This window comes from Pocillopora verrucosa, chromosome 14 (genome assembly GCF_036669915.1).
Source record: "Pocillopora verrucosa isolate sample1 chromosome 14, ASM3666991v2, whole genome shotgun sequence".
In the NCBI taxonomy this organism is placed as follows: domain Eukaryota; kingdom Metazoa; phylum Cnidaria; class Anthozoa; order Scleractinia; family Pocilloporidae; genus Pocillopora; species Pocillopora verrucosa.
The window spans coordinates 19,245,403-19,388,830 of record NC_089325.1 but is presented as its reverse complement, the minus strand read 5'-3'; the positions used below and the strand labels follow the sequence as shown (position 1 = coordinate 19,388,830).

The following is a 143,428-nucleotide window of genomic DNA, read 5'->3' as shown; positions in this document are numbered from 1 at the left end:
CATTTTTTTTAATTATCGGTGCTCCGAGAGGTTTGTAGTGAACTCTATTGTCAAGTTGCACTTTGGCCCGTTCTATTTTCTCTGTCTTGTTCATGATGCCTTTATTCTCATGTTGATATTTTCCAGACAGACCCCGTCCTGTATGTGCAACCACTTTAGCGAGCAGAATCAGTTAATGTACAAATATACAAAACGCAAAATAAAGCTTCAAAATATTATTTTAGCACCTCCTTTTTAGGGGGGGATGAAAACAAACACTACAGGAAACTGTACCAAATTTCAATTATGCGTCTTAGTATCTTTTTAAGCGAACTATACAACAGAAAAGGCCTTCTTAAAAACACCCTCTCCCCTTCAGATTGGGTAGGATCGAAATCGCCTGCACCTGATTGGTTCCCTAACCAACGCTAAGGACCAATAGGAATAATGAAAACTCGATCCTCAAGCCTAACGACCAACGTATAAATAGGTTACAGAAGCTATTTCCACTCGGGAAAGGAATTGAGAACACCACTCTACCTTTCCGGCCCTGAAAGACTTTGTTATTGCAACACCATCTTCAAACAACAGCTAAAGAGACTTGTGAAGAGTCGAAACCATTGGATACTGTTGTAGCCACCATAAACAATTGCGACAATGCCTGCCTTTGACAACTCTCTGGCGGAATACCTTACACCAGGTCTTGGTGAAGAAGCCGAGAATGCTATCTCATTACCAAAGACGCTAGACTATCGTCGCAATGACGAAAACTACGAACACGAAATGAATGTCTTGAATGATGAGCAAAACCCATCAAACCAATTACAAGCCGACCGAGACCCTCCAATTTACGCGCAATTTAGGCGTTAAGTATGGTTTCATTAAAGGCGAAGCAATAAGATTGCTTAGAACTAACTCTTCGAAAAACACATCTGAAGAGGGTCTTTTACTTAAAAAATTTTTTTACAAAACCTCCGATCATTTCTTACAAAAAAGGGAAAATCCCTTAAAGACATGCCTTTGGGAGTAAAAACATAATCTGAAGGCGATAATGCGACGCGACCACAAAAGCCATATGGGGAGTCCGTGTCGGTCTGCCTTTACCCTCATTCTCATATCAATGGAATTCAAGCCTTAGCCAGCACAGGTGTCTCGAGAGAGGTGTTCACGCGACGGAGTGTTAAGTTGTGGAGACCCATTCAAAGGGTTCAGTTTATGAAGGTAAGGTACCTGTTACAAAAGTGGTGTTATAATAACTCAAGCTTCCAGATTAGTATGCTCTTAGAATATAAAGGAGCCTTTTCGAACAATCTAATTCCAGTGTGGGAGTGGTCGTACAGCTAGCTATTGCTGAGTCACTGTCTCTTAAACATGCTCATAAATGTAAGCAGACACCTAGCTATCACAACATAGCTCCCTTAATCTTTTGAGAGTCGTTATCAACAGCTGTCATGGTTTCCATTGCTGTAGCCACAGCGTCAATATTGCAGAGTGTTGCCTTAGCACTCTTCTGTAGCATCCCTTGAGCTGTAGCACGCTCTAACACTGTAGCACGCTCAAACACTGTAGCACGCTCAAACACTGTAGCACGCTCAAACACTGTAGCACGCTCAAACACTGTAGCACGCTCAAACACTGTAGCTTTTAGTTCATTTATTTTGTCTTCGTTTTCACAAAGATCTTTAAAGCACCAGGACACTGAACTAAAACTTTTTTGGAAGCAACACCAACCTGCCAGAAGGCAAAGAAAATATATTGAGGTCGTTGATCGCGAGGAAGAAGAAAAAGAAATGGCATTTTCTAAACGAATCCCATATTACTATTTAATGAGAACATGCAGCTGTAAAAAATAAAAGTGGATTGAGTATCGTGTCAGACCATTTGTAAAAATTGTTGGAAAGTTCAAAATGACTTAGTATCCCCTAAACATTGTTACTCCCCCCATATTAAGCCCTCTTCCCTTAACCCTTTACACCCTAATATCATTATGCATATTCTCTATACTGTTCTCTATACGTTTCCTAAGGTTTTAACAAAGAGAATCTGTTTAACAATCAAGAGCTTCTTCAGTTTTGATCATTTCATTTATTCTCATGACCTAAACGTTGGATTCAAGGGTGATATTGTGATAAGAAAATAGATGCCACTCGCTCTTTGGAGTTAAAGGGTTGGAGGAAATATTCCTAAACGGGCCCTCCACTGAGGCATCAGCAAAGTATTTGTTGCCTATAAATAAACTTTGCTGATAATGAAATAAGTAGGGAAAATAACTTTGAAATGTTATTCGAGTGATGAACCGGCGCAAAGGTTTTAAAGCGATGAAGGCCAAATTTTTTTCCCCAACTCGATTTTAATTATAAACTGAAGCTAGTATCAAACGACTGATAAAAAAAGGTTTGAATTTTTGTGGGCCTTAGTGTGAGAGAAAACCCAGATAAGACACAACTTACCTATTCTTCTTTCTCGGATCCCTTGTAGTTTGCTTTCTCTTTATTGATGACCTCTTTTCAGTCTGTTTTTGGAAGAGCAACGTGGGAAAGGAATATAAGGAGCTCGCTAGATCTTCGCCTTTTTACTTACGCCTTTCTCTATTCTCTTTCGCGTTCCTCTCGTAGTATTCTACGTACTTTCTAACTCTCTTTCGCGTTTTTCTTGACTCGCTCTACACTTTTACTTCTTGCTTTCTTCAATCGCTCTTTCTCCTTCTTTTTAGCCTATTTTCAGTTAAAACCCTTCTCCACGAGCTTGAATATAACAATTTCCTCTAGTTGACAAAGCTTTAGTTCTGCCGGTATTGTTGCTTTGCAAGTTGATTGAGAATTATTGTTCAACTATAACCTCAAAAATATGATTTCCCGCTCAAAAAGCGAGCTGCAAATTATTTGTTTGCGCGACTTTACATCTACTAACTCACGTGAAGCCCTCGTGTAAGGCCTAACCGTATGCCGGCGGCACGCTGCACTTAAGTGCGGCACTCGAGTATGCGCACTTAGTTGTCATCTGCCGCTGTTTCCTGGCACACACTAATGAGGTATCCAGGTTACGCACGCAATCGCGCCTGCGCATTACCTGCTCCCTTACCCTTCCATTATGTAATGGCTAGCAGTTTCGTGCCGTAACTTTCTGCATTTACATAGCCAGTGATACGACAATAAGCGCTGAAAATAACTATATGTATAGCGCTGTAAAATAGTAGCAGTAGTGAAATAAATTGGTCTCTGCTGTTTTGATCGTTATTTGGCAAAATCAAACGTTCGCTGCATATCTAAATGATTTCTCGATGCGATCTGAGTTTAGCAAGAACAGGGCAACAAGTAAGGCGATGCTCATGGAAGCCAACATGGCCTCTACCCTTAGGTTTCCCTTGCCATCCTCTCTTATTATTTTGGAAACATAATTTTTTTAATACGAGTTAACCAAATGGTTAGATGACTTAGATTATCAATGTGCCACTACAAATAGCAACGTATGTAAATTGGCAAAAACGGGCTGGGTTGATAACACCTAACACCTCAGTTAAACAGAATACAAAACTTCTACGCAGGCGCCAAAATGGCAGCCACGAATCTTTTTCGTTCTGCACTTTTGTGCCTGTTTTTAGTATCTTATATTGGTATTTTACCAGTTAATCAGCTGCAAGACTTGCCACTACAAGACCAAATCGAATATCCCTATCAAATATCTCAAGTGTTAACGTCTGTCAACATTAGCGGTTCAACCGGTTTCCATCGAACAGGCCGTGCAATTTGCGTTTGGAGAAAACATGGCTTTGTTTCCCTCAGCATTCCCGGACACGATCCTCCGATTGAAATAACTATGTATATGGATGTTGCAACCAACCCGGGCCCAAGCTCTTCCTTACATCAACGAAACTGGCAAACAGATGGAACCATAAATCATCCTCCAAGTTTTAAAATTCGCGGAAATTCAGTTTGTCTATTCACGCCAAGATCTTCTCAATATTCGCCGTACCATCTCAATACGGCCACATTCTAATGCTCTAGGCTCGTTAAAACTTGCTGGAATTCTGAGATATCGTGGAAAGAGAGCAGGAAAGCACCGAATACCAGTAATTATATCCAATCAATCGCTGAAAACACGACACTTGCAAAGAAGTTATCAACGGGCACCGGGAAGAAACATCAATAATTTGATTACAATTCCAACAAAGAATGGCAAAATGCAAAAGCAAAACACCAGCCATTTCGTACCAACCATTATGTTAGCGAATACTATGTCACTGGTTCCTAAGCTGAGTGAAGTTGAAGAACTAATCTTAAGGGAAAAAATTCAGGTCTGCTGCATTACAGAAACCTGGCTGAAAGACCACATCAGTGACACAGTTGTAAACATTGAAGGATATAACATCACACGGAACGACCGATCATCTCACGAGCATGGAGGAGTCTGTGTATATGTCAAGGAGGACGTCAAATATGAAATTCCCGAGAAGTTACGTTGCCGTAACGACCATGAAATAATCTGGCTCAAATTAGATCCATCACGCTCTCCCCGCGGTTTTTCTTGCATCTTGCTGGCCGTCGTTTACTACCCAGGCCGTAACAGTCCAGCAGAATCCGACAGTCAGAATTTGCTCAACCATCTATTTGACAGTTTGAAATCAGCCGAATCTTTGTATCCAAATTGTGGAATTATTGTCACTGGCGATTTTAACCGTCTTGATATGTGCCATTTGCGGAACCATTTTAAATTGAAGCAGCTTGTTGAATTCCCCACAAGAGGCCAGGCCACGCTTGATCTAATACTAACAAACATGGGCAATCACTTCTCAACGCCCGAGAGCTTTCCCCCCTTTGGTCTGTCAGACCATAGCACAGTCATCGTAAAGCCGAAGGAAAGGATACTGAACCAACATACCAGGAAAAAGATCAATATCAGGGATATGAGAGAAAGCAAGAAGACAAGTCTCGGCCGCTATCTCAGCAATGTCGACTGGTCATGCATCAATATGCAAAGCTCCTGTGAGGGAAAACTCCGCAATTTCAACGAACTGATAACAAACGGCATAAATAACATCATGCCAGAAAGGTCGATTAAAGTTTACCCGAAGGACGCCCCTTGGATGACAATAAAACTCAAGGAGTTGATTCGTTTGCGTCAAAATACATTTCATTCCAACAAGAAGGGTCCAGTTTTCAGATTCTACCGCAATGCTGTCAATAGAGAAAGGAAACTATGCAAAGCAGCCTACTATACTTCAAAAGTGCAAGATCTCAAAGGTGTGAATCCCCGTCAGTGGTGGAAAGAGATAAATAAACTGAGTGGATCCAAAAAACAAAACCCCAATTTACTGTCCTCCCTCGATGTACAGCAATTCACCAACATGTCCCCCCAAGAAATCGCCAGTGCAATAAATGAAGCTCTTCTAGAACCGCTCCAGTCTTATCAGCCTATCAACTGTGAGAACACGTCTGTTCTCCTTCCTACAGGAGAAGGCGCCGAATTCCCTAAAATATCAACACATCGAGTGTACATTAATCTGAAACGCCTCAACAAACACAAAGCTCCTGGCCCGGACGGCATACCTAATTGGGTTCTAAAGGAATACGCCGAAATTTTAGCACAGCCCATAACGGACATTTTGAACACTTCCTACAAAGAACAAAAATTGCCGTCAGTTTGGAAATTGGCGAATATAACACCCCTCCCAAAGGTAAAACAAGTGACTGATCCCAAGAAGGAGCTAAGGCCAATTTCACTTACACCTGCGTTATCAAAACTTGCTGAGGATTTTATAGTTTCTGACTTCATCAAACCGGCCGTGGAAAAAGTAGCGGACCCAAATCAGTTCGGAACGGTATCTGGATCATCCACTGTACTGGCACTCATAAGCATGATACACAATTGGCTTGAAGCAACAGACGGAAACGGAGCGTCAGTTCGGGTCCTTCTTTTTGATTACCGAAAGGCCTTTGACCTAATAGATCAGTCCATCCTAATATCAAAACTGAATCAACTGGACATTCCGAAGAGCGTTATTAACTGGATAGTTGACTTCCTTTCAAATAGGTCTCAGAGAGTTAAACTTGGCAATGACTGTTTCTCTGAGTGGAGCAAAGTGCCTGCCGGAGTACCACAGGGAACCAAACTGGGCCCCTGGCTTTTCCTTTTAATGATAAACGATTTGTCAGTTTCGCTCGACAATTTTAATCTGTGGAAATACGTTGACGATACGACGGTATCAGAAACCGTCCCGAAAGGAAAGATTAGTCACGCGCAAAGTGCAGTTGACCAAGTACAGTCCTGGTCTGAGGAAAATCTATTTCAATTGAATTGCGCAAAAACCAAAGAACTGTTGATCAGCTTTAGCCCTCAATACCCCCAATTTCCAAAAACCAACGTGGACGGGGAACTAATTGAATCTGTGCAGTGTGTTAAACTTCTTGGACTCAAAATTAATTCAACTCTAACTTGGAACAACCATAATACAGAAATAATAAAGAAATCCAACTCAAAACACTATTTTTTGATTCAACTTAAGCGGGCTAAAGTACCTACAATCGATCTTGTAGCAATCTATTGCGCAACCATCAGGTCCTGCCTAGACTACGCCTGCCCAGTGTTCCACCATGCACTTCCGAAATATCTACATGTCGATCTGGAGAGAGTGCAGAAAAGAGCCCTCGCATGCATCTTCCCTGGAGCATCATACAAAGAAGCCCTCGATCAAGCAAACATCCCAAGCTTGAGAACCCACCAAGAACAGTTGACATCGACACTTTTCCGATCAGTTTTAGAAAACAAAAACAACAAAATTCACTCTTTAATCCCAAAAAGTTATCAGGCTAATTACAATTTTAGGAAACAGAGGAATTTCAATCTTAATCGTTGTAAGACCGACAGAGCGGCAACAAGTTTCATAAATATGTGTTGCAGAAACAGTTTGTACAATTAATTAATGTGAAGTTACGCAATTCAGTTTTATCTGCAATGTAATTTTAATAAAACACAGTCTATCTATCTATCTATCTATCTATCTGGAAACTTTCTGTACCGAGCTCAGCCATGAAGCTCTCAGTTCGAACAAATTAAGCTAGTATTTTCAGAGAATAAAAATCTAAATACTTTCCTTGCATAAATGTTGAATAATAGACGGACCTTTCTCCAAGTTTCATCCCCACCTGTTCAACCGCTGTCGAATTCCCTGTCTCAGACTCCGGAAGAAGGTCATAACTTTCTCAGTTTTTCAAAAAATATTTTAATGGAAGCGCACGGAACCGCTTGCAGACTCACTGTCCAATAAACACTGGCCGAAATACACCACAGAAAGTGAAGTGGTATCCAGATCTCGTAGTTTACAGTTCGGACTCATATGATTTGCATCCTCCACGCCTGTACGCGCGATAATAAGCCACTTCAATTTGGGAAAATGTCGGATCAAGAGCAATTGCAATTGGTGAAGGAGCTTCATTCCAATAATTCAGGTGTGCCGTATTTTTGTTGTAACATTTCGAACTATACCAGTGTTGGAAGAACTAGGGCCTACCTGGAGGGTCAACTGGGTATTTTGGATGCAGTAAGTATACATCTTAAAGCCAAAAACGTTAGTTAGGTTTTATGTGGAAAAGAAACAGTGCAAGAGTTGAAGAAGCTCTACTTAAGCTTTGTGGACAAAGTTGCCACATGGGAGGAACTTGGGCATTTTTTTACATCTTGTAGCACTCAAACTAAACTGGGAAAAGGTGTGCATTTTGGGCTAAGTAAAAATTAATTGATATGTCTGTACTCATTTTTAGGAGAGGCCCCCGGTAGATTACATTGCGCTTTGGTAAGTAGTGATTTGCGGTGTTTCTCTTGATGTGGTATTCAAAGCTTTATGGATGTTTTGTGCTATACCGTTTGATTTTATGATATCTGTCACCTTTTCGGTGATCGCATGGTGCTGCTTGCAGTCTGTTTCCTCACGGAGCAGTCCACTTTTCGGGATTTAGAGGAACATGGTATGAAGCAGTTTTGATGGGTTTAAACACTCAAGTTTGCGCTTGTTGTTGCATCCCTCATGTTGAGTTGGTAGACTACCAAGGTGACGTCGTAATGGCGAGACTCTCTAATACGGGTTGAGGTGGACGTAATTCGAGACTAATGCCCAATTAAATATCTTCCGTGAGCACACAGACTCGGAACTGTGGTAACAGTGACGCTTCAGGCCAAAACAGTGAATAAAGGAAAGAAACAGAGCCCTGACTGTATAAAGGAAGATCTTTCGAAATTGTATATTTTTCATTAATTTATATTAAAAGTACTTTGGTTAATTAAATTCATTGTTTCACCAATTGTCCAAGTTTTTTAATCGTAATTATTGCCGCAATGTCAGTATGTGCCCACCTCCAAAAGAAAACGTAAGTGAACTGAGGTTTTCCTTTACAGTCAGTCCTGCAAAATGTTGTTTTCCTATTATGTTAAGCTCAATGGCCGCGGCAGTTAGCTCATGCAGTTCATCTCAATTGTTCAATCATTAACTGTCGTTTCACTCGGTAGCCCCTCAAGGAGTCGTTTTGCGTTTTATAGGGTGAACTACAGCGCAATCGGCTATTCCTCGTTGGAACTGGAACTGATCCAAGAGAGAGCGATTTTTTTTCTGCACGAAAAAAAAAGACAAAACTTCGAACAAGAGTCCTAGAGTACGACAGCAACAGCAAACGAGAAATACGCGATACTATCGAGTACAAATAAACCACGCTTGTTGTGCGCTCTGCTTCAACTCACGTATGAATTAAGAGAAAAACTCTTAAAAAAGAGTGGAGGCTCGGAGTTTTGATCGCGTTCAGCGTTGTGCCTTGCATGTTCACCCGCTGAATTCTACATAACCGGGTAAAAATTATCCCCTTTTTTTAGCGCGCCATCGAAACCAAAATTTTTTGATCCATCCCGGATGAGCGTCATTGATTAAAACTAATAAAACGAAGAAGTTCTGTGTTCAACCGAATATTAACTGACAAATGTCTTATATAAGACGCGACATTCGGCAGACCACAAGGGTAGGGATAAAAATAAGTTAACGAATACATTTTTCATTTGGAGTCAACAAAACCTTGATTCATGCTCACAATTCCACATCTCACTTCACCTGGGTGGTTTTCATAGGTTTCTAAACTTTTTTCATTTTCATCTAATTTCTTTCTGTGAAAAGACCAGGGCTTCTTCGTTAACATTTGCAAATCAGTATGTAGGTATGTCAATCCTCATGTGCACAATTCATCGTGGAAATCCAATTACTGACACGTGAAGAGACCAGGACTTGCATTAAACAAATACCATGTAAAGTCATTTTTAAACGTTGGTATCTCGCGCTCTTTAAAGATTGTGTATCATTTGATTGTTGCCTTAGTATCTTGTGTAATTCTAGGATTCCCTTCCATTCACTTGTAACGTTAGTGTTTCGTGCACTTTTGCACTTCAGTTTCATTTCTACGTCAGTGTTTTGCCCACTTTCAGAATGCTCTTTGGTGGAAAATAACATTACTGTCTCTCCAAAATTTTAGCATTGTCCTAAATTGGATTACTACGTTAGTACCTCGTACACACAGGCTTCTCTTTCATCTATTGTTATGGTGGTTGTCATGGACACTTTCAAGTTTCTTTTTCTTTCGATTTCTACACTAGGATCTTGCACACCTTAGGCTTTCCTTCCAATCGATTGCGACGTTAGTATCTTGGACACTCTTAGGATTCTCTTTTTACGGATTGATGTGTTAGTGCCTCGCGCGTTTTTCGAATTCCGTTTTTTCCATTGTTACGTTAGTACCTGGCGCGCACGAAGGAAATCTCTTTCGTTTGATTAATACGTCAGTTACTCGCACACTTTTAGGATTGTTAGATTACTGGCTTTTGCACACATTCTGGATACTTCCTCATTCAAAAGTTACGTTTAACATAAGTATCTTATGCACTTTTAGGATTCTGTTTTTGTTGGATTATTACGTTTGCATCTTGCGCATTTTTAAGATTCTTTTTCATTGAATTATTATGTTTCTATCTTGCGTATTTATAAGATTTTCTTTAATTGGATTAATTAGGCTATTATTCGGCGTGCTTTACATAATTTTCTTAATTTTTTTTCTCAGAGGGCACGGTAACGAATTCTGCAATCTGGTAACGCTTTCGTGAGTCGCCGAGTACATTCCTACCTTCGCCGCCATTTTCCATAGATGTATCTCGTTTTTCCGGCTAGGAGGTATTTTTAAGCAAAGACGTCGGTTACTAACTCAAGCCGATAAATAACTCATTAATCATCTCTTTTCTCTCTCTCGATTTACTTTGGTTGACAGAACAATATTGGTTTCGAAATAAATTTGTACCACTATTCCGTTCAATTTGGACATTTTTACCGTAAATTACATAACAGAAACTGAAGGAATTCAATGAGAAAGAGCCCCATCCGAATTTTTTGTGGAGGAAATACTAGGTTTACACACGTCATTGCAGCAAAGAAACGTGCAAGCTCTCACAACTTCAAAATAAAAAACTGGAATTTACTTACAATTGAGAGACCTCAATACCGCGGGCACAGTTTTCCCCAATTCAGACCTCCCAGCTGGCGAATAACATGTATTTCATTCTATTAATACGTAAGATTTTCTCGCACATTTAGGATTATTTTTTAATTGATTATTAGGTTAGGTTTTACTCACTTTCAGAATACTCCCTCGTTCAAAAGTTACGTTAGTGATCGATACTTGAAGAGGTCACGAGTGTCTTTGACTTTTGATAAAAACTGTTCTATTGTATTTCAAAGGTACTGGACGCTGAGTTGAAAGACTGCTCACGTGCTGGTGTGGCACCGAGAAAGAAGCAGTCTCAGATGAGGACGAAGAGTTGCTTTTGAGGAATGGATTGTTAAGGCAAAACAGAGCTGAGTTCCTGGTAAACAGTATTTATTTCTATAATGGAAAAATGTTTGGTTTAAGGGAGGGGAGCATCAGAATTTAATGCCCCATTCACACCAAAGCTTAAACATGTTTAAAAGTTGTTTTGTTAAACACAGTTTAATTTTTTTTTTCTTCATAGAAACTATTTAACCGAATATTTTTGACTTGAATGTAGCACATTGGAAATGCAAGTTAGCAAGTACTTGAATCCAATGGAAAATCAAGTTTTTCAGTTCTCTGTTTATAATTTTCATTCAATGAAAACCAGTTTAACAAAACATGTTTTGCTGGTGTGAATGGGGTATAAGTCTGATAAATGTTGAGCTTGGTTGGAATCAAGAAAATATGTACGAGACGTTTCATAGAGGGATACATGTAATTTTTAACATTTGAAAGCAGACGGTATGAATTACACAGTTACTAGCGTTGCTTCCTGTTTTAAGGCAAGTGTGCGATTTCTCTGTTTTAATTAGTAATTACTAATTATCCTGCCTGGATGAACCAGAAAAAAACATATTTCGACGATGAAAAAAGGTTATCTAAGCAATAATCACTAACATTTCTAGCGTTTTTGCCTGCTGTAAGACAAGGATGTCTTCTATCGCTGTTCGAGGATCAATCTTACGGCCCAGCTTGATAGTAAAAATAGGAATAAGCATTGCAAAAGAGACCTTAGTTATACAGAAGAAAGGAAATCGATCCCATAATAATTATTTGTGAGAAGAAAAAGAATTACTTCATGGTTGCCATTCGGCTTAGAAACTGTAAAGTATTACTACGCAGTAGGCAACCTGCGCATTTGTTTTTTTCTGTTGTACGCAGATTCGAAAATATGGACGCAGAGAGTCATATAGGATGGGTTAAGTTTTGAGCCAGCTTACTAGTAAACAAAAATTGTCTTGCGGTGGAGATCTAGCTTCAAATAGTTGAGTAGAATAGAGGTGTTGAATTCAGTTTGGCAACACACAACACTACCCAGTCTTATGCAAAAGCTCGAGCGAGGAAGCTAGAAGAGAATTCTTAAAGGTGCGCCTTTCTTTATTATAATTTTACCAGTTTGAATGGTCAGCTCTTTCCAATTGCCTTTTTGTTATTGACCAGATTAAACAAGTGCTTTGAGTCCGAGTTAAAAAATTAAACATGAACTCGACACAAAAACTTAGAACATAAACTCAGACCATCAGCGCATTCCATGAACGCACACAATTTATATAATTCAAGAAAACATCGCTCATGTTGGTAGATATATACTTTTTATGATCATGGTGGATCCGATTGGAATGGACATAGAGTGAAAGTGTTTTACAATCATGAATGTGTGTTCTTAGTAACTGGACTTTGGGTAATTTTAGATGCACCTTATTTCGTAGTTTCTTTTATTAGACTTTTTGTAGTAATCAATGAATTTTCCATTGATTTTTTTAAATTAAATGTTATTAAATGATCTGTTTTATGACGCATGTAGATTTTTATCCACAATCCCCTCTGTACTACCCTTCAAGGAGGCAGAGCAATTACAGGTCATGACACAAACATTAGCACTTTAAACATCAACCAAACACTCGCGCACTTAAAGAATTCTCCTTCATTGGAATGTTACGTTTTATGATTTTCTTTTAATACATTGTTACGGTAGCATCTCGGTGCTTTTTAGGTTTGATCTTCATTTGAAAGTTGCGTTAGTGTCTCGGGCATTTTTAGGACTTCCTTACATTCGATTGTTACGCTTGTATCTCTTGCAGGTCTAGTTCTAGTCTCTTGTGCACTCTTAGGGTTTTGAGCATAGATCGTAGATAAGAACTTGTTGATTGCAGTTTTCGAAATGTTCCCTTTATTAGAAAAAATCAGTTAAAAGGGGTATAAACTAAGCATCTCTAGAAACCTGGAGGCTAGTTTACCTCTTAGCAGAGACCTTTAGATCTAAGAATGTTTTTGCGGTGGGGAGATTCAATTTGATCATCTTTCCTTCTATATTTTCAATGGCACATCTAATTAAACGGTTAAGTCATCTTGTGAACGCGTTCTGCTTTGCTTTGCGAAATACCTGCATCCCAAACCTTGCTGCTACTTTACCGCTGACAGCGTCATTTAATCGTCACGCAATGCTGCCGTTACATCGAGGGAGTAGGGGAAGAGCTCTGAGAAGGGCTAAATTGTACGTAGATTGCAGTAACACAAAATTTATCAGCTCCATTTATTCCATGCTTAAAAACAAGTAAACTACGACAAGAATATTGATTCTCGTCTCTACTTTTTAGAAATCCCCAGGAAAAGTTTGCTCCGTTGTTTTGGTGGATGAGCAGTGGTGGAGGGTGCAATGTTGGAATTTTTTTTACCGCTGCAAAATGATTACTTTTTCCCAACTAACTGAAATAAAATCCATTAAGAGCTGTAAAGCATTTTTTCTCTTTCATTTATCGATCATTACACTTACAAATATGTTTTTCTGTCTACAATATTTTTGCCAGTATGTTCTATAAACTGTTGTTCCAGCTGGGCACTAAAAAGGGACTTTCTGAAGTAAACTTTTAGAAGACAATAAATGATTCAGCCATTTGCAGAAGGTATGGACTAACAGGTACAAAGCTGTATTTTCGAAAGTCTCTGAAGCAAAAATAAATAAATAAATAGAAATGTATCCCTGTGAAGGTGGTTCGTGGGAAAAAAAATCACTTAATATAATTTAGTACAGAGCAAACAGACCAAAGACGTACTTATTACGGAATTATCTACAGTGTTTGCCTACAGGCGGGACTGAGATGTTGCTGTTCTGTCTAGTGTTTTTGCAAAAAGATGAAGGGTAGTTGTTCATCTAAGGCTCTTGTTGGCGGAGTTTGCGGCTTTTCCGATGACGATCGAAAGCGTCCAACTGAAATTATACCATTACTTTCCTGCAATAGGAAAATTGCCAATTACAAATCTACTTACAAATTTACGGATCCTGAAGACGATGTTGACCTTATTTTATGTCGAGCAGCTAAGTTCTCAAGAAACTAACGCGCGCTCACCCTGACGTCATGTCCCAAACATCGCACAAAACTTGGTTTGGGATGGAGCGGAGGATTCAGCACACAATGCAGGGTTCCAGAAGGAATTTCCAATCATGGAAAAGGTAAAGGAACTTGGCCAAAAGGTGAAAGATTGTTGGGGAAGGAGGAATGTGAGATGATCTTGGGCAAGACCGGTTTGGTCGTACAAGTTAGGTCAGGTAGGTTTTTATTTTTTATTAAATCAAGTTGTGGTTTCACATGGTCATGCTAGCCAGCGTAGATGGCAGTTTTTTTGGGGGGCAAACGAGTAGCGAAGCCGCGGGAGGAATGGAGAAGAGGCAATGAGTAATATGTCTTTCGCGGCTTCGCCCCTTGTTCGCGCGCGCTTCCTCCAACCATAACCGCTGGTAGCGCAGGCTTGTAGTCATGCATACCAACCTAGTTTTGTTCTTTCGATATGTAGGTGTATATAAGAAATGCAGAGAGTGATTAAAGGAGAAGTTACATGGTGAAGTGCGTGATATTCAAGTCTCAGAACTAGGAGCTGAATTAAAGAAAACTGAGCAGATGGAAAGAATGGTGTTGGTGAATATGTAAAAATCAAAAACACTGCCAATTGTTACTCATTAAACAATTTTAAAAAAGCAGGAACATAACAGATGAATAAGATTAAGAGTTGTTTTCTTTATGAATTATTGGCTGATAACGCTGACGTAAATATTTCCTGCAGTTGAGATGATAATAGAAGTGCTTTAAGCTAGTGAATAACGCTTGATGATTATCGCGAAGGAAATGAAAAATGATCCTTTTCCATGTTTAGGATGGTCGTGATGAGGAGGTGACCTTCAATCTTCTAGAACCGGTGCAAACACCACAGAGTGTAATAACAAATGCTCAAACACCACGAAGTGTAATTACGAATGCTGAAATACCATCAAGTGTCTATCGGCCATCCGGATATTTTACAAATCCATCTCAGTAGAGATGACTCATTTGAAGAAACGAGCACCCCAAAAGAGAAATTGAATTTCTTACTGGCTTCTAGAGGCGTTAGTCCTATCCGTTATACAATGGTATACCTTGGGAGGAACCCGCCGAAAGAACAGAACAGTTTCATATAAGGAAAGCGAGGAAAGCTGTCATTGCATCTTTAGAAGAAATAGCGCCTTACGGTGCATAGATGTTACTTGACTGCTTAGAAATATCGAAAGAAGACGACATTGATACTACTTTGATGAGGGTCCTTACTGAATGTTATGAGAATGCAGGACACTGGAGCTCACGGAGACAGTTACTATCGATTATGGCTGATAAGGCCAGGTTTAAAGTTGTCAAAAAGTGGATACCTAATCTGAAAAGATACAGATACAATACTGTACACCAACATGTTTTGCTTTACGGCAGAGGCACTGCTATTCTTGCATTAAAAACTACAAGGATGAAAGTACTACCTGAAAAACTAGACCACTTCTTGAAATTCATTACGAGCCAGTATATCATTCAAGATTTGCCATTCGGTGTAAAAACCTTGAAGTTGTCCTCTAACACCGAGATTAAGGTCCCAGACGTCGTAAGGACCCTGATTTCCGAGCAAATAGTCCAACAGTACCTGTGTTACTGTGATGTGACCGACTTTGCCCCGATGAGTCGCTCCACACAGTGTAGAATTCTAAAAGTTTGCTCCGCGTCTGTACGCAAGTCTTTGCAAGGACTTGACTATGTTTCAGCCGAGGGCGCAAAAAGAACGAATTGGCGGTTATCATCGACGAGCAAGGAGACAACTATGGAAAAAGGCACTCCTGGGCAAAAGAGCAACCGGCAAAATGTTATTTCAAATGTGACTATAAGGTAGGACTATAAAAAATAAGTATGATTTTAAAAAAACATACTTTAAATACCTACTCAGTTATCGAAGTTCGGAACTAACCATTTCATGTCAAACCCTAGAAGTACAGAGGGAGTTTAATCGGGACAATAACGTTCTTTTCAGTCTTTCACGAGTTTCACACAAGTCATGCATAGTTCAAACAATTCGATTTGACGACTCGGTTTATCGTTACACTTTGATTGCAGGTACATGTCTAGCCAGCTTCTAGAGTTCCAGATCACTGTAGCGCATTTGTTCTCAGTTACCCTGGAGATCCAGATACAGTAGTAATTGCGCTCATGATGATTACATCGCATCGATGCGAGTTGTTCCCCGATGTGGTCCATGAAATTGAGTCCGTTTTAGAGGAGGTTCAATCCACCAAAGAGGAAAAAGATGAGATGAAATATTAGGTTTCTCAAGCTAAAAAAAACTGAAGCATGGTAGGCTCATTTGCTCCGCTTCATCAACCAATATGAAGCACGACTTGATGCCTTAAGAGGCGATCTCTGTAAGAGCGGTCCAGGGCATTTCGCATCGGAAAAAAGTTTTCCCTCAAACTTTACCCAATAAACTATCTTTAGTAACAAGTAAATAAAACCACATTAGTTTTTGGAAATACCTCAAAATAAAATTTTTAGAGCTCTCAAAAGTCAAAGCTGCAAAAGGCCCTTTTTTGACCTCTTGCGACATCGAAAATTTCAAATGTTGAATAGCCCGGTCCTCGTATCACACCGCATGCAACAAAAAATATTTTGTATTCTTAAAGTGTGTGATATATAAGGTGTATAAAATGCATTTCAATTTTGATATTCGTTTATTCAGAGGCTCGTCATAATTTATTTAAAAACACTCGTTGGACAGCTTTCTGAAATTGGTTAAAAGTACTCTTTCTTTCTCGATTGATATTGCTCAAGTCCAGACCAGACCATTAAAAACTCCGCTTGATTTCTGCTAATAAGATGTTTGGCTGCAGAAAAATATAAAAACATCTTGCACTTATTGATTTTCTTCGCCGAGGTGACTTCCAACTTTTAGCGATATTGCAAGCGTGACAGCCGATTATGCAAATTAGTTCATTGAGCAAACTCCGACCGTTTTATGTGAGTAGCTCAATAAATCTTAGATTTTAGCCATTTTAAGTAGAAAATATAGTAGGACAGAGCTTTAAACCACACCGATTAATACTTTAAACATTTTAAAAGGCCAAAATTTGACAAATTTTATTATCTCGTGACGAAAGACGTCAACAACAACGTATCGAATATCATAATTTGATTAGCGCTCGCAAACCCCTTTTTTAAAAATTTGGCTTCTGTTATTTCATATTTGAGTTCTGATGGCTTACGCTATTCAAACCTGTATGAACATTTCAAAATTAAACTACAGGATTCTATTTAGTGTAACCGGCGATAACAGCACACACTAAATTCACCGTGACCAGTGACTCTGTCACGTAATTCCATCGTGTAATTGTCCTGAATACTTCTCACGTCTAAATAAAGCAGCGATTTCTCGGATTTCTCGCTGAAAGGGAAAAAATGATATTTGGTCGTCACATCTGTCTGCATAACAGTCTCTGTTCATAAGTTTGAAGAGTTCTTGTAAAAAAAGATATCGCATTCGCATAACGGGTGGACGTCATAACTAGATTGCATAACAACTGCACTCTGAAATAATTTCCTCCATTTTTGCAAGAGGTGCTGCATTTGTATCTTGCATTTTGAATGCGAGCTCAAAATGTTCGCATATGTCTCTTAGCATCTTGACTTTGAGACTAGACAACCTTGCTTCTCTTGCCAAAGAGCACACATCATAGATATCAAACATGATTGGATGTTTCAATCTATCTCATTCATTACTGTGTTCCTCGCCTCTCTCAAACACCCTTCGTCTACATCAGACGCGGATGCTTCTATCAAGTGGTCGTCTGCGTCGGTGGCATCATCCGATTCTTGTTGTATTTTAGATTGCTGTTTAAGGCACAATCTCGAGAAGAAACCCTGAATCTGTATGTTGGATAACCACTCTGTTCTATCGAACATTCTCTCTCCATCTATTGTGCAAGCAGTTCGCATATCCTTTGCTACTTTCACTGGGTTTGGTTTCTGCCAGTGTCTCATCCGATATTAAATTTCTGTTTCAAGTACTGCCTGACGTTTTGCGAAAGCCGTTCACTTGCACCTCTCTTATGAAGAGCCCATCCCATGGGAAGCTTTGATGTACTTGTCAAGGGTTCTGTGGCCACTGCAACCAGTTCAGTCGAACTTTCACTCTCTAATGACAATGACTGAAAGTAATGAACCCACTACCTCTTCACTTTGTCACAAAGACTTTAAGTCATGCTCGCAGGCACAGGACTTACATGATGAACTAGCTAGTTCATATGGAAGTCAAGGTCGGCCTGTGTCTTAAAATCTTCATCGCAACCAGGTTCAGGGCATTGATAGGAACTACCGTCGTTGCCATCATTGCTTTCTCCTGCTGATGCAGTTCGTCGAGCAGTAGTGGGGAAAAATGGAATCTCCTTCACCAGATCCGTCATTTTTTCTGTGGAAAAATTGCAATTTTAATTTTACCGAATAAACTTTCCAGACCCAACATTAAACGCTCTCCAAACGCGCAGGCCCTCTTGTGTAAGTTGCTGAAAGTGGCAATCGTGATGTCCGAGCCCTCGTAGAGTTGATACTAGCTTACTGTTGTGATAGCAACCTGCTTCATCCGATCTTATAAAGGGCCTTTTTTATTCCTGAATTTCTTAACTTTATGGTGACAAAGAGATTTTCTAGGACTGACAGCACTGAAAACCTTTTTTACAGCTGTTAAGAAGGTCTACGTATCAGGTTACTTCCAGGCTTTCCTCCTGTCTTACAACAGCGCTACTCACATGCCAATTGATTTCCCTCTAGGGAAACCATTCTGCTTGCTTTTCCCGGAACTTCATCGCTATGAACTTCATTGTCCAGTCAACTATTATAAATGCTTCATCTCCCTCCAAAGTATCGAAAATTTGCAGCTCGTACTGATCCTGGTTTCTGCTCTCAGGATATACCCTCTCCATTCAAAGGTCTTAGCGGCAGCATTTTTTGCTTCATACAGATAGTCTTCTGCTTGAAACCTACCCAATTGCATTGTGTACTCAGAAATAGCGCCTTTTACTTCTTCAAGAACACTCTTCAACATCTCACAATCCTCACACTTCACGTACATACTTTCTGAACTTCAGTGTCACCAGCATAGCTCAGTGCAAAGACCCTACAGTGATCGGCACATTTGCTATCGTCCTCTTCGCAGTGATTACGGTATGTAGTCTTCAAATACAACTTGCTCTCCTGAAGCCTCTTCCGAACTTCTTTACACTAGTCCTTTTCTGCTCCCACGCTTTCCAATTCGTCTATAACTTGGAGAAAATCCTTGAAACCATCCGCTCCCTCAGCTGCAGTATCGTGTAAACCTCTATATAACACCACATATCTTAGAAATGGCCTTTGACTTTTGCAAATTGACAGAATACCGGCTCTTTAGCCCTTTGGAATCGCTACCAGGGTGTGTCGGATACTGGCACGCTGAACTTTGGCGCCAGAACTTCCCATAAGTGTGCCTATGCTTTGCGCAGACCCACATTTTGCCATAACTGAGTCTTCTGCATCGAACAGGCCAGCCCTTGCAAAGATAAGCTCTCCTTCTGTGAAACTCTCTTTTGACAAATGGATTAAGCAGAGATGACTCTTTATTGAGTCAGTACTCTGAGGCAAGTTAAACAAACCGGAAACTCCTCGTGAGTCTTCTAACGAAGTTTCTGAAGAACGCGACTGAAAACAGGACTTCTTTTGGCGAATACCACTTCAAGAATTTAGTGTTATTAATCCCAAGCAAACCAGTACCGAAAGAGAAATATGAATTACAGCTAATATAATTACGCACTTTACAGTATAGATATAGCTAATTGTTGGAAAAATGAGGTCACACGTAACGTAATAATTTAATTCCTCAAAAATCGCGTGGTCCTTTTCCACAAGAACTCCCTAGAGTTCTGAATAGAAACTTTCATAAAGACAGGTGTGCAGACAAAATTTCTCTTATTCCTGCCGACCAGAATTCGGATCCAAAAGGCGATGTTATCGCTGCTTTATTAAGAAGGGAGAAGCAAATGAGGATAATTACACATGTACAATTTAATTATGTGACAGTGGTCACGGTGAATTTAGTGTGTGCTGTTATCGCCGGTTACACTAAATAGAATCCTGTAGTTTAATTTTGAAATGTTCATACAGGTTTGAATAGCGTAAGCCATCAGAACTCAAATATGAAATAACAGAAGCCAAATTTTTAAAAAAGGGGTTTGCGAGCGCTAATCAAATTATGATATTCGATACGTTGTTGTTGACGTCTTTCGTCACGAGATAATAAAATTTGTCAAATTTTGGCCTTTTAAAATGTTTAAGGTATTAATCGGTGTGGTTTAAAGCTCTGTCCTACTATATTTTCTATTATATTTTCTACTTCTAAGATTTATTGAGCTACTCACATAAAACGGTCGGAGTTTGCTCAATGAACTAATTTGCATAATCGGCTGTCACGCTTGCAATATCGCTAAATGTTGGAAGTCACCTCGGCGAAGAAAATCAATAAGTGCAAGATGTTTTTATATTTTTCTGCAGCCAAACATCTTATTAGCAGAAATCAAGCGGAGTTTTTAATGGTCTGGTCTGGACTTGAGCAATATCAATCGAGAAAGAAAGAGTACTTTTAACCAATTTCAGAAAGCTGTCCAACGAGTGTTTTTAAATAAATTATGACGAGCCTCTGAATAAACGAATATCAAAATTGAAATGCATTTTATACACCTTATATATCACACACTTTAAGAATACAAAATATTTTTTGTTGCATGCGGTGTGATACGAGGACCGGGCTATTCAACATTTGAAATTTTCGATGTCGCAAGAGGTCAAAAAAGGGCCTTTTGCAGCTTTGACTTTTGAGAGCTCTAAAAATTTTATTTTGAGGTATTTCCAAAAACTAATGTGGTTTTATTTACTTGTTACCAAAGATAGTTTATTGGGTAAAGTTTGAGGAAAAACTTTTTTCCGATGCGAAATGCCCTGGACCGCTCTTACAGAGATCGCCTCTTAAAACATCTAGACCCATTCTGTGATTTGAGTTTTGGATTGGGCCATTAAATACCTCCCAAGAAAATACCGCGAGAGTTAAACCGAGTGGTTTGGAAAGCGAGGTATGTGCGCAGAATGTGAGAATGTGCGTAGGTCAACTTCAAACGCTGTCATTCGTCCACATTTTTCAAAGCGGTAACCAAGATAGCAACACAGTTTTGGCTGTGACTGATGACGTGCTGAAACAGCTCAAGGAAACAATGCCCAAAGTCGATCGCGTCCACTTCAGACAGGACAATGCTGGATGCTACCATAGCGAATCAATATTACTGGTAATTCAGCAAGTGGCCAGAAATCACGATATCAGCGTAGGGTTAGATTTCTCGGATCCCCAAGGGGGCAAAGGATCTTGCGACTGTAAAGCAGCTGCGATCAAGAATCATATTCGAGTTTATCTAAATTCTGGTTATGATGTCGAGACTGCCGACCAAATAAAGACCACTGTAGAGGTCTCGGGTGGTGTACCCGGTGAAAGGGTGATGTTATGCGACACACAGACTATTCCTAAATTGGTGTCTCCAAAGTGGGATAGCGACAGCTTCAGCAATGAAAGAATGAGAGTCTGGAGGTCGTTCGGAGTTAGGCCTGGTAAATTTTTGCCTTGGAGTAACTTTAATTTTCCAGAAACTACTCCGTCCCAGTGCTTAACATACAAAAGGAGGCTAAAGTTCCAAAAGCTGAATTTACTCCAGTCACAGCAAGGAGAAAATCAGCCCAGACGCAGCTGGCAGAAGACCAAGTGATAGTGGGCGCGACTGAAGATACAGGAGAACAAGACGATGACGATGTGGGATATCGCAGTGAACTCTTCTCGTGTCCTGAAGATGGATGTATAAAAAGAGAGCAGGGTATTACGACGTCTGACAACCCAATAGAAGTCACTGCAACACCGACAACATCGGTGGATTCTCGTTCCATGTTATCAATGGGAGGCAATGAAATCTTCCACTGCTCAAAAAACCCAACTGAACGGGAAACAGGAAAAGCACCACATAGAGGTTTTTCAAACCGGCGAGCGCACAGATGCTCAGTGACATATGCAAGTCTTTTAAACTTGAAGTGTCATCAATTACCATCAAACAGAAAAAGCGGTACATAGATCCTGAAACGGACGAAGTTGATAACTGCAGCTGCAGATCTTCATGATTAACCGAACTGGCCATAAAAGCAGTATCAGAAGTAATATTTTACAACTGTAAGAATTTTCACCATTTGTGAAAGTGTTGGGTCACGCACTTATTTTATTTGTCCTTCTCTCACGACCCAAACAAAAAACATATCAATACAATTCCAAGTTAGAGTTAACAAAACAGTTCATTTTCTGAGTTCATATTCCAAGGTCATGGTTCTAGGTCATGGTCCAAATTCCAAGAAATTGCAGGTCATGACACAAACATTAGCATTTTAAACATCAACCAACAAGTCTCTGCTTTTGTGGCTGGCCTCAGAACACTGCTGGATGTGACACACTTCTTGTTGGAACACCCCCAAACTTCTTTGCCTGGCAGATCCGCAATACTGACTTATGGAGAGGAAAAAAAAATCAGGAGATAATGCAGAATTTCTCATAGTCACATTTCAATACATCCTCAAAAAAGCACTCCTCCTTGAGAGGTTTTTGGAAATGAGTTTTTAGGGTTAAAAAGCGAACCCTTTCATTCACAGGTGCACAAGTGCACAATTTATTTAACTTGTACTGACCACAAACTTGCTTGTGAGTCCAACCTTTTACCCAATAGTTTTTATTGCCAGTCTTTTTTGGACAAGCAAGTTTGTGGTCAGTACAAGTTAAATAAGTTGTGCACTTGTTCAAGTGGGGACAAGTGAGTTTCGAGAAGTATTTTTCTTGCTCTCAGTATGTGGTTGAAATCTTGCAGCTGTATTTGGAAGTAAGCACATAGTGAGACAAACTATGATACTTATTGATTATTGGCACCATTAACGTCATGTGCTGCTTTAAACAGTATTAAAGGTAGATTTTGCATCTCAAAACCTAAGAGCGTAGTAACCTATCTACAAGTGTAATTGTTGCTTTTGATTCTTTGGAAAAGCAGAAACAAAAATATTAATTTTATTCTTGTGTCCCATTCATGTGACTATGTTTGCTCTTTGGTAATGTGTGATTTAAACAGCGATGGATTGGCAGAGGTATTTTGTTTGCAATGTTGATATGTTAAAAAATCTGGACTGTGGCTTTTAGAAATGTGGGTTCTCTGTCTAGGCCCTCGTGATTAATGAGCCCTCTCTTTATCTTGATAGGGGCTCTAAGTCTTTTGTGGGATTAAGTTTACCTTTACAATTTTACAATCATTTTATTTTTGATTCATCACCGTTACTTGTTTTTTCAGATGACTTTGACATGACAGTGTTTAAAGAAAATGAAATAATTGCATAGATGACTGAAACTGAGGTGGGTGGATCTAACTCTTTTGCCTTTAACAAGATCTTGCTCACTTTCAAAACAACACAGGTACATACCAAGTAGACAACAGACCAAGATAAGAGATGGTTGCGATTAAACACTAAGTACATTTATGCTCAAAGAGTAACTGTTAACAGCTGGTTGAATAAGAACTGGTAATATAGTTTGGAGTACTGTTCAAACCTCATCAAGTCATTATGATTACCTTGATGCAAACTGAAATGTTATCAAAGATACAGAAAGCACACAAAGGGAACAGGACTCTGTTTACTGGCCAGAAATGCAAGCAGCAATTAGGTAAACATGCTTGTCATGTGGTGTTTGTTCTCAATACCTAAACACATGCAGTCACATGCCATACACTCTCAGCCATGGGTAAACAATGTTTATGTTTCAACAAAATGGCAGTAATTATCCCATGCTTGTGGACCATTATAGTGACTATATGGAGCTTAAGTCTTTAAGAAACACATCAGCTAAGACAGCCATCACAGTCATATACGAGTCTCAAGAAATCTTGTTTTCAGGACCAGTACCTGGCTTGGCTTTGACTCTTTTGGCATGAGGAAACCATCCCAACAGGGATACCAGTATTCACCAGCCCAGTATCTGATATCTCACGATCTTAAGGATGTCATTCCAACAGCTCCCGGTCAACCCATTCCACAAGTGGTGTCTATGTAGCTCGTGATTCAAAATATTGCAGAAAGGAGAAACCAAGCAAAAGTCCAATATAAAAAAATTCACGTGGCCTGCATAAAAACTTTGTGCTTGGGTAAAAGAAATACCTGACACTCCGTCTTTGCTTAGCAAACACTGCAATGGAAAAAATGCTATTTTTACAGGGTGCATAAATACAATAAGAAGTGTTAAGGAAGGGTAAGAAAGGAAATGCCTCTATCTCACTGAACACCCCCAAAATTGTTTTGGTCCCTCATAGTATCAAATGTCCCATAAGAAGAGAAACAGTCATCACCATCTTCCAATTACCTACATCTCTTGACCAGAAGGCAAACTCCTAGCAGGACAAATTTTCTCAGCCTTAAAAATAAACCATTTTTGGATATAGCATATCAGACTGTTGTATACCTTTTCAATTATTCCCACATATTCTAAGCGGTCTAATTCTTACTCAATGGCTCCTTTTAAAGCATACTTAACTTGGCTTAGTTTGAAAAACTTTGGTTTATGGTGATCCTTTTTTCATCTTTGATGTCGTTAGCGATCAATTATTGATCAAATCATTTGTAGAATGGTTTTAAATTTTAGTCTTTTGAGCTGGAGTAGAATGACTCAATCGCTCTAAGAGTGGCAATCCTCTTTGCCAGTACCAGAGTTGGATATACTAATATCATGTAAAGCATAAATCCGACCAAGTGCGGAAAAATCTGCCACTCTGGTAGTAGCGTTTGGAGAGTGGATATAACAGATCTCTGCAGCTACAGACATGAATTCCTAATGCACAAAATCTCACAGGGAGTTTGTGTGGTTTCAAAGACTTTCCTATCCTTTGTGGATATGAAAAACTGTCCTCAGCTCTGATTGTGCAATAAGGTGGGGTAAAAACAGAGACAGCCATTCTGTAAACCAATTTATCCATGAATGTTGTGACACATGAAATCCTTCTTTCTTATAGCCTATACTTTAGCTCTGATTTGCAATGAACTTTAATTTTTAAGTAAGGGTAGACGTCATAATGTACTATTCTACAATTTAAATAATATCCTTTCTGTTCCTAAAAACACAGTTGAGATTATCATAATCCTAGGGGACAAACAAGCAATCAGCAGGGATTTAAATACTTGAGGAAGCTGGCCATAGAAATCCTGAGATCCTTAAGTATGAAGGTTTTATATATTGCTATATTTACAGATGGTTTCTGATAAGCATCCTTTTTCACGACTACATTATTATACGTGTGTCATTCAAAATTCCATGACAATATGTTTTGTCCATTTTACCATGATCAGAAAAATTCAAGAGTTTTACTCATTCAAAATGAAAGTATTTGCCAAAATTAAGAGAGCAAGATTCTGTTTTAAATATATGCTATGGGTTGCATGACAGACATGCATTCCAGCTGCAATAAGAAAACCTATTACGTTGCTACTTACTTGAAGTATCAAAGCACAGTACAGAAGTCTATGTTCACAAAAGCCTGGAACTACTGGCCCATACATCTTGCATGTTACAAGGAATAGTACCAAGTCTTCCCTTGACGATTTCAGCTGGAGTAGCTTATTAAAGAAACGAGAGGTTGAGCTCCTGACTACATTTACTTCAATGCCACTGTAAGTGTATCTTGATACAGGTAGATGGAAGTCAAGTACCTCCAGTGTATGTGATACATGGTCATGTGATGAATACCCACTGCTGAGAGCTGAACCTTGTCAAAAACTCGTGACTATCATCCTTTGTATTTAACTCCAATTGCAAAGTGAGTACCATTTTGGTAGCTAAAACCAATTTTTAAAAGGTAAGACAAGGTTACAGACAGAAATAAATATCACGTTTACTTTCTCCCTCTTTTTAATGAGCGACGATATAGTTTAAACCTTGAAACATCACGAGCTTAAAAATTGCATAATGTGAACATTTCATATTTGTTTGTATTTTCATATAATATCATTTCTTCATTATTTCTCTGGATTTTTAAGAGGTATGTGGATATTTGATTCATGTGCATGTGTTTTTAGTAACCTCAGGGTCAAGTAATGGTCTTAAAAAAGTTGCAAAATATAACACATCAAGTATGTATTTTTACTCTTGATTTCTTAAGTTATTTTGGAACAAGTGAATAGTACAATGGTTGTTAAATAATTTTGTTTTCACTTAAAATAATAAGCAAAGAACATTTTTCAAACACCAAAAATATCAAAGCAGTATGAAAAGAAACGTGTTTGGCATATTTTTGTCGTTAAGTAGATCAGGGAAAATTTGGAAAAGTTGTTTAAGGTGTGTTGCATGTTAGGGGAGACAAAATGGGTACTTTTCTTTAAAAAAAAAAGGAGATACTAGGGGTTTCAAAACATTTCTGTTTTCTTTGTTTTGTAGCCCTCCCGGCTTAAGTGTAGTAACCTGTACAATCAGCTGCTGGATCAGGAGTAGAAGCAGGAGGCCGTCTCTGGAATCTAAACCAATAGCTTCTACAGTCTGCCGTTACCCCATTTCCTCTTTCTCATTTTCCTCTGAGCCCAATTCTCTTAAAGAAGATTAAACTGCTCACTCAAAGGGTATATACTTCATGGCTGAATACCATAAAGAGGAGACAATCACGGAATGGTGTATTAGCATGTAGGCAACTTCCTTAATGTGCTTCCCTAACTTGAGGCCCTTTACTTACTTGAGATGGTTTACTTACTTGAGGTACTTTACTTATGTCAGATGGTTTCCTTACTTGAGGAGGTTTTCTTCCTTGAGGTCTTTCACTAACTTAAGGTGGTGTACTAACTTCGGGTACTTTATTTACTTAAGGTGCCTTTCTCCCCTTTTGCGCCTTATTCAATTGTTTTCTTTTTTCTTCTTGAGGTACTTTACTTACTTCAGATGCTTTACTTGCAAGAGGTCCTTTCCTTAAGATGCTTTCCTTACCTGAGATGGTTTTTTTGCTTCAAAAGGTTTGTTTATCGGTACTTGAGACTCTTTTGTTACTTGATGTGCTTCCATGCATTAAGATTCTTTACTTCGTTCTGGTGATTTGCAGACCTTAGGTGCTCTGCTAACTTCAAAGGCTTAAAGTAGTTAAGGTACTTTACTTCAGGTGCCCTACTTCCTTCAGGCGCTTTCCTTACTTGTTATGCTTTACTTTCTTGAGATCCTTTACTTCAGGTGTGTTTAATAATAATAATAATAATAATAATAATAGTAATAATAATAATAATAGTAATAATAATAATGGTTTATTAGCAGATCCACCAGGTGGCTCTTCCCTGTTAAAATACATCAATTACAATTAAAATTAAAAAAAGAAAAATCAAATTAAGTTATTTCACAAATTACGCAATATGCAATTATAAGTAGAAGTAGGATTAACAGAATGAAAATTACAGTAAAACTAACTTGTCACTCTGTACTCTGTTACATAAAAAATTCCTTGAAAGTCTTAAAAAGGGTCTATAGCCTTTAAAGTTTCTAATAGATTCTGGTAAATTGTTAAATAGCTTCGACGCGTTATCTTGGAAAGTGCTGTTTTCGGTCGGGACCACTAATCTAATTGAATTGCTTGAGCGCAGCTCCTTGCGGCATTCCTGTTTTATTATTTTAAGATAATATGGCCAAGTCTCAGTGTTATGCAAAGCTTTAAAGCATGATTCCAGGAGGTTCAAATCTCTTCTCTCATTGATTGAAAGCCATCCGTTTTTAAGTACATCCCGAAAGTTCTTGACATAGTGACTGAGTACAAAACTTGCGGCAGCAAATTGAACTCGTTGCAAACGTCGAAGTAAGAATTGTGGTAAAGGAAAAAAAAACCAGATCGGCGTAATCTAGCTTTGACAAAATCAATGTTTCTACCAGTTGCTTTCTAAGCTCATATTTGGCAAGGTATTTCAATTTTCTTAGTATCGATAGAGTGGCGTAGCATCCAGATACCGTGTGTTTGATGTGATCGTCCCACTTAAGATGTTCATTGATGTGAACTCCAAGAAGTTTGCAAGATTTAATACGTTCTAGTTTCTAACAACTGACTACGATGTTTGGATCATACTCATCAAGGTGATGTACTCTGGACATTTGCGGGGTGGATAGGATCATAACCTTGGTTTTGTCGTTGTTAAAGGCAAGGGTACTCTGCTTAGACCAGGCACTTAATTTATTAATTGATTGGGAGATAGTGTTTCTACAGTTATTTAGGTCAGATATTTTAGCATGATCGTAGATTTTTGTGTCGTCCGCATACTGGAAGCATTTGACATTTACGATCTCATGAAGATAAGCAACATAAATATTGAATAGCACCGGATCCAAGATGGAGCCTTGCGGAACCCCAAAATTCAAATTTTTAACCTCTGAGCACGTGGCATCGATCTGTACAAATTGTTTACGATGCCTAATATGATTGTGTCCATATCAGGAAGTCTCTAGGGAAACCTAGTTTATTCATCTTGCTGATAAGATTTCTGAAACAGATCGTATCGAAGGCTTTGGAAAAGTCGGCTAAGATCATCATAATTACCTCCGAACGTTTCATGGCTTTTACTATGTCGTCTCGTATAGCTTGAAGTACAGTAGTAGTCGACTGTCCCTTTCGATAGGCAGAAATGTTTTTGTTGAGAACATTGTTCTTATCAATTAAAACAGACAGCTGACGGAAAACCAGTCGTTCATAAACCTTTGAAAGCACTGGTAATGTTGATATAGGTCGTAAGTCTTTCTCGGATTTAATTTGGCTCCCTTTAGGAATCGCGCAGATGCGCGCGAGCTTCCAAGCAGATGAAAAGTACAAGTTTTTGATGCAGGTGTTGATGACATCAGTAAGCGGAGACCCTAGATAATCTGCAACCATTTTGATCATGTTTGCAGGGATTTTATCAGGACCAGTTGAACGGTTTGATCGAATTCTGCGTAACTCATGAATTACCTCTTTAAGAGTAACGGTCCTGATTTGAAAACCGTTATCAAAGTTTGCAGCGAGTGATTGAATCAAGTTTATAATTGAGGTGTAATCATCAACATGGTGGGCGTTGATACCAATGGTGCATTCGGCTGTGGATGCAAAGAAATTGTTTAGCTTGTCCAGTTGCATAGTTATTCGCTGCGGGCTCGGATGTAGGATACGGTGAATTATTTTCCAAACTTCTTTTGGTTTCTTAGATGACAACATTCTTTCCATGAAGTTTCTCTTGGTTGACTTAATTAATTCTTTAAGGCGATTACGCCGGGGCCGCATGGAACTTTTCCCAAGTTTCTCTGTTGTTGTTACTCGTTCTTGCTACAGATCGTAGGCGGTCTCTTTGTTCCTTGAGTTCCGCAATGGCTGGATCTTTAAGCCACGGTGCAGGTGGTCGGGTGACCTTCGTTAATTCTAATGGTGCATGCCTATCGATACATTACTTGATCAATGAACTTAATATTTCGAGCTTTTCATCCGGATCGCAGACTCCAAAGGAGGCTGCAAATGGTAGTGTTTTAAAGTCTTCAATAAAGGAAGATTCATCAAAGTTCTTCAAATTTCTGATGAATTTGTGCCTTATTTGGAATCTGGTAACTTTGATGTTAATAGTTGCGTAGACGGCGTCGTGATCGCTGACTAAAGGACATGGAAGAACATCTGTGTGTGGATTACGTTCTGGAAGGTTGGAGATTATATGATCGATAAGTGTGCTCGTCTTGTCTGTTGTCCTGGTTGGTTTATGTACATGTTGATGTAAGTTTAGTGAAGATAATCTGTCTTGATATTGGCTAGTTATAGGTTTATTTGGTCTGAGTAAATCTATGTTGATGTCTCCTTTCACAACTATAGGACCATCCCAGGTTGCTGTTAGATGACCAAGGAGGTTCTTAAAACGCTCTAGCCATTTCGTTGAGTTTAGCATTCTTTCCGAGCGATACATTGTTCCTAAAAGAAGCTTGCTATTTTTATTTCTACCGGGAAATTCAAGCCACAGATGTTCAAGGTCGAGTTCTTTAGCCTCGATGTCACTTTTACGTTTATAAGTCAAAGTTTCCTTTATGTAAGCTCCCACACCTCCACCTCTGATGGAATTACGGCTTCTAAATTCGCAATTATAACCCGGTATGGTCACATGGTTCAGTAAAAGAGGGTTGTCCTTTGGCCAGGTTTCACTCATGCTTATCACGTTAAACGGATATTGCTTTATTGTTAGAAGGAGTTCACCAAATGCTGAAACCATGCTTTGTGTATTGAGGTGCATCACCTTTAGGTGTTTTGGCCTCATGATGAGAGATTGTAAGTGCTCGTCTGGGCCAGGATCCAGTGTTGCTGAGATGTTAGAAGGGCTTTCACTACTAGCAAACAGCTCATGATCCGTATTATAAAAATCGTGATTTGCATGGCAAGGCAACTCAGTCCACAAACATCGGGTACATTTGAACTTACTTTGAGTGGTCGTGATATCATTTGATAGGCAAACGCATTTTACGTGGAAAAGATCAAAGCAGGAACTAAAATTTATTTGCTTCTGATTTTTTCTTGAGGTCCGCTCACATTTTTTACATTTTTGGGACTCACAATGGAGACATTAATATAGATTTACTCAGACTCAATGTCTCCACAACGTATGAGAGAAAGATGGAAGCAGGTACAACAATTTGCGTAATATAAGCAAAGGCGGCGAGATCGTTTGCTTCGCTTGGTGTAGATAATGAGACAAGTTTTGCTGTCGGGTTCCTAAGGGACGATAGGAGCTTTGTTGTTTGCACCTCTGGGGATGTCATGCACGTTCAAAAATATACAAATATCCCATGTGTTGGAGTCTTGATGATCCCAACTTGAAAGAACACACGGCAAGAAACTTTCATTTGCAGACCCATGGAAGAGACTTCCTTGACTCAGACTGTCCAAATCGAAGCTCTGGGTGCTTACACACCTCTGTGCATCGTCAAATTTCCTAGGATGTCTCAGTATGAGGAGAAAACAGGTAAATAAGACGGAGCACAAGAGAACGTGACTGATCGCCATTTCATTCTTTGTTCCCGATATTGTTCCCGATATGTTCCCGTGTGTTTATTACTTATGGCCCTTTACCTACTTTAGGTGCTTACCCGTTTGAGGTGCTTTTGTTGCCTTAGGTTCTTTACTTACTGGAGATGGTTTACTCTCTTGAAGTCCTTTATGAACTTAAGGCACAGCTTACTTGAGATGTTTTCCTTAGCTGAGGTGGTTTTCCTCCTTGAGGTCCTTCACAAACTCAAGGTGCAGTACTTACTTCACGTGCTTTATATACTTAATGCACTCTTCTCCCCTTCCACACCTTACCCAATTGATATCCTTATCCTACTTGAGGTGCTTTGCTTAATTGAGATGCTTTCGTTACTTGAGATGCTTTTCTTGAGGTGCTTTACTTAGGATAGGATAGGATAGATAGTTTATTAAAACTGCATCGCAGCCAAAGGCTGAATTACGCAATTATTTACAAAAACTTTACAATGCTTGAAAATTACAAATGAATCCTAGAAAATAAATCGAAAACTGAATTTTAAGATAATATAAAAAACTCTATATGACATATTCATATTGAAATATGTTAAAATATAAAGCATGAATATAAGTGGGATAAAACTACAGCCTGGACTGTTTCGACATCGCATATATAAAAGTATCACTTGTTCTATTCGTGCAAAGCCTTGGCATATTAAAAAGGCGCTCTCTTCTTTGGTTATAACGTAAGTTGTCATGGTCTGGTGGAAAAAGCGCCTTCAATTTATGATTTGGATCACTCACAATGTTGTCAAAAAGCCTGCTACATAGTACGTAATATTGCTCCAAAATGAGTGTTAGCCCCACCTCTATTGCCGAGTTGCACTTTCCTGAGGTTAATATTGATATAACTCTTTTCTCGAGCCGTACTAGCTCTTTCTTTAAGTACTGGGGAAGACCGTTAAAAAAGACAGGTGCAGCATAATCAATAACAGATCTCACGCGCAATACGTAGAACAGTGCTAGATCTTGTTTCGGAACTCCCGCTCTCTTTAACTGAGTTAGCAAATAGAGTTTCTTGCTAGCCTTTTTGGTTATCTCAGTTACATGGTCGTACCACGTTAGATCATTTGTTATTGTGAGGCCTAGTAGCTTTGTACAAGTGACTAACTCTACCTCCTTTCCTTCTATGATGACGGGATAAAAGACTCTTTGCTCTTTAGCAGAGGAGATCCTGAGTTCTTTGCACTTATCGGCGTTAAGTTGGACCCTGTTCTCGCGAGAACACTCAATTACTCTGTTAGCTATTGCTTGCGCGTGACTTTCTCTGCCCTTTACTACTACCTCAAACACCATGGTGTTGTCCACATATTTCCATTGCTGTGCATTCGTATCAAGGTCACTAATCATTAAGACGAATAACCATGGGCCTAGTTTGGTACCCTGTGGTATGCCGGTGGAGACTGGGCCCCATTCATAAAAACACTCTGATGCAAATTCAATCCACTGGGATCTGTCCGATAAAAAATCTATAATCCAGTTGTTAATGCTAGCTGGTAATTTACACTGGTTACGCAACTTTCTAAGGAGTATACTATGATCTATCAAATCAAACGCTTTACGGTAGTCGAATAATAATGTTCTTACGGTGGCTCCATTTCCATGCGTACCCAAGGAGCAGCTGTATAGCATGCTAATTAGCAACATTATAGTTGAGGAATTTGGGATGGCTCCATACTGGTTGTCATTAAGGATTTTCATGACCGCAGGTTTCACGAAACCATCCACGACGAACTCCTCCGCCACTTTAGAAATACAGGGGGTCAGGGATATCGGTCTAAATTCCTTTTGGATGTTGACCACTGGTTTTTTTTTGGGAAGGGGAGTCACGTCAGCCATTTTCCAGATGGTAGGAAGACGCTGTGCAGCGTAGGAAGCATTTAGGATTTCCGTGATGGGATGGGCCATCAGGTCGCAGTATTCTTTCACCAGCCAGCTGGGTGTTCTCTCCGTTCCGCAGGCCTTCCTTGGATTGAGGACATCCAGTGCTCTTTGCACGCGCTGTTCGATTACCCTTAAGATCTCAGGCGAGTCAGACTCGAGAGGAACCCATTCAAGAGGAGCTGGTAGTTTATGGTCCTCGAGTGGTTTGAGGAGAGTGGCATTGATAGCATTGGCTTGCTCTTTGAAAGGCAGTAACTGAGAATCCTTCGATGTTAATCTGGCGAGCTAAATCCTTGTGGGAGGTCCTTAGGCCACACAGGTGCTTAAGGCTTTAAGGTGCTTTACTTACTTGAGATGCTTTCCTTACCTCAGTTCCTTTACCTAATGTAACCCTTTGCACCCTAACATCAGTTTGCACATTCTCCATGCTATTCTCTATACATTTTCTAAGGTGCTGACAGGGAGAATTTTTTTTAACAATCAAGGGTTTCTTAAGTTGGTGATCATTTCCTTTATTCTCGTGACCTTTATGTGTAATTTATGGGTGATAACGTAGGAGAAATTCGTCGTTAGTCACTTGTAGGAGGTAAAGGTTTAAGATGCTTTGCTTCCGATGCTTTTTTATTTTAGATCCTTTACTTGAGATTCTTTTGTAATTTGATGTTCTTTAGTCATTTGAGTTACCTTACTTCCTTTCGATGCTTTACTGGTTTTAGGTGCCCTGCTTGGTTCACATGCTTAAAGTAGTTGAGGTAATTTGCTTCAGGTGCCTTACTAAAAGCACTTTCGCTACTGCAGGTGGTTTTGTTTCCTGAGATGCTTTACCCTAAGTGCTTTACTTACTTGAGGTGCTTTCCTTTCTTAAAGTTCCTTACCCACTTGAGATCCTTTACTTCAGGCTTGTTTATTACTTGTGGCTCTTTTCTTACTTCAGGTACTTACATGCTTCAGGTTCTTTAGGTGCTATTCTCACATGAGATGCTTCACTTGAAGTTCCTTATGTACTTAAGGCGCTTACCGTACTTGAGATGCTCTACCTACTTCAGGTGCTTTACCTTTTTGAGATGGTTAACTTACTTGAAGTACTTCTACTTTACTTATTACAGGGGCTTTCCTTACCTGAGGTGGTTTTCGTCTTGGAGGTCTTTCACTCACTTGCGTTATTTACTTAACATGCTTTTCTGCCTTTCCATGCCACACCCAGTTAATCTCCTTTTTCTACTCTAAGTGCTTTACTTACTTGAGATGCTTTCCCTACCTCAGGTCCTTTACTTAATGTAACCCTTTGCACCCTAGCATCAGCATGCACATTCTCCATACTGTTTTCTTTATATTTCCTGAGGTGCTGACAAGAAGAAGTTTTTAACAATCAAGTGTTTCTTAAATTGGAGACATCTTCCTTATTCTCGTGACCTTTGTGTCATTCAGGGGTGATACTATAAGGAGAAATAACGTGCTAGCCATTAGGAAGAGGTAAAGGGTTAAGATGCTTTTTTTATTCTGGAAGCTTTACTGACTGAAGATTTTCTTTTATTTCATGTGCTTTACTCATTTGAGATACTTTACTTCCTCTCAGTGCTGTATTGACGTTGGGTGCTCTGCTTGCTTCATATGCCTAAAATAGTAGAGGTACTTTACTTCAGGTGCCAACTAACTTAGGGCGCTTTCCTTAGTTGAAGTGCTTTACTTTTGCCACTACACACCTTACTCAATTAATTTTTTTTTTCTATTTGAGGTGTATTACTTACTTGAGATGCTCTCCATAATTCATCTTCAACGAGAAGTTTAAGATCTTTGTTACCTAAAGTCAATACTTCAATGCAAAATTCAGAGGAATATTTACAAGGACGAAAATTCAGCATTCTTAAGGCGCAAAATCAAAGAGATGGCTCGTAGGGCTGAACATATGGGTTACTGGCCTCAACAGCTTAACTTCGCAGTATGGTGTGCAACCACAGGCTGTAGAATATTCCGCGAAGTTCTTGACAAGGTTCCAGAACAGATGAAGTCGCTTCAGATGTTCCGCATCTACTTCATAGTCAGATGGATTATATTTGAGATGGGTGGATTTCAGGCGATCCGACTTTTAGCCAGATGAATAAAATATGACAAGCCATCGTTTAAACAAATATTAGCAGAGTTTGGAATTTCATTAGAAACAGATTTCGGCTTTAAATGAGGTGATAATCAGTCTTGGACCTGTTTTCATTCATGTGATAGATGTTGGCCGGCAGGAACTTTGTTCTGGTATTATGATAAAAACAAGTTGAGCGATGAGGGTGGAAAGGCCATCAAAGGCAATCTGATTTTCTTCACATGGAGTGACGATGCAAAAGTCGACGGAGAATTTGACTTCTCCATGGTAGATAAGGTATATAATAATATAATATAATATAATTAACAAAAGGTGCTAATTATCACATGATAATATGTTACAGTAGAAAACATAAAGAAAGTATCAGAAGCAACTACTGTGACACAGATTCAAAAGATCTGCATGCTGGGATCTGTGCAAATCCTCAGAAAGGTGCTTAGTGTGTGAACAGAATGATTGACATGAATGACTGATGCCCAAGGTGCATGGTTTGCGCCCAGCTGATGCATAAAAAGAACGCCAGCAGAGACTGTGATAGAAGAGATAATAATAATGATAATAATAATAATAATAATAATAATAATAATAATAATTAGATTTGTTGCCAGAAAGTAGCAGCAAATGGGGATGCCGAGAGACAAAAACGTGATTGTAATAACGTGGTGGCTATTCATTTGTAAATAAGTGATATAAGGCATTATGAGGTTGTGTGGAGAATGCCCAACCCTTCATGGTGTCTGTGCACGTTGTTTACGTTTGTTTTCCCGATCAGAAGAGTAGTCGGAAAATCGAAAGCAAGTGTACAACTTTTGAGGGTGTTAACTGATAAATACTGTGCTTTGATGTTTCTATTTTCATTTTGTTGAGGTTAAAGGGAGTTAAGAAAAGGACATTTTTTTTAACGACTGAATAACAGCACAAAAGTGATAAACCGACAGCCTTAAAGGCACAGGGTTTAACGATGGAAAGTTCCTGGGTACATGAGAGGGGAATCGGGTTCTCATTTTATAGGAAGGCATATTTTTTTATGCAGTTTGCGATTTCAAAAAACCTCTTTACCCAGAGTATTGCCAGTTGCAAAAAGAATGCATGCAATCCTCTCGCATAGCTGCCATGGTACATAGCACACATATATTGGTGTGGAGAAATTTACTGCTTTACCGAGTACACAGATGTTAGGGCTGGGTTTGAAAGTTTATCTTAGCAACATAGTTGCAACATGGAGGGAAGGAGGGCGCAGTGCATACTCAAAAAACATCTAAGTTTCTGTAGGGCTTTGTTCAGTTCATGAAAGCAGAGTTTTTGGAACAATTCAATTTAGAGGTTGTTGGCGTAAAATTACTATAACATGGAATTGTCAACGCTAACACTGTGCAAAGACAGCAATGGCGTTGCGAAAGATTTGAACTTTTGGAACGGTCTACCTGAATTGTTTTGTGGCACCAAAGTGACTTAATTCATGTTGGATAACAACAGAAGGTAACATGTTTGTTTGTTCGACGAAGTATTGTACGCTGCGTAATTCCTAGTGCCTGCTACGTTGGGTAGGATGTTCCTTACAAAGTCTTGACAACAGGTTTTACCACAATTTCCCGTAAGCTAACAAAGTTCAAATTAATGTAGCAAACGATTTCTAAACAGGTTTATGTTTTCTTATTTTTTCTGTCGTTAATACCCCTGGGGGTGGAGAATTGATCAATGTTTTGTGCTATGATTAATTTTTGAAATGGAACACAAGCGTAGTGTAGCTTTTTCATATCTTGGTACAGTTTTCAAAAATAGTCCTTACAAAATACTAAATAAGTGATGTTGACTTGGACTGTGTGACATTCAAACAACAACAGGATAGTCTTTACTGTACCCTGAGAAAACAGCCAACATCTAATAAAACTACCCCTGAGTGCATGAAGTCTGAGGATATTGCTCAGAATGTTACACTGGTAACGAGGCATCACCGAGATCTACATGATCTTTCTCACTGGTGGTGCTTCAAGGGAAATTTGCTATAATCAGTGAGAACTAGCACTGGTGGCATGTAATCAGATCTTTTATTTCCTCAGAATACCCAGTGGTGGTGGTGTAAAAAATCAGCTGTTTTCTCAGACTAATAGACTATGTTTACTAGAATTTAGTAATCATAATAATAATTATAATAATAACAATAACAATAACAATAAAGACTTTATTTAAAGAGGGTTTACACTTAGTAGCCAGAGGCTAATAAACTTGTGACCCTCGGAAAATAAAACGACAAACTATGAATACAAATATAATATAATAAAAGTTAAAAACCTAACTTTATGAGGGATGCGAGAAGTTGAATTACAGTAATATTAAAAACTTCCACAGAATATACATACAGACAAATATAAAAGTTAAATCCGAAAATGGGCTAAATGTTGCTGCTCTGCGAAGATCGTTTTAAATAAATGAGTTATTAAGGACTTAATGGAGTCTGATTTCCTGATATTTAGAGACACATTATTCCAAAGTCTTGTCGCTGATACAGCAAAAGAACACCTTCCTTCAGTCTCACGTTTAAAATAAGGACAGATAGAATTAAAGCTAGCATACCTCATGGTTCTGTTATGTTGTGTATTGTTAATTGTTAAGTGTTCATTGAGATAGTTCCGAAGAGCGCCATTTATGCGCTTATAAAAATAGCACATTTGTTAATTTTACTCTGTTCATAAAAAGGTATCCATCCTAGCTTATTAAAAAGTGTCTCAGAGGGTGCTAGGTGGTCGGCATATAAAATGATTCTAGCTGCACGCTTCTGTCATTTCAAGACTCTGTAAAGGGGTTCCTTGTCACATGATGACCAAATAACGTCAGCATAGCTCATTACTGGGTGAATGATGGCATTGTAGAACAACAATTGCTGTTTAAGTGACAGAAACGTTCTGATTTTACTTAAAACACTTATGCGCGAAGCAAGCTTATTACAAAGATTTTCAACATGACAATCAAATAAGAGTGAACTATTGATTCTTAAATCAAAAGTGTTACACTTTTTACATTTACGAGCCTATTTTCCTTAACTGTGACGACAAGTTCCTCATTGATCTTAGACGCCAAGCACTTTCTGGTGATTGTTAAGACTTTGGACTTTGACTCGTTGATTGGGAGTTTATATGAGTCGGCCCAGTGACGTATTTCATTTGAGGAGATATTTAGTGAAAGTTTAAGTTCAGGCAAGTTATTAAAGAGAGCAGATGCTGTAAGGGTAGTGTCATCAGCATAGGGGTTTACTTGTGAACTGACGAGCAGTGGTAGATCGTTCATGAATAGTATGAAGAATAGTGGGCCTAAAATACTGCCCTGAGGAACTCCATGTTCCATTGGCACCTCACTTGACTCCTTTCCACCCAGGTGAACTACTTGCTTCCTTCCAGTAAACTCAGACCAACACCATTCAAGCTCTGTATTCATGATGCCATATGCCTCCAGTTTCTTCAGTAATAGCTCATGGTCGACCATATCAAATGCCTTGCAATAGTCGATAAGCACCACTCTGGAGACCCTGTCCTTGTCCAAATTAAATAAGAGGTCATGGGTTATCTTGATGAGGGTAGTTTCAGTGCTATGGTTTATGTAAAAACCGGACTGCCTTAAAAAAAATCAAGTTATCGCAGTGAAAAGTGTATTATGTATTGTGTATGTGGCGCTCAATGACTTTCCACAAAACCGGTAACACTGAAATGGGATAATAGTTACACAGATCACATTCAGTGCCATTCTTATATAAAATTCACGCTGAGCTGAGTGCAAAGGAGAAACTGCTTTGTTTCTTGCAGTGCGAGAACTAGCCCAGTCATCCGCATTTTCAGAATGCCTTTCGACCTTCAATAAGCGATCTCTAACATGAAACTGTTTAATCACTAACTTTGTCATCTTGGGTGGTTAAGTGCTCTATTTGACGCACTTTTCGCGCCAAGGACAATGGATGTCAAGAATGTTATTGAAGGTGTCATCCCAGGTATAAACAACATCATCAATGTCCTCGAATACAAAACAATGTACTAAGGGGCTCCACGAAGGGACTGTTTAAATTGATCCTTGTCAAAACGCTTTATATCACGGTACCTTGTGTTGTTCGATGACCGAAATCAAACCTGAACCTCCCATGGAATTGAGGCATGGTATCAAAGGGTACCCAACACTACACCTTCCCTGTGGGTCTACAGACAGTTAAGTAACAAAACAAACTTGTCCTAATAGCAACAAATACGACCAAATTCTGCTTTTTTCGTTAGTATTACCGACATGTTACAAACTTAGTAAACTAAGTGTTTGGTCTATTCAGCAACAAGTCTCTGTGGCAGTCGCACCACATGACCAGAACAGGTTGTGATGTTCTCCTGATCAGAGGCAACTGTTACAGCTCTCACCATGGGCTGCTGTGAAGATTGTGGGACCTCTGTTACCATTTCTTTGGGCAGGAAGTTGATGTTTTTTTCCCTGGCGCAGCTGACCATTAGGCATCGACATGATGAAGCTACTTTCACCATACTCTCTTTGAACAGTGGCGGAACACCCATTTACAAGATCTTCTAGTTTTCGACCTATCCCAGGCCACCAGACACTCTCTCTTGCTCGGACATGGCATTTCACTATACCTTGGTGACCGGCATGTAATTTGTCAAACATGTCCAACCGCATTGAGGCTGGTACGACCAGTCGACTTCCTTTGAGTAGCAATCCATTTTTAACTGGAGGTTCTGCTGCAAAGGGAGCATCTAGCTTTACTAGGCCTTTTAAGGAACACTTCTCTAGCCAGCCTTTTTCACAGTAAGCCACCATTTGATTGCACACTTCGTCTTCTTGCAGATGTATTTTCATTTCCTTTAGACGTTTTCCAATTGCAGGCAGAGTCTAGAAGACATAGTTAACTTGAAGATTTCCCTCTTCCTCTAAAGTGCAATCCTTTGCTGTTGGCTCCGTCTTCGGAGCTCTCGAGAGGGCGTCAGCACAGTTTAGATTCTTTCCAGGTACATGGAAAATGTTGAAGCTGTATTTCATCACTGCATTTGGAAGCGTCAAATGCGAGGAGGTAAGCAATACAGATCTTTCTTTGAGCTTAAAAGGTATAGTAAGGGCGTGTGATCTGTCTGCACTTCATAGGTTTTCCCAAGTAAGTAGCTGTTGAAGCGTTCACACAACCATGTCGTAGCGAGTGCTTCTTTCTCAATTTGGGCATACCTTTGTTCACATGCAGTCAGTGATCTCGACTGGTAAGCTACAGGTTTCCGGTTCAGATCTTTCTGCTTCTGTTCCAGAACCGCGCTCAATCCATATGAAGATGCGTCAGCTAAGACTCTTGTTTCTGCTTCACAGTCATAGTGAGCCAACACCACATCTTCACTCGCAAGGAGATTCTTAAGGGCGCTGAATGATTCTTTTTGTGGGTTTTCCCATACCAAGGAATTCTTTGTTCTGAGCAGGTCTCTCAGAAGCTTTGATACTTTGGCTATTTTGTCGGAAAACTTGTCATTCCCAGGAAGCGCCTAAGCTCTGTCACATTAGTAGGTTCATCAATGTCACGCAGTGCCTTTATTTTCTTGGGATCCGAACAGATCCCAGACGCGTCTACCACATGGCCAAGGAATGTCAACCTTGCCTTTGAGTATTCGCATTTTTCAGCAGTTAGGGTGATTCCTGCTTCTTCAAGCTTGCGTAACACTTTCTCGAGGCATTCATTTTGCTCTGCCTGGTCTTTCCCATACGCCAGTGTGTCGTCAATCATATTGACTGTTCCTTCCACTCCAGCAAGTACAGACTGCATTCTCTTTTGAAAGTACTCTGGTGCAGAGGTTTTTCAGAACAGTAGCCTGTTATAGAAGAACCGCCCCAATGGTGTTATGAAGGTTGTCAGCAGAGCCCATTCTGGTGTAAGCTCAATTGGATAGAAGCCTAGTTCACATTTAACTTCAAAAAGACTTTCGCACCGCTTAACTGAGAGAGTACATCATCCACGGACGGTACCATTAGTCATTCGCCTTTTACTTAGTCGTTAAGTTTGGTTTGGTCCACACAGACTCTAACATCTCCGTTACTTTTTGGGACAGCTACAATAGGAACACACCAGTCTGTAGGTTGGCCTACCTTTGATATTACTCCTTGTCCCTCTAGTTCCACAAGGTTGTCTTTAACTTTAGGCATAAGTGGCAGTGCAATTCGTCGAGGTGTGTTCACTGCATGAGGAACAGCATTGTCCTTCAGTTGAATGTGGTATTTGCTATCACGTTTTCCCAATCCTTTGGATAGCTTTGGATGTCTGGCTTGCACATACTCTTTGTATGACTCGTCCACAGCGTTTACAACTTTCACCAAGTTCAGAGCTTCAATGGCGGGCCCACCAAGTAGTGCAAATTCCTTACAACAAAGATCTCTTGCTTTGATTCCAAGTGATTGACTTTTAAGGTGCAGAGATTACTCCAGCGGCTTTGAGCTTGGACCCATCAGGCCCTGTCGATGTCCTCTTAGTTTATTGAAGTGTAGCATTCAGATTAGGAATGATGAAGTCGGTAACAGCTGAGACATCAGCTCCAGTGTCGAGTTTAAATTCAACACTATTGCCGTTAACAGAGACATTTGTTTTCCAAGGATCTATGTGTAGACTATCAATTTCGTCTAAACCAAGGGCACTGAGAAAGTAATCTGTATCATCCTCTATGACTGTATTTACTTTTCCGCTTAGGCAGACAGCTTGAAAGTGACCTTTCTTTTTTAACATTTTCGGCAATGGGCATCTTTGGCAGGACTTTGGGTTTTTTGTGAGCTGGACTTTTACACCATCGCTTGAAGACATCATTGCTTACATCGTTTTGGCCTAAACGGCTTTTTTTCCAAGGTAAGGTCTGTGTTGTGGTTCAGTTTTATGCTTGGTACAAATTTTGTTTTCTTTTGTATGATATTGAGTTTGAAACAAAGAAAAATAAAATTTAAACCAAGGATAAAATTGAACCACAACTGGAGCTTTTCTAACAGCTTTGGTCAGCTAGACCCACCACAATATGGTCACGGATCATTTTGTCGCGTAACAAACCAAATTGACGATGTTCAGCAAGGCCATATAAATCCATGATAAAGGAGTCAAGTGGCTCACCGGTCTCTTGCTTACGTCAGTGAAACTTTGTACATTCAAAGATAATATTTCTTTGCTTTACAAAGTAGCCGTCAAACTTATCTTTTACTTCGAATCATTGGTTGTGAGGCCAAATCTTGTCGTATGTCATAACTTTTCCTGCCCAAGAATATAGGAGCGTATTTACTCTACTCTCTTCATATGTTTTACCTAATCCAGAAGCAGAACAAAACTGCTCGAATCGCCTTATCCATTTGATCCATTCGGAAGGTTTTGAGAAATCGAATTCTTCTGGTGGTGATATTTGATTTGACACAGGATTGATCATCGGTACTTGATTTTCACTCCAAGATCCTTCCTGCATCCTTGATCTTTGAACTCAAATAATCTCTTCCAGAGCTTGATCTATGCTTATGATCCTACTTCTGACACCATGTGTTGTTCGATGGCCGAACTCAAACAAGAAATACACTGGATTGTAAACACAACTGGATTGTTTAATCCGCCATCAAGAAATCACACGACCCGACCTTCGCATGGAATCGAGGCATGGTACCACAGGGTACCCAACACCTCATATTTAATACGCAAAATTGTCTTCATGCGATTACGTCGGGCATACTTGCGTACTACAAAAATTGCTAGATGATCAGCAAGACCGATGTTGTGACTTGTGACCAAGAAGAGATGCTGAGGCTGATTACAATACATATGATCCAAACACGTCATGTTCACAGGGCATTAATGAAATCTACAAGCTTTTTGAAATGCAAAATAGATATAAATCAGTTAGGCAGTCCACCCAGCTGCTCTCTACACTCCTGCTTGATGGTTTTTACGGCTAGTCTGGGGTCTCCCACCCTATTCAAGGTGCTTTGGAACGTCACCTCATCGACAATTCTCAGCTCTGCAATCCCAAGAAAGTCTCTGATAATGCTGTGCGCTGTACCTGCCAGTCTATATGCATTGTTTAAGCTGCATTTTTTCTCCTGGAGGGTCGACAGCACTGCTGAGTGGTGTGAATGGATTTCGGCAAAGCCGTTGCGGTCCACCTTCGCAGCAGCTTCATGATTTACAGGTGATAGCACTGCAGGATTCTGCATTGCCTGTAGCTGCTGCTTCAAGGCCTTCATCCACTCATTTTTTCCCCTCAGCTCCTCCTTGTACGCAGCGACATGCTGCTCACTCTGCTGGACCAGGTCTACCATTTCGTTGGCATCTTGCTGGGCCTGGGCTAGCTACTCGTCCTTGTCTTGGCAGCTCTCGTCCAACTCATCAAACTGTACCCTCTAACTTTAGTGAGCTTTGCCAATTTGCTGGTTTTTTTGGGTCAGCTACTTACAAATTGATTTGTAGTTCAGAGACTGTGGCTGCTTTTTATCTGCAGCTCTCTTTCCTGTTTTATGCCTTTTTCCTGGTGGCTGTTGATAATCACATTTACGACTGTCACCACCACATGAACTGCAGATAACTAAACAGTCCGTTCTAGTGTGACCAGCTTGCCCACAAACAGTACACTATATGCTTTGAGACATTCTTAATAAATTTCCAGTTTTTCCAAGTTGCAAGTAGATGCTATTGTTGTAGAATAAATAAAATTAAATTAAATTAAATAAAACGTTGTCGTGATTGGCTTTTTTTCAGCAACTGCGATTGTGCTATGGGCTATGCAGATTTCGGGGAGAAAAATCTCGCAGCTTACTAGCCTTTCAAAACCTACTGTAACCCAGGCGCTGAGTGAGCTGAGATCAATCTGTTTCAACAAGATCCTGAATGTTGAAATTAAACTTGGAGATTTAGGCAAGACTGTAGAGATGGACTAGTCCAAGTTTGGTATCAAGATAAAGTATAAGAGGAGAGAGTATCGGAAGGTGCGTGGATGTCTGGGGTAGTAGAACAAGGATCGCAGAAAGAGCTGGTCTTCTGTGTTCCTTACAGAGCTAAAAAGACATTTGTGCATCGTCTTATCACTACACACATTCTTCCTAGAACTATCATCTACTCTGGTCAGTGTCTCGGCCAACATGCTTATTAACTCCCTTGCTATCCGACCCTTGTAAAAAAAAAAATCGAGAAGACCCAGGTACTAGTATTTCATTTTAAAAATGGTGGTGATTCAGATTTCTTTTCCCATGCAGTAGATCTTGCCTGCAAAGTGTAGGTTGTGTTTCAAAATAGGGGCGACTTAGAGTTCCTTTTCTCACGAGGTAGTGTCAGTAGTGTGTCGGCCGACACATTGGCTGACGCGTTGGTGGGATCAGACTCTTTATCGTGGTTCAAAAGTGTCAGCCCTCTGACCCTATAATATTGCTTTTGTTATAAGCTGTGCTATCTGCAATTGTTAATTCTCGTTTGGTAACTGCTGAACCACTCTGCACAGTGACATTAGAGGTTGAGTCGTCATAGTCAACCATCAATGATCTGATGTCTGTCCTCTTTTTAATCATTAAGTGCAAAGCATCAATGTTTGTGTAGTGAGGGTCTTGTGCTTTGATATTTGCTTTCTGTGGTGCAACAGATACCCCAGAATTTAAAGTTATATTAAATGGTATCATATCTGCTTTCAGATATCTGGTAGGAGTGGCTTTAACAAGTATATTTTAAAACGAGTATGTTTGGTTATCTTTAATCTCAGTGTGATAAAACTGAGGAATACTTCCCAAGGTAGTAATCTTGCCTTTGCAAGGCCGTCTGTAGCAACTATTTCCAGGAGTTTGGTTGTGGTTTTTTCTTTCAGTTGTGTTGAAAGAACCAAAAGGAGAAGTGATGGAGTAGGACCATTATCTTTGACTTCAGTGAGGCCTAAAAAGGTAGAAGGTTTTGTACACCTAGAGATTGACCTTGTTATTTGCAACCACTAAAACATGGAACGACCTAAAACCATCTACAACCACCTCATAAATTTCAACAACCACCTACAACCACCTCAAAAGTATCTCCAGCCACTCGCAAACAATCTCAAACCATCTAAAACAAGCCATAAATGTCTCAAATAAGGCGAGACGACAACATGTCACACACATGAAGTACGAGAATCGGACAAAATCTCCACCTCCCACTGAAATCTCACTCTCCCTGGTCCCTTGTATGATCAACCATCTCACGAAATGAAATGCAAGAGCACGCTAATTATATTTTATATTCCCTCAGTAGTAAAAGAGTTAGGAAAACGTTACAAAATGAACTATCAAGTTGCAAAAGATAATAAAGTGAAATAACAAACTCGTAGTCAAAAGACTGACTTGACTTGGCTTTTTCTACCCTGGGTACCAGCAGACGTTTTCACTCACGATTAATTTGTTTACGTAATGGTCCAAGGTGGGGTTTCTCTCTCTCTCGGAGTCTGCATTGCTGCCGATTTGTTCTGACGTGACGGATTACATTCCTAGGCCCAGAGCAAAATACTGGCAATTTGAATAATGGTTTTTATGGGCCTAGGTAACCCCCCTAAAAAGAAAGTTAGTTTTTTTAGCATCTGTTCATTATCGGTCAAACATTTGAGCATTCTAGGTGAGCCCTAGTCTCTTTCAGGTTAATATCTCATGTTCGGGACATATTATGGAGTCTTACATGAGCTATTGACCCTCTTCCACACCCGTTTGTTTCACGGGAAATGGAGACTAAGAATAATCATTGCTAGAAATGTTATTCAGTTGGAAATCTATAATGCAATAGATTTAGGGGAAAAGAGGTTAAAACGATTAGTAAAAATTTATTTTCCGAATTCCCATCAAAGCGATCAGAGAAAGTTGGTCGGCAGGCAGTCTTAAAGAAAGGGTATTTTTTAATACATAAAGACACTAAGTTTCTCAATGTAAATAAAATTTTAATGTTTAAAAGATGACGATGACGATGATGTTACATATGCCGGGGCCGGTTGTTTGAGGGCCAATTAGTTAAGCCAGAGTTAAATTTTAACCAGGGTTTCTAATTTTTTTTCGTTTCTTTAAAAAGCATTTTCTCCGATAACTTTCTCTATTTTTTCATAGCATAAATCATCAATTGTGTTTAAAAAAGAATTACACTGAATGCGCTTTTTAAGCTCTAATATCTGAATTCAAATTTCGCACTTACCCTGGGTTACCTTAACCCTGCTTCGATCAACCCGGCCCTGAAGGAAGTAGAGTTCTTTCCATAAACCTTTTAATTACGGCGTGTAAAATAAAGTGCAATGTCTGCAGTACTAAGTGTCTCATACAAGTTCTACACGTGTATCAGGGGATTGTGAACGTGGTGTTATTGCCATTCTAAGCTAGCTCAACTTCAACACGAATGTAGCACGACTTGGTTTTGGATGTGGAAATTAACTCAGTCAAATAAAATAGCTGTTGCGGAAAACCCAACTTAAAAATATAAAGAGGTTTAGTGAACTTTTAAAATGTATCTAATGTATTTATAATTTCTGAATTGAGTTCGGCATGGCAGTAATGTGGTTTGAAAGCAAGTCGAGCTCCTCCCGTGTAACACGTCAAAGCTTATGGTAAAGTCTAACTTAATTCGATTAAAGTATTTCGGCACGGCAGTAGCACGATGTTTGAAACGGGCCTAATTAATGTAATAAATATCTCGTAACATTCAGTCTTCACTAACAAAGTTGTTGCAATTTCTTTCTTTTTGAACTGTAACCCACATAATATATTTCTTAAGATATGTATGACTGATGTGTTTTCTTTAACCTTTTGCAACTTTCATACAAGTTGCTATATTTCTTAATTTTTCTAATTGTAACACCCACGTAATTTTCGAATCAAGAATTGTGTTTTAGTAAAGGACACAGTATTTATGCTTAGTATACTCTTAAGGCTGGATATCAAGGATTCCACTTGGCTGTGCTTCTCAGCAGTATTCCGTGTTTCTTCAGATGCTTTCTTGTGGAACTTTTAGTTTTCTATCATTTTTGGTCCTGAGATAGTTTCACTTACATTTCGACAAACTTGTTTTGACATCGTAGTGTATATGTTATCGAAAGACAGTCCTTGGTCTAGATACTCGTCAATCGTCTCACAAAAATTATGGGATCTTTCCGGAAATAAGCTGACCCCATAGGTTTCATGGCATTACCATGGCGCTGCAAGATAAACTCTTTAGGTCCACCCGCCCACTATACAGGACCAAATACCAATGCTTTGGTTCTCATTCTCTGACCGCTTTTACTGTGACAATAGTCCTCGAAAATTACGGGTTGGCTTTGTTCGTTTTGTAATATCTGGTAAGTTCATAGACCTCCTCATTTGGAACATAATCCTTTTTGTAGCCATTTGATAATTTACTATCGGCAAAGAACACCCATTTTCCGAATGGACTGTATGAGACCCAGAGGTACTACTGTATTGGTAGTAGCGCTTTGCATTTCCTTTGGAAATTTATGCTCCATTGTCATCTGCTTCTGCAAAAGCTATAGATATTATCCTCTAATTGAGGGTAAATATCTTATCCTCCCTTATAGCAGAGGGCTTGTGTTTCAATTAAAGTTCTTCGGGGTTGTCGAGCAGGATGTTTGTACATTTGTACAGTGGTCCATAGCTTCTTTTGTTTTCAAGCTTCTAAAAAAACAATACATTTCTGTTGGAATAATCTAATAATATAATTTTTGAGGTTCATGCATAAATCAGGGGTTTATGGAAACTAAAATTACTGATGAATAATGAAAAAAAGATTAAATAAAGAAATGAATTAATGAATAAACACATGGATAAATAAATGAATGAATAAATGAATGAAAAGAATGCAATTAAAATAGAAAATTGCACTGCATGTCACTGGCAAAAGTAATAACCAGCGCTATGCGGTTTTTTTCTGCGCCGTGCTATGTCATGCTATGTCACCACTTTCCATCTCAGCCTATCCTACTCTATTCCATTCCATCTTATCCTTTCATAAAATGTCTTCCAGCCTTATCCTACCCCATATAAACCTATGCTTTGTATTCTATTCTGTTCCGTGCTGCTCTGCTATAGTCTTTAGTCTAATCTGTTACGTTCAATTATTGATTATTTGCTTATACTACTAATGAAAAATTTCTGCAATTTGATTAGTTTATACCTTAATTTGAAGTAGCTACATGTGAAAAGTGCAAGCCTTTTGCGGGTAGTAGTAACAACAAATGATAGCATGGTTTGTACGTGATATTTGTAAAGGCAATAGCATGATTTGTAGTGATATTTGGCATAAATACCACGTGTTATTTGGAAATTGTTGTAGGTGATTTCACGAGCCGTTAGACGAGTGAAATTTGAGACAATTTTGAAATATCATGAGTGTAATTTATGCCAAATATCACCACAAATCATGCTATTACCTATACTAATGGATTCACCCTAATCTTGTTTATTCGGTTCTATTCAAGGCCACAAACCTATTATTAATAATTCATAGGCTACATAAACTTTCATAAACAGATAAACTCGCTACCACTTTTTATTAGATCACTGAGGAAGACTGGGGGGAGTAGGAATATCAGCCCTTGGGGTGGTCGTTACGCAACCATCTTGATTTTAAAATGTACAGAGGGGTGGGGGTGGGTATCAGTGAAACACGGGTCGGGGCCGGGATCGGGGTCTATGTTTTTTTTAAAGAATGCTGTTTTAGGGTTAAGGTTGACACTAACCGTAACCCTAGCCCTTAATAACGCTAACCTATCCCTAACCCTAGACCTAAACCTAACCCTAAAATAGCATTCTGTAAAAAATGATAAACCCTGACCCTGGCTCCGACCCTGCATTTTACTGGCACCCGGCGGGCATCGGGGATCAGTAGTCTTGACACTCATGGAAAATGGCAGTATGTAAGACAAAGCGTTCGATCTTGACGATCTTACGGGAAAATAGTGTGAACAGCTTTTGTTACTCACCTTTCGTACTCTCTTTGGAAGAGTACTTTCTTCGTTTTCCTCATTTTTATTTGAATCGAGTACCACTATGGCTAAAAAATAGTCACATTAGGTATTATATAACATTGAGGTTTGCAATCGTGCTGGCTGAGGTAAGAACAAGACGGATTCGAATAAGAATGGTCATTAAAAATATTTTAAGCAAATTATACGTACACACAAACGCCAGTTGTACAAGTGGTGCCACTTACGCAATGGTGACTCATACTTTGCTCCTATTACATTCTGAATAATGGTAATAGGACCGAGTGGAGTCCAATTCTTCCTGTGATCTTACAAGTTATTAACAAAATCGGAGGACTGCAAAGCGGGAGTCCGATCTGTTTACCACAAGTATGATTACAGACAGAATTGGACGACATGAAATCCTGTTAGCAATCAATTATAACCATTTCAATTTCTGAAAAAACAAATACACCACCTCCAGTGGAGATAATGTCTTTAGTTAAATATTCCTCCATTTTTGAAATTGCCTTGTTTTTCTTTGGATAAGTGGTTGTTGCTATGGTTATTGCGATCAATTCTGCGATTGGTGGATTTAGGATTTAGCTGAGTGGACCTAGTATGATTGGCTGCTTTAACTGTCTTAAATTCGTTTCTTCACCGCAATGCAAATGTATGAATTTCATACATCTAAAATCATTGTCCGATTATAGGTGTCTGATTACGGCCAACCGTCTGATTACAACTGTACAAAATGATTAGTGAAAAATGAGGCAGCTGATGCACCTATCACATTTGAGGAAATTGTAATGGCTATGATTTGTGGAGAAAAACCCTACCTTGGACCATTACGTAAACAAATGAAACGTGAGCCAAAACGTCTGCTGGTGCCCATGGTAGAAAAAGCCAAGTCAAGTCAGTCTTTTGACTACGCGTTTGTTATTTCACTTTATTATTTTTTGTAACTTGATAGTTCATTTTGTAAAGTTCTTTAAGTCTTTTACTACTGAGAGAATATAAAATATAGTGGGCATGCTCTCGCATTTCATTTCATGAGATGGTTGATCATACAAGGGACCGGGGAGAGTGAGACTTCAGGGGGAGGTGGAGGTGTTGTCCTATTCTCGTTACTTCATGAACGTGACATGTTGTCGTCTCGCCTTATTTGAGACATTTATGTCTTGTTTTAGATAATTTTAGATTGTTGGCGAGTGGCTGTATATATTTTTGAGGTGGTTGTGGGTGGTTGTTGAAATGTTTGAGGTGGTTGTAGGTCGTTCCATGTTTTAGTACTTATGCCTTGTTCTTGTGACCTGTTCATTTGTAGCAAGGCTATTCGTATGTGGCAATAGAAAATTAAAACAGAGAACATTTGGTACGTGCATTTTTAAAAAACATGTACTGTACATTATTTAGCATAGCAATGATCATCTACGGACACACCTGCTGAAATTGTGCTTGATGTTGGTTTTGTTTCATCTGTTAAAAGACATGGAGAAACACAGATCGTTTAGTACTTTTAACATTTTTTTCACAAATTCTATATGGCATAGTTGGGAATATACACTAACTTTTTCTTACTTAAGCTGGTAATGAAGTTGCATGAAGTATAATTCCAGATATGGTTCAGGTAAAATGGGGATGAGTTGTTGTGAGTTAGTTTTGAATTGAAACTTGAAGCTCACTTCTTTCGTCTCAGGCTTGAACAATTTGAGTTCGAGACGCAAGCATTGTGTCGATATCAAGTTTCCCGTATACTGTGGTACAGTTTATGACTTTGAAAGATCTAATGAGGGTTTGAAGTGCAAGGCTCTAAGGTTGATTTACAAGCTTGCTTAATTTGAGAAATAGTAAAAATTATTTTTTTCTTGGATGATCAAGTATAGTATTTCATGTTCACTACCTCTAGAGATGGTTCCAGTCAAGTCTTTGAATCCTCTCAAAATTTGAAGAAGTGTTTATTATACAAAGCAATAAATTCATTTTTTTATAAACTGTATTTTAAAAAGTATGTTAATAGTTGGGGATGTGTGCTTTACATTGCAGCTGAACATAAGTATGAGTAAAATAATGAAATACTTGCTTTTGTAGTCCTTTTTTGGTGTGTTACACCTTTTGGTAAAGAAATTTTGAAAAAGTGATGTTCATGCTCTTATAGGCAAACAACTTGAATTATGGTGAGCTATGTTTTAATCATTGTTTTGAATTAAAACTTACCATAATGAAGTTAGTTGCAACGCTGTATTATTCTTTAATTGGTTGTGAGGCATACATTTTCTTCTCACAGAATGCAGTTAGAGTGGTTAGAGTGGTGAGTTTAAGTGGTTAAATTCTGCTTAAGGCAGCAAATGACATGCCATCTTGAAAGACAGTTTCATTTGCATCAATGACTGCTTTAGATAGTGTAAGACCTTGAACTTTGTGGACTCTTGCAACAGGGTTTCAATGGCAGTTGCGTTTTTTCCACAAACTGACTCCCTTGAGCCAAAAGAATTGTTTTGTAAATGGATTTAATCCCACAGACTCAGAATTGGATGAATTAATTTTTACAGCATCAAACTTTGCTTTAACCGTCTGAGGCGTAACATGACTATTGTTTGTAGTTCTGCATTTGATGGGAATCATGTTTGTTATTGTTCCAATTGCACCATTTACTAATCCTCTTGACGGATCAGTGTTCTTTGAAAGCATTACACGCATTCGCAATCTCTATTGAATTTGGAAGCCCTCCACATTCTTGCACATCCTCAGGAAGAAAGTCATATTCAGTTTCATATGGCTGAATTTTGTGCTTGTTAAGGAGAATGTCTTGTTTTGAACTATATGCTGAAGAAGTTGTAGTAGGTTTTTCACTGTTGTATTCATTGCATGCTGATCTGGTTGGGAATATTCATAGAGCCTCTAAGAATTGAGTTTTGAACTGTATGCTAAAGAAGTCGTTTTAGGTTTTCACTGTAATAATATTCTTTGGGCTTCATCAAATTCAGGGTCATTTAAATGCAAATTTAATTTTGAACTAAGGAGTTCAATATCTCTAGAAGTTTAGTGCCCAATTCTTACTCGTGCAGGTCAGTAGGTCAGCACATTGTACGTCACTTATTTGCCGCTCGTTATTTTCTAACTTGACAACTTCAAATAGGTCTGTTCAAAGGTGAAATGCAGGCGGTTGTTTTGTAGAGATATAGGAACCCAAGACTGGTTTGAGTTGGAAAAAAATCACCAAATTCCAAAATGTTGACTCCTGAAAATGGAAGAGGAGATCCATAATATCTAATAGTCTTAGACGAATTTGCATTAACACCTTGTAGCTAACCATACTTATTTCATCAGTGATTACTGTAGATTGACCATAAATTGCGTAACTTTTGTAGACACTCTAGACTAAGGCTAGTGTAATCATCAGTCTTTTGATTTTGTGAGTCACTGGCAAGTAAAATGCCCCGTGAAGAGTGTCTTCCCAAATATTAAATGCAGCAACACCTGTAGGTGCTGTCTTGATAACTGAAATGTTAATGTCATAAGGTGCTCTTGGAAGGTAGTCATTTATCACAGATTTAGGGAAAGATTTTCCTGTTCCACCCGCACCCGTAAGGAGAAGAAACAATGGATTTGGCTTTTCTGTTGAGATCGAAAGCTTTGTGTTGCTCATCATTTAACTGCGATATTGCTTTGTTAAACTGGCTGTTATTCATAGTGTACAGACTTAGTGTTTCCCACTGAAGTCAGTATCAGATACTTCCTCTGAATATCAGCATCAACTGTACTGTCATTTGCGGTTATCATTAGTTTTTGCCAAGGTTCCATAAATTTTTCTGCCTTTGTAGATTATTAAAACTACATATTAAGTGGGAGTATGACAGTGATAGTTTTTCTACAGTCATAATACCACTATGGATTTCATATCTTTAGGTTCAGTTTGGGTCGGGTGTGACAGTTGATGGAGTGCTATTGGAAGAAACTCTTGAAGACCCTAATGGTAAATGTATGCTATTTCATTTGATTTCGTAAAAGTAGAGATAACAAAACTGCAGAAAAATTAGGTTTTAGACCAACCTTTTTAAAATATAAACGAGGTTTTTAAGCATTAGTAACATATTAAATTATTTTGTTTATCTCAGAGTGTCGTGTTAAAGTGTAATAATTGTATTTTTATCTGTCACACTGCATGCAAACAAAAATATCATACCTGAGTAATTCACTAGTGTCTCTGCCCAAATTAGGAAAGGATACAAGAAATGTTTTGAAGTATATATGATTAACTGAGTACGAATTCTTTTTTACAGACGAGACAAACCACAAACCCAATGGGAAATAAGAAGAAGAAGAAGAAAAATAAAAAAGGTAAAAAGTAAGGGAAATAACCAGGTTGATAAGCCAATCGAAAAAAGCGTCTGCCCTGGAGATGGAGAATGAATTAGCTTTTATTAAATTTGACTTTTACTTAATTTATGTCTGGTCGTGTGATTGGTTTTCTTACTCCAGTCAGATGTACCTTATTTACATCAAAACTAGCAAAATTTAATGAATGTAAAGTAAAAACCCGAAACAAATAAATATTCTAGGTGTGAGTTTTCATATTCTTGAACTGACTTTAGTCGCTGAGGACTGTGTGTATTGTTTGAAGTTTATGTGTTAGGTTTACTTAAAAACCATGTTAATAGGAGAACACTATTAAATTTCTAAAGTAAGCCTTAAGCGCTTCAGTTTGGGAAAATTCCCTTTCCATTGGTGTACAATTTTCTTTGGGGGGGGGTGATATTGTGTTTATGTTTATAAAGTTTATTATTAACTGTATTATATTGACTCCTCATCCATAGTAAATAACTTGCTAAATGCTTTATTGCCACTGTTAATGTTGAATAATCTAAAATGTCTGTTCATATGTAGAACTTTGTGATCAGGGATTGCGTGTTTCAAACAATGAGAATAGTTTAATTTTGAGCTACCGATTTTGTTAGGTAGGTTTTTTTCTATACAAGTGTTTGTACCAGGTTTCTGAAATTAAAACACTCATTTTTAATCCTTTTACATAGCACGAATACAGGGATATACATTGAATTTTGTATATATATTTTTCTAAATTTATTTAAAGTGTTATGAAGTTTATTAAAAACTCAGTGTCATGCCATGTTATGAAGTACTTTTGTTGGGAGGTGGCAAAGGTTTTGTCAAATAATTGTGGAAACAAACCGGTCATAACATTTTGTCTCCTCTTAGACAAATAATGTTCTGTTACTGCTACTGGACGGATTCAAGTATTGTGCTACTCTCTCTATATTTTTGTTGTATAATTTTATTTACATCAACACTTTTAAGGAAAAAAGTAAACACATTGACACGGATGTGACAACAAAATAAAAGCTATCGATCAAAGGAGTTTCCTAACTGTTAGTGTCATACAATATGCCACAGCAACAGGAGATAAAAACTACTTTGAAACAGGAGTATACTATTTTGAAGACTGTTTCCATGCATACAATAAATTCTTATTTTCATTATTTTTAAACATGAAGCGATATCTCTCTTACAAACAAGTCTAGACAGGGAATGGGCCTAGGACATTGAAGCCTGAGGGAAATGATCGATCTGCAAGACATTGTACGTCGTAAAGTTATCCAGTCAGGGTTAGACTGTATTGCAGACTAACCAATTAGTGGGGGATCCCCCCCCCCCAATCTCACCAAACCAAATGAGCGATTCTGCTCAAAAGGTCAATTTTGTTAAAAAGACAATTCCCACCAATATTCTTCTAGGGCGGCTCTCTCTTGGTTAACAAGATGTGGTTATTATATTGAGGTAAATGAGTTGGTGTTACCATATGGAAGCGGGCATACGCAGTGTATTTTTTTCTTTTAGAAAGGCTCGGGCACCACAATAACCTCTTACTAACCGAGCAGGAAGGCCTAACTGGGTATTATCATGTGACCCGTACAGCCCCGCGCGTTATTTCGTAAATTAAAAAAGAAATTTGTATTAGGGCCATAAGTGTCAACGTGATAGGGCTGGAAAAAGGGGTCGTACACTAGAAATATGTATGCCTTACAAAATCGTTGTCATTTAAAATTAATGGCAAAGAATTTAGAATTTTAAAACGTTTTATTTCTTTGGTAAAATTTAATATTCTGAAAGAAAATTTTGCTATCTTGGCGAAATTTCTGACGCAAAACTATTTCAGTTGCCAAGCTACTCCGAAAGTACAGGTATTGACCTCCTACTTACTCCTCCTAAACGAAGAGCAAAAATGGTCATATGATGAAATGCTTATTGACTGAGCAAGGTCGGGCAGGATGGGAAAAGATTTAACTCTCGAGCCAATATTCCCTTGAATAGCTAGGTAAATAAATAGTTTATGACATGGCATTTGGACCATGCTTGTTTTGAATTTCTTGCTCGTTGTTAAATTTTTATTAAGTGTCAAAAGACGCGCCAAACTATGATTCTGCATTCACCAAAAAAAAACCAAACAAACAATTAACATGAAGCACGAGGTACTCCTGTCAATTTCGATTGGTTGTGTCCTGCCAAGGGTCTAAGTTCTGGTCTACGAAAATTGATATTCTATTAAGAAAACATATGTATTGTTGACAAGGAAACAGAAGTCACTAGATGTAGTGTTGAACATGTTATAAGCCAAGCAATGCTTTTAAAGCTGCAAAGTCAAAAATGTCACTGAAAAAAGGTGACTTCGACATTCTAGCTCTTATGGTTGAGAGTTACTATAAAGTATACTAAGAGTTCTTCTGACGCCTCCTACGGCACAAAATCTTCTGCTTTACCACACCTCACACTTCCTCACAGGGTTCATGGTACTATTGGTAGGACAATTAAACGCTTCAGAGAACTCCCTGAAATTAGAGAGAGTTCCAATAACCCTGCAGTAAAGAAAAGAAAATCGTTTTAGCCTCCAGAAGAGAACGTCATTCTTTGTAGTTCCTTGTCAAATTTACAGTCGAACCTCTCACTAAGGACACCTCCCTAATGCAGACAGTTTCCAAAGTCTCAACAAAGTTACCAGAACATTTTCTTTAAAAAAAAGTGGCCTCTGTAACATAAGGACCTTCTGTACCGCGGACTACAGACGCACACCCTTAGTCAAAGGGGAAAATTTGGGAAAACCTAACCTTATCATTATGGACACTGTTGATCAGGCTATAATAGTTAGAGTACATGTTCTTTAACAACTTTATTTGGCTCATATAAAACTAATACAGTAAAACAATGTATATGATAAATCGAATACAAAAGATACAGCAAAAACAATAACTGAGGGAGCAAAGCAGACTAGTGTGAACAGGACACAACGAACCATGCGGGGCACCGTTTGTGGGATAAAAAACCACAGAATTATAAACATGATAAATATTATTTAGGAGAAAAGAAACTAGAAACTGCTGGTGACAGGAGCAGGATCGCACAATTGTCCAAGTATAGGAATGATTTACATCCAAGCAATTCTGATGAAGACGAGGCCCGTGCTGACAAAAAAAAATTCTGGAATGACACTTTAGTTGAAAAATTGATAGAAAGTGATAATCTTCGATGCAATTCCAAAGTTTTACAATGAGGTTGAAGTAAAAAGCCTGGAAAGAACCTGTTTTTTCGAATAGGTGTTTTAGGATTTTAAGAAGTACTTGGTCTGGCTCGGCAGTGGGAAACAAAGGAGACAAATTTATGAACTTTGAGATTGGTAAACCATTCAGACATGAACGAGGTCTTTGAGTTCTTGGTCATAGAATGGAGGAAGAAGTTATAGAGCCAAAATTCTGTCCCTGTATGACATCTCGCTAACGCGTTTTTTGAGGATCCAGCATGTGGCCCTCTTCCACCCTTTTAACTTGAGTTTTAAGTGATATCTGATTTGGGGACCAAAGTGCAGTATTATAGGACAACTGCGACTTCACAAGTGTCAGATAGCATTAGTGCCTCAACTGGCACATCAGTTAACACCAGGCAGCCCAGCAGACAGGCCCCAGCAGCCTGTTGGCCTTAGCGATGATGGCGTGAATATGTATGGCACAGATTCATCGGCAGTCCATCACAGGCGATGTTGACTGAGAAACAGTTAAGTCCTGCAGGAGCGTTGAAGCACTACAAGTCCAGCATGTGAGCGGCACAATCTACTGCAACGGTTGCATTTAAGACCATCAGTTGTCGGTGCATGCCTCCTGTTGTGAGCTGCTTGATATTTCTTGAGGCGATTCTGCTCGACAGCGGCAATGCTTTTATGGACCAGTGATTGCCACTTCTTTCTGTCCATTGCATCTTCCTCCCAAGTTTGGGTGTTGATGTCCACATTCTTCATGTGTCTCTTTAATACATCTTTGAAGCACAGTTTTTGTCCACCGCGTTTTCTCCTTCCAGAGCCGAACTCTCCATAAAACACAGATTTGGGGAATCTGTTGTCAGACATACAACACATATGACCGGTCCAATGCCCAATGCCGCTATGATGAAGTGACGACTGCCTCCACACTAACTGTATTGGCTCAGTTTAAGACTTCAACATCTGGTACTTTGTCTTGCCAGCGAATACCTAGTATCTGGCAAAGATGGTGTTGTTGAGTTCTGGTGAGTTTTCTGATGTGCCTACTGTAAAGGATCATGCATTCAGTTCAGTAAAGCAGAGATGGTAGAACAGCTGCTCGATGATTTTGGAGGTTAGCTTGATGTCATGCCACAGCCATGGCCGCTGCTGTAGAGAACCAAATGCTTTATTAGCTGCTTGTATCCGCCTTTCAACTTTCAGGTCTAAGGAGTTGTTATTAGTGACTGTGCTACCAAGGTAGGTGAAATTTTTCTCTTTTTGCAAGGCTGATTCATTCAAAATGATGTCATTGCATGTATGTGGTTTGTTTGGAGGGGGTTGATAGAGCAGCTCTGTTTTAGACACATTTCTTTTCATGACAAATTGACAAGCGGCACAGGAGAGACTCAATTGCAATTTCTTGGATCACATCAGGATCTGTTGAAACAAGGGCAGTATAATCAGCAAAGAGTAATTCCCTTATACAGATTTCCCTTGTTTTAGTGGAGGCTCTGATTCTAGCAAGGTTAAAAAGTTTACCATCTGTTCTTGTCGTGATGAACACTCCTTAATTGAGGTTGGTACTCATTGTTTCTAGGACAGCCACAAGATAGAGAGAAAAGAGGGTTGGTGCCAGTACACAACCCTGCTTGACACTGTGATTGATAGTAAAGGGTTCCCTTGTGTCTCCAGCGATCCTAACAGCACCTGTCATTCCCTCATGGAAGAGCTTGATGGTCTGCACTACATTCTAAGGACAACCATACAGCTTCAGAACCTTCCATAGTATCTTCTGATCAACCGTGTCGAAGACCTTGGAAAAGTCAACAAAATTCATATACTGGGGCTGATTTTGTTCAATTGCTTTTTCCTTGTAGCTGTCGTAATGTGAATATCAAATCGATCTGCCCTGAAACCACACTGGGTTTCTGGTAAAACTTCCTCTGCGATTTTCTTGATACGATTTAAGATGATTTTTGCTAGGATTTTGCCAGCTATTGAAAGCAACGAAATGCCTTGACCATTTATTTTTGTTGATAGTAATTATGACCGCATCCTTGGAGTCCTGAGGGATGCACTCATTTGACCAGCATGCATTAAATAATTCAAGCAGTTATTTTCTAAGCCGTAGTCCTCCATGTTTCCACGACTCAGCGGGAATATCATCTTGACCCGGGTCCTTGCCTCCTCTGGTGCTTTTTGGTGTCTTCACCAATTCATCATCTGTGATGGGATCTGATAGTTCCTCCCTGGTCTCTCTTTGTTGTATCTTGTGGCAAGCACTCTGATCTGCTGCTCCCCGTTGGTTTAGAAGATTACAAAAGTTCTCTTTCCACCTGACCTTAATATCTTCTAAATTTGTGTAGAGTTGACACCCAACAGCACTCAGCACAGGACCAACTGCATTTGTCTTTGGCTCATAAATGGCTTTTAACCCATTGTAAAGTCCGCAAAGGTCATGCTTGTCAGCCATATCTTAGCGCTCCTTTGCTTTGACATTCCACCATTTGTCTTTCATGGCTTTGATTTCTCTCTGCACTTTAGCTTTGACTTTTCTTAAGGCTGTCTTGGTGTTGTCAGTGTTCTCTTTCAAGTGGTTGCAGAATATTCTTTGCTTCTCTTCCAACAAGCTATGGATTTCCTGAGAGTTGTCTTGAAACCAGCCTGGTGTTCTTCTTGTTGGGTGTCCAAGTATTTCCGTTGATGTAGTGTAGACTGTTTCTTTCAGTATATTCCAGCTACGTTCTACATCAACTGCAGTGTCCATATTCATGGGCCCTTTTGCTTCTAAGGCTTCTGTGATTGTTGTGGCCAAACCCTTCTGTCAGTCAATTTCTTTTAGTCTTCTCACATTGATTTTCTTGTGGGAGAAATTGCTTGCCTTTTCCTTCTTGGGAATGCTAGTCTAAGTCTCACATGTGAGCGTATCATATAGTGGTCTGTTGAGCATTCAGGAGTTTTCATAGACCTCGTCTAAAGAATCTTGCTCAAAGATCTGTTGCGGGTCAGAATATAATCTAACAGGTGGAGGTGATTGGATCTTGGGTGCTTCCATGTGAAATAATTATTTTCTGGTTGGTAGAAGTAAGTATTGGTGATACACAGTGACCTTTGGCTGTAGAAACTCAGTAGGAGATCACCATTTGAGTTCTTGCGGCCTTTACCAAATTTGCCCATGACACCTTCATATGTGACGTGGTCCTTGCAAACTCTAGTGTTGAAGTCTTCAAGGCTTAGGGGCTTATCTTCCTTGGGTACCTTGTCTACAACATCCACCAGGCTTTGATAAAAAGCTTCTTTTTCTTCATCAGTGTATGTCTCCGTATATAGCATTCGTTCATTGTCTGCACTCTCATGGTCATGATCCTTTCTGACACTCCTGTTGGTAATGCAGTGAGCTTACAGGCAATCTTTTTTGAGATGACAAAGGCCACACCAGCTTCACTCCTCCTGTCTGCTCTACCACTCCAGAAGAAAGTATAGCTTGCCTCTCGAGTTGCTCTTGTCCTTGCAGTTTAGTTTCTTGAGGAGCAGCATTGTGGATTTGCTAACGATCCAACTTTTTTGCAATCAAAACTGTTCGCCTTTCTGGTCTAGCTTTGTTGTCATGCTTCGTACGAACTTTCCAAGTAGAAACTGTAAGTTTAACTTTCTTGTCTTTCCTACCGCTGAAATGAAGGCCTGCTGGCCGCGGTGTACCAGCCAGGTATCTGGGCAAGCTTTCCTTACCCTAACTTTTCTCCCAATACAGGGCAGGCTGTGCTCTCCCTAAATAGGGCAGTCTAATCACTCACATAGCCGCCTCAACTTGCTGTTGCCCAGTAAGATCAGCTAATCTGCGACCATCTGATATGAGTCGTCTATGTGTAGAAATCCTGCTAGCAGCTCCCAGCTTCTTAGGCCTACTGCCTTCGCTTTCATTCTATCACCACAAAGTCTTTTCACCGCAACAAAACCTCTCACCATGCATAATTAAATAAGGAATACAGTGTCGTGCCCCTGCTGACATCCTCTCTGGACCATTAAGTCTGTTACTGGTGGTGCATGAACATGCCACAAACCTGGCAGACATGAGTGTTACCCTGCAGTGACTGCTAACTAGTCTGTTGTTACCATCCATTGATCAGAAGAGGTTCATCCACATGCCAACTATGCAATGTCCCATTGAAATTTAGGTTCATCTGCCACAGAACCCAATAACACCCTGCTGCAAGTGAAATGAGAACAGTTTTACGACTTGCCTGTATCTGCTATTTAAGCCATAGCTGGTACCTAAGCAGGTACTACCACTCTGGGTAAGAGTGGACCTGGGAGTAATGGTAACGAAGGGGTAACTCCACATTCCACACAACCTCAGTCATCCCTGACTGTGATCTCACCACTGGATGCAGTTTAACATCTTACCCAGGACCAACGTCTTACCCAGGACCAAAAGGACCATCTAACCAACGTGTTTTTTGAGGATCCAGCATGTGGCTCTCTTCCACCCTTTTAATTTGGGTTTGAAGTGATATCTGATTTGGGGACCAAACTACGGTGTTGTAGGACACCTGTGATTTCACAGGTGTCAGATAGAGTTAGTACCTAACTGGCACATCAGTTAATAGTAGGCACGTACGCTTTAATAGCCCTAGCCGCCTGCTGGCCTTGCCGATAATGGAATGAATACGTAGAGCCCAGATTAGGGAGCTGGTGACATCAACCTCAACGTTTTTATCAGTGGACAAATGCTCAAGCTTTACGTACATTGTCAAGCTTATAATTGCAGATCAGTGGGCTATTTTTATGGGTAATGGTTAACACTTTGCATCTGAAGTGGTGTTTGCTGTTGACTTTGACTCGGTGAAAGGTCTGATTTAAGCAATGGAAATAAAAACAGTTTAACATAGGGGAAAATAATGGAGCGGGAACTGCTCTGGTTACAGGATTTTTCATAAGACTCGATTGAGATTTTTTTTCTTGATTTGCCTACTGTGTAGTACAAAAATGTAACGTGATTTAACTTTATACGGATTTTGTGAATTGTCTTCGATCAAGAAACATAAGCATGGTGAGCTTTCATGATTAAAGACATGAAACCCCTCAAACTTTACTACCAACACTCCAATAAGTAGCTATAGAGTGTGTATTGACTCAACAAGTAACAAAAGTCATTGAAAATATCACGTTTCCTTTTCGGCTGTTCTACCGCTCAAAATAAAAAAAAAATTGCACAAGTCAGTGTTTTAGCAAAATTTTTGCCTTCACGAATTGCACGAGTTTGGTCCTGCTCAACAAAAAAAACGCAAAGAAACGCCAATCTGCATGACAGAACTCCCCTCAATTTTCGTATTGTACGGAAAATAAGTGCCGTGTCTATATCCGCTTCCCTTTGATTTAGGAAATGCTTTCAGGAGCCTGAAGCAATGGCGTTATGCATATCCAGCGCAGAGGACTGATGTTAATTTTTCTGAAAATATTAATAGCTAGACTAAAGTTATTTATAAAAGTGAAAATGTTTGAAAACATGCCTAAACTTGGGTGGTGCATGAATCTCACTCAGCGTAGAAATGTACTCTGTTTTAGGTCGAGCATGGCTGCAATACTCCTGAAAATACAAACAAGGTGAATTTGAGTTAATCATAGAGGAGACCGATCAAGTGAACAATTCAGTTGCTCCAATCGCATCAAGTTTTGTAGACAAGCAAGCCACAGACCTGAGCATATCCGATGAAAAATAGTTGATCGTTAGTGTAGTGCAAGCTAGGAAGTGCATACTCCTCTTCACCACCATGCTTTGTAAGCCAATCGTGATATGCCTGAAACAATCAGTACATCTAGTTTTAGAGATCATCATATGGTTTCAATATCGTGATTCAATCAGTTTGAGGTGTTTATCCACCAGGGATTATCTGATGGGAGAGTTGTAAATTTATAAAGGTCGTGTTTTCCCTCACAGATCATTATTTAGGTAATTTCCATAAGTAGTACTAAGATCGGAATTATTATCGAAAAGGATAACAGATCTGAACAAACAGAAACGTAAAGAGGAAAGACCTCGTGGCTTTATGCTCAGCAGCTGCGGAACGATCTTAAATGGATTGAATCGTCTCAAAATCGACGAATTCTCAGAGCTTGTGCAAGTGACGGGAAGTTAGCGATTTCATGGTTTGCCCAAGTTCGGATATTTTGTTATCTACAAAATAAGCAAAATTTTTGAAAACGCTCGACGTTTCTGAAAATACTCATGTTTCTCTCAAGAAGTTCGAACAAACTTTATGGGAAAATTATTTGACAATTTATAACTTTTAGGCAATTATCAGTTAATTTAAGTTTGTACCCAGCTACATGGATAAAGACGCTCTTTGTAACGTAGAATTAAGGAGAAGATTCTCGAAAGATTTCGTCCATTTTCTATCTGATTTGAAAATCACATCAAGTCCTTTTTGTTCACGTAATATTTTCATGGAACAGCTTTTGTCCCTAACAGCCTCACAATTCTTCTGGCACAAGACGGATAGCCATAGTAGCTCGCGTCTGCAAAGTCGCAAATAGTTATTATTGTGAGGATCAGAAAACCTTGGATGACCTTTCTGGTCGCTGATTGGAAACAGAAAGCAAAGGATGCAAATTTCGGACCGCGAAGGGTAGTGGCCTATTAAGAATTTCGAGCACCTGTCAATTTAGAGAGAGTTTTAGATGAAGAAGCCAAACTGTTAAATCCCATCGTATTCCATTAATCTTTTTAGTTTTCATGTTTTTAGAGCCTCACAGTTAAATCACTTTGACAAAGAAGTGTTCATTAATTTCTTCCATTGTGCAATCAAATAGTACAATTATGATCTTAATGCAACAATAGCTCTCTTAAGAACTACTGTAAGTGCACTTACAAAATATGAAAGTTTAGTTCCACCATTGTCCGCAATGTTCTCTCCAAGTGTCACTTTCCCACTGATCTGATGTGGAAACAAAAAGGTAAACGTAAGAATAGCATTTTGTTAACTCCAAGAGGAATGCAATGGACCTTCTTACCGGATATTTCCCTTGAACTTTAAATTTCGAGTACTGTTTTTCGATGCACTGAGATCTCCTGTTAAATTCGATAAGAGATTGCTTGCTCCACCATTCCTTAACGATATCTCCATTTTTATCGAATTTTCGACCTGTTGGTTCAATGAACATCCCTGATTAGAGTACATATTAAATTTATGTGTCTATACCACACTGATCGAGGTGGTAAAGTTTGGGATCAGTTTTACCAGAGGAGCTAAGGAAACATTTCACACATAAATGTAAATAATGTTCAAGAAATTTTCGACATGCAGGAACTGATACTTCATGTTGTTATCTTCATCAAGTCTAGGCTGACAGACAGACAGACAGTCAGACAGACTAGCTGATAGAAAGATAGCCAGACAGATGGGTAAGTAAGTCGGTGGACACTTGAGTAAAAAGAAATGGATTTATAACATACAAATCGATAAGATATCAACTTCTCCTGTTTCGAAAAGAGAACATCTTCACCGTGCACTGAGAAATTACCATTTACATTATCACACTGGAAGATAATAATGTCTCAGAGTAACTGGGTTTATCAAAATAGTGCTTTTATTTTTCCGAAATGATATCTCTTTAATTTAACGACACTATTGAGATTGATTTCAACTTTTAGTTTCTTTTTCATACTGAAATTTTGTTTCATTCTACCATCGTTCGTTAAAGTACCTTTCCTACAAGCTGAGGTTATGTGCAGGTGATTTCTGCATCCTCTTAGAATGAATGATCTCTTAGAATGAATTTTAAAATTTTCGATTTTAGTAAGTGACCAGTATCTATGTGAAACACACTTGTGTTGATGATATCTCTCACTCAATCGAATCCAAGCTTGGCCGCGTAATGTCTTCTAATTACTCTAATATATCAAAATGGTGAAAGAGATTTTTCAGTGATTTGCCCTGGTTTTTGGGCAAACATCCACTGGTATGTAAGATTGTACTTGGTGATTTCCATCCTTGCTGGCATTGAAGGTGCTTGAGGGTTACCTTAACACTCTTCATGTCGGCTCCCTAGAGTACCTCTGTATCGGGCAGTTTGTTCTGTCATTCAATGTGCAGTGGATCTCTGAAGAACCTCATGTTGTAAAAGTTCAGCCGCCTGGCATGTCGGCTGGCAACAATCCATTTTTCACAAGGATAAAGCAGAGAGAATAAGAAAACTGCACAATACACTTAAGGCTTGGTCTCTTCTCTCCCAGACCTTGTCTCAGAGTCTGTATAAGGCTCAACTTTCCCTAGCTATCCTGTAAAAGACCTGTGTGCGTTTGATGTAGACAAATTTTTCCACACCATCGAGCTTTTGACCCCCCTACTGTGATGGTTAGCTCTGTGTAGGGTGTCGCATGAGCTTGCCGGCTCATCACTTTGGTCTTCTTTGTATTTACTGTTGAGACTTCACAAGCTTTGGATAACGCTTTCTGAATGTCAGATTGTTGGCATTCAATGCACAGCGTCATCAGGGAGAACGTTATGAGAAATGTTTTCCCGGACCTTGGTTTTTGCCTTGATGGCAAACCCTTACGACGCTTATCCTGTCTGTTTTCAACCCAGAAGAACGTGAGAACATGCAACCAACCTGTAACTCAGACAGTTGACCTTCCTCTGATAGCTGAGTCTCATTGATGGTAGTAAATTCCATTAAAGGAAGTTTGAAGAAGAATGATGGTGAGATTGTGTGGTGATCATGAGTGAAGTCGCGCCTTGCGTTTAAATTCGATTGAAGTAAGGAAGAGTTGCGCAGGGTCATTAGCCTTACACTCTCTTCCCTGCCCATCTGTACTAAGTGGCAAGACAAATCAAAGACGGCTGGAGATAGGTCCAAGTGCAGCGTGTGATTAGCAGTGTTCTGCATGTCTCACTATGCTCTGTTAGTGCTTCACAATGCCTTCCTGTGCAATCACCTTTCTACCCGTGTCACCAAATGCTGGTAAGTGATTTCATCTGCACAGTCTGCCAAATCCAAGCATTGAACGCCAGGTATACAAGCCTGGAAGGGATCACTCTTTGTTGGGTCTCTGCCCTTTGACCTGCTCGGCATGGGTGGCCCTACCTAGAGTTAAAGACTCTGGGGGTCACTGGGACACCCAAAATCATCCTAGTGCGATAAAGTGGCGACCCTTGTAGGACACTATGCAAGCTTCCGCTCTCCAATATTCCATTGAATAATTCTACTTATCATATCATAATGCCTACATTATGTAAATGGCGACAGCCCCGAGGCCTCAACCTCAAGCAACACTCGAGCAACATTACCAAATGCTAACCTCCCTCTCACCCAGCAAAATCAACAAAAAAGATAGGTCGGTAATCCCCGATATACTCTCTCCTTGTAGTCGTTTAGTCGACTTTAACATAGCTGCGTGCTGTTTGCAGAGTGTGGGATAAGCAAATGCTAGGTAGAAACCAACAGTTTTCGAAATTAGATTTGAGAGAATACGATCCGGTGTGACAGTTTAGTTTTAGATGATAAAGATGAGACATACAAAGATGGTGATGATCATTATGATGATAATCGAAACAAAAGAGAGATTTAAAATGCGAATTCTACTTCCATTTAAGTCTGTCCTTTAAGTATAGTACAAAGATGCAGGACAGAAAGGTTAATTCATAGCTTTTTAAATTTGGAAGTGATCTCGAGCCAATTCAGCAAGTTTCTGTCAACTTCTTGAAAAATATCATAGGCCTTAAACTTTGAGAGAGAAACATAGTGAGATCAGTAATGTGTGGCAAATAAAGGAATGGGACAAAAATATTTCTTGTCTTTTCATGCCATTCTAGTGTTTGTTGAAATATATTCCACTGTCGTTACTGCAGATCTCACAAAATGTAACTGACAACAAAAATTTATAGACCACTAATCAATCTTAGAGAGAGTTCCACTTTTCCATTTTCATGAGCAACCAAACTGTGTTTAATATGACGAAAATGCAGAGAATTGTGACAGAAAAAGAATCTACATTCTTGATAGGATGCGTGTAAGGATCTCCACAGGCCCCCTGAGATTTTTTTGAGGAGAACAAAAGAAAGTGTGCATTGTTTTGTTTGTTTGTTTGCTTGTTTTTTTGTGTACAATGATAGTAGTTGCATCAATGTCAGTACTGGTACAACTGATACTGCAATTGCTGCTACTAGTGTAACTGCCACTGAGAAACGCACGTTTGAGGTTAATGGAAACTTTAAGCCAAATTATTAATATTTTTTACTCACCGGTGTTGTCAAAACCATGGGTGAGCTCATGTCCTATGATGGATCCTAAAGCGCCATAACTTAAAGACCTGGAGATTGAAATTAAAAAGAAAATTAGTTAAAACCTCGAGAATTATCAATGCACTAGTTTATATTAGTAGCAAGCGATATTTGAAACCAAACTTAATAACTCTGCCCTAAACAATGAGTACACATAGAGTGACTTTAAAGAAGACTTAAAAGTTAGATACAAATACAAGGGCTTTAACTCGACGCCCATTTTTTTCACAAATGAGTTTTTTTCCTGTGGCTTACTACAGGAGTAAATTCACTCTATGTCATGAGTCACAAAATGTATTCTTTTAATTTTTGGTTGATAAGAGCCAGGTGCATTTCACAGGGTACCTTCGGAGATTTGGCTCTAGTTTGTGCTAAATGAGCTTGTCTGTTAGGAGGATGAAAAGAATGTGTTTTAAATTTGGTTATTGTCGAGGCGAAAGAATTCGACCTTAGAAATGTTTATCCGTGGTAAGACCATCCCGTAAAACCATACTGATTACCATAATGACTTGATTATCTTCATATGCGAAGATACAAATAGTGTGCTGACTGTGCGCACTGATAATGTCATGTTTCCGAAATAAAAGAAATTCTGGTATCTCGTCAATATCTGTATGATAAGATATTTTACCTCTCGTAGCCTCTCATAGTTATTACCTATGCACTAAGTTTAGCTTTAAGGCTATTCAGTCTGACACTTAAGATCTCTTTTGCCTGACGACCACGATTCACGAATCATAACCATATAACTGATTCAACAAACTCTTGTGTATTGAAAAACAGGATCATGAGATCGAGATTTTTATTTCGTGATATTTATTAACGGAGAGGCCTGCATAAATGATCACTTGCAGAAATCGAGAGCAGGTCTCTACTATTCCTTCAAAACCTTACAATAAGACAGGCTATTGTTTTTCTTTATTTTGTCTACCATCACACTCTCTCAAGCTACTCCTTTTTCTCAGTTACTGTCATGGGAAGACACAAGGTAGTCCTGCCTACCAGATTGTAGAATTTGTCATAAAACGCTAATAGATTTATACTGACCCAAAATAAATTAGGAGACGTAGAAAGACATTTTTAATTTTCAGGTAGAATCGAGACACGAGCAATTTTCTCCTCATTACGTCAAGGGTGTTAAGATAGCTCTCTGTACGCCTTTCATGCATCTAGGTGATTTGTTTAAGCCCTTTAAGGTTATGGCTTTTTTAAGTGCTAAAGAAGGAAATCAATTTTAACGTTTTTAATTTATCTGAGAGTCCTCCTTCTTACCTCGGAATTTTGGCAGAGTAGAAGAAAGGAGACTGAAGTATACCAGCTGGAATCACTACAGATTGGCAGAAAATAAACAAAAATAATAAATGCATAATAACAGTTAGGGATGTTAATTAAGGGTTATCAACTGAGTTGGCTACGTAAATCAGCCACCGTAAAGAGTTTAAAGGCTAAATTATTGAGTAAATAGGTGGCTAAGTAGAGACTGATAAGACGTGACGTGGAGGTGGCGATACATTTTTGGATGGGTTACTCAGCCGCGTGGCTGACTAGTAAAGGTAACCTGTGTCAGACAGGACAGATTGGATGGGCTATTGCAAGATAACAGTCGCTTACATGATTATCTCCACCTGAACAATCACATCATACGATCGATTGTTGCCTGTGGTTTCAACCTTCCATTATATGTACAAGACATTATAATGAGACTAGAGTCTATTTGACCCTACTTTTCTCATCCTTGAATGCACCTTAGATCAAATTATTTAATACCCTAAAATGTTAATTATACGAATCGAACCTTGCTGCCCTTTTGTGCCATTTGCTGATGACCCATCAGGAACACTGATGAAGCATTAACAACTTGGAACTTGCTAACACTGATAGGGGCTATGATCATTCCTCAGATTCTGGTCAGGTCACATCCTGGCTTATATGCCAGAGAACTTACTAATTCAGCCCTTATACCGCTTAGTTTGAAGAGTCAGAGGTGTTCTTACCTATCTCATTTTCATAGAACTGATACATGGCATTTATTGTCTGTGGAAACATTGGCCATCTGAAAAGATAAAGACAAAAACTTTGCTCTTTGCAACATATCTTTCCTTTAAAATGCGCGCAGATTGGTCAATTTAGAAAGTAAGATACGTTTTTCCTCTAATATTTGCCCCTGATACTGGCTTTTTACAAGTTATTCTGCATTTTCCAAGAAGAATTTATAGATAGTTTATCAGCAAAGTTGATGTGATTATTCAGAATAATCGGTGTGTTCATTTGCGCTATTTATCTCCATTTGCATTGGCTGTGGGGTAAAGCACTGCATTCAACAATTCTTAAACATCTGCTTAATGATGATCTGCCCATTGCCTCCTTTAACCTTCCTCTTTGAAAATTTTCTAAAGCTTGTACTAACGAGGAAAGTATGACGACATGGATGTTAAAATAGGATACATCGTTTATCGCTAGCCTAATCCGAGCAAGGTCTAAACGCGGCAGGTAGCGAGATGCCTTCAAATCTTGACCAAATTTTAGTCTAGATTTACCGTATCTTATATCTCGAGGAATATCTCCTATATAGATAACATTTTGGAAGAAGCGGTGGAAAAAACAAGTGGACGCAGAGGATGAAGAAGAAGGTGAATGCAGGAGTGACGGCGAGGAAGAACAGCTACAAATTGTCTAAGAGATAAAAAGGCCGCTTAAAATGGTCTTGCCGTATAAAATGAAACTGGTTGAAACCGATCTAACAACAAAAAATGGTCCAAGTAGTTTAAATGGTATAACTAGACAAAATGGTCCAATCTGTTCGATTTCGTTAAAATGGTGCAACCAGACGAAATGGTTACTGGCAGAAATAGTCTAACCAGGTTTAATGGGTCTAACAAAATGGTAAAACTGTCTAAAATGTCCCGAAATGGTTTCACTACAAATATGTTCTGACTAATTAAAATAAAACAACTAGTTAAACATAAAATGGTTCACGAGTTAAAATAGTCTTACTAGCTAAATAAGTCAGACCAGTTAAATGATCTAACTACATGAACTGATCTAACTTTGCAGAAATGGTCTTACGAAAGTGGTTTACCTAGTTAAGAGCCCTATCAGTTAAAATTGATTCACTAGATAAATGGACCAACCACTTAAAATGGTCCAAGGAGTATCATGTGGCACTATAGAGAAGTGGTCCTTGTTCTAAAAATGACCCAGCCTGTTAAAAAGGTCCAAACAACTAATAAATCCAAACGGTCAAAATGGAAAAGAACAGTTGAAAAGATCCCACCAGTTAACATGGCCAAACCAGTTAAAATGATTCAACCAGTTTTCGAAATGGTCTACCTAAATAAAATGGACTAACCACTTGGAAAGGTCTAAACAGACAAAATGTAGTTTAACTGTTAAAAACTCTGTAACCAGATAACGTAGTTTAACTCTTTAAAATGGTCCAATTAGTTACTTCTAAATAATATGGTCCAATTGGTAGAAATATTCTAACTAGATAAAAGGTCCAACGGATGACAACGGTTTTACTGCGTAGCTATTCGAAACTTATAGTAAATGGCTTTGTATGGAAAATGATCTAGTTGGTAGAAAAAGTCTAACTAAAGAAAATGTTCAAATAGTCAAACCAATTGACTGATCTAAATGGTCCAACGACTTATAATGGTCTAACTAGAGCAGAGGTGAAACTGATTAAAATAATGCAATTTGTTAAATTGAACTAACGATATTAAATTGCTCAGCTGCTGAAATTGATGTAGCTAAATGAAAAGATTCAATCACTTCGCATGTTCTAACTAGATAAATGGGTCCAACCATTTAAAATGGTCTAGCTGTATAAAACTGTCCGACTTATTAAAATTGCCTGACTAAATGAATCGGTCCAATTAGTAGAAATAGACTAGCCAGAGAAAATTTTCTAAATACTTAAAATGGTCCAATCTATGAAACTGATCTTACTAGATATAATGATCTAACGATTAAAATGCCCTAATTTGATAAACTGGTCCATTTGGTAGAAATAATGTAACTAGAGGAAACGGTCCAACTGATTGAAAGGGCCTAATGGGATTATTTTTTATGTTGAGATTCTTTTTATTCCCCTCTTCCATGGCAATATTGCAATTTTGTATTCAGAACTGCTCTGGTAAGTACCATTTTTGCAATGATTCCGGTTCAATTTTTCTATTTTGTATAAATTTTTCTCATTCTTATCTTTTTTCCTTTATATTAATGTAGTTTAATTCATCGTTTGCATGCTGTAACATTTTCCTCAATGTCAATGTATATTTAATTGCCGTAGTCCTGGAGGTAATGGGTTGTATTACAAAATAAAGCTGTGATTTAAATTTACAATAAAAAACTTAAATGATCTACTAGATAAAATGCTGTAACTAGAAAGAAGATGCAACAAATTAAACTCACCTAACTGATCAAAATGCTATCACTAGAAAAGTGGTTCAATGGGTTGAAATAACCCAACAAGTTAGAATGGTCCAACTAAACCAGGCAAGATGTGACTAATGTAATGGTTAAAATGTAATGGTCTAACTTTTTAAAAAGAACTAACTGGATTAACTGATCCTGCTGGATAAAATGGTCCAATAACTTAAAGTGGTCTAACTAGATAAAAAGGTCAGACTTGTTAAAATGGTTTAATTGGATTAAAATTGTCTAACTAGATAAAATGGTCCCACGGGTAGAAATTGTTTAGGTAGATCCAACAACGTGGTCCAACTGGTTAAAATAGTCCAACTACTTAAAGAGTTCAATTAATACTATTGAACTGGTTAAAATGTTCCAAGCCTTTAAAATAGCTCAACTAGCGGCAGAAATAATCTGGTCTAGCTAGGTGAAATGCTCCAATGGGTTAAACGGTCTAACCAGATGAAATGTTCCAGCTGATTAAAAGGATCTACTGTAATATTCTGGTCAAACTGAAAGAAATGGTCAAACTGGTTAGGATGGTCCGACTGGTCATAGTGGTCTGCACGGTTAAGACCAGTTAATATGGTCCAACTGTTTCCACTAGATCCAATCCAAACATGTAAGATGGTATACCTAGATAAAATGGTCCAACTGCTAAAAATGGTTTTAGTCACTAAATAAAATTTTTCAATAGGCCATTCCTGAGTTCTCGCGGTGCAGAGATCTGGTGCTGAAATTATGGTGAGAGAAAGAGGCTAAGTGCAAAGTCGCTCTGAAAGATCAAAGTCGCTCTGAAGGACAAAGAGCTATGTAGTGAAATGAGCGAAAATTTCGCGAAATTCAACATGTGAGAGTGAAATTTTGAAAGAAAAAAAAGTGAAAGATCAAAGTCGCTCAAAAGGACAAAGAGCTATGTAGTGAAATGAGCGAAAATTTCGCGAAATTCAACATGTGAGAGTGAAATTTTGTTTTGGGGAGAAAGGCATCCAGTTAAGTGATGGCGGCAAAGGAAAGAAAAAAAGGAGAACGGTTCCATTTATGCAAGAAAGCTGGAACGGTGAAGTAGAATATACTAACCTCTTCTACTAAACACCACTAAAAGCTATTGGAGGAGGAGTTACAAATATGTGAAGGCAAATTTCCAGACCCCAAGATTTAAGATACTTGAATTTTAACTGCTCTTTAAATGGCCTATTGGTTAAAATGGTGTCGCTACATAACGCTAGATCCGTAACATACTTTATTAGGCGGAAATGTTATAGGTGGGTCCAACTGACTCAACTGAATGATGCAAATGGTGAAAAGTAAAAAGGTCAAGTCTAACTAAATAACATTTTCTAACTAATTAAACTGGTCCGCCTAGCTGCATGAGGAAATGGCCTGCCCAGTTAAAGTTCACAAGCTAGAAAAATAATCTACCGGGTTAAAATGACCCAGCTAGTAAAAACTGTCCAAGTTAGTGAGATTGTCCACAGGTTAAAGACTTCTGACCTAAAAAACTGATCCATTAGTTTAAAATGATCCACCTAGAGAAAATGATCCAACTGGTAGAAATTGTGTAACAACAGAAAATGGTCTAACAGGTGGAAATGGCCCAACTACTTAAAATGTTCCAAGTGGTTAACTGGTCTAACTAAGAAAGAATCTTGCAGCTAGTAGAATGGTCTACCACGGTCCAAAAGGTCCAACGAGATAGTCCAACTGCTCAAAATAGCTTATAGGTTAACATGGTCCAACTGCTCAAAATAGCTTATAGGTTAACATGGTCCAACAAGATAATATGGTCTAAATGAGTAAAATGGTCCAAGTGGCTAAAGTAAACTAACTATATAAAATGGTTTTACTGCTCAAAATGATCTTACTGGATAAAATGGTCCAAATGTTAAAATGGTCTACTAGGTTTATCTGGGGTGACTTATTGGTTAAGATGGTCTGACTAAAATAAAATGGTCCACATGTTAAAATGGTCTACGTGTAACTAGAGAAAAGGGTCCATTTGGTTATAATGGGCATATTGGTTAGTAAGGTCTAACTAGATAGAATGAACGGACAGCTTAAAATGGTCTAACTAGCCAAAAAGGTCAAACAGGTTAAAATACTGCAATTGGGTTAAAATGGCCTTACTGTTTAAAATGGTCTAGCTATGTAACATGGTCTGTCCAAATAGTTAAAATGGTTGAATCGATTAACATGATCGTCTCTCATAAAACTATTTAACTCCTAAAAACGCCTAACCAGATTAAATGGTCTGATCCAGTAAAATGGTCCAACAGATGAAAATAGTCTAAACGGCTGTGAATATATGAAAGTCATATATTTGAACTGCGGATAAAGACGTGAATATGAAAGTGATCTTCGTAGTAATGAACACTACTCGAGCAGTAGCATACCGTTGTTGCGTTCTACCGTACAGGCCTGAATCTTTTTCAGGCCTCATTTTCACTACAGCTCAAGTAGTGTTTATTACTGTGAAGATCACTTCCATATTCACGTCTTTATCCGCAGTTCAAATATACGACTTTTATATATTCACAGTCGTTTATTCACCACTTCATGGCTTTATTTGGAACCAACATAATAACCAGTTGGCTTGTTAGCTCAGTTCGTAGAGCGCTGCACCAGTATCGCAGAGGTCATGGGTTCAAATCCCGTACAGGCCTGAATCTTTTTCAGGCGTTATTTTCACAACTGTTCAAGTAGTGTTCATTACTGCGAAGATCACTTTAATATTCACGTCTTTATCTGTAGTTCAAATATATGACTTTCATATATTCACAGCCGTTTATTCACCACTTCACGGGTTTATTTTGAACCAACGTAATGATCAGCTCCCAGTTGGCTTGTTAGCTCAGATGGCAGAGCGCTACACCGGTATTGCAGAGGTCATGGGTTCAAATCCTGTGCAGACTTGAATTTTTTTTTAGGCCCTAGTAGTGTTCATTACTGCGAAGATCACATTCATACTCACGAAAATAGTCTAATTGGTACAAGAAAAAGTGGTCCAACTGGTTAAATGGTCCAATTGGTTAAAATGGTCTAACTAGAAAATAGTTCGCCCCCTTGAAATGGTCTAAATTGAGAAAATGGCCCAGCTGGTTAAAATTTTCCAACCAGTTGAAATGGTCAACCTAGTGAAAGTGATCCATAAGCTGATATACGAACTATTTCATGAGTATAGAAAAATCAGTAAAAGCATTTTTTGTGACAGTTAATTAAGCTGGAACTTAGGCCATCGCCAGTTAGAGAAATTGACCCTTCTCTTAAGATAGTTTTTAAGAAAATGATCCATCTTACCCATTTTTTTAATGGATTTTCTTTTGTTATTTCAATAAGAAATCTACAAACAGTTTAGGCCAAAGACTTTCATATTCAACATCCTGGTTATACGATGTCGTAATTGAGGACTGAAAGGTTTGGAAATAGGTTACATACCTGGATGACCGTCAATAAACATGATTTACATTTCACAAAAGCGCACAATTAGTTTTGGTTGCGGCGTCATCTTTGATGTAAATGGCACCTTGGATCAGGGGGATGGGTAGGGCGGGGACGGGGGTTGGGGTTCAAACGATATTCACCCTTGGGGAGGGTAAAAAACCAAACAGGTCTAATTCGTCATTGGAGAACTTTGAAATCATCATTGGAGAACTTCAAAGTATACATAAAAGGAAGTGAAATTTAAATAACACTCGTGTATTACTATCGATTTTAGAGCGAAAGCACACTTTTTATCCATATCTGGGCAAGACACACCTTTTGTGTGGGCAACAAACACTGTGGATAGTTTCATCGTAATGCAACTTTTCCAACCCCCACTCGTAAAAGTAAAAGCCAAATTCTTAGCCCAACAACTCTTACGGACTTCAAATTTGGTCTCTCAACAATAAGTAGAACTTACTTCTCTTTGTCTACTGCCTTTCGGAGTTTGGCAAAGAGTCGGCTTCTCACCCATTTATCCACTTCGATGTTGTTCTTGAAAAAGGCCTTTGAGTTTATTGAGAGCTGTGAGGAAATAAAACAAAGTATATATCAAGCAATTTGAGTATTCATATGCAAATTGATAAGTAAAACTCTTTGGAAAAAACTGTTTTGTGCTTTAGATAATGTTTTTTAACAATTCATTATTCAGCGTTTTACTACCTTTGTCCTGGTTGGAACGTCCTTTTATATTAGAGTATTTGCAGTTTTGTGCCTAGTCTACGTCTACTGCAGATGTTCCAAAAGAGGAGACCAAAGGACTAGCTCTGACAAATTTAAGTCTACAGTCAATGTTCTCGTAGGGCTGCTCAGGTTTTGTATAGGACTTATTCTACTTAGTTTTTCTTAATCATTTTGGATTTTCCAAAAATAAGTGAGTGATTGAACTGTTTTCACCCCAAATTCTGTTAACATCAGCATACAATTGATACGGAGAGTACGTGATCCTTTTAATATACTCTGTAAACATATCGTCTAATATGTCAAGCCCGCAAACTTTAAGATGTTCTGAAATATAACTCACTCTTGAGAAGCGCGATACGAGTTCCTTTGGGCTAACCACGTATTTTGCATAGCCAATCTTACTTCCTAAAGCGTCAGCCTGGTGATCAAGTGAAAGAAAATAAAAGAAACAAGGGAGAGAATATATATATACATAAAGAAAAAAAGCGTAATTTGGTTGCCTACAATCCAAATCTGCCAAGGGAAAAGAAATCCACTTATCAAGAAACTTGGGGTAGATTCCTATCCTCGACATGAAGTGTTGATGTAAAGAAGTAAGGAAAAGGAGAAGGAACGAGTTCATTGAAAGGTGTGCGTTTTATAACGAGTAAGTGGCCTCCAACGTTGTTATAAATGTTAAATCTACTCATAGTTCACACACACGGAAGACAGTTCTTAGACAGGAAGTCCAAAGAGTTTTACTAAACTGTAGTTTGTAACATAGGAAGTAATGGAGAAAAATGTCATCTAAATAATTATGAGGATGAGGCAATCAAAACACAGAAAGAAAGTTCGATGCAAAATTTTCGCGACCTATTCTGCAAGGCTTATAGAAAGAGGAAGACCTTAACCAGGAAGAGAAAAGAACATGAAATAGACCCAAGGAGGAAACAAGAGAAAGGGAGAGAGGTCACAGTTATCGACGAACGAAACAAACAAAAAAAAAACAAAAAGCGACGAGGCTTTTGTGGTTCTTGAGGTTGGAAAGTCTTTTTTCTGCAATAAAATAGTTTCTCTAAAAATCTGATCCATTGAAAGATGGAAAAGTCTCGCGTCATAAACAAGGCCTGAGTAACAAAATCAAATGTCTGTGTGGTGGAACTATCGACGAGCACATGTTTTAGAGATAGGAAAGTCTCTCGGTAATAAGAGAACAATCGGATATTTGGAAAGCTAAGGATAATCGTAACAGTGAAATATAAATAGTCCAAGGTAAACAAAGGAGAAAAAAGCACTTTAATGAATTCCAGAAGAAAGTAATATTTCCACACATCGCTGCAAACACCCATTATAATAATATACCTCGTGGTTACCTACAGATAACCTAGGTACATAAATGATTGAATGGTTCATTTTTCATTTTCACATGGACAATTAAGTTAATCCTTTACACTAGCATTTGCTGGCGTGTGAACGATCCCAGAAACAATATGTCAGAGAGACCAAACCCATGGTTCGTGCACGGTTTACCGAACACAAGGAAACTCATTATTAAAGTCCCACCCATTTAAGTCTTTAAGCAACTATTCCAACTCACTCGATGGATCATCGCTCATTTCCCTGGAATTCCAGTTCTCCGAAAACACAACCAAACGAAACGGAAGAAAGAGAAAGAGAGAAAAAAAGAAACAAAGAGAGAGGAGAATTCATGTCCAGACAGCTAAGCCGGTGAAACGAATACTACATGAAAATAATTTAAAGGGTAGATTTGTTCAGATATGATATCGAACTGTCCTGTTGCCTTTCTTTCCAATTATCTGTTACTTATCATTTGCAGGTTTTTTTTCCGTTTTCTCTTTTTGTTACATTTTATCTTTTGCATGTACCGTTAGCTACTTTCATTTATGTCAGAGACGTTATATCTCTAGTGATAACACTGGCTCTGGGGAAGACAAGGAGTACTAGTTGAAAATGATCGTTCCTGTTGTTTCAGCCCCACAGTTTAGTTTGTGCGCTTAAATATAAGAAAAAATTCCGAAGTTCCTTCGCAACCAAAACATTTCACAACAAGCAGATCAAAACTAAAAATATATGTGGTCACATACCATATCTCGGCGCAAAGTAGCTGTAAAACCTCTCTTTGCGTAATGATGTAACATTGTGCATTATTGAATAGAAAAGCAAATACGTAAATAGATAATTGAATAAAAAAATCTCGGTGCAAATTAGTGTTCATGGATGTAAACATTAGAAAGGGAAGTTAAATTCACCATACTCAGTTTACTATTTTACTGTAATAACTACTTTAAAAGGTTACAAGTTAAAATAGGATCATACCTTTTCAAAGACGTATTGTGTTGTTTTATCATCAATCCAATCATGTTGTTTCACTCTTCTCTTAAAGGTCTCCTTAATCTCATCGACCATCGAGTGGGTCTGGGTAAAAGAATCAGAAACCATCATGTCGGTAAGCAGTCCACTTATAACCGTTTATAAAGCTTTCCATGCAAATCTAGCCGCAATACCCCTTTTCGATATTAAGCAATTACAATTTAATAGTTTATGCCACTTTGTTCATCCACTTCGAGATCTTCATCATGTTTGTATTCCTTCACAAGCAAAAACTCTTGCTCAATCCTCTTTCGTCCCTTTTCAAGTTCAATTCTGATTTTCATAAATACAGACAACTTACATCTTCATGCTAATATTCTTTCTCTCTTTTCGGGTCCAGTTTCCCCTTCATTCACCTCACACTACGAAATTCACTTACTCTTCCCAACTATAAAAAAAAAACTAAGGGACTCTTTTCTAGTAGTCATGAAGTCATACGGTATATTTCAATCATAGCCGAATTTAAGCTTTTGTACCTTTGAACTATTTTCTTCTATCTTGTCATAGATTTGACCAGTTTGCAGACAGTAGCTGTTCGCTGCTTGTTATGTTAGGTTTCTTTCTACAATATGGTGCGGTTATCTTAGCCTGCATTAATTAACTTTAGCTGTTTATTTATATACATATCACTATATTTATTCTGGGTTGACTTTTGTTTCGCAATCTATCGTTTTCTTGTTTAATTTGCTTTAATGGATTGTTGTAATACTTTGCATGAATTTACTTCAAGGTGTAACTAGCAGCACATCCCATCTTCACTTGACCTATGCCATATGAGCCACTGGCTTTTGCATCTCTCGATGGAAAATCGAAAGAGAATCTTGTGTGTCTCTCATGTGATTAAATGAAATGATTAACCACCCTCCCCCTCCCTACACACACACATCCACACACTTCCCAGGTGTGGAAAAAAAACCCGGAAAATGTTATTTTAGCAAATTCTGAATAACTGGATGTCAAAAAATCGATAATCATGCCGCATCGCTCGTCGCGTAGATCAACAAGGAGCCTCTCGAAAAAGTTACAATTGGAGGCGAAACCCACGATCCTCATCCAAAGTGAACACTTTGGGAGATTAGATATGATACATCATCATTACTGGCACACTTTGATTCTATTGGCAAAAATTAAAGAGAGAGTTCTATCAATACCTTAGAAATTGCGGACAGATCAAAGAAATTCTGTACGTATAGGGAACCGATTGGAACGCCCATGTTGTCGTTAGTGATTCCCGTGCATGTGCGCCATCTAGGATCTGTGTCCTTCACTCCAGATATACGCTCATTGAACTTGGCTCGGGCCTTTCTGAAAGGATCTGACAGTAGACTTACTTTGTCTCGGATCATTTGCCACACCACGTAGTTAGAGAGTAACCTGAAAGTCATCATCATACAGCAATTCTGGTAATTAATTTTACCATGTTATGACGGCTGCAATCAGACGGATAGATCAATAAGTGCCAGATAGGCGAAGAGTTGGATGGACAGACGGACAGATGGATGGATGTCATGGACAGATGGAGGAGGAGGATGGAGGAGGAGAGAGACAGATGAGGTCTAGACATTTTGGCAGAGTATCTAATGAAAAATTTAAGTCAACAAACTACTTGAATAACTTATTACCCTGATTTAACTGTGAAGTACCGTTGTCTCGCAGCAAGGAGATCTAAAGCTTTCTGTTCTATGGGGCTTCGACTACATTCTCGGGTACTTATCGCAGTTTAATACGGCTTAGTGACGTCTCATAAATCTTAACCTTTTAACAGCGCAATGCTTAAAGCCTGGTAATGATTATCTGTAAAAATGGGTAATATGCACTTCATTTCAGTGAGAAGTGCTTTTCTTTTTTTTTCCGCATTAATTTTTCGCGGGAATAATATAAAAATAGATTTAAGTGTTCAACGATCTTATTCACTTCAGAACAATTCGCCTGTTAACCTCACATAAAAATTTTGTTTCGCCGTTGCCGATATTGGACGTCCTGAAACTATGCAAAAGATTTTTTATTTTCTCGTGAAATGCCCATCGTATTGTCCGAAAAGCGTAAAAAGTTCGTTTTATTCTCCTTAAATCACGATCAAGCTCCCCTTTCCTTTTCAACCCCTCTGTCAGAAGGTCTCTTACAGGGAACTCACTCTTTAGAGGTGTTCTTCAAAAGTGTTGCCATTTTCCGAAGATATGATGTTGAAGTGGTCAACACAATATCTGCCTCAGTCACATTTGCTCCTTTAAATATGGCCTGCATATGATCTAACCAAGGAAACTACAAAAAATGGAAGGAAAAATTATATGAAAATGATACACTTCTTTATTGTGCAAGTCAATGTACACTAAAATGGAAATAACGCTAACGTCTGTCTCGTGATCTACACTTCTGTAGTGTGTAAGGATGTATATTGACTGTATGCTTTTAGAAAGGAGCGTTACGTTTTGTAACTCCGACGAAACTAAATTAATCAAAATAAATTTTTGATGATTTCTATGTAGAAATCGGATAAGATTTGAGAGATCGTCAACAGCTCTCACGCAGGGGATCTCTATCTTCGTGAGGACTACACTAAATTAAATTCGGTGTTAAACAACAGATCAGGTCCAACAAACGATCATCGAGAGCATAGTATTTTTTGACGTAAAATCCCTTTTCACACACATGCACTCATCTCAACGCCTTTGTACACGCCACAGAATCAACACATGGAAGATCACGAAAAACCAATTAGGAGAGTGGTACAGCATCGATCCACTTGTTCAAAACGATAAGGATTGAAATTCGTAAATAAAAACTGCCTAAATTTTACAGCGATGCAATATGGAACCTAACCTATCGCCAGTTGAAGGCCAACCCTTTGCGATTCTCATCAGAAGTCACCACGTCATACGATAAAATATAATACTTAATCAGAAATTTAAAACATGGCAAATTTTTTTAAGGAGAGAATTCATGTAATTATGTTTCTTGTTTGCGTTGAGTGGTGAAGTATGTAATTTCAAATCTACAATATCTTTGGAGAGTATACGGAAAATAACAAAGTTCAATTCTCTGTCAGCAGATGGTTACTACTACATTTAAAATTGTGAAATTAGATAAATCTTTACAAGCAAGCCCGAAGGAAACGACTGACCGAGTCAGCTTACCGGCAAATTTAGATGTGGACTATTTCTGAAGAATTACATGGGACTACTGCGAACAGGCATCGTGTTTTGCGGGCGGGAAGAAAATTTAACAAGTTTAACAAAACGCGACGTGATGCGTATATATGATTTAAGCTGGGGGTTGGCTTTGACTAAATAGGGTTATCTTTTTTTCAGTTTATCTGCTTAGTTAATGGGGAAGTAAGTTTTCATACCTGAGGAACGATTTGAATGAGGCTGTGGAGGTTCATTCTCCTGTAAATTCCTTCAGCTTTGTCTTCAGCTGACGTTGTGAACTTGATAAGTAAGGATAATATTTTGAGTGCATTAAGTGTCAATTAAACAAGAAAAGATCATCATTTATTCTTTTTTTTTCTTTCATTGAAGTAATGTTAATTCACTAGGCTAATCGATTTGAAATTTATGTTAACACTTACCCTAGCCAGTTTTGTTTCAAAATCCATGATTTGACGCATTTTTTCGGTTGTGTTACATTTTGTTCCAAGGAGAGAGGCAACTGTTGCCATATATTCTACATAAATGTCCACCATCTACAAAGAAACATCACTCTATTTGACCACGAGTATTTCTAGCAACAATTTAAAAAAAAAGGAGCGGGAAAGAAATAGTCATTACCTTCTACCGTTTAAGTCAGAATGTCTCACCTCAGGATGTTTAAAGTAAATCTCCCGTTGAAGACTCAGACCTGACTGATCAATCTAAATAAGTAAGTAATAGTATTTGCTCAGAGACTGGACGACTTTCCCTTTAAATATAAAATACCACTATCACTGACAGAGAATAACGCTTAATTTACCACAGGATAAGATAGTTTTTAATTTATGTTTCGACCAAAGTTTCCTCGGAACTCATTTTCAAGGAATAAACCCTTACAGGTAGGGTGGGGATATATACCCGAGGCTAAATTATTGCCTTAAACCAAATAAAAAGACGTGAAGCGAAAGACATAATGAAAAAATTAAATATTAAAGAACTGTTCTTTCGAAATCGAAAAATCGTCTCGAAATCTTCTTAGTGAAAGTCGTGTACTGATTTCTTCTTCGAATAATCAGAGGACTTTTTTCCAACAAAAAAAGAATGATTTATGTTTTCCAGAAACGTTAAGCAGTTCTAAGACAAGTTTTCCTCAAGTAACAAAAATCGTCTGACGCCTTCCGACACCCACTAGAAAGCATTTTTACGCCGCTAAGAGGGAGTGTAATAAGCATGGTAAGTGGAACAGACGGATAAGACGGTACACCTGCTGGACTGTACCTCAAGTAAGATCGTTGTCAGTGAGCGAGAGTGGTGACTCTTTCCCACAAAATATCAATCGTACAAGATCATTTTGGTCCTAACTCATTGGTTCCTATAATTGGAGTTTGATCTTTGTCCATTCCGATTTCCGTCACACTTACCTTTATCAAATGCTTGGTGGAGTTAAGATGATCATTTGTGACCTCTACCGAGAAGAAAGGCGATGCAGGATAATATGTACTCTGTACATTCTGTAATACTCTGTAAATATCCCACGAAGACTTTTTCCAACTACCATTATGGCAGATGCTCCACGAGCCTATCTCTTGAATAAAATCAAGCATTGGTAATGGACCGAGCTTTTCAATTTGATTAACGTTCATGCATGAGTGATACAAGTCTCTCGTTTTCGTCAGAGCCTCGTTATGAGGAATGTCATGCAACATTTTTGACGTTTGGAGAAGGCCACGAATTTCACCCTCTATAACTTTAGATAGCTTGGTAAATGTGGAGTAATCATTATAACTTTTGGGAATTGGATTCCGTCGGATCCATCCACCACAAGAAAACGTAAAAAAGTCATCACATGGATCAACCGTCGAATCGATGGAACTTTTTATGTAATCGGCGACTGCGTGACACTCATGAGTTTGGCATACATTTTTGCTTGTAGTCTCATTGTGAACGTCTGAGAACAAGTAAACGGCGCGTTCCCGTCCTTGAACCGAACCAAGATTCTGATGAATATGGCGTGTGGTGACAAAGACCAGAATACCTATGGTACTTACAACGAGAAAAGCTGATATAATGAAGGTGTTCTTCCTTGTCATGATTCCGTGTTTTAAAGAGTCCGCTTAGTTGTATTAACTTTCCCTCTAAACTTTCGTCTGACGATAGTTGTTTTTTGTGTTATTAAATCAAGGCTCAAGAGACATTCGTTTGATGAAACCACTTACTGACGCAAGACAAAAATCGTTATATATGAAGTGGTGTTGCGGAAACTGTTGGATGACACCTGTTGATCCCAAAATACCTGCCATTCTATTTGTTTTATAGTCTTCAGTCAACCACCTGTTTACAACAATCAAGTTTAGTAATTGATCCATAAAAAATTGTATGAGTGCATGCAATGTAACCAGACGAGGGTCACGGAGCGAATTAACTTTGCAACACACAACACAAAATAGCACAATGAAACAGTTAGTCATCCTTATCTAGGGCTTGTGTCACGAGTTATTTCTTAAGTTCCAACTGAGGTAGCCCTTTTATTCAAAAATACATCATCTGTCACCATCTTCGGCCGACGTTCTAGTGAACAAAGCAACAAAATCCAAGATGAAATACATCATCCTTTAAATGCAATGCAGAGCGCCTCTAGAAATTCGAGACGTATTCAAAGCCACTGACCAACAAAATCGTAAATACGAATTCTCAAAATTCAAACTTTTCGCCATATTTTCCCAACTGTGAATTTCTTTCAATATCCGCATGGTAATATAGTTACTAGAACTCTCCCGAAGGAAAAGGGAGCTCCTAATCTCAATTCCCTTTTGATATTTTTAAAATACTTCCGTTAAGACATTGCACTATAATTCACGTAATGTCCATTTAAGTATAGCGATAATTTAGAGACCACTTCCAAACACTGAAAACCAACGGGGGAATATCCTCGGAATTGCCGTTTTGTAGTGAGAATATTGTTTATTGGAGCATTCGCACTTGCTTGTGAAGCTGTCCTGATCGACTTATGTCAGTCCTTCGCCTGTGGGGTACAAGGCTAAGCAAGTTACTTTTGGAATAAGTCGAGGTTTCCGACTTTGTGTTTTCTGTTTGATTTTGATTTCTCATCACAAGCTCTTATCCTTTGGTGTTGCACGAAAAACCGGTCTCCGCTTTTTCCTTCAAATTCGAGTTCGACGGGTGACTTACACTTACTATGATTGTCTATTGTCTATTATATATTATATTTTAGAAATGATACAGATTTGAAAGAAAACCCTGCGTAAGGTTTCGAAAATTGTCCGTTTACGATGGAGGCAAATGAAATCTAGGAAAACATCATTCCAATGCAAAAGTTTGCAGTTTAACTTTATTGGTTTTAAGAGACTGACAAATATCGATGCTGGGCGCTGGCAGAGGTTCGATTAAGAATTTTAAAAGAACACATCGCGTGAGGTAACTGCGAACGCGTACCGGGAAGTCGAATTTAACCACGCGATACCCCACACTAACCAGGAAGCTCTGAATCATTACACGTATCACTTTGGTTCACAATAATTCTTGTACTCTTACGGATCCAGAGCCTTAATGACAGATCTCGATGTACAGGGTATTTTTTTAGGTAGCATTCATCACGGCAATTAAACTTATGAAATATGAGAGAGGCGAACGATACCTTTGTCCCCTATGTCGGTAAAGAAGCTACGTCAAGGTTTGTGCTTCTTACCTTAAGGTTTTCAAATAAGACGTTTTCAATCTGTTTAGATCTAAGCCATTCCAACCCATCCTCGCATCTCTCGAGTTTATCCTCATCTCTTAGGTGTTACTCTATTCTAGCGAAGTTAAATTTTCAGTTTTCCTTCTTTCGAAAGATCATTCCGCACGACGCGGTAAATGATTTAATAAATAGTGACTAAGTTTCTGTCATTATAATATTATCCCCTTTAAAGGCTTTGCAGAGTATTCACCACATGTCTTAGGAAAAAAAGCACTCTGCATGATCTTGAACGTATCTCAGATTCTGAAGAAACATCAAGCCTCTGTAACTCGTTTGCACCTTGATTAGGAGACGATTCTGCCTCAGCATGTTCTTGAACTTTAGACATGTAAGCACTTGCTGATGTTAAGGACAACTCCTTGTTGTGGGTAAGAATCATGGCTATGTTACGTAGGACACGATCACCAAGTTCATTTGGTAACGGCTGCAACTGGAGAAATACAATTTGAATTGTTCGTGTTAAACAGAGATCACGTGAATCTCTAATTGACTTAAATTTTACCGTCTTACACTCCATGTAACACTACTAATAGGAATACAAGCATCCAATCGACTGCAAGCAGATTATAGTAGGACAAATACGTAATCTAAAGTTTTATACTAAATTAGGTGGAGCACTATTTCCTCAGCTATTCTTTCATCAAAATTTAACACATTATAATCGAACATTAATCAGCTAAGCACCACAGTAGCACGGATAAAAAATTTAAAGGTAAGCCCACGTCGCCAACATAAAACAGTAATAAATTGCTAGGTAGATTTTCACTCGGGGGTTTTTCCCTCGATACAGATCTGTTCTTCTACGTTAGAAACGCCACTGTTCTTCACAACTGTAGGTATAATTCGAAATATTACGAAAAAATTAAAAAAGAAAAAAAGGACAACAGCAAAAAAATAGGAATGCGGAGTTCTTAATTGTTGCCTAGGACAAGGTTTCTCCTCTTTGTTAGCAGATTGCTTCAGTTGACTCACAATTAATCTTTTGGGAACAGAGCAAGCCTATTTTTCATCTTTGGTTATCATCATTTTTTTTCATAATTTTTTTTCTGTTTTTAACAGATGTTGAGACATGTAGTTGATCTCATCAGTGTATTAAGCCTTGCAGCTAGTGCTGGAACGCGAAAAATTGCACAGATGCCCATATTTTACGTGCTCCTACCTCCTCAATTTCTTTTTTCTTTTTTTTCAATTTACAGATTACTTTATCTCGATAAGTAAATTGTATTCACAAATGATAACCTGAGTTACCGAACAGCAGTTTTCCGGTTACGAGTGCTTTTAGGGAAAATGCTCTGTGTTTTTTTGACAGGTTCTAGTTATGATCCATGATAAGAGCACTGTTAATAACCATTGGGGGTAACCTTTGGTAACTTTTCATCCTACCTTACACATGGTAGTAACGAGGCATTCTAAAGTGTCTCTTGTACCCTAAAAAAGAAACAAAGCATACAATAATAATAACACAAGAAAACAAGAACATCACTAAAAGTGCTAAAAACTAGCAATGCCAACAAAAACCGCTCAGCAGGCCTCTTGACTCCGTATTTGCAGATTCTCTTAACCTCTAGAAGATTGCCTTTTATTGTATTCAAGGTTCTACTAAGGAGGCTACACTGCTGATTCTTCCTTGGGGACCTGTTAATGTAACTGTGACAAAAGGAAGTGAACTCTTCTTGCTACCATTCCCTGGAATCTAGTTGATAATTTGGGACTACATCACAGGGCATTCCGAACTCAGAGTAAGGTTTTTTGTTGTTGCGTTAACCGTCCCTGAATTGAAGCGAGTCTTGTGTATGAACAATTTTCGAAAGTTAGATTGCTCTTTGGTATCTTGAAAGGCGGTGAGTAGTTAACTTTTATGTACACTTTTCGTTGGCGTTCGTGGAAATAAATGGTCAATTATGGTTTTTAGAACAAAAATCTCTTTTACGTCTGTCAAAATGGAACATGCGGGAGTCAAAGTAAATGAGGCCTGATGACTTTTCTCTTACTCGGTCAAGTTTCTTCACTACTCCTATGGGATCATCATATTGTTCCAGTAGTGACACCTCTTTCTCGCCCAGGACTGGTTCCTGTAAGAAAATACTGGGTAAGTGACATACATTGCTATAACAAAGAAAATTAAAACATATGACCCCTTTAATAGATAAAAACATTTTTTTTTTATTCAATAGATACCAATTCAACTGGCTGATCACAACGGACCATAATTTAACATTGCGCTTTTTAAACAAGACTTTATGGGATAAACAAGGATTCGTAGAAATACTCACCACCAAACTACCTAACCAGGCCCATAAAAGACGAGTTAGAACCCACGGATCACTTTCAGTAAGAACTTCTTCCCAACAATCGAAGCTGTTAAGTTTCCTCTACATTAGAAAGTCAAGAAATATTAATGTATCACTAACAGGAATCCCGTAGCGCATGTTTTCCACTGTAGTTGTTTCTATTAATGATGATATCAGTGATAATGATGATGATAACAGCAATAATGATAGTGTACATAGTAATAATCATATTAATAGTAATAACAGTAATGATGAGATTTCTAAATAATAATTATAACACCTATCAGCTCGTCGTGTTGTCGTAAATGTCCCCTTTTCCTTTACTTAAGACAACCAATAGATTTCTAGATATGAATTGGCTTCATCATTGTCTGTTGCAAACTTTAGGGAGACTGGAGTAATTCTTTGATAAGAGAATAACAATGAAGAAATGTAAAATGGTTTCCGTGTTTACATAGCCTGATGTAAACACGCGGGAGGTTGGGAGAACACGAGATAAGCGTAGGAAACCACGACGCGAAGCGGAGTGGTTTCCAGCTTATCGAGTGGTTCTCCCAACCTCCTAAGTGTTTACATCAGGCTATGTAAACACGTAAACCATTTTACATTTCTTTTATAAAATAACTAATGAAAGAGGAACGAAAACCGTGTTTACATACGCTCATGTAAAATGGTTTTATGGCCAATCAGAGCGCACGCACTATTTGAATTATTTCATAAAAAATTATAACGAGGCAATTTTTATTATTCACCTTGAGGAACACTGCGGGAAATAACTCCCGCGAAACGCGTTCTTATTCTCGTTCACTACGATCATTTCTTTGAATTTAATGATGTATCTGTAATTTCTATCTTGTTTCAAAATTACTACTACTTTAAAAAAAAGGATCGCTTTCAAAATCCTTCAGCGAAGAAGTCTTACCCCGTAAATTTTTTTGTGCAGGTAAAGTTGTAGTGACACATTACAAACCCCCAAAAATGTATGTTTCCCCTTAGAACTGTGGAGTGATAGTTTAAAGATGCATTCCGACGAATGGTCAATGGGACAAATTTCAATCGCGTTACTTCTCAGCTTCTCACACAGATTTCGGAGGTACATCATTTCTCCAACACTTCATTATTTCAACGATGCTTTTTTAGCAGACGTAACTCCGTCACTATGACTATAATCCTAATTGCAGGTAACCTTAATAAATATGGATTTATGTACCTTAATTCTCTCTGTTCGACTATGAACAGTACTATCAACACAGGCACTAGATGCCATAGACTTTGCCACTTGTATTCTGTCTGTTTCTGATATAGGCGTCGCACTTTCCTTCAATGAATTACGATCACTGTTGACTTCTGGTCCACCTCTATCGTTATCGGTGGCTTCGAGGCTTTGACTGGGCCTTATTCGTTTTCCTTTCTTGTTTTTTTGTCTTTTTGGCACATTTAGTGGCTCTAATTGCACACGATTGGGTCTTCCTTCACCTGGAAGAACTACAGTTAGTTCTGAACCACGTCTACTCGGGTTTGTTACATCTGAATGTCTCAACGTTTTTCCTTCGCCGTTACTAAAAGTATCATCTACAAATGCATCACAACTCTCTGCACGATAGATGCAAGAACCCTCAAATAAAGGAAGACTGGAATCTACGTAAGGGTTATGCCTCAATGAGTCAGCTACATCACTAGAAAGTGAACCTTCAATGGTCTCTCTGTCAAGGTCCCTAGTGGTGAAACTATCATCCACTTGAGAAGAAACGGCTTTAGCGTCCTGTGAGAATTTCCAGGTTAGGGGAGCGTCTTCTTTTTTAACCCCTGCCAATTCTAGCAGTCGCCTGCAGCAAATGTACACCACCTTGCAAAAAAATAAAATATATACAAATAACTACATTTTGCTATTTGTGTGATTGCTCTAATTGTATTAAAATTTTAATGAGGTCCAACAATAGAATGGGTTTAAATATCCGTAAATAAAAAAAAAAAACAAGGTAAAATACTAAAAGCTTACCAATGAAACATCAACCTTTATTTCAGTGTAATTAGCCTTGATCAGAAGAATATAAACTCGAAGAGTTTTAATTCCCCTAGACAACGTTTAACTACAAACTGAGTTTAGCTAGCCCACCAATTTCAAGGAACGTTCAAAGTAAATGGCTCCAAATCAGGAAGAAAATGCTTATTGGCTAGTCTAGTGTACCGACTGACTCAAGTTTTGCAACATTCCTAATGCTTAGAGGTAATATGTTTGTGAGTTGAGAAGCCTTACGTGTACATTTCTAACCTTTGGAACATGTTTAAGGACTCTATCCTCCTCACCATGCAAAACCAGTCTCTGACGTTTGAGGTATTGTTGTAATGTAAATGGCTTTGCACTGGGAGCACTGGAAGAAAAAATTACGAGCAACCATATTTACACTGGGAGTCCTCCTGAGGTGGTTTAATTTTACCTTGTGCTATTTATTTGCAACATATTTTGACGCGGATTGACGATAAAAAGCTTGTTCATTTGTTCCCTGAGAGTACTTACAGCCCCATTTTGTTTCTGATTGTTTCTAGTGACTCTCATTCTTCAAGGGAAAAAAAACTTTGCAAAAAGTGGAATCGTAACAATGAAATGAATTTAAGCAACAAAAACAACAACAACGATGATGAACATCATGATTATGGTCAAATAAACGATAACAATTACAACAATAACCACCATAACCAATAAGGAAAGCGTTTTGAGCCTCCTAAACAAAGGAAGGCCGGGTAAAAGAGGAAAGCAGATGTTGCTTAGTACACTTCCGTTCTAGCAAGAAATAAGGAGTGCTGTATTTCAAATCCATTAATAATCTCCACTGCACACCTTACGTTACTACACTGTTGAACAAAAAGTGCCATGCACTCTTCAGATCAAACCAAATTTATAATTATTTTGAGTTAACGTACCAACATGGAAAGACCACCCAAAGATGGTTTAGGAAGTTCGTGAAATCAATAACACACTGTATCTGGCCTCGTGTCTGCACAGCTTTGGGTCTACATGATAGGTATAGCATGAAATTTATAAGATAACATCGCGGAAAGAGGAAGCTCTGTTTGTAGGGACGGCAAAACTTCATCTGGGTCTCATTTGAACTTCACTCAACCACTTGTGATGAAATTAGTGATAAATGATGCTTCTTAGAAAATTTAACAACAACTCAAAAAATAACCTATGTCATGTTATAATCAATTATGGTAACTGCTAGAAAGAAAATAACCCTATATGTGTTATTGACAAAGCGTGGCTGGATATTCGCCTGGTTCTTTTTTTTATGGACCAGGAAAAATTCGAGGCTAATATCCAGTCATCTTCACTAAATAAACCTGGTCAATATATGATATATGAAGAACCAAATTTTGCTTCATAAAAATCAAGAATGACTGGTTTGTTTTCGAGCGCAGCGGAAAAAGGCCAACTTTGATGGGCGCATACCCGTTTTTCATTTGACATATTGAAAAATAAGTTGACTTAATAAGTCTAGTGAACGTTTTCTAAAAATTTCCCACAAAAAAAAAATTAAGTCCTTAATCGGGAGTGGCACTAATTTCTCGTCTCGTTTTCCGTGAAATAAAACCTTTTCATATCACTTTGTTTTTGAATTTTTTTATTTTCCGGTTCTTTTAGCACAATAACTCCTAAAAATCGTTTATGTTTTCTTTGTTTTGACCGTCTTTTGTCGTTTTTTTGCGACTCCATTGACGAAATTGTCCAAAAATTACGAACTTTCTAATTCCGCTCCACATAATTTTTCCCTTGCATCAAAGCGGGCAATCGCTCGCGTAGCCAATCAGAACCCACGACTCGCTATCAAATATCAAATTTAATGTATTTTACCTGTTTGACCGTACTTTGTGAATTGCCTACAGAAAAAGGAAATTGATTTAAGGCTAATATCAAAATGCTACCACTTTCACTCCATTTAACTCTAAGCATTTCCCCTATTATTTCATATTTTCCTGTTTTTACTCTCCAGCTTAATCACACCGTCTACAAAAATGAATAATTTTACCTTGTCAAATCATAGTGATAGTAACGATATTTACATACGTTCTTGAAACGCTATTAAAGGCACTTTAAAAAAAATCTTTAGTTATCAACTTATATCTTGATGAAACCTACTGGTTTGTCTGAGGCTCCTCTACCACTGATCTCAGTGACTCTAAAGCATGTATTTCTACAGTATGGTCGTATTTTAAATGTCAACAACTGGAAAATTGCCATTGAAAGTGGTCACCCATGAATAATATTTATAATAATTTGTCTTAGTATCAATGATGTATGTCAGAGAAATAGGCCTACATGTATATGAATTTTATTTATAGAAAGTTGAGCTGAGCTGAATAAAAAAAACATCTAAATGGTCACTTTTAGTACTTGAATTTCAGCTTAGAATTAATGGGAAAACATCTAAATACTTTAGTTCTTTCTGTGGGTGAGCATGGCTCCACACTCCTCTATCAATAATAACACACCTCCTCTGCCTCAATTCTATCAGAATATACAAGGTAGCAAGCAATGAGTACTCCTGTTCTGCCTGTAGAAATATTAATAGAGTTACCTCATTACACCTAAACCTTTCTCTTGTATATGTCAATTGACCTTATGATATTGATCCCAAAAATTTCCTTACTTCCTTAAACCTCTGGTCAGAGGTTTTACAATGGGGGGGGGGGGGGGAATATCAAGTCCATTTGTTAAGAGTGCAATATATTTCAGCAATATAAGGATTTCCACGTTGCTTTGTTTAAATATTTGGTTCTCTTTGTTTCGATGTGCAGTACACATGTCCCTTGTTTCAAGGAAAAAAGTTTGCCTTGGTAAAATTTGTGTTTGGCCTCTACAAAAAGACATTCTTCACAATTTTCATTCTGTTGAAGAAAAAATGTGTTGGCTATCCCTCTCACTCACTTATGGAGCTTTCATTTAATAAAACGTAATTAAAAACATTTTTCTCTAACAGTAGGTTCTGTCTCATAAGCAAGCAGTTTTGGTGAAATTTTCAGTTTTTGACTGGATACAGAAAAGTTCTAAGGCTCTAAAATTCTTAAGTTCTATAGTTAAGGTTGCATCTTTTAAACACTGGCATCCTCTAACATGTAACTCAAAATGCATGTACTGTATCCATTATTTTATCTATCTATATTCTCACTATATGATTAAAATCAGAATGTACATCTTTAAGAAACAGTCTAAAGGTATGTTACCAACCCAGTCCAGCATGACAATGAATTGCAACCTGAAATTTCAAATAAAAAAAGAGAAAAAAAATCCAACCACAATCAATCAAATTTGGAGAAGATTATTTACAAATACCTCATGTCTTTTACAAGTGTAACTAAGGACAAGAGGCCTCAAAACTTGGATTACTTAACATTTCAAAGCAATGGTACTACAACAACTTGCTGCTAAGTTGTGATTGTTACAACTGGCATCTACTCCTAGTGCACAATTTTACATGAACAAGGCTTAACTGAAATACCCATATATACAGGTACATGTATCTTTCAGTATGAAACCATGATAAATAGGCTTAAAGATGGGAGATTCCTCTTTTGATCACACAGTACATTAAACATATGGTATCTAAGCCTATTTTTTTTACCTAATTAAATAATTATGCAACTTTTTTTGTTTCTTTCAGTGGTCACAGGAAACATAAAAACTATCCTACAAAAACAAGACTTTGCTCAAATAATATGCAATCCATTTTCTTTGAAATGATGTGATAATTGTTCGAAATGTTATTTGAAACTTCTTAAAATCGACAGACAGCTGTTTTATCTCAAAGAAAGAGTGTAGAAGCTCTGTGTCAAAGCACACAATTTGCACAACCCTTTTTGGTAAGCTAACCAGTAAAGTATAGAAAGGACACCAACCACTTGTGAACCATTCCAAAACCAACACTGAGTTTTCTACAGTTTGTTTTAATCAGAATTATTTTTGAACACAATTTTGGTCATGCATTGCAAGAATATCAATGATATTAGATTGTAGTATAACAAACTGTTGTAGTGACATAGTGAGCTTTTTTTATAGTTTGCCACTTGAATGTTCACAGTGGTGTAACAAAAAGCTTAAGAGAATCTGAGGTGTAAATGGATGCGTGAAGTAAGGTATTAACTTGTATTGGTATTAAGTTAAGGTTCTGAGGTGAATAGCCCACCTTTCCTTCCTTAAGAGCAAATGACATAACCTTCACCATGTCCAAAATAGACTCAAGTGATCGAACACCATAGTCATTCCTGTAAATGAACAATGATTAGGTGACTCCAGTAAATCTGTACCCACAAAACAGAGGGGCATCATGTCACAAAGTGTAATAACTGATACAAAATGTAAGGGTTGAGCAAAAGGTAATCCTAAAAAGTATAAAACTGTTTTCAGCAGCCAACAAGAATTTTTTTAAAAGATTTACTGAAATACTGGGTTAAGAGGATCAAGGCCATTTTTTTTGGCTGCACTTTTCAAGTGAGTGGAGGCCAAAGTGAGGCAAGTGCTAGGAGAAGGTGAAAGATGAGGATGTACAGAATGCACAACATTTCCCTTGCTCTTTGGTCTCCAGCCACCACCAACATCAGTCTTTCCCATTCAAAGTGTTGAAAACTGTTTATAGTTCTTTTATGATTTTGATGTTATTTCCTAATCATAGGCTTTCTCACAAATTTGCAAAATGTTTGCAGGCTTGTTCAAAACCTCTGATCTGGCTCTGAGTTTAGGGTTGTAAAAATCAGTCAAAAAGCTGTGGAACTAAAATAGCCAAAATAACTCATGGCCACCCCAGTATCACAATGGAGAAAATGCCCGTTCTTCTGGCTAACCAAAAACATTTAAAGTATGCTGGCAAGAAATAACAGTTAGCAGATATTTTTCCCTTGTTTTGCATTCATATTTCTAACATATTTGGGCTAGATGGAGGGCTCCTCAGAGAGCTTGGTCCAATAAACAAAAACCAAATGTGACCATGTGATGACCAAATGATGTTACAACCAAATTGGATAGCTGTCTTTACAAATAAATGCCAGAAAGTGTGAACAATGGTCTACATGTCTTGCCCCTCATGCTTACCTCACATGTCTCTAGGCAACACCTGTTGCACAAGGTACATTTAGCTTGTATATTTTTTAATTACATGTGGACTAGTTATCAATAAAGTATAAAAGACAACACTCACCATCCAAAATTGTAGAAGAAAACTTGTTTTCAAAATGAGAGCCATAAGGAAAATAATAAATCAGCCAATGTTAATAATTATTAGCTATTTCAAATAAAAAAATCATAATTAACTATTCTAAAATTTGAGGTGTTAATTTATCTGTCATCTCAATAAGTTTTCATGAGTTAAATCACATCAATGTATGCATTAAGTGTCACTGCACCTCAACTTTTGGTGTTAGTGACCACAACATAAAAATATGTTATAATTGTCTGCCAAACTTAGCAGCATCAGCAAACAGCATCACAAACTACTTTTCACAGAGTTCCAAAGTCACATCAGAATAATAAATAAAATGAGTAGTTCAATCAGACAAAGTGAAAAGGCACTGTAAAAGTTTTACCAGACTGCTGTACAATGAAATACACTACCACTGATGCAACCTGGGTGCAAGCCAAGCTCTGTTGTGTTTATCAAATACATTTACATAATTATTCTTAACACAACAAAGGTTAATTTCTTACATTTCAGAATCAAATCACTATATACATGTATGGATTAAAAGCTCTATCTAATTAAAACCTTTCAGAATAATAGCCATAGGAAATTTGAGAGAATATTTCACAGAGTGGGTATACATGTAAGGTGACAAAGTCCCCTTGATGTTTTTAGACTTTTGTAAAGTGTTCCACCTTTGCTTATTTATTTATGATGCTTGCCTCCGTAGAAAAACATGGTTCTTAGTTTCTGTTCCTTGGTTTTAATGCTTCATTATGAAGAATTAACATATTTCAAAAACATGTTTTTTTTGTGAGACTGTAGGCTTAGGGTGCTTATCACTTAGAAATAGGTGAGTTTTCCATCAATGAACTACATTCACACATTTCAATATTGCAATGATACCATGGGTTTCATTGGATCATTTTCTCTACAACTTAAGGTATCACAGAAGGAAAATTAGTGTTTTCATTTAAACTGAGATAGCAAGAAAATTATGTGCACTATCACTGTAAAAGTATACCTTTACTTAAAGCTTAGTAAACACTGATTTCAGATATATAATTTAATTTACTACTAAATAGAATGGTTGCCTATTCTTTCACACTGAGAGGTTTAACAAAATAAGTTTAATTATATACAAAAGAATTTTAATCATCACGTTTCTTCTTGGTTATTACAATGTGATCGGCACATACTTTACTGAAAAAGGGCGTCTGAGATTTGTATTTTAACGCCTTGTTATTTTCAAAGCTAAAATAGTGACACTACAGGAATGTGTCAAGAGAAAACAGGATTCATTAACTGAATAAGTGGGAGCAGTACATACTGTCATCTTTCATGAAGTCTTCTGGATCATAAGAAAAGCCACTAACAGGATCAATACCAAAGCCACAACTGACATGTTCTCCTGGATGCTGAAGGTTTATCAATGATTTAATTCCCATCCTTTTTGGAGAAAGCATACAAATCAAATGATAAAGTGCACCTACTACGAAACTGTCAATACACACTTGTATAGAAAATGTCTCTCATCATATACAAAACAGATAGGAATACTACCATGGAAAGGAAATCAAATTGTGTGAACTGAGTGAAAATCTCCATCAGAGTCACATTAACAATTTTCCATTAATTTTTTCAGTCTAGTCGGTTGGTATTGCTATGGGGATTCTGCTGTAACCAAATAGTTCATAATAAAAAAGGAGAACCACAAAAATTATTTTAATTTCAATTAAACAAATTAGACGTTTAATACAAGTTTATTTTAAAAAATGTAAATTTGCCCTTCACTTTTCTTAAAACAAATTTACCTATTTTAAACTTTACATTTCCATTTCCATGAAACCATAAATATTTGTATAGTTGCATTGTACATGTACATGTGCTGTGATATTTGCAAAAGTTAAATATATATGCTGTACCTGGAAAACTGTTCGATGACAGCATATGTCCTCATAACTTCAGTAGATGGACGAGCAGTGGCTAAAATGTCTGGAGTTACCCTGTAAAAGAGTATGACAAATAGCATACAAAATAAATCACTGTGAGAACAACAATGGAAGAAAAGGGTATCAGTGGAATTAAATTTCTTCTGCATAAAATTGAAAATTAAGGGTACATGATTTCTAAGTAAAATTTATATACTTTGGGCTAAATTAGGATTACTCTACAGTAATCTCATTTGTATGTTGCAATTAGAAAATTGTTGTAAGCTAGTTCAGAGTAGAGACTGTATTCACATGCAACATAACCATTAACTCTAAACAGTCATGTAACCATGACCCTTACTAACAAATTATGACAAAAATTATTGCCAGAGCCAGAAGCAAAGATCCAAACCATTACAAGACCAAATGAATAAAGGGGGTTAGTTTCAAAAGAAACTTTGGTGCTGCATTGGTAGGAGAGTATAACAAGGTAATTTAGCATTATCAACTGAGTTGATAACATAAATTGGCCACTGTAGAGAATTTAAATGCTGACGTTTTGAGTGTTAGCCCTTCATGAGAGAGCTAAGGAAGGGTTAACACTAAAAACGCCAGCTTTTTAACTCTTTACAGTGGCCAATTTACTCTATAAATGCAGTTGATAACACAAAATTACCCCATTACAAGGCCAGTTTTCAGGGCCTCCATATGCTTCACAACTGAGTCAATCTATGTGTGATTGCTCTGACGAATAATGCTCAAAAATCAGCTTCGAAACTGTCAACTGAGAGTTGATAATTCCAAATTATCCTATGTGTGATTTCGTTTGTTTATTCTTTGTACAACTCCAGGGGGTATCTTTGGAAATTATGAACATCCTTGGAAGACTTTGAGTGATGAGAAAAGACATCCGCAGAAAATATCGTGCCTTTGAGTCAAAGAAAGCCCTGTACATTTAGATCTGCCTCAGAATATCAAAGGTCGACCACTTGGAGGGGCTGATGACGAAATCAATGACTTATGACACTTGAGAATTCTAGAGCTGCATAGATTATTTTCCACCGTCCAATAGAAAATTACTCATCTTGACGATTACCATAAATTCAAATCGATAAATATTTCATGAGAAGATACTATCTTGCCTTGAATGTAAAGACCTTTTTATAACAGAAATATACCCATTTACATATTTAGACCCTAACTGCACTCTCAACTATATTTCCTCACAGCTATAAGCATACTCACGGTGCCTGTAACAAGTCGTTATTAGTCTACAAGTTGTTCTCAGCGATCCCATACTTCACCAAAAAAATAGATCTTCACTCTTTCAGCTTAACTAGTAACAGTTAAAGCTTACCACGAGGAATAGAGTCCTTGAATCGCCATTTCTTCGCTTCTAAACTTGGCAGGGTTTTCATACTTGCACTGTTTTCCGCCGCAAAACATTGAACACTGTAAAGCACCCGGTGCAACGTGCCGAAAGTGCTCCGAAATACGCGAATATTTTGGCCTAGCATCCTTCTTTGGAAGATCAGAGTTGTTTAAAGTCCATTTTACTTTTCCAGAAGAATTAGCTTCGCCCGTATCCATCACATGTTTACTCATAAAAGGCTAGACAGAGTGATAACACAAATCTTGTGCTATATTACATTGTCATGTTCCGGCTGTGCTCCATCAGTTACTAAGGTAACTGAGAAAGATACCAGCTCAAGGCGAAACTTCGACCGCGCATGCTTAAACTACTGACTAATTGAAGCAACAACAGACGAACTTTCGTAACTTTGAGATGAAATTCACCTCGAGGTTTGAGGCTTTTGGTCGGGGTAAGCACTTTTTGAAATACATACTAGGATGTAATAAAATTTTGTTAACAAGGTTAATATATAATGGAAGTTTCGATCAAATATAACCTTCTTGTGAATAGCGTTTAGATGTAAGTATTGTTCACAGCCATGATGATTATGAACCCTAAAGTAAGCATTAAAAATTCGTAAGCTTGCGCGAGAGGTCGTATTTTTCCTTTATAATTGGTCTTCCAGTTTTATCAATATGCTAGACTTAGAAGATCAATAATTTTTTTTGGAAAAAAGTGTCGTGTTGCTGGCGTGATATTGATGCTGTCAAAATCACAAAAAAGATTCAATTTTGCTGTGCCGTAGCACACAGAGTAGGGAGTCATATTTGACTATATTTCCAAATAGACGCACCCAACTAGTTGACTGACTGTCAATACTGGTGATTACACCATACACTTATAATCCTCACTAATTCTATTGTGGCAATGGTCAACTCAAAAGCTTTGGCCACTCCTCCCTTTCTTTCGCATTTCTTAGGCATTTTTTGTTCATGAAGTGAAAGTTATATAACTGAAATAGGTGTAAATAAATGTAATCAAATCGGGAAATTGTCATCCTAAAGGGGAGGACCCCTGTGGCATTTGTGGGCAGCTGACTTTTTGGAAGAGCCTTTGGTGAAAATTCCCATCCTAAGCCATGAAAAATGAGTATACTCAAATCAAATTCCCTCTCCTTGGACAAACAATATTGATTTAAGCATTAGAGGAACAATTGATACACATTTTGAAAATATTCTGAAGGAAATTGTGTGATCAAAGCTACTGTTCCATTGTCTGTTATCGTATGGTTTTGTGTAGTTATTACCGAACTAAAACTTATTGTGTTAACATTTTAGAGTTGATCGGACAAAGAATTTTCAGTTATGGGACCTTCTCCAAGGCTAGAGGAGTACTGAACCATCTGGCTGGTGTCAGTGAAAACAAAGTGCGTGGAGTGCAATCCTGTGGATCCCCAAATTTATCTTCTGGTAAGTTTGGAGCAGTAATAACGAAAACAACAGCATCAGCCCAAGATACTCCAGTTACAGTAATCCTTGGATGGAATAGCTCCAGAGGAAAACATCTTAAAAAGTACAGCAAGATATTTGAAGACAAGTCCTTTGACACCATCTGTGTTCCAGCAAAACCAGTCAACACATTTCTTAGACCAGGAACCAAGGTTAAAACAATTGGTCTTTACATTTTGGATCTTTTGGTTGACCTTAACTGTCAAAAGAGGCCTGTGTTCCTCTATGCATTCAGCAATGGTGGCTGTGCTTTGTTTTTTCATATTATGGAAGTCCTCTCATATCCAACTACAGCATACTATCGGGCAGTACCAGTTGTTGGGACAATCTTTGATAGCTGTCCCATTAATCCAGACATTAAAAGTTTGCAAGCCACAAGAGAGAGTGTTACTGACATGATCAAAAATCCAATCATGAAAGCAGCATTATGGTACAGCATGACTGTCTTTATTCCTCCTGTTATCTACTTAAATGGCACTGTGAAACGTTTCATGTCAGGTATGATAGAATCTCCACTTCTATGCCCACAGTTGATTTTGTACTCAAAGACAGACAAGTTTGCTCCATACCAGGACATTGATTCCTATATTCAAGCAAGGAGACACAAGGGCATTCACGTTACATCCAAATGCTGGAACAGCTCAGAACATGTTAATCATTACAGAGAACATACTGACGAGTACTTACAGGAACTTAATGCTTTCACTGATTTTTGCTTAACTTCATACCATGATCAGAAAAAGTGAATTTTCATCATTAGGTAAATCACACCCAATAGTAGCCAACACAGTGATTTCTCAAGTTTCCTTTCAGTATCCGACATGAAGTTGGCTTGCGGGTGGCCCCAAAAAATAGAGTAACTATGTTTGAAATGTGGGGTTTTCAATTGCTTAAATATTGACTATACAATGAATGCATTTTAATAATTATTATTATCCTTGGTATTAAAGTTCTCTGGGGTGAGTTACAATGTTAGTTACCATATTTTAACATCCTACTGGCAAGATGATGTAGGCATGCTTAGTGCCCTGCTCTGCTCTGGAGCTATGCAGGTATGAAGGTCACATTGTGATTTCTTTGGGTTGCTAAAAAATGTGCAAGAGACAAGTCACCTGAAATGAGTTAACACCTGAGGTTGGGTTAGGATTTTTGCAATTAATTTCTCTGAGGCCTTTGATTCCATGAACCACTTTATTTGATAAGTTTTTAAAAGTTTTTTACCAATCCTTGCATTGTGAAGTGATGCAACCATCTTTTAAGAAAAAACTCTATAAAGTCTACAAAGCTCGGTATGAAGTGAACTTCTCATCAGAAAAACAGCTTCATAACTCTACTTAAAACTTTAAAGGTCATTGAATGGAAAAATCGCTGAAACACTTTCTCATCGGAACAAATTAAAATACTTCACTATCAGAATCAACAGAGTCATGTACAATGAGGAGGGTGACAGTATTAACAAATGGTAAAACTGTAGCGCCACCGTACACAGTTGACTCCTACAGGACTTTCAGTCCCTCTACACGACTCCAATCAAAACATACGGAGTCATACGGTAACGAGGGTGGAAGTAATACAAAGTAAGTCTTGGTGTAAAATAACTTTGATTTGTAGCCAAGCAACTTTTGATTTGTGGCGAAACGACTTCGACATGAAGCTAAATGACTTTGTAGTGAAAAAAAAACATCAAGTTACAACAGCTGATACTTTTAGCTGGCGGGCAACTTTTCTGAAATTTCTTGATAGTGTCCTTATCACAGCCTACTCAACCTACTGGTCGCCTTACACCGAGGCTCTCGGTGGTCTGCACGGGGATATAGCTTCGACAGTTGAAAGTTTATTTGTTTTCCAATTTGACGGTCAACGGTTAAATTTCAGTGCCTGTGATGGTTGACATTCACTGGAGGATATATTTCTATGCGTTAAAATTCATATTAAGTTTCTCTGTTTTTATTGTTATCATTATTATTTTGAATAATGAATTTTACTTCAGTATCTCGCACACTTATCAGAGTCTTTTTCATTGGATTACTATGTTAGTATCTTGCACACCTTTAGCATCCTATTTCATTGGATTTTTACGTTAATTTCTCGCGCACTTTTACGATTCTCCTTCGTTGAATTGTTGCCCTAGTATCTCGCACACTTTTAGGATTCTCCTTTATTCGAAAGTTGCGTTTGTACCTTGTGCATTTTAGGATTGACCTATATTCGATATAATAGTATAATAGTATCTCCTAAACTTGTAGAATTCTCTTTCATTCGATTGTAACATTAGTGTCTCACACATTGGAATGTAAAGTTAATATCTCCCCCCCCTTTTTAGGAATCTCTTTCATTGCATTGTTTCCTTGGTATCTCGAGCACATTTAACATTCTCTTTCATTAGATTGTTAAGTTGGTATTTCACGCATTTTTAGGATACTCTTTCATTTAAAAGTTACGTTGATATCTAGCGCATTTTAAGATTGACTAACATTCGATTGTGGTTAGTGTCTTGTGCACTTTTAGGATTTTCTTTCGTGTGATTTTTACGTTAGTATCCCGCGCAACGCGTCATGTGCGCGCACTTGTCTCGCATTTTGCCAAGTTAACTGTTTGTTTTTTATGAAAACGTACAACTGATATCTAGTTTCTTTCTCAAATTCTGTCATAGTTTTGATTAATTGGTAACAGGACTTCGTGTCGTCCAATTCTGTCTGTAATCATAATCGTGATTGACAAATCGGGCTCCCGCCTCGCGGTCGTCTGATTTGATTGGACTCCACTCGGTCCTATTACCATTATGAATCAAAACTGTAACAAAAACCTCGAAAGTGATTGTTAATCACCTGCCCAATTTCCAATGGAAGCATCTTGCACACTGGTATTCTCTTTTATTAGGTTTTTACGTTAGGATCTCGGGCATCTTAGAATTGACTCGTATTCCATTGTCATGTTTGTATCTCGGGCACTTTTAGGATTCTTCCTCGTTACATTGTAATATCATCATCTCACACACTTTTATTCTCTTTCACTGGATTGTTACAATACTACCTCGCGGAATTTTAAGATTCTCTTTCATTCGATTGTCTCGGGCACTTTAGGATTCTCTTAGAATGTTACGTTATGTTCCTGCGCGCTAGGATACTCCTTCATTCGAGAATTACTTTCTTATCTCATGCGCTTTAGGATTGCGTTACATTACATTGTTGCGTTTGTAGCGCGTGCACTTTTATGATTGACTTACAATCGATTAGTACGTTTGAATCTCGCGCACTTTTAAGATACTGCGTCATTTGATTGTTACGTTAACATCTCGGGCACTTTTAGGATTCTCTTTCGTGCGATTTTTACGTCAGTATCCTGCGCAACTTTTGGATTCTTCATTAGTATCTCATGCTCTTTTAGGATTCTCTTTCATTCGAAAGTTACGTGAGTATCTCGTCCAATCCAAGATTGACTTAGAATTAGAATTTTCTCTTATTCGATCGAAATGGATGCATCACGCGCACTTTTACAGTAAGTACCTCGCGTATTTTAACAAATCTCTTTCATCCGATTTTTACGTTAATATCTCTTTCACTTTAAGTATTTCTTTTCATTCTAGTTTTTCGTAAGTATCTCACGCACTTTTAGGATACTCCTTTATTCGAAAGTTACGTTAGTATCTCGTGCAAACTAGGATTGACTAAGAATTAAAATTTTCTTTTATTCGATTAAAACGGATACATCACGCGCTTTTTTGTAGGATTCTCTTTCATCCGATTTTAACGTTGATATCTCTCGAACTTCTACCATTCTCTTTTATTCAATTGTTACGTTAGTATCTCGTGCACTTTTAGGATTGACTTACGCATGATTGTTATGTTAGTATCTCGTGCACTTTCAGGATTGACTTACACATGATTGTTATGTAAGTATCTCGTGCACTTTCAGGATTCTTTTACATTGAATTGTTACTCTAGTATCTCGCGGAATTTTAAGATTCTCTCTCGTTCGATTGTTACGCTAGGATTTCGGGCACTTTTAGGATTATCTTCCTTTGGATTGTGGCTTTAGCATCTCCTAGACGCGCAGTGTGCACATTTGAGAATCTCTTTCTTTGGAGTGTTACGTTAGGATCTTGCGCACTATTTGGATACTCCTTCATTCAGAAGTTACGTTAGTATCTCGTGCACGTTTATGACTGGCGTACATTCGATTACTATGTTGGTATCTCTTGATCTTTTAAGACTCTTTTCCATCCAATTGTTTCATTAGTATCTCACGCAAATTCATAATTTATTCGATTGTTACATTCGTATCCTACGCACTTTTAGGATTCTCGTTCATTGGATTGTTGCGCTTGTATCTTACGCACTCTTAGGGTTCTCTTTCACCCAACTGCTACGTTAGTGTCTCGCACACTGTTATGATTCTTATTTATTCGATTAAAAAGTTAGTCTTTCGCTTACTTTTAGCATATTAGATATAGAACAAAGATAAAAACGTCGTTGATCGACAGGGAATTATAAGTATGCTGGCGAAAAATCCAAATAAGGAGTTATCGGATCAAAGCAATCGACAGCTTTCAGGAGACTGGACATGATCTAAGCGCGATCTCAGTTGTGAGCGTGTGCAAAGACAAGTCATAAATAAAGTCACCTATTTTCAACTATTTATCGTTTTTGATGGCTGAAGGTTAAACTTTGAGTCCTTGACGGCCCGAGGTCTGTCGCTGTCTTCGTGAAACCCCTGTATCAGTGCTCGCACAGAATGGAGCAATTAATAAGTAAAGCGAGGTTAAATATATTTTTAACTGAATCCTGTTGTTTTGCCGATTGTCTCTACGCCACTTACGGCAAGATTATTTACCCATATTAACTTGATACAACGTAGCATTTTATTTTAACGATCTAATGACTTTTAGCAAAAATTTGTAGTTTGACTAAAGCTCTGAGGAGTTTGCTTTGAGCTCCAGCCCCGTTCTAAATTAATCTGTGATAGTTCCCACTTGTGATTAAATTGAAGAGGAAATAATGTGGAGAATGTACATGCAAAGTATTTCTGTGAAAAATATAAATATTAGAACGTCTAGCAGCGATGCATTCGCCTTCTGAGGGGTGGGCCTTTATTTTACGAAGAACCCACATAGCCGCTAGTTTTGCAGCTAGTTCCTTCTATCCCCACGGTACATTTTGCTAAAAGAAGCCCAGAGATATATGAAGAAAAGAGCGTTCTTCACCGGACTGAAAAAAAAAAATTACAAATTGTCGTTATTCTTCGAATACAGTCAAATCCTTGTTGAAGTGCCTTGGCCCTCTATCGCTTTAGTATCCCGAAACGCTCAAAATTTCCAGGGAGAGACAAGGTTTGGAAACGAAAATCGGTTGATTGAGAATTACTCGACCCAACAATATAAAGGGAAACTTTCGTCATAAAACGGTTTTCTTTAAAGTTCTCATCTCAGTGTGACCTTTCATTCCATAGGCTTAAAGGAACAATAAACCAACGTAGAATTTATGAGGCGAAGGAAGGTTATTACCGAGTTTTAAGAATAGCCTCTGAAAACTCCAATTAAAAATGCGCCTTATTGCTTTTACAACTGCAAAATGATTTGGTCTTTTCTTCATTAGTTTATCAAATTTCGAACGATCAGAGCACTCAAAGTAACTTACAGCTTTCCCTTTTCTTCCGATCACAGGAAATTAAAACAGAATTTCGTTGAAAGGTAACCGTAACCAGAGAGACGCGTAGTTACTCGATTCATTCTGCGCAAGGAATTGACAGCCGGACTTCTCACTAGAGGGGCAACTGCAGAGGGGGACTTATTTAAGGGCACTTGTAATATACTTCTATGCTTATTCTTATGCTACTTAAAGTGGCTCCTACATGCGCCCTAACGTGAGAAAACGAGGACACCAAGTTGTAACCGAGATGTCACGATATTTGAAAATCTGCGAATTTTCTGACCCACTTTGAAAGTACATTGTTCATCCACCAGAAGCCCTTCATTATCCTGAATTTAAAGCAAAAATGTTTTTTTCCTCTAAGGTTGTCTAATTGTTTCCGAAATTAACTTCATCAACTTGAGATGTTGTGTCATGCTTCTTTCGCGAATGGTATTTGCCAAAACCGGAAAAAGAAAACGTTTAGGCTAGCTAACATATTTACTAAAATTATCCAGAGGCAGCATATTTTGAAACACGAGACAGCACACTGAAAAAGGATAGAAAAAGTAGCATAAATCGTTGTTACATATAACTATAAATCTATTCATCTCTAAATTAAAGAAACATCAATTCTTTTTGTGATAGTGAGATGTATAATACAGAACGTTCATGACTGAGGTGGATGTAAGTTAGCCTTTCGCGGTTCATTTTAAATGGTTTAATAAAAACAAATAACAATATATCAGCAATAAATTTCTTTCATCAGCACTCAGTGAAAATCACACGATCAACATCAGTACCGGGGGTGGATCCAGGATTTTTTTCAGTGGAGGGGGGGGGGACTTTAAAACACCAAAGCCTAAATAAGCCAAGAAATACTGCAAGACAAGTGAACATTATATACTTGATACTGCGTAATAACATAAGACCCTGTCTTTGCAAGAATTGTGGTTAAAGACAAGTGGTAAAAGAAATCCACAGGTCTAATAAGAAGCGGGGGTCTGGACCCCCGAGCCCTCTCTGCCTGGATCCGCCTCTGAATATATTATCGGATTCATATCTTCTTCAACGTTTAAAAGAGAAATGTAGTAGTTTTCAGTCTTGCTTGGGAATGAGGTTGTTTACATCAGGCCGTAACCATTCTTGAACGATTGTGTTAACGATGTTCAGAAGAGTTTCATTGGCTGTTGGAATGTCCACACTAAAAGAAAGGAAGAAAGTGCGCGTCAAACACACAGAACACCATGATATGAAGTGCGCCACACCTTCTCTACTGTTTCAACGAATTACTTCAAGTAACTCATGGAAAACCACATCATAGAACACGGGTTAATTGTGCTACAGAAAGTTCCTTGGCAACCTCAGCCATAATACCAGTTAAGTGTGCATACTGAGATTTTATGACTGAAAGGGCGCGAAATAACTTTTCCTTCGCAAGATGATGAAAGCAGCCGCGAGGCAACAAAAAAGGTATCTTGTGTTTCAATTATGGAGAAAACGGAACACCGAATCACGAGCTATGTGTGTTTTAAGACATGCGAGCTGTGAAGGGTTCTTATTCAAGTTTCACTGACAGTAACAAAGTTACAGAGGCTTAAAAGCGATGAAACGAGTTCTCGAGTTAAGGATACTTCGATCCTCCAAACCAACCTCGCTGACTCCAAGTGAAGCTTCCGACTTTTCAAAACTTCCACAATGTTAATGTTGATACACATAATTATTGTTTTAACGCAAGATTTTATGTTCATTCAGCAAAGTTGCAGAAAGTCTAGATAAATAAAGAGGAGAACCAACCGAAGCATGAAGATTTTTAATGTCTTAGTTTCGTACTCGCAAGAGAATGTACTTGTTTTTCTCACAAGATAAAGTTTTGCAATTCTTTGAATGGAACTGTTATTTTTAGATACTGTGAGTGATTTAGGGCTTCTCATTGATAGCTGGCGGGCGCTTTTCAGGTAAAACCGTCAATTTTGAAAAAATGTTGCAAAGTTTATCTGTATTTGGTTTCATCCTGAGTTGTAGATGGTCAACTGCCATCTTTTTTCCCTCCAGCAATCAAATATTTGAATATTTAGGTTCCACCATAGCTTGTCTTTGACGATCTACGACGGCACGCTAACCGGACATAATAAACACATTATTTTGAGGAGAGTCTTTCTGATTTCGCTTAACAGATTATTGGATCGAGTATGTTCTCTTGTTCTTGATTTGTGTCCAACAATTATTTCTTTCTCAAAGAAAATCTATCCGGTAATGTTAAACGACTTTTATTTTCGCAAAGATCAATGTAGAGCGAAATGAAGTGAAAATTCATCGCATTAGTAGCGAAACTTACCCACCTTGCTATCTTGGTAAGAAATTACCCAATACGACCAAGCGCGCTTCCTTGACTCAGTTCGTACAATTCCGCCTACTATACCAACACATACTGTTTTCTTCATCTTTTAATCAATTTCGTATATCTCCTTGTACATGTAGAGACTACTATAATGCTTCTTCGGATTTCTAGCCTCTGGACCCGAAACCTTGCTAAGGCAACAATTAGATGATTCGCTCTCAATTTCTGTAAGTTCTCCGTAGCTTATTTGGTAGAATATTTGAAAGCAAACTTATTTAGAGCTGGCTGAGATCCTAATTACCTTGAGAGACAAGTGTTTGTCATCTTTTTTTTCAAAGGGTTTTGAAAATAGAGAGATCTACCCGATGTCAGTCGCGAAATAAGTGGAATAAGACGTTTTCCTGCCTGATGTTACCTCTGAAACTCGGTGAATATGTAAGTAAACGAGAGATTATGAACACGAGATTTCTGTTGCGTGAAAGAGGATTCGAGTTTTGCCCTCGTCAGTTCATTAAGGAGCTATATTTATGTATAACAAAAACGTCCTACCTACAGTTAGGATCAGCAAGCATCCCTAAGTGGTAAATGATGGTCAATTTTAAGCTTAACCGTCGAATAAAGAAAGACACTAAATATTTATTACGAGCGTGAGACAGTGGAAAACAACCACATACTTTTCTCCCGGCTTGCATGCAAACTCCGTGTAATATTTAATCTTTGGTTCAGTACCACTTGTTCGAAGAGTGGCAACGCATCCATTCTCGAAATAGAATGTGATCATCTGACTTGACTTGCTAACTGGAAGAACCTGGTGAACATAACCATCAAAATAATAGATTAACAACATTTAAAATGTTGCTGATAATCTTGATTGAGTCCTAAATAAATGATGGATCTGTATAACCATATGTTTTTCCGCGAAGTGACAGGTGAACCCTCTCTCTCCTTATACGAGTTCGAGAATTATTGTCATTTGCAATCGGCCGATATTTGGTTTTGTAAACCGCAACTTTGTAACGTCATTTTATAGAGAGTGAAAGGTCGCTAAACAAACGAGAATTCAGCTTGCTAACGCTGAAAAAGTAAACAATCAAAACTGATCATCAGTGAATGAGTACCTGAAACAGAACACGACGGCAACTAAGAGGCGATAAAACAAACGACTATCAAGCAAAATAATAGCTGTACACTTACGGTCTAAAACTTTACATGTATTGTTCACAAGTTGAAGTTCCTTGTTCACATATAGAAGTTGATTGCAAGATCAAAATTTGGGCTTGTTATCACAGTTTACTAGTGAAAGTCCCGTGGATTTCCTCTGCTCAATACAGGTTTCATTATTCAGTTTTCAACCTTAAATTTTAATTACAATCGTAAACGGACATGGACACAGGCTACTAAGAGCGCCGTTTGCATGATGAAAAGCTTATGCTAGGTCAAAAAACTTCATGCAATTAATTTTGTTTCCATAATCGTTACAAACTTTTGAGATTTCTTTGTGAGTAAGGTATCATGAATATGTAATTTTCCTTCTACGAGTGCCAAGTTAAGTTTGAGCACAGGTATCTTTCGATATCGTTCGAGGAATTCTAACCTCAAAGGTCATAAGGTACTCACCGGTTTGTCACCAGGCTTGGTACTATCATATCCAGCAGTTAGATCTCTGATACCAGAGAGTTTATAGGGACCGCAAGTACTGGGGTACTGAAATATTCGTACAACACACGATGTGTTTCAATTACCAGCATAAGATTTCAAACTTATCAAAATATATCAAAAAAAGTTCAATTTGGTTTAAACTGTAATATGAAAAATCGTAAAAAATGTCAAAAAACGCGACAGTAAAACTGTCCCCATTCTAACATCAACTATTCTAGCAGGTACACGTCCCCCCAACTGTCCCCATTCTAACATCTAGTATTCTAACAGGTACACGTCCCCCCAACTGTCCCCATTCTAACATCTAGTATTCTAACAGGTACACGTCCCCCCAACTGTCCCCATTCTAACTTCTAGTATTCTAACAGGTACACGTGACTTCTTGTGGTGGCTGCATTTAGTTTTCCTAGGCTCCAACGGACGCTATTCGTTATTCAGAAAGCTGAAAACCCAGCATTCTCTCTTTGGAGTAAAAAAAATTTAATGTGAGATGAACAAAGGATTGTAATTTGACATTGTAGATAAATAATTTTACAGGAAAATCCCGTTAAAAAGTTTTGGGCAAATTCAACATCCATTTTTTCCCAACTTCAGGGGTTTGTCTTTTCGAGCAAGCCCACGCTGTCGAGTGAATTTCAACAAATGAAAACTCACCGTTTCAAAACTTAGAATGCTGCTAAGTTTACTGTTGATTTATCACCTTGGACATATAACAGTTAACATAATCAGCTCCAACATAAGAAATATATATATTGCCCTTGTTCTACGCTAATGTGCTAAATTTCATAGTATCAACGAGGAACTAAAACTTATGGAGTAAAGACTTTCTATTATAATATTTCTCCTATGACGCTAATTCGAAGGCATGTCAATACATGAAATTTCCCCACATGAAATACTACATAAACAAAACGACATACATCTAGTGTTATGTTGGTCTTAGGGAACGACGGCTAGTTTTTGTCTTTTCCTTTAATTTTGTAAAATGCTGTCTGTGTCGAAGAGGAATCCCATCTGTCACTGTTTATTTTTGTTCACCTACGCGTGCAATATTGGAATATTTCAATGAAATCAACAGTGTCAAATTTTGAGACGGCTACTTTTATCGAAGAAGCGAAACGAGCAGTCAAACAAGATTACGAAAATAACATTCGTACTAAGCAGGAAACTATTGCATTGATCTAGAAAGCATGCAGTCGTAGTTCCTATACGGATGTACGCTTACTTCATAGGTGATTCGATTCTGATTGCCCCTTCGCATGGCGTAACCTTTCCTGATTGACGGGTTTTAAAGGATCATACCAAGGTACAGAAAACAGAGTGTTACTATACACTTACAACTCACCCAAGCATTCTCGAGAGTCCTTATGCGATCAAAGATGGACTTTATTGTTGATGGAGAATAACAAAGGTAGTAAGAGTTGTTAGTCACGTGGACACCATATCTACAACACAAACCAAATACAAGCAATATAGACAGTCACGTTAGAGTCATCAGTCAATCTTAATGATAAGGCACGTTGTTTAAACTGAAGTAAAATTCAATAGCCTGGAAAATGGATATTTCAAATTCGACATATCGTCTTTCATTATAATACACGTAAACTGTTCGAGAGATAAGCGTCTCTTTCTATTCAAGAGATTTTTGCATGCAATTTGTTGATGCATTTGACAGACCAATACATTGTTATGGACAACCCAAAATGCATTCCATCACACACTTTAGGGGCCATACTACAGAACTCAGTCAGTGCTACTTGAGTCCACGTTGTCGCATTCTACTATTGCTTTTAGTTTTGCTAAGCCTGGTATCAGTTTCCGGCCAAGATGTAATCCTAGCCGAAATGTACTTCTCGTAAGAAAACGATGCATGTTTTATCGTGTAATGTCCGCACTCTTCTGGATAATGATTCAAGACTGCAATGCCGAGCGGCCCTCTTAGTGACGACGGTTCATTAATACTACAGAGAAATAGCTGTTCTAATATTCTCCGTGGAGTCAAGTCGGGAGGAGGTCAGTGCGAGTTAACCTTCTGTCGGACAAGCCTTGAACTGGTAGTGCTGAGTTTGCAATCGGCACTCCGATTGCTAAAAAGCAAGAAAAAATTTTATAAGCCACTGGTGAGACTGCCAAGTATCCGTATAATCGGCGCCTTCACCCCAACTATGACCTGCATTGAAGGTGTGATAGGTGGCCTTCTACCAGGATATTGGATAAGAACAACAAAGGAACACCAGGTAAAAACAAGCTCATCATCCTTGGCGATTTGAACGCTCAGGTTGGGTGTGATTGACAAAATGTGACCAATAGATGTAGATCAAAATATTACTAATCCGATGAGTCGAGTCTGACCACTGCATAGTTAGGAGCAAATTGTCTCTCCAAGAAACTCAAACAATGCAAATAAGCAGACATCCATAATGACACCAATGACATGGATATTTGAAAAAAAAATGGAAGCAGCACAGGGATGCCGTGTATTCTTCCAGCGCTTTGTCAAATGTAAACATCTAGACAGCTTTGACAAAAATTGGATTAAGATTTCAGAGTTATCACTAAAGATGCACAGTACCCATAGAATCTACTTGACGAAGAAATTACACAATGCCACGAATTCGTTATACCTCAGCTCAAAGCACACGTCTAGGAAAGGCTGCCCCAGATGAGGGACTCGTGGTGGGATAGAAAGGCCAAGGAGCTTCAAAAGGCTACTGACAGGCACAGCACCAAGCTGTTCTACAAAGGACGTAGGCCCGTGTATGTCCCTTAATCATTTGGCACTTCATCCATTTACTCATCAGACGGCGAGATATACAAGGGCATTCGACACCCAAGGGATGAAAGGTAAGTGAACTCCAGAGCAACACCGCAGACAACCCCTCACATATCTTCAGCTTTTCAAGTGCAATCGTGCCTGTTTTTCAAGAAGTGGCCTTCTCTTCCACGAGAGAACTCGTTATCACTACGTTGCAATCGTGTACTGGTGCACTGACTTACGGAGTGGGAGTCCATAGATTAATGCAATTAAGTACCAAGCATCTGTATGATTGCATAAACATTAGTAACGACACAATCACAAACCTCTTATACAAATTGTTTAGCTGCTCTGTTAAGGTAAGTCCCTGACGGTTGAGGTAAGAAGCTATTTCTGCCATTACCACAGCAGCGCTGATGCCATCTTTGTCAAAAACAGTAGTGCCATACATAAACCCTACAAAAGAAATGAACACCAGCAGATAATTAGCTTTATAAATAGTTGTTGGCTTTCCAGTTATTTAAAATCATTCATTCTTTGCCTTCGTTCTTCGATCGTAGTTTTGGTACCCACTACTCTTACAAACACTTAAAATTACATCAGCTACATCAACGCAATCATTTATTTCACAACAGCTCTCGTTGTTACCAAACAAAATGTATTATCATCCGACAAAAATGAATAATATTAATAACAACATAACAACAATAACAACTATAATAATACGTAATAATAGGACGTAGTGGGGTCCAATTTATAATAGTAATAGGAGCAAGTGGAGTCCGATTCGGTGTGTAATCGTACGAGTGATAAACAAAATCGGAAGTTCGATTTGTCAATCACAAGCATGATTACCGACAGAATTGCACGACACTAAGTCCTGTTACCAATTAATCATAACCGTTACAATTTCCGAAAAAAAAAAAAACAAAACATCTAGGACAAACATCTCTGGTAGAGAAAACGCCTAAAGTAAAAAATTACTCCATTTTAGAAATTCTCCAGTTTTTTACGCGGGACAAGTGGTTGTTGCTATGGTTATTGTCTTCAATTCTGTGATTGGTGGATTTAGCAGAATGGACTTAGTGCGATTGCATGGCTGCTTCAACTGTCAGATCCCATGTGTCCGTTTATTTGTTTTATTTAGAACCAATGTATGTTTACTTCTCACCTATTGCTTCTTCAAATGTAAAGAGGACAGTTTTTCCTTGGGCCATAAGATCACAAGCGAGATTGCCCATCCATTTGAAGCCTGTCAGAGTTTCCTATGTCAAGTAAATTGTCAGATGCATGAGCTTCATTTCCTCGTATTGACCTATAGTCGCTCTATTTCTGAGTCTCATAACAACTTAACCTAAATTTTCAATAATATTTCTCTATCCTTCTCTTGGATTGCTCCATACTACTGGTGCATGAATAAGATAAAATTGTGTGATCAATTCCACCAATGGAAACTGATATCGAGAAGAGGTAACTGGAAGTGAACTAAGAGAGTTGTTCACATGGTTCGACCATGGGCCTGACGTTTGGAAAATTTTTACTCGAAATGATCTGACGTTTACAATTCATTAGAAATTCTCTATATCGACTGAGGACCACCACACGTGTGACACGGCGACGAAACCAAAATCAGCTTAAAACGGCTAAAAAGAAAAGGGAAAAGCCTCTGAGTGACAAGCCGGCTACCTGCTTCATATATCAAAACTGTGACTCCATAACATAATGGGAAAGCAAGTGATATTGCCTTTTGTATTCAAGGAAACAACATTGAATCTTACGCAGCTAGGTGTCGGTGAATTTGTATACCTACCTAAATGAAATAATATGAAAGCGGGCGAGTCAAAAGGTTAGTACAATGATATGGCTTGAAAACTTCTTCCTGGCAGCGCTTTACTTCCTCTTTACGTGTATATATCCCCTTACGTAAATTATTGCCTATTCAGAAATTGAGCACTGCCTCTTACAAAAGAAAACTTTAACACATAGAATTAAGGGTGCAGTGCACAGTTTTTCGAATAAGCAATGAAGCGATCATGCTCTGCTGCTGATCTACAAATAGTAATGCTGCAATACAGAGAGCTGCAAGGTATCGCTCTTCTGACTAATTACTGTGCCCAGTTCAATTATGAAAGCGATTCCTACGCTTTGCTCATAAATGTATCTTTAAAGATAAATGTTTCTGCTTAGTTTGCTTTGCTTGTTACATCAATAATTATTCTACTTTCAACTTTGTTCCCAATTGGCAGAGGGGTGTTTCCACCCTAAGCTAGTGAAGACTGATCCATTATTGATGTTGATTGAATAATTGCTACGCTGGGCATACAACACGAACAGCAGCAGTTTAAACATCGGAAGTAATGATGATTATAAAGAAAGAAACAGGAAGCTACTGAGAAATGTTGCAATTAATTAGTCTTCACTAACGACCACTACAAGTCAATGTATGACTAACTTCTATATTCCTGATGCAAAGCATGAATGTAACTGCATTGTTATGTCACAAGTAGTTTCAATGTAAACTAACTTCAAACAGGAAACCTTCTTCTCTAGCCATAGCTTGAAGCATTTTTGAAGAAACTGTGCTGGCAATCATGTAAACAGATGAGCCTGTTCCATCAAACAAAGAAATTATATCAACCACCTTCTAATAATTTAAGTTGTCATCGCAATTCCTTCTAGATTATAGTATGTACTTATCGACTCAGTTTAAGGGCCAGATGCACTCGGTTCGTCTGTCATGACCCATCTGTTCGACTATTGGCCAGTTATTGGAAGGGATAGTAGCTGGAAAAAGCGGGTTCTGGCGCATTTTGAAAACAACCTTGATTTTGAAGGCAACTCACGAAATTTAACCTTGATTTCCAGCCAACCTTGAAATCAGCCTTGATTTCAAAAAACATTTCCTCCACATTTTGGAGACAACCTTGACTTCAAGGCAACTCGAAGGTGAATAATATTTACAATATATATATATATATATATAAATATAATATATATATATATATATATAAATATAAATAGTTTAAGAGGAAAAAAGGACGCAACTACATTTTCCCGACAAGCCTGTTTCGTGAATCGCTTCACTCTTCAGGGGTTTAATGCGCTGTGGGTTTAACCCCTGAAGAGTGAAGCGATTCACGAAACAGGCTTGTCGGGAAAATGTAGTTGCGTCCTTTTTTCCTCTTAAAATATTTATTCCGCTCTGCTTCAACGTATTGGGCACTGTTCCACGCGAAAATCGACTTATATATATATATATATATATATATATATATATATATATATATATATATATATGTAGTATTTACCTAAGTTCTGAAGAGGATGTGAATATCATCATCTCCAATGATCCTCTTGTCGCGCCATCGGACCGTTAATTGTTCGTGTAAAGATTTCATGCCTTTGCTTCATCACGCATCATTACGCTTGAATTTCACAACATCACCTGTGAAATTTAATTATTTCCAAGCATGCTTCATGGTTTCGTACAATAGGATCGGCATCCGTGTTGTACCTTCTTATGAAGAAGTCGTGGTGTGCCTTGACTTGCTCTTCTGTCATAGGAGTGTCTTTGTAAATGAGAAGTCTCATTAAAAAGTTACGCTTTCAAGCTCACAGTTAATGATGTTGAGCTGAGCATCTGAGAGGATGAAGATGTGACATTTAACATTCCCTGAGCGTGACACTTTCCAGTTAATTGCGAGTTAAACTCCTCCTTTCGTATTCACCAATCTCGATCCACTTCCATGAAGATCATTGTCTCTCATACTCCTGAGATCGATGAAAAGAGTGAATCTGTCTCCAGCATAAGAGTCTGTTGCATTCATCGCGCTTTTTTCCTTTCCAAATCTCCTGAACACCTCTTCCCACAATTTTTTTGTCTTCATTCCTAGACTGTGAACCTTATTTGGGATTCCATTGACAATCACTTTCACTTCAGTGACATCAGGATTAAATGTCTTCTCACTATCGTGAGCACCAGCGACATATGCCTCGTTAAAAAGAAGAACAAGTCCCTCCATTGACCTCCTTGGAACATTGATGCTCTCATTGATGATTGTGTCTAATCCCTTATTCACTGAGACTGTCTTGAGATGAGTGACGTGCTCGTACACGAATCTCTTTCCATTTTTGTAGTTAGACGAGGCCTCATCAGCGAGTTCTGGACTGTGAATAACTCCACACTCAAGCTGGATGTTAGTCAACTCATGGGCGAGCTGTGTATTGTTAGATCCTAGCACAACAATGCTTACAGGTGCAAGCCTGAACTCGAATAGAAGCTCATCGATACAGAAAGAGCTCTTGGGAAGAAGACTCCATGATCCTTCAGAATGTCATGGTCCGATGGAATCCTATAATTGTTCTCATAAGCATCAATGAACTTCTCCACCTTGTCATTTCTTGATTTCTTCTTATCTTCAGCTTTGCATCTGATCTTCGAAAAATCAATAGACTGAACAGCTTCTCTGAACATGCTTGCCCTCTCAGTCAAGAAGAGGTCCTCGTAGAGCTTGAATATATCGTAACCATCAGTGTCCTGCGCGATTTCTCACGCGAATTTCACAGTCAACCTGTCAACAAGAGCTCTTGTGACATTATTCACGATGTAATTGTTTGCGTTACCACTAACTCAAAGATGAGTAAAAGAGATCCTGGCACAAGGACGACTCCGTCGTCAAGCTTTGGATCTAGGACTCTAAGGACTTAACCTGGAGATGTCCTATCAGGGTTAAATGTTACTCTGTGAATCGCACGGTCAGTCTAGAGGGCATTTGACGTCTTCTTTTTGAAAATATGGGTTGTTTTTTCCACTGACTCCCATTTTAAAATAACAGATATATCACTATCAGATGGATGATTTTGGAGATACTGTACTCTATTGAAACACAATGACGGTGATGACGGTGACGACGACGGCGACGATGACGATGATGATAAAGGAAATGCATCAACACCTTCTCAACCTAATTATAATTCAACTCCAAGGCCATCAGATGAAGAAGATTTAATGACTTTAATGACGACAATGAATAGGGGAGAAGAGAAGGGGTTAAAAACTTCAGACACATCTTTCATTGTAGGTGATACTACTCATTAGCGAGTCATCACTACAAATGACAACGCATGGGAATAACTTACCAGAATTTATCCTGAGGCAGACGCTTCGGAACTCGAGGTTTCTTGTAGTAAGACAAGAAGGTTACAGGTAAAGATATTTGTTCAGGGCAAGAAAACATCCTTTATATACTGAAGAAAAGGGTACGAGTAAGCAAAGGTTGGATCTATCACTCCCAAACAAAATGAAAACCTCAGAGCGAGAGGCTTTGATTGCTCAGAAGGAGAAAGAAATTGAAGAGAAACAGAAGTCAATTAAGGAGGATCGGGGAATTGCTGATGATGAGAATGAAGACCAAGCTATAAGAGAAAGAGTAAGAGAAAGAGTAATAGGAAATCGAGAGCGGAATGTTGCTCTTGAGAATAAGAGAGAAGAACTTGAAGAAGGCACTTCACTAAGAGAGAGAGTGAGAAACATATTCAAGAAATACGGTTTCACAGTCTCAGCTGTTGTCCTAGCAGTGGGAAGAACGATTGGAATGATTGTGAGCGCATTGACAAGAGGCCAGAATCTGTTTCCATGGAAGTTAGGGATGGTTTTAAGACTCTTGGACGCAAAATAGCTCTCCACACTTCATAGGCTCCACAGTTGGCTTGATTTTCAAGACTATTGGATCAGTGATCAACTTCCTCGGTCAAAATGCATGGCTTCTAATAATGGGAGTAGCCATAATCAAGGGTTGAGCGCGTTCAGAAGAACAAGCGAGGAACCAACAACGCTGATACCAGTCTAGCTGAAATCAATCCTACCTTCAACATATCATGATTTGTTTTATCTAACCTTCGTGGTGTCTTCACCTGAACCTCAGTTGAGGTCGTATTCACTTTATTTAAAGGGTGAGAGGTGCCCTTCTGGGGCCTGCCGCTCCTCGGCCTGGCCAAAGGTATGGGCATTCATGTGCCTTTCTCCGACTGATTTCATCTCCATTGATTTGTTGACTCCGAGCTTCATTGCGGCAGTTGCCTTCTTCAGGCTGTTATTAAACCGAACCGAGTGTTAAGAAAAAAAGTTGAGGGCATGAGCCAGGTGCCTGGTGAGACTGCAAGATCATGCTGGACTTTCACCTCATCAATAGTGAGCTGAAACCTCTGAACGCTCTTCGAAATGTCTGACTTTCTGATCACATCCTCAATACAAAGAACATACGTTGTGCTTCCTTAGCGCTTCCTGATGAACCCAAGATTGATGATCTGACATAGACTTGTACACCGAGAATTCAATTAACGAATATCTCAATCATCTAATTCAGTCCCGTCATCCTAGCTTGCGTCAGACCTTCTGGCTTGTCTTCCATGAAGAAGTCAAATTGCCTATCAACTTTCGCATTATCATTCCTTATGAGATAAATGTGATTGCGTTTGATGGCTTTTCTACCCCCATCGCTGAACTTTTTTCTTCCAGGATAGGTTATTGGATGATCTGCTTCCGGACCAACATTCGTCACATAGATGAAAACAGATCCGAGATCGTGATTATCACCTTCTTTGAAGCGGAAGTCTACTCTTTCGTGGCCTGCCGCGGCCTGTAGCTGATCAAATTCCAAATTCTGCACATATTCGTTTGAGCAATAGAGTGTCATAATTATTGTTTACCTGGCTAAAAGTTGGGTTAACAGGAGGAGCCGATTCACTCTAGATTCCACCCATCTCAAAGAGAATCCTTCTGACGGTAAAGTAGATGCGAAACATCAGAAATATCAAACATCTCTTTGATTCTTCACCTGAGGTGTGCTGAATTTTCATTTCTGTGAATATTAATCTGAATTTTGCATTGAAGGGTTGATTTGGGGTAACAAGATCTTAATCTCTTCATTCAAGCCGCTGATTGGATTCTCGTTAAATGGAACTGTCGGCACCTCCTTCTTTCCTGTTCGGTGCTGCTGTTCTAAAGACGATGCAATGCTTTGGCTGATGAAGTAAGCCATCTGGCAGATTTATTTGCTTGCCCTGAAGTATATCCCGAGACCAACTTTTGATCTTCAATCTCCAAATGCAGTTCATCAAACTGATTTTCTTTCCACATGACAAAGCGACCTTAAGGTCGAGGAAAGTCTGTAAGTACGCATTTAAAGTTGTTGGTGTTGCAAGCAGATTCAAGGCTGCCGAACCTCTCACCTCAAAGGATTCTTCTGAGATTTCAAAGAGCTTTTCAGACAATCTGTAAGCGTGGACCACTGAGATGGCCAAACGTTCTCCAGGTTGATCCTGGCCATGAATTCATGGGTGATGTCACAAGAGAGATGACAAAGTATGATATGAGACGTGAATGAAAGCGATCTTCGCAATAATATATAATATATAACTTCCATATATTCACAACCGTTTATGATATGAGAATAAGAAGACAGAATGTGAATGTTTACAGAGATCAGGGAATCATTGAACAATTCATTTGAACTTTGGGTGAACGCCTCTTCACTTTCCAGTACAGTCAAGAGATGAACTTCAAAGGGGGAAAGAGATCAACTGAATGGGTGAAGAGGCTTCCAGAAATTGTTTCAGCTTTGAATAGCGAGGTGAACAGGTTGACTGGAAAGAAACCTGTGGTTGCCATCAAAGACAAGTCGGTTGATGTAAAGAGTTCAACGACTTATTCAAGGCCTATTGGCTTGAAAGAAAAGGGACTAGACTTTTCAAATGTGAGATATATCTTTGCCGCTGGTGAGCTGGAAGGTGGTCAGAAGTGAGCCTCAGACCCTGAGTGGTCTATGAAATTCTTCAATATTGATAGAACACTTGTAAATAAGAATGAGCCTGTTCTCTACTATCTGAAGGATGGACCAAAGTGTGGTTTTGTCAGAGAAGAGCTTCAGATTGTTCCTCCTGGAACTGAGTTGCCTCCTGAAGGAATTTGTCAATTAGAAAAAACCTAATAAAAAATAAGTTTCTCAATAGACCCTAGCAATCCTAACGAATCAATTCAAGAAACTGATAAAGATATGAACAATAAAAAGATTGTCAATCTTGCTAATCAAACTAGCCACCAAGATGCAGTGACCAAGAATTACGTTGATGAAAAAACAGAAACAAGCGACTTATTCACTTTTTTGTCAAAACATCCCCCCAGAATCTCTTCATTGAGACATTCATAGGGGAAAAAGCAATAAGCTGGTATCACCACAACTCAAACAGGGAAGTACTTCTTTATAATAACTTCAGTGTCCCTGCTTTCGATTAATTAGGATTGAACAACCATGCAACACACAAAAAAATTTCACTCAGACCAAAAATATCAACTTCAATAAACAATGGAAGACTTTTTTCTCCATGGAAATAGCCATTTTGATCTTCCTTCTATCACCAGTGCTAAAATCCTTAATGTCCTTGGTGTTATCAAGATAATAGGAGAAGTTTAAATGGAACAGCAATAGATACAAGAAACTGCTTGATTAGGAATGGAAGTCAAAATGGTTTTTCTCTTTCCCTTAAAAAAGATAGATATATCATTATTGGTGGAACAGTAGTACCAAAATCAAAATCAACAACTACTGTTGTTGGAGAAAACACGAAATCATTCAGAGTACAAAGAAGATATTTAAAATGTGTTTCTATTGATGTTAAACCTTCAGCAGATTCAAGAGAAAAGCAAGCCCAACAGAAGGAAGGAAAATATTGTCAGTTGTCACTGGAATATGGATAGTAATGGTGATGCTATAGTATATTCATCTTCCTTCTAGTGTAAAGGGAAAAAGCTTCTCAACTTTAGTGCAAGAGAAATTACTTATAGTAATTATGTATATGGGAATTTTTCCAACAAGATAAAGGTAATCTTCATAAAGGTTTAAATTCAGACTGTCATACGTTTTTCGTTTACAAAGACACTCTTATGACAGAAGAACAAATCAAGGCACACCACCACTTCTTCATAGGGAAGTACAACATTGATGCGGATCCTTTGGTATGAAATCACAAAGTATGCTTGCAGGTGCAAAGACTAGAATTTCACAGGTGATGTGAAATTCAAGCCTAATGATGTGTGATGGAGCAAAGGCATGAAATCTTCACACAACAATCAACAGCCTGATGGCGCAACAAGAGGATTACTCAAGATAATATTTTTCACACCCTCTTCAGAACTCAGGAGTGAGACATTGTGAACATTATTCACCTATAAAAAATTCAAGTTGCCTTGAAATCAATGTTGTCTCCAAAATGTGGAATTGTTTTTTGAAATCAAGGTTGATTTCAAGGTTGACTTGAAATCAAGGTTAAATTTCAAAAGTTGCTTTAAAAATCAAGGTTGTTTTCAAGATGTGCCAGTACCCACTTTTTCCAGCTAGTGGGATTTTGGAGGGATCAATAGACTTATTGATAAGAAATACAATTTATAAAGTCGCTTAGTAATAACCCTGGAAGAAATCTAGTTTGGAGGTCCAAATATGGAGCCTCCAAGTTGTATTTATCTTTTGAAAGGTTACAGTCCTTATGTAAGTATGAAGCAGGGAATTTTATCAAATTAACAAAAAAAAAAACCCAACTACTCTCAATTAGTAATGTTCATGCTTTGAATGCTGATACCTGGATATAGCTCAGGATGTTTTTTTTTGTGACAAGTGAATGCCCACCATCCAAACATACTTCCAATCTCATTTCCAGTGAATACCTTCCACTGACCACTTCAATGTTAAAACACACAAAGAAAAAGACTTGGTCAGAAATGTGAATGCACCAAAATTAAATCTGAACATAATCATAGCTAATCAGCTGGCCTACCACCATTCCTTTTTTCTCTAAAAATAACAACATTGATAACAATTATAAAGTATGATACTTTGACAATGATAAAACATAAAAACTAAATTTAAAAAACAAGCAAAGGATTGTCTTTGGGACTATGCCTTTGTTTTAGACTAGTAAGGGGTTAGATGGAAATCTCTTTTTTCTGTAGTTAAATAATGTCTATGACCACAATGAATAGAACTTAGAAAGTTTTTTCCGAAAATGTGTATATGTAATTTCTCTGGAAATTCCTGTCATTGGTAGAGATGAATCTCTTCATCTGGCACAAAATGAAAGCTGAATGCTTATACATTTTCAATGTTGAAAATAATTATAACGGTCTGAATTTAAATTGCAGCTTCATGAATGTGGCAAGTGTAGTCTAAATTAGGAAACAAAATCAACATAGAAGGAAGAAACAAGATAGGCAGAAACAAGATAGGAACAACTGTAAACTGGTAACTGTCTCTTTTTTGGTTCAGTGTGCACAGCTAATGTGAATCAATTGTGATGTGTCTAATTGTGAATATGTTACTTACGTTGGCTGTTTCTCTGCAAGAGCCATTCTATCAGAGTCAGGATCATTTGCCAGAATAATGGAACAGCCATTCTCATTAGCAGTATTCATTGCAAGGTCCTTAGTGCAAAATTGAAAAAGCTTATAAACAGTGATTCTAAATCTTATGACTACTTTATTCTATAACATTGTATATTTCATCATATTTTTAAAGCAGCTTGTGTGTGCATTGTTGCTTGAAGTCTCCATATTCAAAACAGTTCTTCCTCCTTATTCTGAGAAGCTATATTTAATTTAGACTACTCAAAAACCAACTTTTATTCTTTGCAGTCACAAGATTTTCATTGATAGTAGACTCATCTTTTCACTCACTAAGGCACTCTTTCCTTCCTCAGGGTTAGGATATTTTACGGTTGGAAATTCAGGATCTGGATCCATCTTTAGAAAAAATCACAAAGCATTATGATGCATTAAATAATTTGCTAATAAACAATTGGTTGGTATATGTTATTTGACCAAAATTTTTTCAACTTTGCATGAAAATGAATCTTGATATGCTGATTGTGGGAGAAAGGGAGAAAGGGAGAATTACCAGGTTAGTTATCAGAATATACCTGTTCTCTCACAGATACAAAAGGAGGTAGGTTGAATGCCTCAAATGCCAGCTCAGCAAACCTCTGTCCAACACCATGCATAGGAGTGAAAGTGTATTTCAGCCGGGTTTTTCTGTTGTCTTCACTAAAGGGTCAACCATATGATAGCTTTTAATCATCATGTGACCTGATTCATGCTGCCACGCTACGTTAATAGCCACCTATTCTTTATTTTATGTGGTGTCATAGGCAGCTACTAAATACAATCACAAAAAGGATCATAAAATTCACCTTAATGGGTCAAAACTCTCAAAAGTTAACAGTTAGGTGTAATGGGTTTTCTGTTTTGAAAAATTAATAACTGTAGTTAAACTTATTCCATTTTGGGTTGAAAGAAGTCCATAAGAGTCAACAAACCTCAGTATCAATTTTTAAGACCTAAAATTGAATCTAAAAACTTACTAAATATATTTTTAAACAGAGGAATACAGGGAAAAGTAAAAATTGAGAAAGAAAAAATGTCACAATTACCTGTAATGGCAATACTTTTTTATGTCTTCAAAGTAAGATGCACATATCTCCTCATAAGGGTCTTTAATAAGTGGATTGACTAGACTGATTTCCCAGGAGTTTTCCCAAGGAATTCTGTTTTCAGCAATACACTGGGAAATACCCTTGTCATGAGGGGATTTGATCTGAGAACAAAAAGGGAAAAAAGAAAAAAGATCAATTCTCTCTTTACTTATACCATCAGTTGCATATGTACAGATGTCTCCAACTTACAAAAAATTAAGTAAAGAGTGACTTTGGGAAAAAACCACAACAAACTCCGAAAACAAATGAGTATGAGAACATAGCAAGTTGAAGGCATATATTAAAGACTGTCACTGTGGAATCAATTAAAACATGGAAACATCTTAAAGCTATCAAACAATGAATAATGATTGATTATTGTATCAAAGGTCTGAAAGCTAATGGCAGTAAAAGATCATACCTGAGCTCCATTATCCAAATAGACCTGAAAAACAAAATCCCTATCAGTCCTGAGGTTCCATGAGGGGCACCTTAAATATTGAGGCAAAGACTGCTGCCTAGGAAATACTATAATTATAATAATTCTTTTGTTAACTAACTGCTATTTAGTAGCAAGATGGGAGATTAAATTTTCTCATATGGGGAGTGGCAAAGCAAAGAATCCCATACAGGTATATAGGTTTCCCCTCAATGCTGCCATTTTATAGTGGAATTGGTATCTCAAACTTGCAATTAGTTTTTTTAAATTGAGATCCAGTCTTTATGAGCACAAAGTAATAGTAGAAACGTATCAGTTAGTGCCTGATCAAAATTCAATTTCTATCTTTCTGCAAAAGTTATACAGGAAATACATGCATATGCAGTGCCTCAAGAATTCTTGAGGAAATTAGAAAGCCAATGATCAGCCCTTTGCAGTAAAAGCAAAAGGCTGCATCTACACGTTTCATTTTGGTTTATTAAATTTGTAGCAACCCTGCAGAATTTCAAAGCCAACTGAGCAACCCATTTCAGCACTGTAATGTCAATTTCAGATTAAATTTTTAGCCAACCAGAGCCTGAAAAAGTGACACAACAATACCATGATAACTGGCAACTCTCTTGTCATAAAAAATATGCACATACTTAAGCAATAACATACTTTTCCTGCTGGTTTACTGGTATAATAACCCACACAGGATGTTTGTAGGATGCAAGAAAACAATTGTAAACCACAATTTTTTTGGACTTTTGAGGAAAAAAAATTTAAGCAGATTTTTTCCTCAATAGCATTATGCAACATGATTGATAATTGCCAACTTGCCATCATGCATCTCAGTGGCTACTTTAAGCCCTCTTTAAATCTGTACATGTATGCATGTCTGTGGAATATAAATTACCGTATTTATCTGCATATAAGTCGAACCCGTGTATAAGTCAACCTCCCATTTTCAAGGTCAAAAATCAGATTTTTCATCATTTCCAGTAAAAGAAAAATTCAGACCGATAAAGTTCCCAAATTTTTGATCTATTATTTCTGACAATGTATTGAAAACATGGTGAATTTAAAAGTGAAGTTTAGTAGAACTTGTTTATATCACCACGATTCATGATTTAAGCATATACGAGCACTTAGAGAAGTAATTTACTAGAGAAGTAATTTACCATATTTTGTAAATTGCTTTGAAAATTGAAATCTTCATGCATTTAAATAACCTTTTGAGAGGAAATTTAGCAGACCAAAGAAACACCGAAGAGCTTTGAAGGATTGCTTGATGAAAACACCACCTTCTTGGAAACTACAAATTTGAGGAGCACTGGTAATTAACAATAATAATTTATTGACTTCTAAGGCGCAAATTCTATGTATATATATTCAAATGCGCCCTAACATAATAATTACAATAAATATAGAAGATAAAATAAAAATAATAATAATCATGATAATTGGAATACAAAATAACAATTAAATACAATTCATAATAAATAAGATATAGAACATATAACTAATAACTAATTACAACTTGAAATGTTCTATTTAAACTTTATCAATGAATAAATAACTATGAAAACTTTATCAATTATAAAATGCTTTCTTAAAAAGAAATGTCTTAAGCTTCGATTTAAAATTATTAATAGAACTAGATTCTCGTATATACCTTGGTAAATTATTCCATAGCTTAGGTGCCGTAAACATAAATGCCTGGTCACCAAGTGATGCCTTAAACTTAAAACTAGGACTACTGAGTAAGGTCTTATCCCTGGAATTCCTTAAATTATATCTTGACTTGGGCTTGTGTGTAATTAGAGAACTTAAATAAAACGGTGCAAAACCCTTAAAAATCTTGAAAACAATTAATACAATCTTAAATTCAATTCTTAACTTAATATATAACCAGTGCAACTCCATCAATAGAGGATTAATGTGACAATATTTACTTTCATTGCATATTAGTCTAGCACACGTGTTGAAATGTTGCAATTTTTTTATTTGATATTCCAGGACACTATACAATAAACTATTGCAATAGTCAATTCTGCTTGAGATAAAGGCATGGACCAGAGTTTTTGTGATCTCTTTAGACAGGTATTTTCTTATCCACCTCAGATTGTACAAGTAGTAAGAGGCAGAGTTACATGTTCTTGTAATGTGAGTTGCCATTGTGAGTTTTGCATCAAACCATGAGCCCAAGTTCCTCGCAGATGACACGGGAGTAATTGCTGAGTTGCCAACACAGAGACTGGAAATAGTTACTTTAGCAAGTTGCTGGGATGTACCAATGATCAGAAACTCAGTCGTGTTGTCATTCAGTTAATCATTCAACATCCAATTACAAATATCATCAATACAGCTTTCCTTTCTAGCCAAAGCAACATCTTGGTTAACACTGGCATTGGGGCAGAAGGACAAATAAAGTTGGCTGTCATCTGCATAACAATGAATGCCAGGCAGATGTAGTCAAAGATTTGAAAAATCTTGCTTGCATACAATACAAACAATAATGAACCGAGGCATGAGCCCTGAGGGACACCACAAGACAGTTCAAAGTTCATAGAGAGGGAACTATCAATAAGTATTTGCTGGGATCTGTTACTTAGAAAGATGCAAACCATGACAGTGCTGCACCATGAATCCCAAACCCAGATTTAAGTCTCCCCTGTAAAATACAATGGTCAATGGTGTCAAATGCTGCACTCAAGTCTAACAAAACAAGCAGTGTGACATGCTGTTTATTACTAATTTAATAGAATTTCATTTTTCACTTTCAAGAGTGCAGTTTCAGTTCTGTGAAACTTTCTGTATGAAGACTGTAACACTAAAAATAAATCATTCGCTACCAAGTGATGATGGAGTTGTTTAGCAACTGCACTTTCAGCAAGTTTGGACACAAACTGTAAATTACTGAAAGGCCTATAATTTTTAAATATAGGTTCCAAACCATCTTTCTTGAGCAAAGGCAGAACCAAAGCATTTTTCCATGCAGAGGGAAAGTCACCGTTTTCTAAGGAGTAATTGATCATCTTAGTGATGATTGGAAGGAGAACATCGATTTATAAACAGTCCAACAATAGCTTCGTGGGAATTGGATCTAAGCCACAAGCCTTCTTACTGGATGCTCAAACCAGGTCATGCACTTCTTCTTGAGACAGAGAACTAAACTTGAAGAGTAGAGAATCAATTTCGATGTCATTAGAATCGCGGTCTGTGGAAGCTTGTTGTTTATCATGATTATCAAGGTCTAAATGAATATGGTCGATTTTCTTAATGAAAAACATACCCATCTCATTAGCTAATTTCTGTTTGTCTTCATGCAGTGGCAAAACTGGGCTACCTGTGATGTTCAAGAGTTTCTTGCTTACTTTGAACAGATGTTTTTTATCGTGGCTATTTTCTGCTATGAGAGTACTATAATAGACCTGCCTAGCCTCATTCATAAGAAAAGTCTTACTCTTAAAAACAGCCAGATCAGACTGACATTTGGAAGATCTCCATTTTCTCTCTGCTTTTCAACGTTGATGCTTAGCTTCTATGATATTTCTGCTCATACAAGGAGCGCTTGGACAAGCCAACACTCTTTTTGATGTCATCGGTACATGATGATCCAAAATGGAGTGCATACAGTTGTTATACAGCTCCGCAACTTCATTACAATCCTTTGAAGCAATGTTGCACAAATCACTACTAGCAATATCGTTTTTAAAAGCAACTAAATCCAGGGACTTGAGCTTCCTGAAACTGATGTGTTTAACAGTAGCCAGTACTTTTCTAACATTAAGACAGCACAAAACAGAGCAGTGATCGGAAAGGAAGCTATCCGGGGAAGGTGTACCTTTAATGATATTGTCAGAGCTGCAACTAATTATCAGATCCAAAATATGTCCCATTACGTGCGTAGGTGATTTTACATGTTGAGTAAGACACAACGATTCCAATAGATCCGCAAACGCAATGGTATCCGCATCATCACTGACATCAAGGTGAACATTGAAGTCACCAGATATGCAAATTGGCACTTTAGATAGTACCAATTATTCCAGGTATTCACTAAATTCAGGAAAAAAAGTACTTGAAGTAATAGGGTGAGCAGCAGAATACGGTGGTCTGTACACAATCATAAGTCTAAGCTGTAAAGATAAACCATCAATCATATATTCAGAAAACTCAAAAGAAGTCTTTCACAGGTGGACAGTCAACGTATGTTGAGACTCTGTCTACATAAAAGTGCAGTACCACCCCCTCTATGATCAGTACGAGGACAATGGAACAATCAGTACCCATTGGGAGTGATCTCTTTACAGACTACAGCATTATCCTGGGTTAACCATGTTTCAGTAATAGCAAAAATATCAGCTTTGCAATCTTGAACATAATCACATAAGGATGCAGATTTATTTCTCAGAGAATGAGCGTTCAACAAACAAAAGGACAGATTAGAAGAACAATGATTAACTTGATTAGTGACGGGATCAGGATTCAACTTGAAAAAGAATGTCACCAATCAACAGGCAGAATGTTGCATACACATAAGAATACAAACAAGGTCTTTAGATAGTCTGTTTACCAGAACTGGATGGACAATACGCTGGTACTTCACTAACGAAGACAACAATGTGTTTCCAAATTCCACATGGTGAATCAGTGGACCACATCTCCACAGTATGCTAATTTCAGTAGTTTCATTGAAGCACAGACATGATGAGGAGAAAAAAGTCATCTCAAGAGCCAGAGAATGACTTTCCTTCAGATACAGATGCCAGAAATGTTTGGGCCGGATGTTAGCAGAACTCCTCCACTTACATTTATAAGTAAGCAAGCTCCCTGAAGTCAGAAAGCACACCAATATTATGGGGAGCAAAAAACACGTCTGACCTCCACAGGTCCCATGAAAACAATGAAGACACCATCAAAGTGAAAACCCACTCAATTCACTATTTTCAAGGCCGTAGAAAAGATGAGATTGTCCGGGAAGAAGTTCCATCGTGCAATTGCTCTCTTATTGAGATGGTCATCGCTGACAGTTGTTATGCAGAACTGGTAACTAAGCTACTGCGATCATTTGATGAAAATGAGAGTTCAGTACCGTAAACAGCAGCGAAGCTGTAAGGAAAAATGTCTGCTCTACAGATCAGAAGATACAACAGAAATCAGCTCTAGTATGTTTCTGTTTATGCCGCGTAAAATTTATTATTTCAAACTTTTTCGTCCATGAAGAACATGCTGAAAACTGACAAAACTCAAACACAATTAGAACTGATTTTGTAAACTCGGTTTTACTAACGGACTTCAGGCAGTTGTTATGCTAATTTCTTGGATTGCTTAGGTTAGGTCTTGTGTATAAGTCGAGGGTGATTTTTTAGGCTGATTTTTCGGTCATAAAAGATCAACTCATACATGGATAAATACGGTAGTTATTGTTAAATATCCCTTGTGTCTTAAAGTGATCGTAGACAATGCTGAGAGCTGCTCCCATCAGGTGGTAAGTAGCATAACTCTCCTACCTTATAACCATTATCATCTTTGGGGTTGTGTGAAGCCGTTATCATAACTCCACAAACACATCTATATTTCAAAACTCCATAGGGCTGTAGCACAAAATAAAAGAAAAAAAACTATTAAATTTAGCATGCATACATATTGTAGTAAAGTGCAGACCAATGAGTACAAGCTTTGATCATGCATAACAGAGTTAACACCCACTGATAGCAACTGTGATAACAATTAATCACAAACATCTTAATACAACCAAAGCGTTTATTTTCAAGTAAATTTACATGTACTCACAACAAATGGAGTGGGCGTAATACTTGAAAAAATATACACTAGGACTCCTTGGCTGGCAAATACACAGCTTGTTCTTTGGGCAAGGCTAAAATAAGATGAATATCAAATCATCATGTAAAATTGATTTAATTCAATCTTGCTATAATTGAAAAAAGACTGCTTGAGTAAAAAACATTAAAAAAAAACATACATACAATTACCTGATCAGACCATTAAAATTGAACCACTTACCGTTTACTGTTATGCCGTGCATCAAATCCAATAATGACTCCCCTTTCTTTGATATCTGGAAACTGCTTTTCTAAATACCTACAAAGACCCTTTAAGGACAAAATGTAAATATGAAATGCACATACAAAGTTAGCTATATAAATACAAAAGTTTTTCAACTATCATACTCAGATGAGAACAACATAACATCAAGGGTCTAAAGCATTGGCATGTTTTCTTTTGTTTTGTACCCTTTGGTTTCTGGTGTTACATAATAAATTTAACATAGTTTCCACTTTGGCTAAATCTATACAGATGACAGGAGAACTGTTGAAACATGTCCAAAGAAATAAAACTTTTCCCACATTTCTTAAAATTTCAACATGCCTGCTGCTCTCCAGACCTAGGGGAGATATGTATTTCAATAAGGCAAAACTGCTTTAACTTACTTGAGTAGCTTGTATGATTGTCAAATCATTTATTCTATTAAAACCTGCTCCCATTTTTGATCGCAAACCTACAAACAAAGATGTAATTTTGATTTAAAAGGGCGAATCTCGTGTTAACAAGACATTGAAATACATGTACACCATGCTAGCACAGGCTGTGGCAGAAAACAAGCATTGACGTCTTAGAGGACAAAGCAAGTATTTCTTTTATGAGTTGCAATGTATTTTATCCCTGATAATTAATACTAAACCTTGAAAAAATTATTATTCTCACTCCTGGCCCAGCCCTTCTAGGATATTTGACCAGATATATGAAAAAACAAGTTGTAGTCTGATTTGTTTATAAAAGAACAAATATTGAGTAAATGATAAGAGCTGATAAAGACAATCTGTTATTAGTTAGAACAAACATCATACGGTTGTAAGTTAACCATCCCTATCTGCTCCCAAACAGCTAGAGGAAGTCAAGACACTGATTTTCAGAGATAATTATCCCAATTTAACCATAAGATCTTTCTGCAGATGCATAGTCACCTTAGTGGAGGTTCAATTTCTCCCATTAGTATGCCTTATGTTGAAAAGAGGCTCCAAGTAACTAGCCCCTGTAACATCTCTTCTTTGTAAACTAGGTGTGCAAGTAAAAGTGAAAAAAAGTGAAAAGTGAAAAAATGATGAACCAACAGGAGCCAAATTTAATTAGAAAACCTAGAGTGTAACATACAAACAGCTGTACATAATACATTGTTGTAGGTTCTTAATTATGAAAACATGACCAAAAATATTATTAATGATTACCTGCAGTGCCAAAAGATAATGGTGACATCATTATTTGTCTCAGTTCATCAAACTTCATCTCTTTTATGAGTAGTCTAACTTCTGCAATGCTGGCTGGATGCTGCAAGGTAAAAAACAATTTATCTTTAAGTTTACAACCCTAGTCATAGATGAAACTGATGAAACACTCCTCAATTTCCTTCTTATAAGATAGGTAAAGATAATTGTGCAAAGGTGAAGTCAGTATGGTATCTACTATTTGTGACAACAAGAATGAGAATATTGGGCATTCCAGTTGTAGAAAGATCAATTATAAGGAACAAAATAAAGTAAAAGATGTAAAAATTTAGCAGCATAATCAAGCATGTATCTCCAGTGTACTTGGCCTGAACATGTCAAATGTTGACAATCTTTACACTCACCTAAGTTGAATTGGTTTGTTAATTAATTAATCAAAAGCACCAAGAAGATACTTTCCAATTTGAGCCAGGAGGTATTGGAAATCAATGACCCAAGAATCAGAAGCTTTCCTTAAGGCTGAGCCTGGATCAATTTCCCCTAAAGAGTCTTTCATCTTACATTTTAGAAATTACCAATTTACGTATGATACACGAGATTAATAAGCAAAAAGTGAGCCTAATATTTAATTTAAAATCACTTGTCAGTTTCCATATTTGACTCTTGGTCATTCCCCTGCATACTGCAAATGGTTTGTGCATGTGGGTAACATGCAATAGTGTCATCTGATTGTCTGGGTGAGTATAGTTCTGAGAGAGATTGTTGTCTAAAGTAGTGACTAACATTTTGACAACCTAACTGCAAGTCATAACTTGACTCAATTGAATAGCTGATATCAATTGAAAGTACTAAGTGTGGTTCATGTAAACTTGTCAGTCACTTCAGCCATGATGTTTGCCATACATTTGACTGACAACAACTATTTACTTGACTCTGATAATGACTTCCAATCAGGATGCTAAAACATCAGTCACCACTGCCAACAACAGTCTTTCTCAGGACTACACTCACACAGACCATCATTCTACACTACCACATACCCCTGTATGTTAGTTTTAACATTTTCTAAGTAATTTCAGTAACTGCAATAATTATTTCATGTACATGCACCTACAGCAGGACTACAGTAAATACACCATTGTTTGGTGAAGCCGTGGTTCTTAAAAAGATCTATTTTTTTCACACTTGCTGCTTGTGTTCTGTTTGTATGGTGCCACTCCCCTAAATTGTAACACCTCCAAGTGTAAAGCCTAAAAAAGTATGTAATTATCAGAATTACACAGCACATATTTTCATGTTTCTCCAAACTCTCACATACAACATTCTCTACATAAATTGAGAAAGTAACATATGTCAAGTGCTTGTAACAGTGCAGTACATCTCAGACCTTCAGATTCCACACCATGATGCTCTACCACTGAGCTACAGACACTCTATGGCGAGCAAGGCCCGATACAAATAGGAATTTCTAATGGGCCTTGCTCACCATGGAGTGTCTGTGGCTTAGTGGTAGAGCATCAGAGCACGGAATCTAAAGGTCTGAGGTTCAATTCCTCATTGGGACTCATGAGGTGATTTTTATGATGAGACAAAAAAAAATCTTCCTCTATTTCTCTACCGACCTTAAAACTTATCTTATTCTATTTACAAAACATCATGATATCGACACTGCTGATCCCAGAAGTATTCAGGACGCATGTCATATATGAACTTCAGAATGGGCCTTGCTCACCATAGATTCCCTGTGGCTCAGTGGTAGAGCATCAGAGTGTGGAATCCAAAGGTCTGAGGTTCAATTCCTCATAAAGACTCAGAATTTTTTCTTTGTCCCACACCCATAACAAGAAAAAAAAATCTTTCTCTAAGACCTGTTTTGCTGTGCAGTGCAAAAAGAAAAATAAACAAAGTTTGCAAAATAAAAAGATTCTGCAGGAAAGCCTGCCTGAGATGTCAACACTCTGCTAGAGGCCTTTCCAGTTATAACACCTTTTGCTCTTCAGGTACAGGTTCCCCCTAAAACATTCTTTCAGCCTTACTATGCATTCCTTTTCAGATTGTACAACTTTTTCCCACAAATTAAACTTAACTGCTTCCTCTAACTAGAAGGAATAAAAGGGAAATTTTCAAACTTTTAGCCAGATTTTGTTGACAGTCACCTTAAATGGTCCAAGGTTGATGATAATATATCAAAATCTTTTATAGCAACAACTTAAAGCAAGCCTTAATTCTATGACATCTGGCTAAAAAACAGTCCTTTCCCTTCATATGCATTTTAAAAGTAATTCCATAGAACATGCACAAACAACCCTTTTGACTATATTGGCAAGTACAAAATGCATACTTGGTAAAAACACTGTAGACTGTTGTGCCTTGATATCAATCCTTGAGATATTGCATGAATCTCCCAAAACAAATGCCAGCCAACCTTAGTTCAAAGACGAACTGAGCAGCCAGCAGCTAGGCAAGTTACATTAAATCAAACGAAGTGCTTTCTTTTTTTGAGCCACCAAACTTTTATTCTTGGTAACTATTTTGAAATTTTAAGATGTTAAATAGTAACTTTGAAAAAAAAGTTAATCTTGGATTATCTTATATCCCAGTTATCTAAATATACCACTTCTGTGGCATCTTACTCCTGCCAGCCCTGGCTTGTCTTTTCCTAATCATATATGTCACCCACAGGGAGTGTTAAATGCAGGTATTCAAATTGGTCTTGATGGCTTCTTATGACAACTTTTCTTAAATAGCCATCTCGTGTTAACGGTAAAAATACAGCAAATACTAGGCTTGACACAGTGGTTAGGAACAAGTCTGACCAGACCACTTTGATTAAAAAAGTTCACTTCCAAAAATAAGCCAAAAAATTCCAAAATAACCTGAATTGTCATGGAAGATGATCTTGAACAAAGAACTGCAAAGTCTTCAAAAGTCAATTATTAAGGGGGGTATCAACTACCATTCGGTAAGGCCAACCCCCAGGCAACCTACAGACCCACAGAAATTCAAGGGGATTTGTTGGAAGACTTTGCCCAAGAAGTCTGGGAGATTAGAGTGCTCTTGAGTCCCTACCTTGGGATTTACCCACAGGATTTGCTAAGAAGTACCTTTACCCTTCACTATTTTTATCGAGTCAAAAAATATCAAAAGAGAAATTAGGGAAGATCCGTGTATGACCCCATCCTCTCATGAAAAAAAGCGTTAGTCCCACAAGCCAATTTATAATCAGTTAACTGTAGGCATAATGAAGTATGGGTCACAAGCAGATCTTCCCAAAAATTCGACCGGTTAGAGAAATTACCACTACGAGCGGGGGAAAGGTTGTTTCAACAAAACTTAACGAAGGCAGCAGTTTCCAAAAATGGGGGCCTAAAAAGCAATGATACTACCAAAGGCATGTCGCTGTATAATGCTGAAAGAAAGGCGAGCCTTTTATATGCATTACAAGACACTTACCTTGTCTAAAATTAACCATTCTTTTACCTTCTCGTCTAGATTATCTTCACCTGAATTGACCTGGAATGCACCGTAGTCATCACTATCGATCTCTCCACTGAGCTCCGCCGCCAACTCCGCCATTTTACAAATTGAGCCGTATATGTAATGTAGCGTTTTGCGCTCAGAGCCAAGTAGTCCTTCGTATAAGCTACATACTGTGTACTATATAGTGACTCCTTTACCGCTGGGCAACCCCTTTTAAAAAGTAAGCAGTTTTAGACTGCATATGGCCACTGAAATGCACAATCAGTTCTAGCAGTGAAAAGAACAAGAGTTTGTAAAATGAGGTTAGAATGTGGTGTTCTAGAGGATTTGTCTCTATTCAAAAAACTTGTCACATTCCACAAATTCAGGGTTACCGTAACCTGTTTCACAAGAGAAAGATGATTCAAGAATAGAGTGACTGACACTCAACCAATAATTAAATGGTAAAATAAAATCATAGCAACAACATATTAATGACAACATAAATAGTAGTAATGGTAATTTACAGTGGCTGGCTCAAGACAGGTCTGACAGTCAGAAATTTTCACAGAATTTCCACTGAAAGGTTCCTCCAAACTTCTTAAGAATATCAGAATTTTGTTTAGAAGTGTCAAGCGATTCCAAAAATTATTTTTTTGACAGATTCAACAATATCACTCAGTTGTCGACACTCAGAAATTCAGACTGCCGAGTGCGAATAGACCAAATGACCGGTAGTTCGAAGTTTTCATCAAACTGACAATGAAACCTCCACACAAAACCTATTGAGAACATTCGATGTTAGTTTAGAAATGCCAAGAGATTCCGAGAATTGCGTTGGTTTTAGTCAGTGGTCAAGCTTGAACGTACCCTACTAAAACACGTAAAACAAGTATTAAAGCCTAGGAGGTTACGTTCGTTTCGCAGATGTTGCCTTCGAGAACTCTGTGGCCACAGGCAGCCCAAGCTCCAGCTGTGAGACGATCATCTTGCGCAATAACATGTTTTTTTTATTTTTCATGGACAAATTTTCCGAGGTTATCGAACCTCAAATCGCTTGGTTGTCGACGCTTCAACAGACAGCAGAGCACGATCTCAAACAGGCCAGATACCCGACAATCAGAAATATCCACCGAATTTCGAAAAACTTTTTTCACAGAGTATAGATTTAAAAAGATTGTTAGGTTTTAAATGTCAAGGAGGGTCAAATTGTGTGTAAATTTAAATGTATGTTTCGAAGTTGTGAGAGTCCTCGTTTGCTTGCTGGCGTGGGTAAATCTTACTGTTCCTCCCCGAAAACTGAAAGTCCGATAATCGGCTTTTGCTAGCCAGACACAAGGGATTTGATGCGACTTTTAGTCATCGAATTACATAGGTTTCTTTTTTGTGAAATGTGCAGTAGAAATTTTCAAATTTATGTGACTAGCAAATAGTCAACGAACGAAATCTTTTACATACTGCTTATAAATCTGCCCATAAATGCAGTCCAACCTGCAAAACAATATACATTCGAGAAGATTTGCAACGAACCCAAGAATGTACTGGTCGACTCAACACGCACGGATGGGATACTACCCGCTTGAGCGGGCCAGATGGGAGAATACTACCCTCTAACGGAACCAATCAGATTTCAAGATTTGTAGAATACCGCCCGCTTACACATCGAGAGAAAAATAACTTGACATATCGACCGCTATACCGATCGAGTCGGTTAATATGTCGGTCTTTCTGTCGGTCGAGTGTCGATTGAGACTCGGTCGATATGTCGACCGACAGGTGATCGATATGCAGTGTCGGTGAAGTGTCGGTAGTCTCGCGGTCGGGTGTCGGTGATCTTTCAGTCACGTTATCCATCGGTCAATTGTCGCTGCATAAGTGGTCAGGTAACGGTCGATGGTCGGTCACTAGCTATTCACCGCCCATATTATTCTCACGTAAAGCACATGACAATGCCCATCAGACTTAAATCTTAACTTTTCCCAATGACTAGTTTCCTTTTCCACAACAAAGTCGACGTCATACATGATCTGTAAGACTTTAGTTGTTAGAAAACCGTCCCAATAAATCTTCGCAGATCCATACAAATTTGCTTGTGACTGTTATAAGGATCCCACTGGGATTAACCGTCAGCTGTTAACCGGCTAAAAAAAATTTACCGATAGACGTAGATTGACAAATTTTAACAGTAAGACATCGAAAGAGTTCACGGTAGTTTTATTTATGATTTTTTTAATGGCAACGGAGAAAAATCAAACTTAAGCTGTAAAATGGCGAATCTCATTAGCCGTAAAGCCATCAACCCATTGAGACCTTCAGTTATCGGGGAAATCGTGTGGACAAGAAACCGGAAGAAAACCGGTCACAGCACTTGAAGACATTTTGAAACTTTCATTTACTTTTCCAATAATGCTATTCAGTTTTGCTGCAAAGTGGCTTGGCTGTCGCCGAGCTGGTGAGTTCAATGTTTGAGGGCAATTTTCTACAGGTGGTTTCCTTCACATGTGGAGCACATGTGGGACTTGGTTTTCTCGGAAACTTACGGCCAAAACGCTAACCTGATACCATACTACACCATTTACTGATCGGAAAATTGCATACATCTGCAACGGCCGAACGGCCTGTTAGTATTCTTTCCCACCTGTATTGAACGGCCACTTACAGCGAACCCACTCAAATGAAAGTAAGAATAACCTTTCAAGCAAAACTGAATCTATTGAATCTCTCGTAATCGATGTTAGTAGTAGCTCAGAGCGAGTTTTTGTTCATGAAGTGGTCAGTTATAGCAGGAAATGGCTTTTCGTCAACCCCGGATCTCAACTCCTGGAACAAATGAGGTAAGAATAAAAAATTTCAGGTGGGACATAAGTTTAACCGCCAAAAGCAACCAGACGAGAAATATGTCGTAAGACTTTGCACTTTTCACGATATGCTTTAAATTTTTCCAGTAAAAAGGAATGGTAAAATGCAGGAACTTGAACAATAGATTTGAGTACACACACTCTGTTCAAGATGCGATGAGTGCGCAAGCAGAGAAGTGTGACCTCAGGAAAGTAGTCCTTTGGAGATTACGCAACATTGTACGGTGACTGGAGTAATAACGCGAGGTAGGTTTCTCAAGACCAGCTGAATAATCCTTTAAAACTCATAAGAATTCTACAATTGTTCAACAGAACAAACTAAAGGAAACACAATGATCGCATGAATATTAAGATTTAGGGAATAGCCCTTGTTTTAAGGTTAATTCACAATAATCGATTCAGTCAATACCCGTAAATGCCGTAACTCCAGCGAAGTTAGCGACCTGTTGGATTTAGAAGCTCCAGCTAAGGATGGTACAAAAAAACGCAAAGCGAGTACAAACGACGGGTAATCATAAATAATTTAACTCTAATCCTAAAAACGGTACTTCCAGAAAACATATACCCTGTAGTCACATATATATTGATTGCTACAGGTAAAGGGGTGAGACATACGATTATAAATGTTTGAACATGAAAGAAAAATTGAAATGCCAAGAACTGCCTGATTCTTGAATCAAAGTGCTCTGTGAGCAAACTCGTGAATTCACAGATGACTTACATGATTTTTTGGATTATGTTTAATGTTATCTGGTTTAGGGAATTTTGTGGTTGATTGTCATATTTAGAGTACGAGCAATAGTTCAGTGTTTGCTAATGTAGCAAAGAAACAAAGTAACGTTGGGATAAGAAGGCATTACAATTGAGATGGTCATGCTATTACATTTGACAAGGGTGGATGATGTCATGTGTTTTAATCATACCGACATCATTTTTGTTTCTGGTTCAAAAGAAAAGGTTGGAAGTAAATGTGGGTGAAAAGTGAAATTTACTGTCTATCATTGTGAATATTGGAAAATCAAGGCAATACTGTCGCAATGAAAGCATTAATGATTCCCTCTTTATCAAATGAGACAAACGGGAACGAGTTTTGAGTGATATAACTAAGCCCAGACCGCGACCGTCATTTTGGATTTCCGCCTGGGTAGATTTCGGTCACGTGCTAGGCAACGTTTAATCAAAAACAAGATAGAATTTCATTTCAGGCCCATTTATCAATTTTGTGATGTATAACTTTCGCATTTTAGTACGTAATATTTATTTTGACTCTTCAAATTGTCTTGAAACTTAAAAGAAATTGCTCTTTAAAAATTCACGGAAAATCGGTAGCCAAAATTATTTGTGTACGTGTTATTTGATTTTTTGTTAACCTGTAATTTCGTCAGTCGCCAGCACCTTTTGCTGCTTCACTCAGAAAAAACACGCGATACGAAATGTAATGATCGATTTTGTCCCCAATCTCACACCATAACAGAAAAAACTTTTGAACACCTGTAAACTCCGAGCGCTTCGGAGTAAGTGATACTTTCAATGAATCTTCGGATTGTCACGGTTTTCAAGTTCAAGGATTGTAAATTACAATTTTATGAAAAACGAAGGTTGTTCTCTTATTTCAGTGTGAATCCTCGCACGCCTGCCAGTCGCTGGAGCCGCTTGTTGAAACTAAAACTCTTTTAAGATCATCATTGGCTTCTTGCATTTGGATTTGATCATTACTAGAAATCAGTGTAATCTTATAGAAGATGTTTTGGTTCATGACCCTTTAATCTCTGATCATTACGCTATTTTTATGCATTTGTTATTGCATAAACCACAATTTCCAAGAAAGACTATTCGCTACAGGAAGCTGCGTTCGATTGATTATGCTGAATTCAATTATACTATCATGAGTTCATCCTTATTTGATGAATCACAGCTTGAATTGGATTCGTTAGTTGATTCATATCATCGCTTCTTAAAGTCTACCCTTGACGTTTATGCCCCCGAAAGGACCCGTCAGGTAGTTCAACGTCCTTGTGCGCCTTGGTATTCAACTGAAATTGATGTTCAAGAGAACATAAGGAGGAAGCTCGAACGTAATTGGCGACGTACAAGATTATCTGCAAATAGAGAACGGCATGTGTTTCAGAACAGTGTTGTTAATGACATGATTGCCTTTGCGAAGCACATATTTTATTCATAAGTCATCCAGGAAAACTTAGGGAACTCTGGACTTCTTTTTAAGACAATAGAGAAGCTTCTTCACTCCAATCCGGTCCAGCGTTATCCATCTGGACCTAATGACTGTTCTCTGTCCGAATCATTCGTTGAATATTTTAGTGACAAAATTGTTAAAATTCGCAAAGATATTGACATGGGTGGATCTCTAAATGACGGTCAAGTTACCTCATGCAATGCTGGGTCTGACAGCTGTCTAGCTAACCAGCTGCTAAGTGAATTTAAACTGGTCAACGAGGAGGTCATATCTAGTTTTTTGAATCACCTGTGCTCAAAGTCCTGAACACTTAATCCAATTCCATCTTCGGTATTCAAAAGGTGCCGTCATTATCTGCTTTCAGTGATCACTCGTGTAGTTAATTTCTCTCTTACAAGTGGCCAAGTACCTGATAGATTTAAGGTTGCCATGTTGAAACCATTGTTAAAAAAGAGTGGAGCTGATCGTGAACTATTTTCTAATTTTCGTCCTGTCTCGAATTTATATTTTTTGTCCAAAGTTACGGAGAAAGCAGTCGCAGCACAATTAATGGACCATCTTAACGATAATGACGGCTTCTTAGAAGAATTTCAGTCGGCATATAAATCTCATCACAGTACAGAGACTGCGCTTGTGAAATTTCAAAATGATATTTTGAAGGCTATTGACAATAATAGATCGGTTATTTCACTATTGCTTGATTTATCGGCTGCGTTTGATATTGTCGATCATTCGATTTTGCTATCAAGACTACAGAATCGTCTTGGTATTAGGAACATAGCTCTTAAGTGGTTTCATTCGTACCTTCACTCACGCGAACAGTTTGTTTCTGTTGATGGAATTGAATCGTCGAAGAAGCATTTACCCTAAGGACTACCACAGGGTTCTGTGCTGGGACCCCTACTGTACTCTCTTTATACAAGTCCACTGGGTGACATAGCCAGGAAGCATAGCATACCGTTTCATCTCTATGCAGATGACACACAGTTATACTTGTCCTTTACATCCAATTGTCCGAATCATCTACCCAGCACAAAGATAGCAGTAGAACTATGTGTTAAGGACATTGGTGACTGGATGCTGCGCAACAAACTCAAGTTAAATCAGGATAAGACTGAACTTTTGGTTATTAGTTCTAAAAATCGTCCACGACCACCCCTCAACTATATACGAGTCGGCGAAGAAGTAATCAAGTTTGGTGAACAGGCCAGGAACTTAGGAGCTGGATTCGATCAATATTTAGATTTCAAAGAACACGTGAAAATAACCTGCGAGAGCGCATTTTTTCGCATTCGCACTATAGCTAAAATCAAGCGATACCTATCCCAGAGTACTACTGAGGCTAGTGTTCACGCTTACATAACATTGTTTTTGGACTATTGTAATGCCCTACGGTATGGTCTCCCAAAGTATCTGATTAATAGACTTCAGCTTTTACAGAACTCGGCAGCTCGCCTTGTTACCTTGACTAGAAGGCAGGAACATATCACACTAATACTAAGGAGCTTAATTTGGCTGCCAGTTCATTATAGGAAAATTTTTTAAGATATTATTGCTAACTTACAAAGCTCTGAATGGATTGACCCCAGATTACATTAAAGACCTATTGAAGTATAATGACTCTCGTCGCACACTAAAATCTTCAAACGACAGGTTGCTTGATGAGCCTAGAGCGAATCTTAAAACGTATGGTGAAAGGGCTTTTTCCGTGGCAGCACCAAGGCTCTGGAATAAACTACCACTCCAGACCAGGCTTTCATTATCAGAGACAGTTTTGAAAGCTACTCTTAAGTCTTATCTTTTTAAGCGTTCATTTGATTCGTAGTTTTTACTTGTAGTTATAGTGTATTTAATTCTTAGGATTTTAATTTTTTACGGTTTTTAGAGTATTGCAGAGCGCCATGAATAATTAATGGAGGATGGTGCTATATAAATGTATTTAATTTAATTTTAATTTCTTTTTCACCCCACCAATATTCTTTGCAACAAAGGTCGCCATTTTTCTGTCCGTAGGTTGTGGTGTTGACCTTAAGTAGTTTTAGAATGTCGTTCCCCTTCAGCTTGTAGTTAGTATTTGTAAAATCTAGTACTTTTTTATGCTCCTATGAGCATGATGGTAATTAATAGCTTTAAAAACCGTGCAAACTATCTCTTCGACTCTTTGATTGGTCAATAACAGTAGGCCTCTCTTACTGAATAATTCCAAATAGTGCCTTCGTTTTCATTAAAAACAAAACGGAGGGCGAGGTCATTGTTGATGGTTTCTTCGCTTTTGCGGACTCTTTGTCGGCATAAAATATCTGCGTGTCATCTGCTGTGTTTGATGACATGGACGAGATCGTTCATGAATATATGAAATAACAAAGGACCTAAGACGCTTCCTTGTGGAATTCCTGCTGAAATTCCTTGCCAGTTGAAGAACTGATCTCCTAGTCTAACTCGTTGATGTCGGTTAGTAATGAATCCCTAATGAGCTTGAAGGTATTGTCGTAAGTGCCGCAAGCCCTGAACCTTTCCACTATTAAGTCATGTAGCAGAGTTTCAAACGCCCTAGATAGGTCCACTGATGCAAGGGCGATAACATTGTGATTCTCCAACTCCTTTTTCTACTGCTCCGTGAGGCTGAGGGGGGCGGTGTCAGATCCATGGGATTTCCAATATGCAAGCACATATTCGTGGAAAATGTCTTTAAAATAAGGGCTGATTTTGAGTCGACTAAAGTTTTAAACACTTCAGAAAGGGACGGCAATATACTTAGGGGTCCGTAATTTGTTTTGTTGAGGCAACAGTCTTTTGAAAACAGGAGAGATTTCCCAGTTTCCATTTCTGAGGAATTCTTGAGCAGTCTACGATAAAACTGAATAGTTTCACAAAGGGGTGACATAGGATCTCAGCAGATTCTTTGATTCCTCTCGGCAGGATTCGATCACAAAATATTTATTTCGAGTTTTTTCCACTCTTTTTGGTCCGTGCGCTCTGTTTGCTTTTTCGTGAGTTGATGTAACGTTTAATCGCACCCAGAAATTTCCTCTGTTCTGCATATTTTTCTTCACAAAGTCGTTTGAGATATCCTTGTATTGCCCGTCGTCTCATACTTACGACAGTGGGTAGTTTCCCCACCCAGTTTAGCAGGTTTCTAAATTTGTGGAGCCTTTTCCTCAGTCAATCACGCTCTCTCATATCGCTCTCACGAAGGGCTAACGCTCGAAACGTCAGCCTTTTAACTCTTTACCGTGGCTATTTACGTTTTCAACTCAGTTGTTAACACTAAATTACCTGCCACGCTCTCTCAAAGCTTTTCGAATATCAGTCGTAGTAAATTTCGAACCCATTAATGAACGCTTTTTCGGCGATATGACAGGTGCATGATCGTCTTATTTCGTGACTTTTTCATGGTCTGGGTCTTGGAATAGATATGCAACAGAGAAGGGCACACTATTAAAGTTGCGGAGAAAGGCTTCCTGATCAAAGTTCTTAAAGTTTCGTTTAGAGAAACTTTCGGCTTTTGGACACATCAGTTTATTGTTATATACGGCAAAGACCAAGCTGTGATCGCTAAGACCTGTTTCTATGATACCTGAGTATCATGCTGCGGGACGTGTGTTAGGATGACGCTTTGTTTGTAGATATCCTGTTTGGGTTTGTGATGAGGTTGTAGAAGTCGTTAATATCTCACATGTCCGATGGGCATTTCATCTGCTTTTATTTTTAGATGAATTATGTCGCAATACAGATCACCAGTACAGATAACGTTCTCAGAAGACGCATGTGGCTTCTTTCAGTAGGGATGTCAATTCACTCGCAAATCATTGCTGTGTTGTCTACAGAGGGCGGTTGGTATGCGCTCATAAGCGCGAGCCTCTTGTCAAAAGATATCCATTCTAGTTTTTTTTCCATTTTTTCTTTCTTGCGAGATGAACTGATATTATCCTGAATATAGACCACGATGTCAACGCCGCCTTTAACCCTATCAAGGCGAATTAGATTATAGCCTTCGACGAGGAATTGGGTGTTTGGGAACGAACGAGCGATCGATCTTGATTTCTTGCACCGAAAGAAATGTCAAAAGGGCTGGAAACGAGCCATTCTTTTATCTCTGCAAATTTGTCTGCGTAGACTGTTGATGTTTAAGTTTGCAATAATACCTTGTTTTCTGTAGTCGTTTCTCAATTGTCTAATATCCATTTGAGCGTCGTCTTCAGCAAATAGATCATTTGTTGAATTGATGAAGGATCGAATCGAAGGAGGATCGCTAAAATTCGACAAAGAGCACAGTGAACATGTCCATTCGATTTCTGGGTGCTGCAAATAATTCTTGAAGCTTGATTTAGAGAGCTGTAGGCATTTGGCATGTTACCAAACATTACAACGAGCACGTATTATGGCGTCTTGGTTATTTCCAATAGTTCTTCTACATTCAGCACACGAATATTACTCCTTGTCCTCACCGGCCCGGAGTTTGGAGACATGTCACCACAAATGAGCAATTTCTCTTCGATGTAGAAAGTACTGATGCTGTTTGAAGTGTGCAGGAGTTTAGCAAACAAGGATCGACTTGCACTCATGCTTTTACTATAA

At 38.1% G+C, this 143,428-nt stretch overlaps 5 protein-coding genes across 8 annotated transcripts; 1 reads left to right on the top strand and 4 right to left on the bottom strand.

Annotated features, from left to right (window-relative positions):
- Positions 1-31,560: 31,560 nt before the first annotated feature.
- On the bottom strand, positions 31,561-32,328 carry LOC136277970 (uncharacterized). Its single transcript, XM_066160960.1, has one exon. It carries the CDS (start codon positions 32,326-32,328, stop codon positions 31,561-31,563), a length of 768 nt encoding a protein of 255 aa, XP_066017057.1.
- Positions 32,329-55,003: 22,675 nt separating this feature from the next.
- LOC131793342 (endothelin-converting enzyme 1) lies at positions 55,004-82,943 on the bottom strand. The gene is made up of 17 exons (XM_059110750.2): positions 82,181-82,943; positions 81,428-81,481; positions 81,200-81,313; positions 80,978-81,058; positions 79,766-79,893; positions 78,783-79,005; positions 77,578-77,676; positions 75,602-75,679; positions 74,999-75,102; positions 68,676-68,734; positions 67,954-68,008; positions 66,643-66,710; positions 63,413-63,543; positions 63,271-63,336; positions 62,098-62,199; positions 61,912-61,988; positions 55,004-55,748 (listed from the first exon to the last, which is right to left on the bottom strand). The coding sequence occupies exons 1-17, from the start codon at positions 82,847-82,849 to the stop codon at positions 55,649-55,651; spliced, it is 2,208 nt and encodes a 735-aa protein (XP_058966733.2). The 5' UTR covers positions 82,850-82,943; the 3' UTR covers positions 55,004-55,648.
- A 1,137-nt stretch (positions 82,944-84,080) lies between these two features.
- Positions 84,081-97,756, bottom strand: LOC131793327 (protein tyrosine phosphatase domain-containing protein 1-like). Of its 2 annotated transcripts, none has more exons than XM_059110730.2 (15): positions 97,265-97,756; positions 95,902-95,982; positions 95,307-95,425; positions 93,998-94,019; positions 92,990-93,068; positions 92,035-92,062; positions 91,299-91,360; positions 90,661-90,686; positions 89,730-89,819; positions 89,080-89,179; positions 88,018-88,653; positions 86,790-86,888; positions 86,508-86,588; positions 85,900-85,944; positions 84,081-84,946 (listed from the first exon to the last, which is right to left on the bottom strand). In XM_059110730.2, exons 1-15 carry the CDS (start codon positions 97,510-97,512, stop codon positions 84,683-84,685), a joined length of 1,980 nt encoding a protein of 659 aa, XP_058966713.1. In that variant the 5' UTR covers positions 97,513-97,756; the 3' UTR covers positions 84,081-84,682. The 2 variants fall into 2 exon arrangements, with proteins under 2 accessions (XP_058966713.1, XP_058966715.1); XM_059110732.2 differs by having other exon boundaries at positions 97,153-97,271.
- Positions 97,647-100,185, top strand: LOC131793330 (transmembrane protein 53-like). The gene is made up of 2 exons (XM_059110736.2): positions 97,647-97,730; positions 98,599-100,185. Exons 1-2 carry the CDS (start codon positions 97,694-97,696, stop codon positions 99,513-99,515), a joined length of 954 nt encoding a protein of 317 aa, XP_058966719.1. The 5' UTR covers positions 97,647-97,693; the 3' UTR covers positions 99,516-100,185.
- A 4,917-nt stretch (positions 100,186-105,102) lies between these two features.
- LOC131793329 (phosphopentomutase-like) lies at positions 105,103-133,951 on the bottom strand. 3 transcript variants are annotated; one of them, XM_059110733.2, is made up of 19 exons: positions 133,793-133,951; positions 130,343-130,442; positions 129,548-129,615; positions 129,120-129,208; positions 128,889-128,973; positions 128,606-128,689; positions 123,090-123,113; positions 122,627-122,790; positions 122,117-122,240; positions 121,875-121,940; positions 121,525-121,622; positions 120,785-120,882; positions 113,676-113,758; positions 112,323-112,416; positions 111,478-111,607; positions 109,742-109,841; positions 108,355-108,441; positions 107,412-107,545; positions 105,103-105,600 (listed from the first exon to the last, which is right to left on the bottom strand). In XM_059110733.2, exons 1-19 carry the CDS (start codon positions 133,913-133,915, stop codon positions 105,495-105,497), a joined length of 1,857 nt encoding a protein of 618 aa, XP_058966716.2. In that variant the 5' UTR covers positions 133,916-133,951; the 3' UTR covers positions 105,103-105,494. The 3 variants fall into 3 exon arrangements, with proteins under 3 accessions (XP_058966716.2, XP_058966717.2, XP_058966718.2); XM_059110734.2 differs by lacking the exon at positions 133,793-133,951 and adding an exon at positions 130,082-130,172 and having other exon boundaries at positions 130,343-130,425; XM_059110735.2 differs by lacking the exons at positions 128,606-128,689; positions 128,889-128,973; positions 129,120-129,208.
- Positions 133,952-143,428: the final 9,477 nt, after the last annotated feature.

Bases quoted from the DNA above. Each gene is read 5' to 3' on its own strand.
- LOC136277970 (XM_066160960.1), bottom strand. From the start codon at position 32,328: ATGATTAGTGACCTTGATACGAATGCACAGCAATGGAAATATGTGGAC.
- LOC131793330 (XM_059110736.2), top strand. From the start codon at position 97,694: ATGAAATTCACCTCGAGGTTTGAGGCTTTTGGTCGGG. The intron at 97,731-98,598 runs GTAAGCACTTTT...TTAACATTTTAG, and splicing joins GTTTGAGGCTTTTGGTCGGG to AGTTGATCGGACAAAGAATT.
- LOC131793327 (XM_059110730.2), bottom strand. From the start codon at position 97,512: ATGAGTAAACATGTGATGGATACGGGCGAAGCTAATTCTTCTGGAAAA. The intron at 95,426-95,901 runs GTACAGCATATA...TTCTCCAAAAAG, and splicing joins GTCATCGAACAGTTTTCCAG to GATGGGAATTAAATCATTGA. The intron at 93,069-93,997 runs GTGAGTGTTGTC...GTTCATTTACAG, and splicing joins TTCTTCTACAATTTTGGATG to GAATGACTATGGTGTTCGAT.
- LOC131793342 (XM_059110750.2), bottom strand. From the start codon at position 82,849: ATGACAAGGAAGAACACCTTCATTATATCAGCTTTTCTCGTTGTAAGT. The intron at 81,482-82,180 runs GTAAGTGTGACG...TTACTTATTTAG, and splicing joins CCACCAAGCATTTGATAAAG to ATTGATCAGTCAGGTCTGAG. The intron at 79,006-79,765 runs GTGAGTTCCCTG...GATGACTTTCAG, and splicing joins TTGAAGAACACCTCTAAAGA to GTTACTCTCTAACTACGTGG.
- LOC131793329 (XM_059110733.2), bottom strand. From the start codon at position 133,915: ATGGCGGAGTTGGCGGCGGAGCTCAGTGGAGAGATCGATAGTGATGAC. The intron at 112,417-113,675 runs GTTAGTTTACAT...TACTTGACATAG, and splicing joins AAGAAGGTTTCCTGTTTGAA to GAAACTCTGACAGGCTTCAA. The intron at 111,608-112,322 runs GTGAGAAGTAAA...TTTCTTTTGTAG, and splicing joins TACATTTGAAGAAGCAATAG to GGTTTATGTATGGCACTACT.